Raw genomic sequence first — 109,427 nt, forward strand, 5'->3', positions numbered from 1 at the left:
ACGATCACCCTGGTCGTACAATCATGTTCATTAAACAATTCAATCCACTTTCGCTGCCTTATATCAAAATCCTTCCAAGTAATGGATATTGGAGACTTTTTGGATTCGTAAAAATCTTGCATTCTTACCAAATATAATGTCTTCATAACTTCACAGCAAGAATGGTAATCATGACTTCCAAATCACCAGTAGGGTAATTCATTTCATGAGGTTCCTTTTGTCGTGAAACGTATGTAATCACCCTAACATTTGCATCAACATGCATCCAATACCATTCAATAAACATCACTAAAAACTTATGATTATCACTATTCTCTGGGAATACTAAATTACGTGCATGAATGAGGAAATGGTTCAGTTATTGAATCCTTTGCTCACAATTTCCTTCCCACTCATACATAACCTCTTTTCTCAACAATCTCGTCAATGACAAAGCAATGACTGAAAAATCTTTCACGAATTGTCCATGATAGCTTGTTAAGCTAGGATAACTCCAAATCCCAATCACGATTCGTGGTTGTTCTAAATTCTCAATTTCTGCTACCTTTTAAGAATTCACTTGAATACCTGAAGCAGATATAATATATCTCAAAAATGCTACTTGATTCATCCAACATTGGCATTTGCTAAACTTAGCATATAATCGACATTCCCTCGATCTTTGCAATACCAATTTAAGATGTTTAGCATACTTTGCTCTAGTCTTATCAATCTTTTCAATAGCAACAACAACAAATCGGTCTAGATATCATTGGAATACTTCATTCATCAAATTTATAAAGTAGTAGATGCATTCGTCACTCCGAATGGCATCACCAAACTTGAAATGACCTTAACGAATCCTGAAAGTTATCATAAGGGCATCCTCACCGATAATCTTCAACTAACAATGTCCAGACCTCAAGTCAAACTTAGAAAATATACAACCACCTCGAAGTTGATCAAACAACTATCAATGTGAGGTTACGAATAACGGTTTTCAATTGTTACTCGATTCAACTGCTTATAATCAAAGCACAGCCTTAACGTCCATTTTCTTTCTCACCAATAAACTGGGGTTCCCCCAACGTAATGTACTAGGTTGAATAAAAACCTTTATCAACCAATTTCCAATTCTCTTAGTTCAAAAGGCAACATTCTATAATATATGGTTTGTACCTGGAGACAAATCCATAGTGAACTCTACATCTTTAACTGGTAGCCATCCAGGTAAATTCTCAGGGAAAACGTCAGGTAAATGTTTGACTACTCCCACTTCTTCCACGCTACTAGAAGTGACATCTTTTAGCACCACATGATATAAATATCCTTGGCAGCCTTTTGATAATAATCTCTTTGCTCTCACAGCATAATTAACGGTCTGCCTCACTTCACTTTGCATACTTACAAAAGTAATCTCTAGTCATCCAGACCGATGGAAAATAACATATAATCCATTCAACATTCGGCTATAAACATAGCTCATACTTTTTCATTCTAATCAACTCAGCCCTCGGCTGCATATATAGCTCATAATCAACTCATCATATCATGTATATAACATAATATGCTCTAGAATAACATTGAAATCCACAATCTAATGGAACAAAAGTAGCTAGCAACAATACATACTCTACTAATACTGAGCACTCTGAATAAGTACGATACTAACATAGGATAACTTACCGGTTTACTTGCTTAACGAATCCACGAATAAGTTATTAATATTACGGTCTGCAGCCCGCAATACTGATAAATCATCGTTGTCTCGATAAGTAAGCAACAACTCTCGAGGGTGTAATATTACTATTTTGCCACTCATTAGGAAATACGTACACACGTCTCAACCGCGTTTAAATACTACTTTCAAGGCAATAACAATAATAACGTAAAATTTCTACATTAACAACAAATAGACTCTAGCTAAGTCATTAAGAATAATTATCGTAGCCCTAATCAAATCCAAATAATTCTGAGTATCTTGCAGTGATGTGTGGTTAACACATCCCTGGGCTTGTTGTCGTCTCCCACAACCTCTATTAGTGTAAATACTTCGCTCGTGTACACCACGGCCTAACTGACCATAATTAATAGATCCAGGAACTTGCTGGATCGGCACCAGTTATGGCAAAGAAAACTGCTAGGGCTTCTGTTGGTTTTGGACAAAATTTGCAGTTCTATGTCCCATCTATCCACTTGTAAAGCGTCCAATGCTTTCTCGCCTACATTCTCAAAGGTGTCCATTATTGTACCTACAGCCCAAAAGTACATTTCTTTTACCAAAATCACCTTGTCTCTGAGATCTGGGATTACCAATACATCTATCACTTCGCTTCTGGTCAATGGCATTAAAACCTTTGCCAAAAGAACTAGAATTAGCTTCACTTCTTTTGAAGTTCCGAATCTTTCTATATTCTTGATATGACGAATCATTAACTTTATCGTCCTCTTTTGATTCCCATTCTTTTATCATTCTTCTTTACTCTCGCTGAACATGTTCTCAGAGTCCTTAAGGCTCAACAACATCTTGTATACTCCTGGTAAGAATTACAATGGATAGTGGTCACCCAAAATACCATTGCCTTATGCCACCCAGCCTAAAACAATATAACACTTCAATCAAAATAGCGGCAATATTCGAATGGGACAAGGCAAGTCTGAGAACTTTTTATAATACTCATTGATCGTCAGCTTTCCTTGTCTCACATTTGCAAACTCTTGCTTTCTACCATCATAAGATGCCAAAGGAAATAATTCTTTTCTTTAAACAAGTCCTTAAACAATTCTCAATCGGCTGTTTCCTTCGGTGACAATGAATTATACTCCTGTTTCCACCAGGATACAAGTTCGTAACTCAAACCAGGTAGTCGTCTCAACCCTTCTGTCAAAAGGAAGATTCCTTTGACTTGCATAATCCAAAACATCTTTTCCAATTGGTTAATCCATCACTTTGCTCCCTCAGGTTCATCATTTCCTAAGGTGATTCAAATTCAACTCATAACCCATCTTAAAATGTCCCTTTTTGATAATATACTGAATCACCAAAATAATAGTTTCCCCTAACAGCTAAATCAGGGAGACTAAGTTCCTCTAACTACGTGGTTTGCTACGAGGCGGTGTAGTTCTGACAGAATTCACTAGAACTTCTCAAGATGTCCAAGATTGAAACTTAGGCTCTGATACCAACTTGACACACCCCGTCCCGAAGGAGGGCATGCTGGCCGTCACGTGAGAGTGACGTAACCATTTGCACAGTTCGGAAGCTTTAAAAATATACAACTTCTAAAATGAAACACCCGAAGGTGAGTCCTTATTTGGTCCATTCTGTCAGAACACCGTTGAATTTCCTCGTAGTCACCACACCTTTGCAATTCTTGAACCTGGAGGGGCGCAAAACAAAGTTGAGTGGGTCAGCAAAACAATTCTTTTCCAAATCCAAACACTTCTCAAAACTTTGTAACCCCTCGCCGTAAAACAAGTATAATTTCCCAGAAAATAACATATATACGTATGTATGGATATGCCAACATGCTCAAGGGTATATCATTCATGCTCAAGAATATGCCATTCATGCTCTATAATATGCCATTTATGCTCGAGAATATGCCACAACAGAATCTCATAATCAAATATAAATGCTCAAGCGTAATTCACATCAATAACATATAATCTAGCAGCCGGGAGTCACCTAACGTGACCTGTACGGCTGTAGATAGAGCTCCACGCTCAATAAATGCTCAAGCGTAATTCACATCAATAACATATAATCTAGCAGCCGGGAGTCACCTAACGTGACCTGTACGGCTGTAGATAGAGCTCCAATCTCAACTCAATATCTGAATCTGCACACGAGTCGGAACCACCTAACGTGGTCTGTACGACAGGACTGGGTGTAATATATACGCTCTAGTGCTACGATCACGTGAAGACTGTGCGAATAATCGCGGGTCACCTACGAGTCGGAACCACCTAATGTGGTCTGTACGACAAGGCTTGCACCTACTTGGATCCAAGGCGAGCGTGCGGTGCGGGTGAACATCACGTGAAAGACTATGCCCTGGCCCTGGGCGGGAGCACTAACACCGGGGTGCAGATTATGAGCTCTCTAAACATCTCAACCACTATTGCATACAAACATGAATACCACTTACCTGGCACTTACCTGGGCCTCCTCAGCACCATGCAACAATATGCATAATTATGGTAATGCACATATTAAAATATGATGCATATATGACAGGATATATAATTCGTATTTCTTTTAAAATACGTTTTCTGGGAAATACGTCAAGCATACGTATATATATATATACTGAAAAATAACTGCCCACTCACATATCACATCGACGTCTCGTAGGTCCCTGAACCTCCCCTAGCTTGGTTACATTCTTCCTCTGTATAATTTTCACCTATACAAAAAGTAACCAAATTGACGTTATTTAACGCGCATACACCAAACATTCGTCCATAACTTTCTCATACGTTGCTCAATTTGGGTGTATGAATATACCACGGTGATCTACACGACGTCACGAACGCGTGACAATTTTCAGAACTCAATTTGGAGCTCTCACGCGCCCCCACGCGCACTGTTCACGCGCTGCCCACGCGCGCATCTTCTTCCTCGCGTCGCCGGACTGGTTTCGCCGGAAATAGTGTTTTGCCGGAATTTCTGGGTAAATTTCAAAGTGTCATAACTTCTTCATTTCTTAACCATTTTCGACGTACTATATATCAAAATGAAGGTATTGACGAGACGAACACATCCATACCTGCCTCGACCCCTAACTCGCCGTGGTTTCGCCGGAAAAGCCCTCGAAAGCTCCGGCCAACTTTGACCACGATGATCCCGACGTCCAAACTTCTCCAACGAAGTACTCCGAGGCTCCTTGGGACCTCACTAAGACATCTATGAGCTTCAAAATCCCAAAAACAAGCTAGATTAAATTCGCATGAACAGTGTTCAAAACGGATTACCTCGAATCGACGCGAAAACGAAGGATTTCTCACCTGAAAAAGGTATGGTTGTACTCGTACGAGCTTCACGAGTCCAAAAATGCCCTTGGTTCCTTCGATCCATCAAGGTTTGGGTGATTTGTGTGTCGTCCGTACGTTTTTGAAGAAAGAAGAAGAAGGAACGGAGCTTGGGAGAGAGAGAGAAATGACAGAAAAGAAACAAAGGGAGAGGAAAACACGGGAGAGAAAGAGAGTGTGTGAGTGTGTGTGGTCCTACAACACTACACAACACAACACTACACGTAAATGTAACGAACTAGGGGTAAAATTTGAAATTTCAAATGTACGTTTCGATATTTCTGGGACGGGATGTCACAATTTGTCTACCTTAAACCGTAACTCATTTTTCTATCTCCTTTTATTCAGAGAAATAAAAAAAATAAAAAATAAACAATGGACTCATAATATAACATTTTCATTAAACTGGTAGAAAATGACGCTTCTATGAAAGAAGTAGAAGATCATATTCCCTTGAAGAAGAAGAAGAGGGTGTGGGTCATTTGAATTTGCCGCACTATATATTTGAATTTGTCGTTGTCGTTGTTGAAGTTTTACATTTCAATTTGGCTACCTTTTTGGTTTTCCATTTGAATTTGCATACCTTGTTGTCTTCGAATTTATATTTGATTTTGCCTACTATACTACGATTAGCATTAGCGCAGATTTTTGCCATCAAACTTTTTTCATTTGAATTCACATGCTTCTGTTGTTATTCGCACAAATTTATAATTTCACATGTATATATATTCAAGATTATTTTGGGAATAGTAGTGGGTGGGGAAAAATATTTTAATTTTTTTTACTTTTTAAGGTAAGTGAGATTATAATGTGCGTGGAAAAAATAAGACAATATTGTGAGTCTAGCATCTTTCTAATTTAATCATCAACTATCACGTATTTACAAAAGGCTTTTCAGCCAAAATAGTGTTTGAAACTGTCATAACATCAGCTTGGTTATGAGATTTAAAATCGATAGAAATGGTCCATGAGATTTTTCACCGTTAATCATTTTGGTCATTATGTGAAAAAAAATTTCGTTAAATTGAAGAAACCACCGTTCAAGGGGATAGGTTGATTTAACAAAATTACTCTCAATGAATGAAGATTTCTCACATAATGATCAAAATGATTAATGGTGGACAATTTTTACTTTTATCGATTTTAAATTTTAGAGATCAAAATGAAGAGTTTGACAGACTCTGATACCATTTTGAATTAAAAAACCTTTACAAAGAATAGTTTAAGTAAATAATCTTCTTAGCTTTGTCTTGTTTGTGCAACTGTTTTTTGTGCATCTACTCTACCAGCTAAACCTTTGGGGGCTAACTTTATAGAGGCAGACTGCCTGTCATCCAGTTTAGGTGCCATTTCCATTCATTTCTATCTGTGCGGTCACGGTTAAGCCACGTTAATATTTTATATTTCTATTATTTTTTATTTTATTATCTCTATAAAAAATTAATATAAAATGTTGACATGGTTTAACCATGCATAAAATATGAGGAGATGGAAAAGACACCCAAATAAAAAGGCAGACAATCTGCCTCCTAACTTTATGGTGATGGTTTTTTGCTATTGCATGGAGGATGTATGGGATGATGGATGATGGATGATGGAGATGAACGGATGGATGGATGGATTGACTTTCTAGTAACTGCCACTATCATAGCGTGTGAGAACTTTATCCCTATTACTCGATCACATGATGTGCTTTTTTCTTGTCCAACGTGTACTTCAACTTTTTCACTTGTTGACTACGACACTAGGATTTCTCCCTCATGGAATAACAGTGACAGTATTGTTATCTGATAAGTTTAATGTACATGATGTGGATGCAAATTTTGAGAAACTGGCATCGTGATGTCTTAGATATAGATAACCTTCTCGGCGTTGCTACTTTTCATTTGCGTTCATTTTTGTGTTATGTAGAAAGGAAATCTTCCGCAACAACTTGGTGCGCATGTCACAATTACTATCTGATGGCAATAAGGGGGTGCGTGGTTGCCTAGCACATAGGTAAGGCATTAGGGATTATTTAAGACCATAGGAATTACATTAATATTTAAATTTGAGAGTTGTCATTTATTACTACGATCTAGTGGTATTCCTCTTTACTTGTAAGTGAAAGGTCTTAAATTCGATTATTGTCAAAGGCGAATTTGAATCATATTATTACTAGCTCATTGTAAGGCTTAGCTCAATCCTCACCTCCTTAATGTAAATAATATCGCTTTTTAGAGTTGTTATATTTGTATTCTAAAATAGACGTTCTGCACTTTTTTTTCCTCTTTTTTCGTTGGGTGGGATGCATGATTATTGTTCTTTTTATACTGAAGAAAGTTGAGGTTCTACCATATAACCAATGTGAGAAGTAACATAACCTCGTATAAGCCCTTACAAGACTTATCATTTTACCAATGCAAAATTCTTTTACCTTCACATTCTCATGTATACAAAGAAAGGCCTACAACCACAAAACACAAAACCAATAAACAAATTTGGGTCCAGTAACCCCTTTAGATCTTCCTGAGCTAAACGACCAAAATCATCTGGAGGAGCCTGAAAAATATGACAGTGGGTCCACACTCCAAGGAAGGACCAATTCCAGCTAATTTATCCGCAACATGGTTCCATTGCTTATAAGTGCTGAATCCTACGTCGGGATAATGCGTGATGATTGTTTTGACTTCCATTGCAAAAGAATTAATTTGTGAAATAATCGCATTTACCTTGTTTCAGTAAAATCTCATTTACCTTGTTTCAACGTTACAATTTGGTGTCATTCAGTACTACGAACATGTGATATTCATCTTTAGTTGAAAGTGAGAGGTTTTAGATTCAAATCCCGTGGATGGTGAATTCAATACCAAATTAGGCTACCCATTGTGTGGCTTACCCAAACTCCCCCTCTTTTTAGTGTAAAAATATCGATGTACCAAAAAAAAAAAAAAAAAACATTACAATTTAGTAACAAATCAATCAAATAGTTCACTTGGGCTAAAATAATTGGACTTGGGGCTCACCTACGACTTTTGACAGGTTTGGGCCACTCGAGCTCAAGCCACTCTTTTGTTACGCGCCCATCCCTTCACCGTGAAATAGATTCTTATGGCCCATGTGCAAGAAGTCCAGAACCATTTTATTATAAATTTCCTGGAATAAAGGGTAATTTCACTTTTGTCCTCAAATGCAAATGGTACTTTTAGGCAAATATTTAGCAACCCTCACGAATTATACGCTTTTCTTCACCTTCTTCCTTGAATTTTCAATTTGAATTTATCAGTTATTCAATTCATTTAAACTTCTGTCCATGACTTAGAGCTCGTTTGTAAGTACTTTTAAAATGATTGAAAATGACTTTTGATGAATTAATTTTGGATTCCAAAAACACATTAAGTGTTTTTTTAAACAAGCATATGTTTTTTGTAGGAAGCACTTAAAGTGTTTTTTAAAACTTCACTTGTATTTTTACTAAGGATTCGTTTCAAAAATATTTTCACCATAAGTAATTTCAGTCATTTTAAAAGTACTTTCAAACGAACCCTTAATGACTAGAATTCCAAATATTTACTCATTTTGCTTGTAAATATATATTTGTTGACATATATGTTTTAAAAGTTAATTATGCCCATTAAACAGAATAAAATTAACAAAAAATAGTAGCACAACTGTGTTAATAGAATACATGCACGAATTCAAAACCTTGTCGGAGGGCAAGATGGAACGAGGATCAAACTTTTGTGGCATTACTAAAGTTTTCCCTAAGTTATATTTTGGGCTTGAAATACAAATGTAATCAAATTTTTTATTATACACAGACACCTAGTGCATGGGTGGAGACACAAAGGAACCAGCGTGGTTCCAAGCTCACCATTGTGTAAGATATTTTTAGAGGCTTCAAGTCCGCAGTTGTAGAGCCGTGGGACATGAGGAAAAAATGTTCTTGTAAGAAAGTTGATTTGAATGACATCGTGTTCTATATTTTTCTAACAATTTTGCTTGTTTTGTCTTTGTGGTTTAATGAAACTTAGATATGGATTTTAAATAATGTTGTTTCTAAAGCTAATAAACTATTATTTACAATCCTTCTCTTTGCCCTCATTTTTCTATCAAATGATTTAAACCATTTTTTTATTTTATATTTTCTTCCTATAATTTCAATTTTTTTTATTGCTTACCTTGCTCTCTACCAGTGTTTGAAATATCTTGGATATACTCGATATTTCTACGGAAATATCCAAAAATTCAGGGAACAATATGGAAAGAGGGGGTGAAGTCTAAACATCACCCCATATCCACAATATTTTTGGAAACCAGTTAATTTCCTCGATAATTTTGATATTTCCAGGAAATATCCAATGTTTGAAGACAATTTGCAAAAAGTTTGCAAGAAATATCCATGAGCCTATGCATTCTTTATTTTTTTTAATTTATTTCTTTATGGTATTAGTTTACTTCAATAAAACTTGTGATGTGACTACTCGTCCCTAATTTGATGTTTTTACAAATTTTAAAAGCATGATATTACGAACGGATCGTCACATGTGCTGCTTTCATTATGAAAATTTTAATTAAGTTATGTATAATATTATTCTTCTAGTGAAATGCTTTATTTTATTACTTGTCATTATAAGGAAGTTTTTCTTCTCACATATCACGTACTTATTGTTTACACTATATCTAATAAATAATTATTGATTCATATGTGTGTGTGTGGCTTCGTATGGTATTTTCTAAAAAATAATTTAAAATTTCCATGTTTTTGAGCAAATTTCCATTATTTCCATTGAAGGCAATCAATATAGATATACGATATATCCATCGGTATTTCCACAAATTTGCCTATCGATATTCCTATTAATATTGATATTTTAAACACTGCTCTCTACCTCCCACTTAGTTGTATCATACACTTACTTTAATTGCTCATGTTTTGAGTTCGAATTTTTTTCTTAATACATACTTTGAAACGCATATCTCACAAACAATCCTGATTGTGCCACTAATTTAGCATCAATTCATATTTAACAATTACATTTAATCCATTACCACTATTGATCTACGAACAATATAATTACATTTGATTCAACGATCACCAATCCCTCAATTTAAACTGTTAAATAAATTATACAATCAAATATGTGTCAACATGCATCTTAAAAAAAATAGAAATGTAATTAGGGAAATAGCAAAAAAAAAAGAAAAAAAAAAAAGCAGTCTCCCGCGTTTAAAAAGGAGAGGGATTCTGACCAAGCGAATTCGGTACCTATATAAATACATACAAAAAAGAGGCAGCCGCTTCTTGAAAACCCTGGTTTTTGGGGTTTTTCCATTCTTCCAAACACTCGGCGGCCGCACTGCACACAACACTCAACAACCAAATCTCCATAGCCGCAGCAGCTCCAGCAAAGAAGACAACTGCCCACCCAATTCTCGTACCCACCTCGGCCGGCTATCCCAGCTGAACCGAAACACCGACGCCTAGGACATCCTCACTGAAATTCTTTGCAGGAGGATCCGTAGGGCGAGACAACCATGGGCGTCGAGTTGAGGAACAACGAGGCGGCTTTGGATGAGATGGCGGAGGACGGAGAATTCACCGATTCCGACCTCGTCGATCACATCAGGGATATTCTTTGCTCAGTGACTTCAGGTTCACCAGCGGTAAGGATTCCGATTCCCCAACTGTGGATTTCTTGCACCAGTTTAGGGTTTTAGTGAACTTGCCCTTGATTGTTTTGGTATGGATGTTAATTTTGACAAGTTTGATTTGAATTGTTTAGGCTCTGGCTGAAAACAAGGACTACGAACGGCTCATTTCGGTTGTGAGCCACGACGGAGGGCACGGCGCCGATGAGGAGGCTTTTCTTGTGGTATGTTGTTAATCAATTAATTTGTTTCTAGTTGAATTGGTTTTATCCAAGTTTTGAATTTTTTTTTTTTTTTTTTTTTGGTTTATTGCCTCGGTGGTATGTGCTTACAGTATATTCAATTAATTTGGTTTCAATTAAATTTGTTTTGCCTAAGTTTTAAATTTTTCGGTTTATTGCTTGGCAGACGACTTTGGAGGCACTATCTAGAGCAGTTTCTTGTATAGATCATGATCTACACAATCTACTTCTAGCTGCTGTAAGTTGTTAGTATAATTTTTTTTGTTTTTGTCTCGCTGTATGTATCCAATCCTTGGTGGTTTTTTTTATTAATAATCAATTGCGAAAATGTTTCAGATTTTTGGGATGAACTTGTGGACGCAGAGGCCTCAGGTGATGGATGCGGTGATTCATTTCATTATTTCGTTGGTATGTGGGTTTTATATGTTTCTACTTTGTCAAATTTTAAAGCTTTTTGAACAAGTTGGCAGAAATTTTAGATTTTTTTTGCTTCATGGTGGCACAGGCTGCTTCCGGCGGGAAGTTTGTAGATGAGTGTTTGGCGATGCTCACAAAGCAATTCTTTCCACCTAAAAGTTTCCAGCTGCCGCGCGGTCTTACAAAAAAGGACCAAGTTTTATCTCGCGTGCATTCAGCTCTGAATGATATTGCTGATATGCTACCACTTTCCCCTGCGAGATTGGTGCCAATTGTTTTAGCTGCAACACCACAATATCGTTTTCATGATATAAATGTAAGTTAATTCTGCACGGCACGTACCCATCTAGTAATAAAGTGTTGTTCACTCAAAAAGATATCCTCTGCAATCTTTGTTAGCTTTCGTATGGTATATATACATAAGCGACAGATGTTTTCAAAGTGGCCATGATTGTTTAGGCCAATGTTTCATTGTATATAGCTTTGTATCATATCGTTTCTTCTTCATAATGATGGCTTTTCCCTCCAACTGTGATTAATAATTGAATATGTTTCTATTTTTTTCCTTTTGGATGTCTGCATTGCTTACCATCCCGGTGTTCTCTAAATTGATAAATATATGATATGCCATATTGCTCTTGTAGACTTTTAGTGTTGTGATGTACGTAGAGAACATGCTAAAGTTGGAGAGTGGCGCTCTTGGTGAAGTAGTTCGGATCCCAATGCTAACTGGTGTGGTGGAATTGCTGCTAGACTTGGACGTATGTATATTCAATTGAAAATTGAAATTAACATTTGAATGGAATAATTGTTTTTATTTTTTTTTCATGACAAACATTATGAAGTGGCTTCCTACAGGTGGAGATTGGATGGGATGACATAGAAGATGACTCAAGTAAAGGAATATTTGAGATGGAGCTAGAAGCTGTACACGAGTCTATGGATGATGATCTGAATGATGATAGTGAGGTATGATTGAGTTTGATTACTCTTATCCACATTGAACACCCCATGCGTACAACCCTTGAATTTCTTTATGAGTTTGTTTTGTGAGGAGCCGGGGATATATAAGGCAACAAGTTGAAACCCTCTTGATGGTAGTATTAATTAATGCAATGTCTGACAACGAGTTGATAGAACTTAGCATGCAAGAGGGAAACAGGTGTTCAAAATTCAAGGAGAAAGAGACAATGGGGAAGAGAGGAGGGTGAGACAGAATATGAAGCATAGTTGCTACTTTGCAGTTTTCCCTGAGTTTATTGATATTTGTTTTGGTTCTCACATCAATCTTGTTCTTCCGTATTGTTCATGATGATTTTAAACCTTCATTATATAGTGATTACAAGTTATTTATACAGATTGCAAGAAAATTAAGTACGAAGGTTTCAGGAAGTAATTCATTTGCCGAAAAATTAGATAGCTTGTTGGTGTTAACTTTTGAGCATCTTGAGTCTTGTGAAGTTGGTGGCCGTTTGATCGAGGTATCTTTCAACTCTTTGATTTTGAGGTTGACATGCTCAATATGACTGTCTCCATTCTTCTCATTTTAATTCCTATGTATATGGCGTGTTTAGGTCTTTGAAACTCTACTGGAGTCATTTAAGAGGACTGTTTTGACTGCATACAAATCGAAGTTTGCCCAGGTAATTTATAAAATTTTCCATATCTGTTTTCTTAATTCATTATTTTGTTTTTTCCTTTATTCCTCTTCGTATATCTACTGGTTTGTCTATCCCCTTATTAACTTGCTTTTTTTTCTTATTGCAGTTTGTGATCTTCTATGCATGTTCTCTAGATCCTGGAAATTGTGGCGTGACATTTGCTTTGATGCTTGAAAATACTTTTTTCTGCAGTACCAACCCCCCACTTCTCAGGTAATATGTTTGCCCTTACTTGTGTATAGTCAGGTATTCTTTGTTTTTACTTCTTAGTTCGTAAACTGGGGTATAGTATTCATATCACGAGTTGCTTTTACACTTGTCTTTAAAACTTAAACTGGATGTAAACATATAATCTTTTTTTTATCATCTATATCATTTTTGTTAGTGATTTTCTGTAATTGCTATCTATCACATTTGTACTTTCGTACCTTTGGGTGCAGCTTGTAGGATTTGACACTTTTGTAATGAATATCTGTACTTGCATCAGTGCCCATTATGATACAACATAGGTTAGATATATATGAGGCATGTCCAGGCATTTTTGACATGCCCATTAATTAACCCACATGTAATCACTGCTTATCTTAAGAGAAACGTTGGAAAACCTGGGAGGCTATTTATATGGTTTAACATATTTTGTTTTATTAAATCACTGTGGTGGATGCCATCTGTTGCACAGGTTCTCTCACATACCATTTTTTTTTTCCAATTTTTTTTTTCTTATTTTCTTTTGGTGTGTGTTTACAAGGAGAGTATCTTAAGCTTCTTGAATCATCTATGTAATATTATGGCAAACTAGAACATTCTGAATATCATAGTTTCGGATTTTAGATGTTTCACGCATCGTTTATAGTACTGATTTCTCTTTTTGGTTTTGTGCAGAATGAGTGCCGTTTCTTATCTTGCTAGTTATTTGTCTCGTGCAAAGTTTCTGTCGGCTTCTGTGATTGCTAACACTTTGGAAAGGTTGTGTTCAAACCAATAGCCCCATGTAATCTCCTTTTTTACAATGACTCAGCAATGAGACATAAGAAGGGAAATACAGACGGAATTTGTCTAACGCTGTTGTCATATGTTACTCTGGTTCCAGGTTGGTGGATTGGTGCTGTAAATATGTCAAAACGCAGAATGACAAAGTAAATCCGGAAGCTCATAGAGTGTTTTATTCAGGATGTCAGGTTTGTTTTGTTTCACTTTGGAATCAGTTCTTCAGACATAATAATAAATATTTCAGATTTCTTGGTTTTCAAGATATCATGTGAAGAGTGTAAACAACCTGTTCAATCAAGTGAATTTCATATTGAAATATCTTTTTGTTTTGAAATTTGGTTTTTTGGTTTATTAAATATCGAATTGCCAAGTCAAACTTTTGTTGACATTCAGTCGTATCTCTACACTATCTGAGGGAAGATTCCATATCTAGTTCTGGAACTAAGTTCGCAACTTTTGGACATTCAAACTGCAATTTTCCCTATGCTATTAGTTGCATCATGTGATTCATTTGCTTCTATGCTTAAGTTACTTAAATGTTATATCTATGTTTTGCACTATCAAATTCATGTACTTGTATAATTCCATTGATGCCGATTTACTCGTCCAACAGGCCATCATGTATTTGCTTTGCTTCCGAATGAGGTCAATGATGGATGTTCCTCTGCTGAAGTCATGGCTTCTTCGTCTGCCTTTGGAGTCTGTTTTGAATAATAAATTGAGCCCGCTGCAGGTGAGGACCGTTTACATGTAGTTCCACCCTGTACAAAAATGGGCTACATTATAATTATTTCGTTTATCTTTCTATTCTTTCGATCTTTGATTCTCTTTCATACCATTCGAGAAGGATGCTTTAATGTCTAAAACTATTGCATCATTGTGCTTAATTTTGTTCTCCATTTTGAAAGGTGTGTCTGCCTTCCATAGTAAACGAGTTTCTACGGCAATCAAAAGCAGCTGGTTTATTCATGACACTTGACAAATTCGATTTCGATGACTATCTGGAATCAGAACTTTCAAAGGAATTTGGTGGGAGGGAAAGGCTAGACATGTTCTTCCCATTTGACCCGTGCTTGCTGAAGAAAAGTGACAGGTTTGTATTAACTTTGAACTTTCGAGGTCAAAAAGGAAAGTTTTGTTAGCCGTAAGATTCAAATGCTTAAAACCTGTTTTGAAAGCTTTGCTGACACTAGTTTTTCCTTTATCCAAAGGTACATCCGGCCGAAGTTCATTTTCTGGTCGATGGTTCATCCTACGTATGACGATGACGAAGATTCCAGTGATGAAGACATAGGTGACGCTGTCGCGGATGAAAATGTAGAGGGAATGGATTATGCGATTTTGCAACAGCATTATGATCTCGATGAATTTGACTCCGCATTGAACAAAATGTCCATCACACCAAAGAATTCCTTACATAGTACATTTGGTGGTGCAATAAAACAGCCCATGCGGATGCCTTCAAGAATTAGACCGTCCACAAGTCCGGAGTCTCTGTAAACTAAAACGCGTAACCCTTTCCCCTCTCATTTATGAAAGAAGCGTGAAAACTGTATTGTTTGTACAAACAGATTGTGCTGGCCACATTTAGCCCCGTCGTCGGGGGAATGTGGTGAGCTGATGATGAGTGAGATGTGTAGTGGTAGAGTTCAGCTTCTAGTTATTTTTTGGTTGTGTTATGTAACATTATGGAGCACTGTTCTCCTGCCCGAGTTCGAATTTCTCACGATCCAACCTTGTTATCCCAAATCTTGGAACCCTTACTGGCAATGATTATGTTTACAGATGCAAAAAAATGTTGCAATGGTTGATTAAATGTGTCCTGCTTGGTTAACTCGATCTGTGAGTTTGCAAGAAACTGTACATAAATCCGAAATACGAGTTATCGCTGGTCAATTCCGACCACCAGCACCCGCGGACACCGCAGAAGCTACAAGCATCAGTGAAAGTAGTTGAACCAAGGTTAAGTCCGATCATTGTCACGCCGCCGACACCGCAGAAGCTACAACCATCAGTGAGTAGTTGAACCAATGTATGCTTGTTAGTTGTTGCGTTAACGTAGCTACATATTCTCAATTTCATCGGTGTTCAGTTGGGAATATTGGGCCTTATTACAGTAAGCTTTTGGTTTAGGGATTCTACTAACTCACACCCAAGATTTTGTTAGGTACACCATCAACCCTCGATAAATGATTTTCACACGTCCCTTTTGTTACATCCCTTTTGTTTCCGCTAAGAGTGCAAGTTAGATTGGAAGTTCTGCATTAAAATTTTGATTTCGAATCCAAATATTTTTGAAAAGATTGAATAGCAAGTAGAGTGCATAAAGAGATTCAAAAAATTCCGAGTTCTGATCTAAATTAGTGTTACCATCTAGCCATATAACATGAAGGTGTGCCAGTCACATGCAAAAACATTTAGATGACAGATTTTCTTCCGCAAACACGGATATCATTTATATTAATCTCACACCAATAAATAATCAAACGAAATCGTATAAAGAGGAAGAAGAAGCTGAAGCTTCAATAATATTAAGAAAAACTAATGAAAATAACTTGAAAACTTTGAGTTTTAACCAAAATGACAAAAAGATGTAAGTGAAAGTACCAGGAGTGATATTTTAGAGTAAAAATGTCCTTAACGTTAAACGTGAACAGTACCATGAATGTTTCATTAAGACTCCCTCAATATTACCCAAAGGAAAATGAAGAAGCGCCAATTGAATAGAGAAATTCAAATTTGAACAATGATTTTTTTGTTTTTTTTTGTGGTAAATACAATGAGTGAGACTTGACAATGACTGTGAACCCATATGTTGGGTCCAGAGTCCATGAAACGAATCGAATTGATTCTTTCTTTGATACAGGAGAAAGTTTAGGGTTATTTACACAGTTACAGTCTTATTACGCTGCGTCTGCCGGAAAACCATATTTCCGGCAAACACGCAATGACCCATAATATCGTGCCAAGCGGCTTTGAGCCACATGACACTGCAACGGCATATTTTACAGACACCACCAGGTGAAAAAAGCAACAACCCATGATGCTCTTCCACCCTCTTTAACATCTAACAGCTGACTTTGAAGTATCTCCGATGACCACCAAGAATGACCTGCATTAGTTAAACACATCATATATAATCACAAGAATTTATAAACCAGAAAACAAATTTAATAAAAAACAAGGGACTTGATACAATGCTATATATATATATGTGTGTGTGTGTATGTATGTATTTATGTATGTATATACTAGTATTCGGTCCCATGTGCTTTGATCCCCGATTTCCTGGTTATAGAAAAATGCCCTGTTTCAGATGTGACTAAAATTCCACATAGTTGGGAAGTTGCTAGATTCAAAAAAAATAAAAGGGGGAAATTGAGGGTGTATACACACGTGTGTCACTATCTCTCATCACGGATATGGTGAAATGGCACTACGATAGAAGCTCACATAATAATAAAGCTAAAAGTAAAAGAATCTCAGGTCAAACAGTTCTAAAGCATCATTATCTATTCCAAACACAACTACCCGTGTTGCAATGCAAAAATTTCCCACAGAGGTTCGATTTAAATTGGAATTTGTCATAAGCTACGATTCTATGTTACGAGTAAAATCATACTTTATAAGGGAAAACAGGTGTCACCTCTAGAAAGTAAAGATAATAACTTGCAAGGCTAGATTTAGAGGCTGCCACTTAGGTAGCAGTAGCTTCTCATAGTCCTGCTGCAATAAGGATTACCTGCATCCCCGACAAAGACGGATTTCCAGTGTAATTATGCAGATATGTTTAATAAAAAGGTGGACAAGGTGACAATCTCTACCTCCAGAAGTGACCTTTCTGATTTACCACTCAACCTGCAGTTTGATCGGAACCACTGGTGAATTGAGGAGAATTAGTAGGAAGCATATACTGCGTCTGTCCTGGAGCCGGTGCAACTATACCTGAAAAAACCAGCAAACCAGAATCACTGACTATAGACTTGAATTATTATAACTGCACATCTCTTCTTGCCAACTTCCATCAGTGCGGCAATGCTGAAATCAGGTGCGCAGGCATAGCATGCAAAATGAGTTACCATAAATCAAGGGAAAAAAAAAGAAGATTTTTTTAAGAGAAAGTCTCATTACGCGACTTTCATATGTGGTAATTGATCTTATAAAAAAAAAATGTGGTACTTGGAACATTTATCTGATCGGCTCATAAAAATTTTAGCATCAGAAAGTTGCCTGCAGGATAACATGTTAATAAATTGCAATGAAGGTGATCATTCTTGTAAATGGGGAGAAGGGTTTTAGGAAGAGAATGTTGCCTGCAGGATATGGTGTTTGAATCGTTGGAATGGCAGCTGGGGATGCTGCACCGACATTGGCCCCACTGAATTGCATTACATGATGACCTGGAACTCCATAGTTTTGAACTGTTGCATATCCCTGGTTTCCAGGGAGTGACTGACCGAATTGTCCATATGAATATACGCCAGGGTTAACTGTGCCTGGTACCCCATATATCTGAAGGTATTGCTGCTGAGTCATGTAAGGACTGTAGGCACCCTGGCGAAAGTTGAGGAACAAAAGTTGGTAACCGGCTTAGTTAGCTTTTGAACAATCAAGCATTGTTCTTTTACTCTTTAAAATCGCAAATAAAAGCTGTGTAATGACATATTAAAGTATTGACCTGTGGGTAGACAAATTCAGGTCCATATCCTGTGTACCTGCAAAACAGAAATTCTTGAACCTCTTGAGATCATACAGCCACATGGAATTTCAACAACGTAAGGAACCCAAGCTTCCTCTCAAGCTTTTCAAAGATGGGCACCAGTTAAGTGTCCAAAAAACAATGGGAGTACTACTATAACATAAAACGCTTGATGAAATACTACAGCACATGCATAAAGCTACAAAGCAAACTAAATAAGATTTTCATTACAATGTGATTCCATGGTTTTGCACAGCTTAATGCTAGTAAGTTTCTATGTAGTCAAGCATATCCCACCCAACATTCAACATACGATAAACGATAAACACACTTTGACAAAAAGCCTCCCCCAAATACACAATTTTTATTATCACCTGTAAAATGACCTTCGCTAGCTAAGGTTTCAGTCTTAGGTACTCAAAACGATTACTTAATAGCTCAAATTTCAAAAATTTGAATGCTGAGGAAATGGTTGGCCAGAAAAGACACTCGATCAGATAGTTGTTGTGTGTTCTGGAATGAAATTTTGCCTCTTGCAGTCAAGACAAATTGCATAAGCTCCAACACCCAGCACCCAACACCCGACACCCAAATGGCCTCAACCGGTAAGCTTGAGATGAACATCTAAAGTCAAGAGTTTTAAACTTACAAAACTCACCCATAAGACGGGTACACAAACCCGGGCTGGTAACCATGAGGAATAGGGTGGTGGTAAGCAGGGTGGGGGCTCCCCATGTAAGCAGCTCTAGGCGGCTGCACGCGCCCGAGGATTGGAGCTGGTGATCTCACTTGCCCTGCAATCCAATCAACCAAAGCAACAATTCGATTGCAAATCCAGCATTAGAAACGCAGTTCCTAAGTACCCAGCAGAACAAAAATGCAAGGAAAACAAAAAACACAACGAGAAATAGATAAAAATATACCATGAAAAAGGAAAGGTTGGCGGGGACGACCCAGAGAAGCAAGATTGCAGTTAGCTCTGCGGCCATCGATCACAGGATTGGGATCCAAGCAAGCCCTTGTTGCAGATTCAGGATCACGAAATGTGACCTAAACCCTCCAAACAAAAACAACCCAGAAACCAAAAAAAGCTGATTAATCTCAAATTTATCAAAATTTGATTGATTGTTTCATATGTTTGGGAAAATGAGAGAGATGGGTTATTGAGTACTGACAAAGCCATAGCCTTTGGATCGGCCGGTGTTCTTATCGGTGATAACGACAGCCTCGAGGATGTCGCCGAACTGCTCGAAGTGACGTCGTAGAGTGTCGCTCTGGGTCTCCCAGGCCAATCCCCCCACGAACACCTTCGTCAACGTCGTGTCCCCGAACGGGGAATTGAACAGCTGAGCCCCTCCTTGCTGTTGTTGCTGCTGGTAAGCCATATACACACAAACATAGAGAGAGAGAGAGAGAGAGAGAGAGAGAGAGGATCAGGGAAGACGACGACTGAAACAAAAGGGAAATTCTCAGAGTCACGTGACAGACACGTGGACCCAGAAGGCGTTGAGGTCCATGATCTTCTGCTCTCTGTCTTTTTTGCTTTCAGAAAACCCTACCCACTGCCAACAGCCCTAGTACTGGACTCTACAGAGACAGAAAAGGTTTTGAAAAGTCGAAGACAGAAACAGAGCTTTCAGAGAATTGAAATTAGAGATTGGATCAAATCAAAAATTTGAAATTGAAATTAACCCAATTCGATTCGAGGATTGAAAAGCAAAACCCAGAAGGGATTTGATCAGATAAACGCTGGTGATTTGGAATTTCGGAGGGTAAAAACCTGCAGTGATTTGCCGGAAAATATGACTGACACCAAAAGGATGTTGCTAATCATTCGATCGCTCAGGCCCTGAGAAATATGGCTGCTTAGTTGTTTTTTTTATTTTTTTTATTTTTTTTATTTTTCCCTCTTTCCTTTTTTAGAATCTTCCCGACATGACTTAACGTGGTCTAAGTAGAGTCGGGCTAAATGGGTCCAGATCAACCCCAAAGTATATCGAAGCTCAAACGGAACTATAATTGGTATGGTAATTAATTAAATTATATGTAAATTACGTTATACTACTTTAATTTTTTGAATACATCGATATTTTTACATTAAGAGTAAAAGAGTTCGGTTAAGCCACATAATAGGCAATCTAATTTGGTATCGAATTCGTCATCCACGATATTCAAACTTAAGATCTCTTGCTTCCAAATGAAGAGAAATTACTACTAAATCGTTGTACTGAGATTACTACTAAATCGTTGTACTGAGTGGCTATACTACTTTAATTTTAAATCACATAATAAACTCATATTTTATCTTTTAAACATTGCAATGTTATACATCAACTTACAAATTCGTTGCAATATCACACATCTGTTAAATTTTCTATCAATTTCATCGATATCTACTAATGTAGCAATCGCGGGGCTCGCAGTTTAACGAATATGAAAATCAACTTTGCCCCACGTGGACAAAAAATTAATGATAAATTATTAATCGCCCTACCTAGATTCCGATTACGATTTTCAGTTCCACCAATTAGGTTATAATTGTAGTGATAATAGATTCAATTGTTAAAAGCTTAGAGTTTATTGGTTTATGAGCTGAAGCAATAAACCCTAAGTTTTGAAATTGAATCGATTTTTATTAACATTATTACATGAATTTGTAGCGTTTGAATCTGATTTTATTATAACACGTTAAATAGTAACATTCTTATCAAAATGTGACTGTGACATTAAAAAAAATTCTATGATGAGATCCTAATGGATCCATAGATCCGTAGAGGCAAAGCCCGACACGCGAAACGACACAGCACCTGTGGGGGTGGGACCCCCCACTACCTCTTCACTCCCTCCTATCCTCTTCCTATAAAAACGGGTCCAAATTCTCCGCTTTTGCCCCATTCCAGCTCATTTATTAGCAAACTCCCCTAACAAAATCCAAATTAATTAAATAAACCACCACCTCTAATCCCTCCCTTTTCTTTTACTTAGCCTAATTAATTCCTTAATTACTTATTTCCCCCTTATTTCTCTCTCTGATAATGGCCGTTCGCCGGCGACCCCCAACTGCCTCTGCAGCCGGCGAACCCATTAAATCCGACAACCAGCTGCTCAAGGCCTCCGACGCGCTTCCCCTCCCGCTTTACCTCACCAATGGCCTCTTCTTCACGCTCTTCTTCGCCGTCGCCTACTTCCTCCTCAACCGGTGGCGCGAGAAGATCCGCAGCTCCACGCCGCTGCACGTCGTCACGCTGTCCGAGCTCGCCGCCCTCTTCTCCCTGTTCGCCTCCATCATCTACCTCCTCGGCTTCTTCGGCATTGACTTCGTCCAGTCCTTCGTCTCCCCCAACTCCCGCGCCGCCCACGGCCCCTGGAACGACGACGTCGTAGTCCGGCAAAATAGTTCTGTCAATTTCACCGCACTCCCCTCCTACGCCACCTCCGCCTCGGACAAGTCGCCGGCGTTGTCGGCTGATGACGAGAAAATCATCAAGTCTGTCGTCGATGGAACTACGCCTTCGTACTCTCTCGAGTCCACCCTCGGAGACTGCCGGAGGGCGGCTGCGATACGGCGCGAGGCCCTGCAGCGGACGACCGGTAGTTCGCTGGATGGCCTCCCGCTGGAAGGGTTCGACTACGAGGCGATACTGGGGCAATGCTGCGAGATGCCGGTGGGGTACGTGCAGATCCCGGTGGGAGTGGCGGGGCCGCTGCTGATCGACGGGGAGGAGTACACGGTGCCAATGGCGACCACGGAGGGGTGCTTGGTGGCCAGTACCAATAGGGGATGCAAGGCCATCCACATGTCCGGCGGGGCCAGCAGCGTGGTTCTCAAGGACGGTATGACCCGAGCTCCCGTTGTCCGGTTCAGCTCAGCCGCCAGAGCTGCCGAACTCAAGTTCTTTGTTGAGGACCCGCTCAACTTTGATACCCTCGCCGTCGTTTTCAACCGGTACGGACGGGTTATCTTCACCATTTCTTCTGCTTTGGTCTTTTTGGTTTTTCAAATAATTCGAATTTCACCTGCAATATTTCGTATTTTATTTTATTTTTTAAATTGAATTTTCGTCCTTTAACACAAGTTGGTGAGTCTTTTATTCTTTTATTTTGCAAAATGATATTATAAAGGATTATAGATTTTTAATTTTTTTTTTTATAGATTATTCTGACTTAACAAAAGAAAGATTCAAACTCGACTACACAAGAGACAATAAAGGATCACACGCACCCTTAACAATAGAAATTTTTTTATTACGCTGGAAAGACACAATGGAATATTAAGTTTCATAATATATATAATTGGTTGAATTTTTTTTTTTTTTTTTTAAGTTTCCAAATAATTCTAAACTAATTATATTGTTATACTTGATGTATGAAATCGTGTCTCGGCACATTGAAAAATATTTCCTTGCCAACTCACCTAACTTATATTTTTTTGTTTTTGTTATTTCCGAAGCCAAGTCAATCCCTTTTATTTCGGGCATTGCATGTGCACGGAGGGCGACTTTTGTATTATTTTTGGCGAGAGGGAGAGGAAGAATGTTTGAAAAATGATCTTGTTACTAACTAAAAGTTGGTTAACTTTATTCTTCTTAGATAATCACAGAATTACCATATTGTTTTTAAGTGGTGAGTTAATGATTAATTATCTATTAATCTGTGATACAATAAACATTAATAATTTGGAATTCTGTTTGTTGACTTGACTGCATATGCACTGTTCAGATCAAGTAGATTTGCGAAGCTTCAGAGGATTCAATGCTCGATAGCGGGGAAGAATGTGTACATGAGGTTTACTTGCAGCACTGGAGATGCTATGGGGATGAACATGGTCTCCAAAGGCGTCCAAAACGTTCTAGATTTCCTCCAAAGCGACTTCCCTGACATGGATATTATTGGCATCTCTGGTATTAGTTACTTGATTAATCTTTCTCTTCCCCTTCTTTTTGTCCATAATTTGCATTTGAGTCTTCGTTTTGGGAGATTCTCACATGTCATTGGAAGTTGCATGTCGCCAAGAAGGTATTTTGTGATGAGTAGTAGATATATAGAGTGTTTGACAATTTTTCTATACGGTCCCATATATGAGAATTTTTTTAAATTTTGGTTAAAATCAACAGATTTCTCGATATTTTCGACATATCAAGTAAATATCGGAGAAATTCTTATATTTTGTTTAAACCAGTGTTTGATAATCCCTAAAGTTTCATCTTAAAATTTTAGTTTTTAAACAAATTTCTATCATTTTCATCGAAGCCAAATGATATTGATATCGACATATCCACAAATTTGTATATAAATATTTTCAATGATATCAATATTTTAAACACTGGATATACCTTGGTGATAACGATGAGTGATATACTCACATGATAATGTAAGTTAAAAATGAACGAGGATCCTCTCCAGATTCTCTTTGTGAGGATCCCAAGGATCCCCCAATTATGTCCGTTTATTGTACATCGTGTGGCCAGTTTTTGTCAGATACTGTTTATATTCAATTTTAAATAAAAAAAAATTTACAATGATGTCTGACCGCACGATATATGATGAACGGATATGATTGGAGGAATCCACGGTCCTCACAAAAAGGATTCGGAGAGGATCCTCATTCGTTAAAAATTACCAAGGCATGCAAATTACAATATTACATGGACACCTAATTAATTCAAGGTAGGTTTTCGATTTGATCATGCAAATATTCTTTTTGCGTATAGAAAATGTTATCTTGGTTTGATAACATAAGATGTTTACATCGTCATATTTGAATATGTGATTGGATATCAACATAAGTTCGACAATAGAACATTGTTGTATATATTTACTGTATCAATTACGTTGATTTAGTTTGTGTTTGATCCGGACTGCTCAGGAAACTTCTGCTCCGACAAGAAACCGGCGGCGGTGAATTGGATAGAAGGGAGAGGAAAGTCAGTAGTGTGTGAGGCAGTGATCAAGGAAGAGGTGGTGAGGAAGGTACTGAAGACAAATGTGGCTGCCTTGGTGGAGCTCAACATGCTTAAGAACCTTACTGGTTCTGCCATGGCCGGTGCTCTTGGTGGGTTCAATGCGCACGCCAGCAACATTGTCGCTGCGATCTATATCGCCACCGGCCAGGATCCGGCTCAGAATGTTGAGAGCTCTCACTGCATCACCATGATGGAAGCCATAAACGACGGCAAGGACCTTCATGTCTCCGTCACTATGCCTTCCATTGAGGTACAATACAACTATAATTAGTGCTTAATTGACACCTAACTAAACCCACTAATCTCGTTTTAATTAACTTTTTCAGGTAGGAACAGTTGGAGGAGGAACCCAGCTTGCATCACAAGCAGCCTGCCTGAACCTGCTGGGTGTGAGGGGTGCAAGCAGAGACTCACCCGGTTCAAACTCTAGAAAATTGGCCACCATTGTCGCCGGTTCAGTGCTCGCCGGAGAACTTTCGCTGATGTCTGCAATTGCAGCGGGACAGCTGGTCAAGAGCCACATGAAATACAACAGATCTAGCAAGGATGTCTCAAAACTTGCCTGCCCCAGTTAAATGTGCAAAAGAATAATAAAAAGTCAAGAATGCCCTTTTGACAACTCATACGTCGATAATTAGCTTGACGGGTATTTTTTTTAGCGTGTGTAGTTGCCTTTGTAATCTTTGATTGTTTGTTTGTTTGTTTGTTTATTTGTTGTCAAGTTGTCGTTTAGTTTGTATGTTTAATTAGGATTAGTTAATTTTTAAAATATCTTCAAAGGAGGTCTATTCTTTTTGTTTGTATCTAAATTATTTATTAATAAAATTTTCTTTGTCAACCAAAATAGGATGAAAATACTATTTGTCTTCTATCACACAAAAAAAAAAATTATGGGCAAAATTGTAATTTCACATATCTAAATTTTACTGTTTTTTATTAAACCCTCTTACCTACATGTGATGTTAAAATATATCTAATATTAAAATAAATAAATAAACCTCTCACTCCCACCTACTCTCTCGCTCTCACTCACTCTCCTTCCCTTTTTTTTTTAAGTGTTCTTACACACAAAATGTGTAGATAAATGCTAGTGTTATTATGATGGTTAGCCATCAACCCTCGAGTGTTGCTTATATTTGTCAAATTTGTTTTATAATCAGTTGTGTATACTTTTTTCGATATGAAAGACGAACAATATACATATATCCAAGAATCTCTATTCACTCTTGAACTTGGTATATTTCCTTGTGACTACATGATCGGTCATGAGCCTTGAGAATTTAAGTTGTGAACTCATGAACAAACTAGGAGTAAAGACTTGAAAAAGTTTCGTTGCAAGATTAGAGCAACTTAGACTTGATAGAACCAATGCAGAGTCGTGTAAATCAAAATATTAAGAGTCTTAGATTCTGTTAAAAACTCCGCCACAGGTACAAATTTTTGTCCATTTGAAATTATCGATCAGTTTTTGCTAATTAAGTTAAATTCTGCATAAATTGATTTAATAAACTCCAGTATTTGACCGAATTGCCCTCACAAAAAGCATGGAAGGAAAAAAAACGCCGTCTGTGGGAATCGAACCCACGACCACGTGGTTAAAAGCCACGCGCTCTACCAGCTGAGCTAAGACGGCTTACTTGTTGTTTACTGTTATTTGTCCTTATTATAATGTGAGACAGCTTTGCATAATTAATACGACTTTAATTAGGATAGTACCGGGCCTGGGGTCCCCAGTGGGAGAGCTAGGTCAGTTGACTTTGGGCCACCTGAACAGTCAGAGGCTGGCATGGACCACTTGGTCACTGACCCACCAATATAAAGACAGTGGGATGGGACCAACTTCAGAGCTGGAAACACAAGGGCCAACTCAGCAACTTAATTTGGACCTTTACTTTTGAATTCAGCCTGCTCACGCTTTTTCACGAAAAAATATTCAGTAGGGTTGAAACAATCCGGATACTTTTTGGAGAAAATCTTCGGTAGAGCAACTTGAGAGAAGGGCAGGGACCATGTACGTTAAAAGTTATTCTTTGATGTTCCTTTGCGAGAGTTTTCGGTAATTCAGTTGGTCAGACAAACTTACTCAATCTTTTTTTTCATGAGAGTTTTAACGAAAAGCTCGTGGTACTCTTCACTTTAACGAAAAATTACATTTTTACACTAAAAAGTCAAACCTAGTACTATTCATTTTACTCTTTATTTTGTCCTTATCGTTAAAACTCAAAGTTTTCAAACCATTTTCATTAATTTTCTTTTTTCTTATTTCAATCGGAGAAATTAATAGGCGTTAAGGACATGCATAATTTGATTTCAAAAGAGAGGATAATGATTCTTTCACTCATTCAACTTGTCTTCCATATAACCAACCACTTTAGTGTCCTCCTTAGTTACAAGTTGACACTTTAAAACTCGATAACGAACAAAAAGATGTTAAGCACTACTAGGGTGTAATGACAGTATATCCTATCATTGTGTTTCATGCCAACCATATGATCCGCAACCACAATCATCTTCATGTAACACACGAGATGTACCACTCTACTCTTCAAACCATAAGCTTTTAACATTCCATTCAAATATAAAACAATAAATTCAATACACGTGTCAAATTATAGTTAACAAGTAAATAAGAAATATAACTACTTATTTTCAAGAAAATGAGCCAAGTATTTTCTTTTAAATCGCCAGATGTAGTGAGCGGTTGAAATTTATTTTAATTTTTTTGAAAATTAAACAAATAAAGTCTTCCTCAATTCTTTCTTTCTTTATTTTTTTTAAATAAACGATATTTTCTATACAAAACGAAGAATGTGAGCTTAATCTTATAATGAGCTGGTAATAATGTAGATTAAATTCACTTTTAATGAGAATCAAATATAAAACTTCTTACTTATAAATATAAAAAAATATTTCTAAACTATAGTAGTAAATGGTTCATTTCGCCTACCTTATTTCTTTAAGTTTGAACAATGCCCGCCGCGTTTCCCCTAAAACAAGCACCAAATTAAAATTTAATTAAAAAAAATTATGATCCCCCCAAAATTTTATTTATTTATTTTCATTTTCATTTCTCTCCCTGTACCGTAACCCCCTTTTCTCTCTAACCGCACCCAAATTTCATGGACGACCTCGGCCGGCGACCACCCCTCCCCAAATCCCACCACCACCGCCGCCCTAACCAAACCGCCTCCGCCGCGGACCCAAATTCCTACCCCAAGGCTTCCGACGCGCTTCCTCTGCCTCTTTACCTCACCAATGGCCTCTTCGTCACTCTCTTTTTCACCGTCGCCTACTTCCTCCTGAACCGGTGGCGCGAGAAGATCCGCACTTCCACGCCGCTTCACGTAGTCACGCTCTCGGAGATCGCCGCCATCTTCTCCCTCTTCGCCTCCGTCATCTACCTTCTCGGCTTCTTCGGTATAGACTTCGTCCAGTCCTTCGTCGCTCCCCGAACCCCGCACGACGACTGGCACGAGCACGACGTCGTTCTCGAATCGCCGCCGCCGCGTCCTCCTCAGCAGAAGAAAGATGAGCAGCTAATCTCTAAAGAAGACGAGGAGATCGTCGAGTCGGTGTTGTCCGGAACGACGGCGTCCTACGAGCTCGAATCGAAGCTCGGGGACTGTAAACGAGCCGCGGCGATCCGGCGCGAGGCTTTGCAGAAAACGACGGGTCGTTCGCTGCAGGGGCTGCCGCTGGAGGGCTTCGATTATCAGGCGATACTAGGACAGTGCTGTGAGAATCCGGTGGGGTATGTGCAGATCCCGGTGGGAGTCGCCGGACCGCTGTTGCTCGACGGAGAAGAGTACATGGTGCCAATGGCGACAACGGAGGGGTGCTTGGTGGCCAGCACCAATAGGGGATTCAAGGCAATCTACGCCTCAGGCGGCGCCGAGAGTGTCCTCTTCAACGACTCCATGACCAGAGCTCCAATTGTGAGGTTCCACTCCGTCGTTAGGGCTGCTCAGCTCAAGTTCTTCGTCGAGAACCCTCTCAATTTTGATGCTCTCGCCGTCGTTTTCAACAGGTTAACCCCTAGATTTTCAATTCAACAGGTTTTTATTGTTGCATTGTAATTTTTGGGTAATTGGGGACAAAAGAAGACCAATTAATCATTAATTTAGTTCATAATACATGTTAATTTTGTTTATGATGTTGATGGGGGATTTTGTTTGTTTGCTTTGAATTGTCCTGTGGTTTTTTTAAACCCAATTTTCATTTTTTCTTTGGTTGAGTGATAAATTGTATAACTGATAAAATTGGTTCTTCATTCCTGTTCAGGTCTAGCAGATTTGCAAAGCTCGAAAAGATTCGAAGCGCGATAGCAGGCAGGAATCTGTACCTAAGGTTTTCATGCAGCACTGGAGATGCCATGGGCATGAACATGATATCCAAAGGCGTTCAATATGTTCTCGAATTCCTTCAAAATGAATTCCCGGACATGGAAGTTGTCGGCATCTCTGGTAATTTTAACTCAGTTTACGTCTTTACAATGAATTTGCGAGTTGTACTACTTCGAAATGGATTTCAGTTGCGGGATGCACGGTTTGTGAAAGAATACTTTTTGCATACATACACCAGCATGCAAACATTCCTTTACAATCATGATGTAGTGTCTGTCGTCCCTTTTGAACTTAGATTCCAATAGAATAAATTATTACTATATATTTTATTGACAGTGCTATTTTCCTTGATTAATTTTCCAAATCCTATGTACTATGCTTTGATTATTATATAATTATCTCATTACTACATAATTTAATGTTGATTATCCATTTGCGATGTACTTTTCTATAATTATTTGGTGAGGTTGTCATTATGTGCTTGTTCGGGTTGCACAGGAAACTTCTGCTCAGACAAGAAAGCAGCAGCCGTAAATTGGATTGAAGGGCGAGGGAAATCAGTAACTTGCGAGGCAGTCATCAAGGAGGAAGTGGTGAGGAAGGTACTGAAAACCGATGTGGATTCCCTTGTGAAGCTTAACGTGAATAAAAACCTTGTTGGGTCTGCCATGGCTGGTGCTCTTGGTGGGTTTAATGCCCACGCCAGCAATATTGTTTCTGCAGTCTTCATAGCCACCGGCCAGGACCCTGCTCAGAATATTGAGAGCTCTCACTGCATTACCTTGATGGAAGCCGACGGCAATGACCTTCACATCTCAGTCACCATGCCTTCCATTGAGGTACTAGCACAACACTAAAATAATTTTACAGTTCATTTTAAATATTAAATTATATTGGAAGGTGAAGTTAAACCATATCCAAATTCTTCTGTTCCAGAGATTTCGTTTGATGACCCCATCATAGGATTTAAAAATTACAGATTGGAAGGGTTAATGTGGGGCAGAAACCATCGGTGTGCTTTCCTATATAAAAAAAAGAAAAACATACATTGCAAAGTTGCGGTTTTTTAATCTATCGGGGAAAGAATTGAATAGAGATCTGACTACAATTTGCGTTTTTTAACTTTTCAGGTGGGTACAGTTGGAGGAGGAACACAACTCGCATCCCAATCAGCCTGCTTGAACTTGCTTGGTGTCAAGGGGGCAAGCAAAGACTCTCCTGGTTTAAACTCAAGGCAACTGGCGAGAATTGTAGCCGGAGCTGTCCTAGCAGGGGAGCTTTCTCTCATGTCAGCCATTGCATCTGGGCAGCTAGTGCAGAGCCACATGAAATACAACCGATCTAGCAGGGACATTGCAAACCTCGCCTCGGTAAACACGGGTAGAATACAGTAAACCCTAAACCCCATGAATCCATAAACAGAGCCCCAATAAAAAAAAAAAAAATGGAAAATGGAGGGAAAGGAGAATCTCTCTCTCTCTCTCTCTCACTAGAGGACATTGTACTGGGGTTGGAAGGGGAGGGAAGGAGAACATGGTAGGGTTGGTGATGTCACATGGGTGAGGAGGAATAAAAACAAAAAAAAAAAACAGAAAGGAAAGTTTGGGCTCTCTGGGATGTTTGTTCTTGTCTTCATACTGCTACCTGCCACTTGTTGCTGACAAAGAGAGCTTCCATAGAGTATCTGGTGTGATGGGTATCTTCAGGACATTAAGCTTGGTCGTAATCTTTGATTTATGATTCTTGTTAATTTGTTTTTTCTAGTTTAATTTAATTGTTTTAGGATTAAATTAAACGCGTTTTTACGAGGGATTGTTGTTTCAGCCTTGTACAATTTACGACGTTGTTATTTGTATTGGGCTAAGTACTGGTTTGGTACTGAGATTCTTTTATAAAAAGTGAGTATAAAAAAAATTGAGCTCAAAAAGGTGTTTGGTAAACACTTAAAAACAACTTATTTTTACTATTTTGGGTGAAAAAAAGCTGAAAACATGAAGCAGCAAAAATGAGTTTATTCTCATAGCACAAATGAAGCAGTTTTTTTTTTTCAAAGCACAATAATACCAAACCAGCCCTAAGAATGTTGCATCCTTGGTTTGGTTAGAGCTTGCCAATGTCTCTGTAATATTGCACTATTCCATGTTGCACATTGTTTGCCTTATCATTTGATGAGAAAAACAAAAATATAGTAGGCATTTGCACCTGTGATTATGATTAAACCTGTAAACGGGTCAGGTTTATTGGGTTTGGGTTGGGTCAATTAAGTTAATGAGTCATCCGAACCCAATCCGTTAAGTTAACGGGTCACCCAAATCCAACCCGTTAAGCTTATTGATCACTCGTTTCACCCGTTAACACCCATTAACAATTTTTTTTTTTTTTTTTTTTTTTGGTTTAATTTTGCATTCCAATTCAAATTATGCATTTTAATGTACAGACAAGATCTCACATTTAGATTTCACTTACAATAGTTGGTACTGCATTTAAGTTCATCCTTTTCAAAAATCCAACACGCAATGCCAATTGCAAAACCAATGGAATCAATCCACTTTGACAGTTACCTCCATTATCCATCCTTTTCGCTGTTTGACAGAGACCTGCCATGACCTTCTTCAAGTCCGAGACAGAGAAGCACTTGAAGGAAGGATCTTGATCCGGCAAGCCAGAGGACGAGTTGCCGCTGTTGGAGGAGAGAAGCTTGACTCGCTCTCGAGAAAGCGATTGAGACGAAGTGTCAAAGCCATCGGAGGAGGAGAAAGAGTCGTTTGTTGCCATTTTGAGCGAGGAATGTAGTCCTGGAGCATATTGGCGACCTCCTTGAAGTGGTAGAGATAGGCTTTAAGTTTGTGGGCTTCCTATTTTAACTATTGAAATTACACAAATGTCCTTATTAACAGGTGTTAACAGGTTTCGCGGGTTGATCTAAAATGACCCGTTATTTAACGGGTGATTAACAAGTTGACCCATTAACAACCCGACCCGTTAAATACTCACCCGGATACTAAGTTTAACAGATCAGGTCGGGTCTGATCCAGTTTAAAATGCCATGTTGTGATATGACGTCCTTTGAACTGTATCTTTGTGCTAGTGATGCTTACCCTACGAAGATCAAAGCGTTCCAGTTAAAAAACAAATAAGAGTGCGGAAATCATTTCTCAAAGTAAAAACAAGAGGCTATTGGATCATTTCTCAAAGTAAAAACAAGAGGCTATTGGTGAATTGAAGGGGACGAAGAAAATAGTTCACCAAAACTACGCCGTCTGTGGGAATCGAACCCACGACCACGTGGTTAAAAGCCACGCGCTCTACCAGCTGAGCTAAGACGGCTTATTTGTCATGGGTTTTTTTTTTGTATATTGTATATAAAAAGAGGGTGAAGTCATACGATAAAAAGTATTCCTTAAGCGTTAGTAAATGTAAATGCATGGGAAGTTAAATACATGTTATCATTCACATCCCATGAATAACGTATGTTTTACTAATACAAGGAATAAAAAAGTAACCCTGGTCACACGTTAAAGTACAGATATGCCGTACATGAACAACATAGTACAACATTAACATGAGTTGTTTATCTCATACGTGAACAACCAGTTACGTTTTTTATTACTATGCACAATTTCTAACGTTCCAAGTAAGTTAAATTGTCAATTATAATTTACCATTCACATGTGAGACGCCGAAACTTAAGTTTGAAATGGCCAGCGCCGTGTCGTGAAAATAGTGAGGTTCCAGGCATGGAATTTCTCAAACCCTTTTCCATGGCTCTAATCCGAGAAAAGGGTCACCAAATGAAATATGCACACCCTCATTGTGAAAGCAAGAATGTGCATGATAAATAAAAACACGATACATCATACATGCATATTCGACTCCAATACTGATATCTAATAACTTCAAACTTCTTACTCGCAGATCAGGCTAAATAAAAAATTTTGGCCAACGAGAGTTGGTTCAGTTGCTAAGGGCATGCTTATGATTAACCTCCAATCTAAGTTCGATCCCCACTGCTAGTAGTTTTCGTTGATAACGATTTGTAAATTTCAACGTAAATTCAAATCGATGACAACTGGCAGTTTGGTGCCACACATAAGTCCTTTCAACTTGAGGTTGTGGATATGCCCTGACGCTGGTGGTGATAGTAGTCAATCTCCCTAAATTTTCCTTCACCAAGAATTAAAAAATAAAAAATATCGACGCTGAAGTAAAGAAAATTTTAAATAAGACTGTAAAACAAAAAGATAGTAGATGTCATGCCATGAACATAGACAACCGCTAGTGTTTTCTGAAGTTTTGGCTTTCTATAAACATAGTTAGATGCACTTTTGGTTAGAAAAAAGGGCTTTGAGCCCTTCCATAAGCAATTTCAACCGCTAGTATTGAGATATTATTGATTTATATCATTTTGCATATTGATTCGCGAGTAGGATGATATGAACACGACACAGATATAAACAGAGTAGGATGCATGTTGGTGCTTCTCAGAGTAGTTGTTTTAAGTCGTGGTAGTTGAACGAAGAAAAGTGAAATGCGACACAAATATATATTTAGCTCATCAAACTACCAAGGATTAAGCAAGTTTAAGGATTAAGAGAAGCGTTTACCTGTTCCAGCAGCAATGATGGCCTGCCGGTACTTCTTGTCCTGAACATATCCCGCCGCAAAAACTCCTCTCACGGTGGTCTCCGTTGTCCCCTGCTTCGTCACAACATACCCATCCACATCCAGCTTCAACTGCCCGCCCAAAAATTCCGTTGCCGGATCATGCCTGAAACCTTCAAATCCCATCCACACCACTCGGATTTTCGGATTCTCCCGTACAATATTCTGCGTGATCTTCGAAGCCCGAAAAGTGTTCCTCCGGTGAATTACGTAAACTTCTGATTCGTACTTGGCCAGATGATTCGCCTCCTCCATCGTCGAGTCACCACCTCCGATCACCGCTAGCGGCTTGTCCAGATAGAGGGTGCTGTGAACGCCGCGCAGGCCGAATTAATCCCGCGGTTCCAGTACTCCTCGGAGCCAGTGAAGTGAAGGCGTCTGGCGACGGCGCCAGTGGCGACCGCGTGGTCTTTTCGTCGGTGGAGATCTTGAAAGGGGTGGACGAGAAGTCGACTTTGTTGACCATTTCCGAGATGGTAGTGGTGCCTAAACGGACCGACTGAATTCGGTAATTGGTCATGAGAATTGTTTGAGGGAATACCGGGAAGTTCTCGAAGTGGGTGGTGGTGGTGCGTGCCCCCGGGGCGATTTTGTTGGACATGCAACCCTCAAAGAGCTAGAATCGGCTTGAGCTCCGCTCTAGCGGCGTATATGGCGTATATGGAGTTCACTACCGATGATGCAGATTCTGGTTCTTAAGGTTTTCCGGTCTTCCATGGCTGACACTAGTTTTTGCGCCTTCTTCTGCTATAAAGGTTAAAAACACCAAAATTTTGACAAATAAAAGCTTTTGCTTGACACCCAAGAATGCACATGTCTGAACGGGGTTAGTAAGCAAAACCCTAGGCCTATACTCCATCTTATACATTGGGCTTCCAATTTTAATTCAAATGGAAGCCCACTTTCATTTTTGTCTGATCGAAAATTCTATTGCATATTTTTCACAAGTGAACGGATGAGATTTAATTAAATCTCACCCATTTAAACCTCAATCGTTCTCTCGTGAAAAAAAAAAAATGCACGCAAGCAACATTTTGCTATGGAAAAAAAGTCGACAAAGGAAAAAAGGTCCCCTAAGACACATCCAACCCCAAATATCCCCACTTTCATCGCCAACTTTTTCCTATAAGAAATGCCAACTATCTTCCCCAACTTTTTCCAATATCATTACTTTTCCGCTCGAATTCTTTCTCAATTGCCTTTCGCCTGTCGTTAGAGAACTGGAAGCTTATCAGTTTGGTAACAAGGGGAATTAAATAGAGATCTCTTTCTTCTCAATCGATTAAAACAATTCGACCGTCGTTAAATCAAAATTTTGGGTGCCAAGTAATGAAAAATTGCTAAATCTTGAAGCCATTCAAACAAAGCATACGCGCAAGCACAAGCACACGATAGTATTAGGTCGCAGATGCCGTGCCATGAACATGATCTAATAACAATGTAAAACAAATAAAATACTTGAATAATAACTGCAAATCTTCCTTAATTTTCTCTATCCTTGCTGTTTAACTAAATTTTGCTTCTAACTGAGCATCGCTTGGATTCCTCGCCAATCGTAGGTAGTCAATCAGTCTTACCCTCCTGGGATCCAATCTCTTGCAAGTAGTGTTCTGCTTCCAAGGCTGCCATGCATCCTGCATCGTTATCGGAATGAAAGAAATCAAGTGTTAGAGATTGCAAATACTAAACTTCTTATAATGCAATTAGAAACACACAATCGGAATATATGACCATACATCTAGCGTTTTCGGCTTGCTCATTTACACCTGTGAAGAAATTTAAAGTTGACAAAAATTTTCCTAAACGAGATTGATAATGGTGCCAATCAAAGTTATCAACAACATAAATCAAATAAATCAGTGAACATCTTGCAGGATGTCGCCTTCCAACTCAATTTATGCATCCTTATGAATATCTTGTCGTGTAAGCAAGCTTGCTGAATTACAATTGAAGCAAAAGTTGTGCCAAAAGTGTAAATGCATCATTGTATGCCCAAGGTTCAATTCACGGAGCATCAAAACAACCTTGAGGCGAACTTTACCTAGTGCATTTAGGTGAAGCTCAACCTCAAGCTTAACGTGACAAGGCATTGAAGTCTTTACGATAGGGCTCCATAAAGGGCAGGGTGAAATCAACTTCCCCACGTTCATAAACCTAACTTAACAATGCATGATTCAGCTCAAGTTCAAGGACAGGGTATGAGGGTGGCTTCAGCCTAAGGCTTGAGGTCAATCCCATTTGTATATCCTAACTGCTTCTTTGCTATTCAACCTCAGGAAGCAGGCTTTTGATAGCGCAGCTCAAGATCTCTCATAGTGGGAGTTTAAGTCATGAGAAACACTTGGGTAGGGACCTCCTGACCACATTGTATGTAGGTTACCTCTCACAAAAGCGTGAGACCCCACGTATTTTATTCCCCTCGATCTCACGCTAGTTCTACCTAGTGTGAGAGTTGCCCGAGTAGGGCAGCCCTACCGAAGTTTCTCTCTTACGTCAAGCATGAAAATAGAAAGATGAATACACAAATACCAGTTCAATGCAACACAAATATAACTGATCGCACTACCAAATAAAAGTGAAATCTTTCCGTAATCCTTTCCAACAGAAAAACGAAACAGATTTATGCATACAACTCAGCTGGAGATTGAGGATCAATGTTTTATCCAAATCTATCCACACAAAGTTACCAATACATGCAAACAACCAGAAGGTTTAGGGTTTAGGGTTTAGTGATTGTGTCCCTGTTAGCAATTTGATCCTAACATGAAACTCAATAAGTAAAGATTCTCAATTGCAATACAAGTAACATAACAGTCGATCAGATTATAAAGTAAATATTCCACAGAGAAATTTCAAATTGGCATTTGGAAGCAGATTTTCAATAGAAATGGAAGAAGAGTTACCGCTTCCGGCGGCAGTGATAGCCTGCCTATACTTCTTGTCCTGAACATCTCCGGCGGCGAAAACCCCTTTTACGCTGGTCTGCGTAGTTCCTGGCTCCGTAGTAACATACCCATCGTCATCGAGCTTCAATTGCCCATCCAAAAACTTGGTCGCCGGTTCGTGCCCAATTGCGAAAAACAGGCCCGAAACCTTCAAATCGGAAACCTCCCCAGTCACCACATTTTTCACCTTCAGCCCTGCCAGAGGCCCTTTCCCTTCGCCGTAAGCCTCCACCACCACCGAGTTCCACACCACTCGGATTTTCGGGTTGCTCAGCGCCCGATGCTGCATAATCTTCGAAGCCCGAAACGTGTCCCTTCGGTGAATTATGTGCACTTCTGACCCATACTTGGTCAGAAAATTCGCCTCCTCCATCGCCGAGTCGCCACCTCCGATCACCGCCAGCGGCTTGTCCCGAAATATTGGGGCGGCCCCGTCGCACACCGCGCAGGCCGAAATCCCGCGGTTCCAGTACTCTTCGGAGCCAGGGAACTGAAGGCGCTTGGCGACAGCGCCGGTGGCTACGACGACGGAATCGGCCAGGACGGTCCTTTCATTGGCGAAGATCTTGAACGGAGTGGTCGAGAAGTCGACCTTGTTGACGGTTTCGGTGAACACCTCGGTCCCGAAACGGATGGACTGCTTTCGGCACCGGTCCATGAGTTCGAACCCGAGGATTCCGTCGGGAAAACCCGGGAAGTTCTCGACGTCGGTGGTGGTGGTGAGCTGGCCGCCGGGGGCGATATCGTTGGCCATCATGCCCTCAAACAGAATCGGCTTGAGCTCCGCCCGGGCGGCGTATATGGCGGCCGTATGCCCCGCGGGGCCGCTGCCGATGATGCAGACCTTGGTCCTTAGGGTCTTGAGGTCGTCCATGGCGGAGGCTAGTTTGGGCGCTGCTGACGTGGAAGCGGAAGAAGACGAGCGCGATGAGGAGAACGAGGCGGCTGCGACTAGTCCAACTGCGCTGCGACTTCTTCTCATCAGGCTCAGCATCTTCCTTGGATTTGGGCGAAAAACCATTTCTGATAAACGACAAGTCGTATTGTGCCCCAATCAAGGGAACGGGTCAAACGAAACGAACGCGCGAGCGGGCGAATTTGGAATCCAATTTTCTTTTGTGACAAGCGCGCGTTTCGCCGCTAAAACTTTGATAAAAAAAGCACAATTTGTGACGAAAAAAACTTTTCTGTTGATAATTGGATTCTGATGTTATTTGTGGTTAATATATAGAATATTGGTTTATTGGAATATGAGGAGACACAATTTCTTGGCAAGCAAGAATTTAGTGTCTTGCGAACATGGCAAGTAACCTTGTGCTTTTCTTTGTTACTTAACCAAAAGCCAAGGGATAATTTAGGGCCCATTTGGTCATAAGTGAGCAGCATGTACTCCATCTTATTGTTCTTCTAACACATTCAAATCATTGTAGATGTCTTAACCTCATTTGTCAGAGAGAACTATAGGCTTATGTTTTTGGGTCATGGAGACACTAAAAGCTTTGCTAAGCCATCAATTACCATTTTTCCCCCGATAAATTGGGCCTTATTAGTGATAAACACTATCATAGCAAACTGATGTACCCTGATTTGGAGTGTCATCTAGACTTCTAAATCAAGTTGTGATGGTCGACACTTAAAAGGTGACGATGACATAAAGTGATGGACGTGTAAAAACGTGTGAATAAATAAAAACTTCAAATTAATTGAAATAGAGTGAGCTGTGTGCGGGTTAGAATCCAATTACAATGCATAAGTCTCAAAGAATAAGTACAAGTGTAGCACAAAGTAATGAATATATCCATCATGATTAAACCCAAATTATTATTATTTTCGGCCTCTAGGGTGTGGAGTCTAATTCACGGATAACCCAGGCCCATTTACCGTATTCCATTTTTTCTTCCATGTTCCATGTGGATTAGATCATTAACCAAATAAAGTGGTCAATTAATGGATTCTTCAACATCAATTAGCGTTGTTAATCATAGTCTTTTGCTTTAATCCTCGATTAAGCAACTAGATGGTGGGAACCCTTTTTGAAATATGAATCCCACTTCTTTTTCTCTTCTTAATTTCAACGCAGAAATTTTCCTTTTTCCTTTTTCTTTTTCCCTTTTGTGTTTTTATTTTTTCTTCAGTAAACCAAATTAATATAAAAACATGTCAGGTGTTAATTTAATCTGCATTCCACACCTACCACGAACCTCCCCAAAAGATTGCCACCCCATACCACTCACCACAGAATCTCACTACAAATTAATCCTCATTAGGGTTGGTATTTCGTCGACACGAACGCGATTAGAGTTAATTAGAATACGATACAAAAATCATTAATTTTTATAAATCTTTTTATACAACATACATGCCACCTCCAAAAAACCCAAAACTCCTGACCAAGATCAGATATACAGAGACATAGACGAAAAACCAAACCAAGTTTCCAGCACAAGCAATAATATACATATTAGTCGTAGCCCAAAGCATAACATATATAAAAATAAATAAAAACTAGGGGTTTTGATCAACAGAAACAGAAGACCTTTTGATGAACTCCAAACAATCAGCAATGGCTTCTGCATAGAAAGAATTGGAGCGTCCAAATGATCTCAGTCTGCAGCAATCAGCTGATCCTGACCGTCCCTTGTTTTGTTTCATCTCTTTACTGACCAAACTCCTCCTGCTGCTGGTTCTGCTGTTCCTCTTGATATTAATAGGGCCATAATTAGTACCGGGACTACTAGTCCCAGGACTATTTCTTCCCATACTTTTCCTTAGACACTGCAAAGCTTGTCCATATGAACACCTCAAGAATCTGAACAAACACACGAACCGGGCACGTAGGAGCCTCGAGACCGAAATTCTTCTAGGGCTTACCCGGAAACCTCTGCGCGATCTGCTATTTCTGAATCTATTGTAGCTGATGTGTCCCATGTTTGTCATTTGGTTTTCGCAGAAGTAATGTGATGTATGTTTGTGGTGTAGGGATATATATAAAGAAGGTCGAGGCGACGACTTTTTGGATGGTGAGCCTGATGATTGGGGAGGAGTTTGGTTTGGAGGGAAGGGGCTTGGAAATGTCTATGGAGTGTTTTGGACTTTTGGACGGCATTGTCCATTGGGTGGACTGCGGAATCAGACTATTTATATACGTAAAATGGCGCGGCTTGGCTTCATACAAGACAAGGAGATGTTAAACAAGCTGTAATTACTATTTAATTTTGAGGGTATTGATTTATACACCGTGATTTGAGATTGAATTGTAATGTATAACTTGTTATATATAAAGTGTTAATTTTTTTTTACTTGCAAATCACAATTTGCCACGTATATATGTAAGTAAGAATTAACTAATTCAATATATGTGTCAATTTTGAGATATATATGCATGTAAGTAGGAACAACAACATCTTGCATGAATTCTAAATAAAGTTTTATATACAACGTCAAATGTGATATGTATGTCACTAAAAAGGATTTTTAGTCAAAATAATCTATGAGATTGTTATAACTTCTCATTTTGGTCATTGAGATTTAGAATTGATAGAACTGGTCCATAAGTTTGTCCACTGTCAATTTTGGTATTTCCATGGAAAATCTCCGTTAAATAAGAGAAAATGACAAAATAATCTCCAATGTCAAATCATTTTGGCCCATTGCTTATTAAATTGAGTGTATTTTATCATTTTGATCCTTATTTAACATAATTTTTTTTACGGAATAACCAAAATAATTGACGGTAAACAATCTCAAGGAGTAGTTCTATTGATTTCAAATCTCAAATCTCAAATATCAAAGATCAAAGTCATGTTAATCTCATGAACCATTTTGACTAAAATGCTCACTAAAAATGACTCTTACATGTAACGAGTTGAGCTAAGTATCTTTTGAGAGAAAAGGAGATTGTGGGTTTTAATATAACAACATTGATGTGACTTGGAGTATACATTTATTTAAGAGAGCTGAATTTTGAATAATTGATATGAATGGAGGGCCATCGAGGGGACTAAAGTAGCCAAATTAGTAGACAAAATTGATTTCCACCTGGTGATCCGTGGGGACAATGCCCTGGCAAATTGGTAATCTAATACAATCCTGCGTATTATGGTTGTCTAAATTCTAACAGATGTTTGACTTGTGAATGAGCTTTATTTGGTAGAGTTGTTAACCTTTTAATTAGGGTTTTGACTAATAAGAGCAATAATATCCATTTTCACACATTTACTTTTACATTTTACACATTTTTATTAATTTTTTACCATCGTATCGAATGAATTGAAATAAATTAATAACTAAAATTAATAAGATATGTGGAAGATAAATACATGTATAAATATCATTATCCAATCTTTTTAGAACACATTAGGGTTTTGATAGACTCATGAATCGGCTTTTTTGGTAGAGTGGTTAACTTTTTTAATTGGGTTTTGATAAATAATATTAATAGTATCTTTCAAAAGCATTAATAATTAGTCACTAGCTAGGCTGCTTTGGTGAAATATTAAAATTGTTGATCTCAGTTAACGTATTAAGACTGAAGACTGATACATTGTTATTTATTTTATCAAATATTTATAATTATGGAGAGACATTTATTTCATCATAAAGAAATGTTAAGCAGACTCTCAAAAGTAAAATTCTTTATGAATTTTCTTTTACTTTATATTTTTAACGCAATATTTTATAATATTGACACAAAAATTAATTTTAAATTGTGAGTTTACAGAAAGTTTATAAAAAAATCTCATTTTAAAAGAGTCTCGTATCTTTTCTCTTTGATCTGAAAAAATGTATTAAAAAACAAACCAAGGATTACAAAACAATAGATCAGTAGATCAGTGGAAGGTGAAAAGAAATGACAAATAAATCACATTCTCCTCGTTGGTTATCAACTTTTTCAAATGTTCTAAAGGCATGTCATCTAGCTAGAGCTTGAATATTGATTTAAGTATAATTAAGGCCATCGATGCAGAACTCACGCTAGCATCTAAAAAATTTCTACCAACTATCAAGTACCTAGGGGTCTACCACGTTAATGGTTGGAAGCCAACATGTACGCGCGGGGGATATTTTACTTTGTCACATATTATATGAGATATTCATTGTATTAATAAATTTGTGGAATGTATTGAACTCATAATTCATTAGATTTATTTTATGAATATGAACAAAGTATCGTAAATAAATTGTTTCGATTATTCAATCATTTGATAATCAGAATCATTCTCTGACAAATAATCACTTTTGAATCAGTTTAATAGAATTTAATTAAGCTTTTTTTGTTTTCCGTCGTTAAAGTGGAGAACTGAGTTAAATTTTTTTTTCTTTTATCATCAACCAAATCACTGTTACAGACTTTTCGTGACCTAGGATTCTAGCACATTGTCAATCAAATCACCGTTTTTTTTTCTTTTTCTTATCATCAAATAGATCTCCGTACCTGTATTACACTCGAAATTTTTTCTGCACTGTTGACTACCTCTCACCAAATCCGAATGGGAACTAGCTAGTTGTAGTAGGTATGTGAATTTGCGTGCATGTGCATGGGAATTGGGAAGTCAAGGCACGATTTTTAATAAAAAGGGGGGTCATTAGAAATTTGAATGCAAAATGCCAAATTGTAAATCAACTGGGCTTTACGGTGAAAGTGATTTATAAAATTTTCATATCTCTTTATTTTGATCTTTAAAATTTAAAATCGATAAAATCGATATTTAAAGTTGTCTATCATCAATTATTTTAGTTATTCCGTAAAATCTTTGTTGAACTGAAGAAATCACTAATTCAAGTGGAAGGTTGATTTCACAAAAATACTCTTAATTTAACGGAATTTTTTCCATTGAATGATTAAAATAAGTGACGGTGTATAAAATCAAAAATCACTTCTATCGATTTTAAACTTCGAAGATCAAAATGAAGAATTATGCTACTCGCAAAAGCCATTTTAGCTTAAAAACCTATTCCACCATTAATTAGTCCATTTGTTTATAACAACGAGTTATAGAACGTAGCAATTTAAATGGTTAGAATTTGTTAGAGACTTCGAGACACTGTGAGGGATGTCATGGCCGGATTTGGATCCTCTCTTGAGCCCAAGAAGAGGATCCTCCTGACCAAAGGAGTTGGGCCGTTGGATGAAAATTCAATGGCTATAATTATTATAACTTTAAAGGAATCCCCCTGTTTGTAGCTGTTGAATTTTCATCCAACGGCCTAAGTGTTTTAGTCAGGAGGATCCTCTCCTTGTGCTCAGGAGAGGATCCAAGTCCGTCATGGCCCTCCAACAACGTTAGAACGTCTAACTTGTAAAGGGTGGATGTTTGATCAATGTTGGCATCCAAAACTATGTTTGTTGGTAACCCATCCTTTCTGTAGATTAGAAGAAGGAAAACCCTAGTATATTGTTCAGAGTGATGTGGTCGATGATAACGAGGTCCAAGTGGCAATCCTTAAATCACATAATGTTAGGAGAGTCTCACACTTGATCTACATATTTTCTAAGATTTTCACTTCCATTTGGATGACTATTCCGTCTCCGACTTTCACTATTTCAAAAAGGAAGAAAAAAGAATTCTAATGAAACAATTTTTTTTAATCATGTGACAATTAAAACAATAAGAGTAAGACTTGGTACTGACGATTCTTGAGTAATTTTGATCTGGACGTTTTAGGATTTTACTTAGGTTAGGTGGGAAAACTAAAAGAAAATTAACTCGGTTAAAGACGTCTCAAATGTTATTGAAAGCTACATGTCTAAATATCATTTCACTAATATTAGCTCAAGTCCTTTTATATATAATATATAAACTTAAAAGGGGGAAAGAAATTTCACGGTGTTGAGGGCGTAGAGGAATGCGCCACTTAGTATTATAATTATTGATATTTTTATTTATTTGTAAGTAAGAGGTCTTAAGTTTGATTTTTACTGATGACGAGTTCAAACCAAATTATAAATAGTTGGTCTATTGTGTACCTTCGCTCAAATTTCAGACACCTAAATGTAAATATATCATCATATTAAAGCAAAAAAACCTTAGCCAAATTGTTCATCCGTCCAAGTTTGGGCCTTGTAAGTAAATTTTTTTTTGGGTTTAGAAAATCGTTTGAGTTGAATGAATCGGACCAAGCTTAGGGCCTCGCTTTTTGGCCCATATGCAGAAGTTGATATATGGAGTTTCTTAGTTCTTCCATCATTGGCAAGTTAATTTGTGTCTTTGATTGTTTAACATGGTACTCACGTAGAAGTACACTAGTTTAAGTGGTTAACAAATGTCTTATGACAATAAATAATATGTGCGTTAGGAAATAAAATCTTAACCTTTAGATATAGAGATGCAAATAGAGCGAGAAATGATAGCTAACATACGTAACATCTATTTAGCGTTTATGTAACCTTAAGTGAAAACAACTCATGTATACAAACTAGCTTTATGAACTAGAGCCAATATGATGTAAAATTTAAAACTTTTAAGTCATGTACAAACAATTTAAAAATTCATAGACAAGAAAACTGATGCTTTTTTATTTTCGAGCATGGGATTTGGATAAATTGTTTTGCGTAATTATGTTGTCTGTTGTGCGAAACACTTTTAGTACTATTCACTTCTAACTTTAAAGATATTTTTATTCTAAAAAATCACTCATAATTCACTTACAACACATTTTTATTCTTTTAGTTAAAACTTAAAGTTTTCAATTCATTTTCATTATTTTTTCTTATGTTATTTTGACTATAAGAAAATACTCACACAAAACACTGTTATACCTTAAATCTTGTGTGAAATTTGCACGTCAATTCGAGATAACACAATGTCATTTTAAACTAGTAGTACAATATCATATAAAAATGTAAACATACGTAACATTATATGATGGTTTTTTTAGTCAAAATGATATCTGAGATTTAAAATCAATAGAAGTGGTCCCTAAGATATCCACTGTCAAACATTTTGGTCATTTCGTGAAAAATCTCAGTTAAATAGAAGAAAGTTCAAGTGGAGGGGCTAATTTGACAAAAACACCCTCAACATAATGAAGATTTTTTCACAGAATGACCAAAATAATTGATGATGAATAATATTAGGGACCACTTTTATCAATGTTAAATCTTAAAGACCAAAATAAGGAGTTATGTCAATCTTCAAGATCATTTTGCCTAAAAAACCTTGTATTATTGACTTGAAACGTAAAATTGAGAACACACAGACGCATGGTGCAACTGGATGTACAATACCAATAACCAACTCAACAAAGTTTGGAAGTTCCATTTTTGCTTCAATTAGCGAAGAAATTTTTCACTATGTTAAAAATATGATCCAGTAAATTAGGTGAGATATACAAATGATTGAGTACTTAAAAAATATTTAAACACCTTCTATTACAACACTAATGTACCGGACTGTGTGTTCCAGTCCGCTGAAATATTTCCCCAACTAGTGGGGGTTGCTTTTCTATGCTGACGCGGCATTTAATTCTTTTTTGACAAATTAACTGTGAATAGTTGAATATCATTTAATATTATAGTTTAATGCTAATTTTTTTCTGTTTTAAGTGAGATGTTATAAGTTTAATGCTCATAAAAAATGAATTTGAATCACATTATTGCTAGCCTATTGTTAAGTTCATCCGTAATATCGCTGGTTAAAAAAAAATGTGAATAGGTTAATACGTCACTGTTGCATTGCACTACGTGTTTAAACTGGAAGCAACAATTAGAAGTACACTCTGTATTTGTTGTATTCTGCAAAATTCCCAGATGAATTCATGTATATAAATTCATAAAAATTCACTTTTAATTCGTATTTTTTGGGTTTGATCAAAGATGTCGTGCAATTCAGATGCAGAGATTGCAGCAGCGGCTGCTCCATCTGCATCTGCATCTCAAGAAGTTGCCGAAGCCTCACCGCTGTCGGTCTTTGATTCGGCTTCTTCCGCTGTCACCAACTCCGAATCCGAACACAACCCATCACCGCCGCGGCCTAATCCGGAAACCCCAGTTGGCTGGCCGGCGGACGGAAAACTCAGCCTCGAATGGGTTCAGAACCTTATGTCCGTTTTTGATTGGGCATCCAGAAATCTAGAGCCGACCCAATTGCCAGACGTGTTTCCGGTGGAAGTTTTTGATAGCTTGGTCCTCTGCGCCTCCAAGATCCTCCACAAAGAGGCCAATTGCGTCGCCGTCGACCAGTTAGGCTCGGAATCGACGGTGGTCATCGTGGGAGACCTTCACGGTCAGCTGCACGACCTCCTTTACCTTCTAAACGATGCTGGGTTTCCATCAGAAAACCGATTCTTCGTCTTCAATGGCGATTACGTTGACAGAGGGGCTTGGGGGCTCGAAAGCTTCTTGATTTTATTAGCTTGGAAAGTGTTTTTGCCTAGAAGTGTCTATCTTTTGAGAGGAAATCACGAATCGAAATACTGCACTTCAGTTTACGGATTCGAGAAGGAAGTACTGACAAAGTACGGAGATAAAGGGAAGCATGTTTACCGAAAATGTCTTGGGTGCTTTGAAGGTCTTCCCTTGACCTCCATGGTTGGTAAATATGTATATACAGCTCATGGCGGGCTGTTTCGCAGCACGCCGGCCACCCCCAAGAGATCGAAAGGGAAGAAGAATAGGAGGATATCTTTCAATCCTGAACCCAGTAGTACATTGTCTCTTGGCTCCTTTGAAGAACTAAATAAGGCTCGAAGATCGGTTCTTGATCCGCCGTGGGAAGGTTCGAACTTGATTCCTGGTGATGTGCTGTGGTCAGATCCCTCCATGAAGCCCGGCCTTTCTCCGAATAAAGAGAGAGGCATTGGTCTGCTTTGGGGCCCTGACTGCACTGAGGATTTTCTCAAGAAGTTTCAACTCAAGGTAATAGCAAGATTTGGAATCTACATTCCTAGTTTTAGGCAAGTGAATGTTAGTTTTATGGAAAAACGTATGTTTTAGGATATAATGTTGATACTTTGATCTTTAAGAGTATGCTTTTTCTTGTCTGCTTCATGGTGAATTGCTTTTTGTTCGTTCGTCGTTTTTCTTGTCTGCTTCATGGTGAATTGCTTTTTGTTCGTTCGTCGTTAAGTGATGCATTCAATTGATAACGTAATGCAACTGCAAAGCATCGCATGCTTCAATTTTAATCTAGAGACAAACCACATTTACTTTTCGGTACAGAACTTTTGATTAATTTTGGTACTGTTGTGTTCCAAGTGCGGTGATGGTTGGGTAGCATTTAGTAGCCATGCCAAATGTGGATTTACAAGTTTGGCAAGTCATTCAATTGAACTTTGAGGGTCGAAAACACGTTAACTTAGCATTTAGTAGCCATAGTAGCCATGCCAAGGTGGTTAGTCAAAATAATAATTTGAAACCCTTACGTAATGTTGATGACAAATAGGTTAGTACCACCGGACATTTTTGTATGTTCTAGTACACAATGACAGTTAAGGCTTAACTATGAAGGCTTGCATATGAGCATGGAGGTGCTTATGGATTTGTTGTCACTTTGATAATTTTTAACCACCTTGGCCTTGGCTCAATAGGTAGATGATTGGTGGGGTTTGACTATGTATTTCTTTAAATTTTACCAATTAAGGAAAGAAATACGTAGTTTTTAATCCTGTTTAAAAATGACTGCAGCTCTAATGTTTCTGAACTGCACAGAGGCCGTGATGAGTTCTTTCCACTCCTATTGTAACATTTACTTGTGTTGTATCTAACAATCATAATAGAGATGCAATACTAAGATTTCGGTTATTCTATATTGTTAAAACTACAGTTGATAATCAGATCGCATGAAGGCCCGGATGCACGGGAAAAGAGGCCAGGTCTTGGTGGAATGGATAACGGGTACACCATAGATCACGTTGTGGAGTCCGGGAAGCTCATTACTCTATTTAGTGCTCCAGACTACCCACAATTCCAGGTTTGTGCATGATCCTTTCAGATTGGTATTTGTTGAGTTCATTAACACATATGAGGTTTTACATGTTTCCTTCTACGATCCTTCTCCTTTTAAAGTAGATTGGGTGCTGTTAAGCATCTCATTCAGAATGGTGCTTTTGTGTATGTCATGCAGCACGTGAAACGTGTTTCTGCGTGTTAATGTATGGCTATTGATTATACATTTAACCATTCCATCTCCTTCGAGTTGTGTTGTGATCCTTTCTTAACTCTTGATTGAGCCTTCGAGTTTATTATATTGTGCTCTCGTTCTTGCGGGACATTAGAACCGAACTCACACCATAATAGGCTAATGTTTTCGTATTTCCTGTGATGCAGGGAACAGAAGAGAGGTACCGAAATAAAGGGGCTTACATTGTTCTGGAACCCCCTAACTTTGACGATCCTGTGTTTCATAGTTTTGAAGCAATCACTCCAAGACCAAAGGTAATTCTTATTACTGGTCTATGATTCATAAGTTTCTAGTTTCGCGTTGGAGTCAAATGTTCATGTTTAAAATATTTCCGTTCTTACTTGGAGCTTCCATTGCAGGCAAATCCGTTTTACGATTTTGAAGAAGTGATTGATTCCGATGAAGAGCTGGACTTGGCAACAATGGCAACTAGCCTGTGAGGGTCCTCGGTCACCTGTTCAGTTGGTTATAATCTAGCCAATTTTCGCCAATTTTACAACCCGTTCATGATGTTACTCAAATTCACAGAATGCATTTTCTTTTGCCTTGCCAATTGCCCTTTCAAAATGTACAATAGTATCTTCAGAACATGTACATCTTCAAGAAAATGAATGAATTGAGGATTCCTAGGCATGTTACCATGTAACATCAACGATTAAACCGAACATGTTGGTAAATAAGTACAACGGTTAGGTTATATCCCGTACTAAATGAGTCAACATTAAGGTCCGGATGTTCCGCGGACCATGTGGATTATAACCAACTAAACTAACTAACTTGGCCGGATGGCGGTTGGTAGAGTCTGTCTAATTTCTACAGAAGAGCCTGATGGTCAAGGATGGCCACCGTGAAATGCTACTGATCCGACTGCTCAAATGGAACACGAACAAACAACTGACCGTGCAGGGTGACCACGGCTGATGTCTGGTGTGGATCAATTCTTGATGGTAAGGTGACAGCCTGTTCACAAAGCCAATAACAGGTCAATAAAGCCAAAGAGAAAATACGAAGTCCGATCTTTATGACCGTGGTCTGTTTAACACGAACACAGCAGCCACGGTGCCTTTGGAAGCGAGTAGCTTACGAAGGCATCATGGTTTTAGATCTTGTATTCGATTTTCCAAGGAAGATTCGTTTCTTATATAGTTCTCAAGCAACCCTAAAGTTTCTTCGTTTTTCTTGAAACTGTTCACTTCCTAATCTTAGTTTCTCTCACACATTTCATAACCCCAAAAGAGGAAAGAAAAAGAAACGCACCTTTTTGAAAGCTGTGACACCCCATGGATTATCAGGATGCTCAGGTTCTCCAGTTATAACCAACCGCCCAGCTGGATCGGATTGAACACGCACCTAAGATTGATTTCCAAAAGAACAAGATAAGTAATACAATTGCCGAAGTCCAAAACGGAAACCTAATGTTTAATACATCAAACAAATATCTAGCAGGCCCTTCCATGCAAACATGTACTCTACCAAGGCATAATTTAACAGAAGCTCTCAAAGAAACAGCCTCGAGAAGTTATCAGGAGGCTACTTTGTGGGTTCCTCCAGTCTCACATTTAGCAAATAAGGGCAATCAATAAAGTTGGTTCACTTTTAAACAGTTTTTTGTTCCTTTTCCACCCAGCTCAAAACAGTTAGTTGATTGCAGCACAAATTGCCAGTGAATTTGTCCGATCATGCTACTTCCTGTTCTTATAACTTGGCTTATGATTATCTGCCATTCCATCCTTAATAAGAACATAACAAAACAAGCACTAGCATACACAGTCTTCTAAAAGAATGTACAAATTAACTCTACAAGAATGTAAATAATTGTACAGTAGCAAAGCAAAAGGAAGGAGAACCACAGAGTCAGGAATATGTATACTTACCTCCTCCCGTAGAAGCCCTGGAACTAAAGCATAGACCTCAAAACAATCTTTCTGCAAATTAGACATATCTCAATATACTGGATTGGTACTTAAAAATTCACATATGCAAATTTCCTTGTGTTTAAACTTCAAAAATGTAAAGGATAAACTTACAGTTCTCTGCACATTGATCTTCACCCAATCCGCTGGAGGTCCAAGATCAACCACATCTACATCCAATCTGCACAAACAAACACAAAACAAAGCCAAGTTAACACTACAGTAAAATGTCAACAGTGTACTCTGTTACTGAATAATTTCCTGATATATTATGTAGACAAATGAAATAAAAATAGAACATCGTCTCAACTGCAACTTAGATGCTTTAGTACGTGCAGCTTTTACCACATGCTCCACATAAGGTGGCTTCTTTCTTTTAAGTGAACCTGATGTCAACATACAAAATCTGAGGTGAGAACTTATATACCAACTATATAATTACAAAGGACGCCAATTCCATTGAGAGGCCATACCGATGCTTTTAAGCTGTTTTTCACGCTTATGCAACGAATTTGCATTTTTATCCTAAAGAAACAGAAGAGATGTTAATGCTATATTAGAACCAACTTCCACATGGAGAGTGTAAAACACAGAAGAAAGTGAGAGTAAAAATCTTTATACTTTCCAGACCTTTATGATAGGGTCACTGACTTCACCATTCCCAGTGATACGTTGTGAGTGCCAACCCTGCATGGCACGTGCCGCAGCATCCCTTCTTGCTCGACCTGATCCTGCAGCCTAATTACCACAATCATGCATTGAGTGTTCGGCTCATTGAAGAAACTCCTTGTTGAGCAACTAATTACACCAATTTTCAAGGTTGACATGCAATAGTTCATTGTGTACAAAAATTTCATGTGAATAATAATGAATATATGCGTTCCCGGCAGTACATGGATACCATTTTCATTCAATGAAACAGTTTATCATGAGATGAACAAAGTGGCATAAACACCATGCCACCTAAGAGGGATAAAAATAAACGCCGCAAAATCATCTAATACAGTAATACACAAAACATTACCAAAAGATCCCAGGCCATAAGATCCTTACCTGGTTATCAACATTCATAGGCTCTGGCTGGGAAGAGATTGGCGGTTCAGTACCAAATTTATGCCTTTCATAATCTAGGAGTGCCTGAAGTCACACAAGAACAACCAATAATGAATAATATATAAACATTATGATCTGGAATACTCCCAGGAAGATATTTAACAAATCACTGTTAAAAGGGGATTTGACATAATGGACTTATATACTGAGGCAACCACACGTGACTCGAATAGAAGCTTTTACAATTAATTTTCAACACAGGCCACTCAAGCACACATCCACATGGTCAACCACCAAGAAGATGGACAGACGCAGATTTTCTCAATCATAGCAGGCAATTGAGTCTACGATTATGGTTGCCCGATCCCATGTTTCTTGATCCAGTATCAAATTTGATCAGGTGGGAAATTACAAACACATAGCAACTATTACCTACGGAGAATCTATAAGAAAGGTGCAGCTTGCATGCCAAGTGTGTGCACACATACCTTCTCATAAAAACCTCGAAATGTCCATGAAACCGTAGTGCATGTCCTGCAGCAGAAATAGAAAAGAAACTAACGTATCTTTTAACACATAGTAAACTATACTGGACGTTTTTAACCCACTTCCTCCCCCCACCCCTTTTCCACTTTCCAAGACCAAAAGGGTTAAATACGAACTACAGAAATTTCACACCTAGAAACACAGTAACTTTACTTCAATTTTTAATCTTTTGCACAACAGCATGCATGGTAAACAGATATAAACATCACAAAGTTGAACCTTAAAAATAACAAAGGAGAACTAAATGACCAACAACGTATTGCCAATGAAAGAAGTCCCCCAGTTTCACTATAATCTATTACAGAATTAAGGAAAACTATCAGTACTTCTAAAATTTCCACATCTCCAAGTTATGGAGCTTGCACTATGTAAATAATAATGGAGTTGAACAGATGTTGTCCTTACTTTGGAGGTCTAAAGGCTTCTCCCACTTGCCGCCACAACTTATTTGAGGTCACCTACGGTAAGCAGGCAGATCATATATGTGATTGTAACAAGAAAAGAATATGGTTCTGGAAATGAAAACTCATAATATATATAAGTACATATACTAAAATATGGACCTTTACGACTAAAAGGTAAAAATGCACGTTGCATACCTTATCATAGCCACCCAATCTGATCACACCTCTCCAAAGCCTTGTACCAACAAAATGTCGAAATAAATAACATTCATATAATTAGTAAACAAGACAGAATCAGTAAAATGACAAGTAAAGGCTTACTTAAGGCAATTCAAACCCTCTCCATAAAACTTCGGAGGTTTCAAATCCATGCTCCTCTGCTTAAAGAAATTTTCCACTTCCTTCATGAAAGCTGATTGCTCCTCTTCTGTCCCAGAATCATTACCTTCATACATGTCGCTGTCATCTAAAAGGAACATGCCCTTTGAGTTTGGGGTTCCATTATTTTTGGGTGTAGTAATATCTTTTTCATCCACCTTATTCTTCAATTCTTCCCCACTCCCAGAATCAGCTTTTACATTAGAAGATCCGGCATGAGGCGTAACAGGTTCCTTATGACCCACAGTTACACTTTCTTCAGCAGCAGCACCAGATTCCTGCTCCGGCACTTGAGTAACTTCAGCTTTAACAGTAGGTTTAACAGTCTCGAGAAGACTTGTGGAAACAGCGTTGTCATCATCACGACCATGATTATTACTTTGAGGCAAATCCTGGGCTTCAGCACTCTTGGTATCAGCTACGGGTTTAGTACCTGGCTTGACTAATTGTTCATCCTCATCCTGTAAGGCTTCAGTATCTGGCTTGACTAATTGTTCGTCCCCGCAATTTATTGTGACTGAAGAAGAAGGCAAATTTTGACCAGATTGGTGTGAAATGGACTGTGGTTCTACTTCTACACTAGTTTTATCATCAATGGTCATCTCAACGTCTGTCTTAACGGGTAGAGTTTCGCCATTTTCAGCAGGATTCGGGGTCTCCTGAACCGGTCCAGAATCTCCAGAATTCGGAGAATTATTCTGCTTCTTGTGATCATTTTCCGGTTTCCCATTATTTAAAGCATCAACTGGCAATTCTTGTCCAATTTCATCCTTCTCTTCAGTATCACTCATTTTCCTAAGTATAAAAGCAGTAAACTTTGCACTCATCCAACCAAAAATAAAGCAGAAAAACTAAAAAATAATTAAAATATTTAGGGCTACGAACAAAAGCAACAGGCAATTATATCAGTCAAAAGTAGAATCCAACGAATTAATTAATTATCTGCGCTTCTAACGCAAACGATTGTATCAAAATATTTGAGATTTCAGGCCGGCTTCGCAAAAAATCGTTTCTTTTTTTCCGCAAATTAGAAGAAATTCAGAAACTGGGGAAATAAAAAGCAGGGGATTGTAGGAGCTGCGTACCTGGGTTGGAATTGTAGAAGACGAAGGTCCAAATTCGTGCCCTAATCCGACGTACGGTACCACCAGAGCGAAGAACCCTAATTCTTTTAATTTTTTTTTCTATTAAATATTCAGCCGATTTCTTTCTATTTATTTTTTATTAATCGGCCCAGAAACTCGACGCGTTTAATTTCCTCACTTGGATGAATCTGGTGACGTAACGACGCCGTTTGACTATCCCCCATGTCCTACATTTTTGCAATTAATTAATTTTTCTTTCCACAAATTATATTCTCTCCTTTTTACTGAAATAATATTTTCTCTCTTTTTACACATGATGATATCGTTAGTTTTCTCTCTCATATTATGATCATTGATTAGGGCACTAAATTGTTAAATTCAGAAATGACCCACTTCGTATTCTGTCTTTCTGATATAATAAGCGCGTCAAGATATTATATCTGTTAAAAAATAATGATCAACATTGTTATCCCTTATACTATAACACGTGACCTGTTATATCATTTGACGTATCTCAGTACCACTTAAAAAATAATTCCGTAAGCGATCAAGTAGGAAAGAGTGTGCCAGAAACAATTTGATTGAAAAATGAAATAAAGTGTCTTCATTATCTGTGTCTAATCACTAATTTTATTGAGAAAGTATGAAAGAATTAGAGAGATGTTAATTTACAAACATGATTATGTCACTTTCTGTTGCTCCAGATGAAGGTTTTGACAACTAACCTTATCGTTAATACAACAGGTTAACACCGACTTTCCCAGAAAAAAAAATGAAGAGGGAGCTGCATGAAGGTGGACATAACTAAAGTACGTAAGATCTGATCAAAGAATTTTCAATCGAAGATCGGCGTGACCAACCCGAGCCTTGTGCCTTTCGAAAAGATCCTCTAGTGCTGCAACGAACTGACCGTGCACTTCGTTCACCTGGAAAAGAAAAAAGTATGAACTCAAGAAATTCAGCAGCATCGATACTAAGCAACAAAGTTGTGAAAATATATAACTCCGTCGAGCTGCAGCATCCAGCCGAGTCCACTTAGTGGGATAACCCAGATAAGGCATTGTTTTTTGCGGATAAAACTTCACTTACATGTGTTCGCTACGAAAGTAAATCTATATCTGTAGGTTTTGAAAACAATAATAGCTCTATGTATGAGAGAAAGTCCTCAAGTAAAACTGCTCTGTAGAAGATGGAGATGGATGTGGCACGGAACAGGCATTACGGTCTTTTTTTTTGGGGGCAAGATTAAAGCATTCGTTCAAGCATGATGCACAGAGAAGACGAAGACCAGAGCAATAGAAAGAGTGCAATACAGTAATTTGAATACAGTTCAAGCACCGGTTCTCCATGATTGATTGATGTTCACAGGGGACTAAACACATATCCATACCTCTTCCATCGTGGGTTGTGGTGTTTTCTTGAGTTCAATTGGTTTTCCGACCACCACATGCATTGGAAGACGGTAGGGTACTGGAGTTCTGCAATGGAGAAGCATGATATGAACCATTCACAGTTACCAAAAACCGTAGTGCTGCTAAATTTCAGTCATAAAAATGTACAAATATACATAACAAATGAGTAGGTCGAACGCGAAAATTCAATTATAAAAGTTCCTTGTTTGGTTAGTGAAAAGAAATGAATGCTTCAACAGTAGTATAATTTCTTCTCAATCTAATGGGAAATTTTTTCTCCGGAATAGTTTTTCCTTTCGGTTTCTCCAGATGTACTTTCATAAGCTAATTGCAAAGATAAAATGTTTTACACATGAAAAGTACTATTAAGAAGAAGACGACGGCTCAGAATGCATACCCAAATACTCCCCGGAAGAAAATTGGGGTGAACTTGATAGCTCTAGCAAACTTCAAAATTAATTCTCCACTTGGCTTCCACCACTTGTAAACATTTGACTGCAACATGGACGAATTGTAAGAAAAGAAATGGAAATATCATTCATTGTTAGATGAAGCATACGCATGAGAGACAAAGAAAAGTACAATCAACAACTAAAGATGTAATAACCTAATGCCCCTTTTATAATCTCAAAATATGAATGCGTGAAAACACGCAGAAATTGCTAGAAAACTATTGAAAACAATAGAGGTTGGACCGGAAAAGCCAGCAAACAGACGCAAAACAGATACTATGCAACTGGCTAACTTTGCAGATTAATAAACAGGTGGAGAAAAACTAGATAGAAAATGGTGATACCTGACCAAAGCAGAAAACTGGAACCAGGGGATGGCCCAGCTCCATGGCTATGCGAACAAATCCTCTTCTCGATTTGAGAAATGCTATCTTCAAAGCAAGCAACGGATTAGCAATTAGAAACGGAATTACAGTTGAGAAAACAGACACCAGCTAGTGCATATAGCAACAGATGACTTAATGAAAAAGTAAAGCAAAAGCACAAGAAAGATTTTGCTGATGTAAACCTCAGTGCCATGCTCCATGTAAAATGTCTCCTGAACTCCACCAGGCACAATGATGCAACTATAACCAGCAGATAGGTGGGAGATAAAACTACTCTTTGTGGCCGGTGCAAGACCCAACCATGTCCATATATGTCTCAAGAATGGTGTGTAGAACACCTAAACATAATTCCCACACAAAGTATAACTAAGTTGTAGAAAAAAGGTCGAGACACAATATGAAAAGAAGAAAGGATAGTGCCAACGAAGCAAAGAATTCTTACCGCGCTACTCGCAAGGGCCTTAATTTTGGGGAGAGGCAAGAACCCAGTAAGGTCAGCAAGTGCAACAACACCAATTGGCAAAACCGAATGTGGTTCATAACCAAAGACTGCATCAACCACAGAGAGTCAAATGCAACTCAAATTATTAATTCATCAAGGCTTCTAATAGTATTAAAATACATTGGGAAACACACACAAGACCAGCCACAAACTTTTACTCAAAAATAGAACTGGAGGGACACGAAACCCGTGGTTTATGTACTTCAGTTCTATTTCTAATTAAAATTTTGTAACCAGTTCTACTTCCATATATCCGCGATGAAAAGAGGAGATACCATAAGCGCGATTAGGATCAAAGGCATTGATATCTTCTGCGTACAGCGTCACAGGAAAATAAGCACAGGCATGCTTACATATGTACCTGAAAATCCAATTCAGACAAAAGTAAATTACTTGTAAACTTGTCAGTTCAGTTTTGTGCAGGACGTCCTGTCTTTAACTAATCCGATACTATAAACAAAAGTTATAAGCTCTAAACGATGATTCAACATTCAAATACAATCAACGTCACTAAATAGGATCAAATTTGAAGTCAAAAAATTGCGCACATGACGTTCTGCACAGATAAATCTCTCAAAAAGTAGCATTGCTATTCCCTAGCAAAAACACTAAAAAGGGTAAACTTTTACCTGGAAAGTGATCTTCCTATTTTGCTCTTTTCATCAACTGGGATGATCATAAACAACACAAGCAACCCAAATACACTGAAAATTTCAAAAATTTCAGAAAATAAATCAATAAATTAAATGACCAAAAAAATTAGAAAGAAAAAAAAAAAGGGTTCGAGAAAGATGAACACTTACAGAAGGGCCTTGGAAAATGGAAGGAAGAATATCGTGAAGAGAATCAGACCCACGTTGAAATGGATTGTACCCAGCCAAATACCCAGAGCCACAAACATGTGCAAAACATTGGACCCGAATTTTTCCCTGCCTTTGAAAACCGCCATTTTCTGATATTCTTCCTCCTTCACCTCCACCATGTCTGCTTCTGCAATTTCTTCGCAACTTTTCTTATTGTTGTCCTTCGGAGCAATTTTATCCGATCCAATAAATTAATGTGTAAATAAAGATTGAAACTCGGGTGGAATCGAGACGACGTGGTCAGTGTTGAGTAGCATTGGTGTCACCGTCGCAGCTGCCTTCTCTCTCTGTTTCTGGGTTATACGCATCATTACATCACTTTCTATCGGTGATGTATATAAAAGACCAAGAAAGTGAGAGAAGACGTAGACGACTCCACCCATGTAACAAATTTGGTAACTATACCGACCCTATGACAACGATTCCAAAAGCATTTTGTAAGTGCTTTTTAAAATAAACATTATTTCGTTTGGATGTACTTTTAAAATAACTCAAAATATTTTTGGTTCAAATATTTTTTGAACCAATCTTTAGTTTAGTTAAATGCAAGTAAATTCTAGAAAAACACCTAAAATGCTTCATAGAAGAAGCACATAACTGATGTTTCTTGTAAAAATCACTTCAAATGCTTTTGGAATCGAAAAACATTTTCTCTAAAAATGTTTTCAGTCATTTTTAAAGCATCCAAAGATATTTATTGCAGGAAGTATTTTAAGTATTTTTACACACATACTTAGAGTTTACTAAAGATTGATTTTAAAAATATTTTCACAAGTGTTTTCAATAATTTTAAAAACACTTCCACACGATATTAGATGATGTCGTTATTTGGTGATGAACTCGTTCTATATAAGTTGCTCTACTATCATCCACGTGAAATGAAATTATTGTCAGAGTACTAATTAGTTAATAAGTTAATTTGATGTGAACTTCTTTGGGCTCATGATGCAAATTAATAATCAAAACTGCATTTTTTTGAAATCCTGAATCAAGATCATGTTGTATTATAATCGCTTATCTGTTTGATTATCGTCTCAAGCATCTACATTCTTTATCAAAGGCTTATGTTTATCAAATTATTTGATCATAGTTAGAAAATGCTAAATAATTTAATTTCAGTGAGTTTTTGCAGGGTTAACCTTTTGTTTTGAAAAAATAAACAAATCGGATCACATACTACATGATGAAATAGACCAAACAGTAGTTAAAACTATGTTAAATTTTGAAGTGGCGTGAGTGATATGTCAATGTTATCAATATAGTAGGAAAACCGTTAGCAATATCATTGGGTTTAATTCATTACTAATCTATCCAAACTCAAATTTTTTGTTCAAATTCCATCATTTTGATCATGTGCGAGTCATACACATAGCAGTTTGAATTAGAGAGACTCTGAATGAAAAGTTCGATTTTAGACAGATAGATAATGAGCTTTAGTTACAGTTATTATTGAGAGTTTTTTTTAACTACATTGCTAACATTGACATTTTACCCATTGTCTTAAAAATAGACCTAGGCGGTGTTTAGGCGCTAGAAGGTGGAGGACCGATGTGATTTAAGCCAAAATGTATATGAAAATCACGTAGGGGCTGGCGGGCTAGGTAATGGCTAGGCGATTCAAGGTTTAAAGTTCCATTGTTTTTATTTATTTTTAATTAAGTTAAAATGTTTTATGGGAACCTACCAAAAAAAACCCATATTATGTCTCTTGCTGTTTTGTGTTTCTCTTCTCCATGTCTCTCCGCACGAACCATTTACATATATATTGGCATTGAATCATTGAGTTTTTCTTATTTTTATTGCATTAGTTTGTAATAATGCAATGCCATAATGACTTAAGTTTTATTTTTTTCAAATTCTCAATACAAGTATATTTTTTAGAATGTAAGTAGGCACAATTTTTTTTAAACAAATAATATTATCTATACTAAAATGGAGGAGGTGAGCTTAATTAAATTTGCGTGATCTGCATAGACCCTCAACCCGTCGCTCAACTAAGACCTAACTTTTTTTATAACCTTGATTGTACCACACCACAAATATATTTTGTTCAATTTAGCCTTTTTAGTAAACATGACGAACTTGCACGTGACCAACGACTAAATTTCCTCTTAAACTTGCTTGGTGGAATGATCTCATTCACAAGAATCACAACAGTCCCAGCGAGGTTAGTGAGTACTATTTTTTCCCCCGTTTTTTTTTTTGTGGATTTTTAATTAATAAACAAATAAATAATTACTGGACGGTGCCCTACTGTGAGTCGCCGACTCCGCTCACATGGTATTCACGTTCCTTCAGAATCAATTTTCCAATTAAATTTTTTTATTTGTTTGTATCATTAATTATATATCAAATATTTTAGAGTAATTGACTAACACGATCAGACATCAAACGATAAAAATTATCGATTAATGTTTTGTTTGGAAGTGTTTTTTTTTTTTTTAATGACAGAAAACACTTTTATTAAAAGTGCTTCTGAAACCGATCCTTATTAAAAAATACAACTGAATTCTGATAAAAAAAAAAACACTTAAATGCTTATTGCAAGAAGTATACAACAGATGATTCTTGCAGAAATCACTTCAAGTGCTTTGGAACCTAAAAATAATTTGACACCTTCGCTCTCATCGTCATGTCTGGGGTTCTGCAGATAATTTGATACCTTGCAGGGTGCTGGGATTGGCCGCAGAGGAATTATGTCTGCCCTCGTCACGTAATATGGTGGAATTATGAATGTTGGCTTCATGGAGTGTGACAGCAGGAATTACATGAGGAGTTGTAAGCAAGGGACCCTTGGAGGCGACACTCAGTTGATCTTGGATTACTTGAAGGACAGGCAAGCTAAGGTCTGTGCCTTGTGAGCATTCCAACTTTGAAGCAGAGCTTCATAGAATGCAGAACGGCGAGAGGGTGGCTATAGCTAATACAGCTGGAAGAGAAGAAGGGTTTCATCTTGGAAGTCCATCAAACAATACCTTCGGTGATCGTGAACGGGGGTTCGAAACTCTATCCACTGTCAGTTTCCTTGTAACCGCTCAAATACCTTAATGATAATATTAGGGCTTCGTTGTCTTTTGAAGTAGGTGCAGAGGGATAGTTGGCAAGAGATCATGAGTACTGGAGACATGGAAGATTCGTGCACATGCTTATCTTGTGGGATAAATCTGTTTGTTCTCATTTTTTTTTCGATTATTTGACTTCTGGTGTATAGTTTTGCGGATGTTGAGTAGGCGATGGTTAATTTGCGTTCCATTTGGACTTTGCAGGATGACGAGGACCAGAAAATGGAGAACTAGAGCTTAACTTGAGCATGCACGACGGAAATGTGAATTGTATAGAGCTAGTTTGCTTTCGGTTTTGAAAGATATTGAAGAGCAAAAATTAATTGAAGTTCTATCATAAAATCAATTGACAATATGAAGAGTAATCCAGCTTACTTATAAGCTCATGCAAGGTTCCTCCTCCCATCAATGTGAGACTCATTGTCAACATGTCTCCTCACGTGTGGTGAATTTTTAAGCTTAACATGTGAACAATAGAATGGGATGACGTGGAGACGTGTGGCTGTTTAGTTTCACACATTTGACAATCTGCTATGATACTATGAAGAAAGTTAAGGTTGTATCATAAAACCAATTGGCAATATAGAGAGTAGCCTAGTTTACCTATAAGCTCATGCAAAATTCATCTTCTCATCAATGTGGTACTCATTCTCAACATATAATTTGTGGCACCAAAATATTATATGCATGAACATATGATAAATAAAACTTTTGTCCATTATATTATAGCCAGTGAACTGGTTATACGATTTGACAAATGGGGAAGAGATCCTCTCCGGATCTCTTCCACCAAATCCACACAATCATTAAATTCGGGCTCTTGAAATTTGATCTAACGGCTATTATAACTTTTAAAGGGACCTCCTGTTTGTAGCTGTTAGGTCAAATTTCAAGAATCTGGATTAATTGATTGTGTAGATTTAGTGAAAGAGATCCAGATATGATCTCTTTCCATATTTTAGAATCGCATAATAATTTTGTGTAGGCAATCAAGTGGGGACTAATGAGAGAAACAATTAATTGAAAAATGAAATAGTCTTTATTACTGTGTATAATCACTAATTTTATTGAGAACGCATGAATAAATTTAGAGAGCGCTTTAGTCACACACATGATTATGCCACTTTTTGTTGTCTAGATGAAACCGTCATCTAAAAGTACTTTTAGAATAATTAAAAACACTTTTAGAAAAGAAGAAAAATTGAATTTCAAAGCACTTGAAGTGATTCCTGAAAAAAAACATTCAAGCGCTTTTTTAGGATTCATTTGAATTTTATTAAAGATTGATTCCAAAAATATTTTCACAAAAAAAATGTTTTTAGTCTTTTAAAAGTACTTACAAATGAGCCTATATACCAAAGGCAACTTTTCAACCATTATTTTCACAATCTAACTTCATAGTTAATACAACAAGTTAACACTAACTTTCCCAGAAAATGAATAGGGAAAACAAAAAAAATAGTGTCTGATCAAATAATTTTTAACTGAAGGTTGGCGTGACCAACCCGTTCCTTGTGCCTTTCGAAAAGATCCTGCAATGCTGCAACAAACTGACCGTGCACTTCGTTCACCTGGAAAAGAAAAAAGTATGAACTCAGAAATCCAGCAGCACCGATATTAAGCTACAAAGTTGTGAAAATATATAACTCCGTGAAGCTGCAGCACCCAGTCAACACCAGATAAAACTTTTTTATTTCCGGTACATTTAAAACTTCACTTGCATGTATTTCGCTATGAAACTAAATCTATATTTGTAGGTTTTGAAAACATTAATAGCTTTCTACTTAGGAGAGACCTCTCCGGTAAACAAGCTTTATAAATATGTAAAACCACATGCTACTGCTCTGTAGAAGATAAGAGATGTGAATCCAGATGTGAATCGAATGGAGGTTCAATTGCACAAACAAAACCAACGAGGATATCCGAGGTAGCGTAGAAGTGGTCGCAATTAAAGATAGGGTAAAGTACAAAAAATTACCTTAACTATTGGGGTCACAACAGTTTCATACCTCATCTTTTAAAATTGACAATGTCATACCACATCTTACGAATTTGTGACAATGTCATACCTCCGTCAATTTTTCTGTTAGTTTTTCTGTTAAGTGCTGACGTGGCAAGAGTCTGGGACCACTTTGTATTAAAAAATTATTAAAAACTAAATTTTTTTTAATATTTTTTTAATATTAAAATAATAAATAAAAGTAAATTTTAAAATTAAAAAAAAAAAGAAATAAAAAAACCTAACCGAAGAAGAAGAAGAAGGAGGAAGAAGAGGAGGAGGAAAAAAATATGGAAACTGCAACCCAGAAAAAAAAAAAAAAAAACCAGAAGAAGGAAGAAGGAGGAGAAGAAGAAGAAGGAGAAGAAGAAGGAGAGGGGAAAGGGGATGCCGCACCTCTAGGAAATTTTTTTGTTATGTTTTTTTATTCTTAATTTTTTTAATATTTAATTATTTTTTAATTCAGCTGGATTAGTGAGTGGTCCCTGTCTCTTGCCACGTCAGCACTTAACAGAAAAATTGACAGAGGTATGACATTGTCACAAATTCGTAGGATGCGGTATGACATTGTTAATTTTAAAAGATGAGGTATGAAACTGTCGTAACCCAAATAGTTGAGGTAGTTTTTTGTACTTTACTCTTAAAGATAATATGAGAGAAAATTGGTTAAGATGGTTTGGACACAGAAACGGAAAACCTACAGATGCTCCTGTTAGAAGATGCGACTATGAGACGGAGGCCAGAGCAAAAATGGTGGAGGAGGACCTAGAAAGACTTGGAAAAAGACTTTAAGAAAATATATGGAATACTCGGAGCTTACAGAAGACATGGTGCAAAACCAAGTGCGGTGACGTTCTAGGATTCATATAACCGACTTCACTTAGTGGGATAAAGATTTGTTGTTGTTGTTTATGTATTAAAAACATTCATTCAAGAATGATGCGCATAGAAGATGAAGTCCAGGGCAGCAGAAAGAGTGCAATAAAGTAATATGAATACGGTCCAAGCACCGGTTCTCCATGATTGAATGTTCACAGGGGACTAAACACATCCGATATGCTCAGTTGTTCGGGTGCAATTCATACCTCTTCCATGGTGGGTTGCGGAGTTTTCTTGAGATCGATTGGTTTTCCGACCACCACGTGCATTGGATGACTGTAGGGTACAGGAGTTCTGCAGCGGAGAAGCATGATATAAACCATTAACAGTTGAAACCGTAGTGCTGCTCATTTTCAATCCTCATCAATGTACAAATATACATAACGAGTCAACAGAGTAGGTCGAACGCAAAATTTGAATTAAAAAAAAAATTCCTTGCTTGGTTAGTAAAAGTAAATAATGCTTTAATAGTAGTATAATTTCTTCTCAATCTAACGGGAACGTTTTTCAGCGGAATAGTTTTTCCTTTCAGTTTCTGCAGACATACTTTCCAAAGCTAATTGCAAAGATAAAAGTTCTACTCATGAAGAGTACGATAACTCAGAATGCATACCCAAATATTCCCCAGAAGAAAACTGGGGGGAACTTGAGAGCTCTAGCAATCTTCCAAACTAAATCCCGACTTGGCCTCCACCATTTGTATACATTTGACTGCAACATGGACGGATCGTAAGAAAAGAAATGGAAATTATCATTGCATTGCTAGATGATATACATGCATGAGAGAAAAAAGAAAAGTACAATCAACAACTAAAGATATAATAAACGTAACGGCCCTTTTAATAATCCCGAAATTAGATGCGTGAAACCACACAAAAATTGCAACAAACTAATCTTAAAAGCAAGAAAACTATTGAAATCAATACAGGTTTGGACCAGAAAAGCCAGTAATTAACAGATTCAAAACAGATATTATGCAACTGGCTAACTTTGTAGATGACTTAATGGGTGCAAAAACTAGATAGAAAATGGTGATACCTGACCAAAGCAGAAAACTGGAACCAGGGGATGGCCCATCTCCATGGCTATGCAAACAAATCCTCTTCTCGACTTAAGGTATGTTACCTACAAAGCAAGCAACCGATTAGCAATTAGAAACGGAATTACAATTGAGAAAACAGACACCAGCTGATTGTCAGATTAGTGCATATAGCAACAGATGACTTGATGAAAAGGTACAGCAAGAGCACATGAAAGATTTTGTAGATGTAAACCTCAGTGCCAGGCTCCATGTAAAATGTCTCCCGCACTCCACCAGGCACAATGATGCAACTATAACCGGCGGATAAGTGGGAGATAAAATTACTCCTTGTGGCCGGTGAAAAACCCAACCATGTCCATATATGTCTCATGAATGGTGTGTAGAACACCTAAACATAATTCCCGCACAAATTATAGCTAAAAATTTGTAAGAAAGAAGGTCGAGACATGATATAAAAAGAAGAAAGGATTGTGCCAACGAAGCAAAGAAATTTTACCGCGCTACTCGCAAGGGTCTTGATTTTGGTGAGAGGCAAGAACCCGGTAAGGTCAGCAAGTGCGACAACACCAATTGCTAAAACCGAATGTGGTTCATAACCAAAGACTGCATGAACCACAGAGAGCCAAATGCCACTCATATTATTAATTCATCAAAGCTTCTAATGGGATAAAAATACATTGGGGAAACATGCACAAATTTGACGAGTCACAATTAGACCTAGCAGTCGTGTCGTGTCGTGTTTTCCGTGTTTATATTGTTTTCGTGTCATATCCGATATATTAACGGGTCGTGTGGTGTAATACTCGTTAAAATAACGAGTAATATGATCCGATACGAATTCAACCCGTTAATATTAATGGGTACTATGACCTTACCTGCGACCTGAAAGAAAATATATTTTAAACTCACAATCTTTTACTCGAAAGAAAATATATTTTAAACTCACAATCTTTTACTCAAAAATCGAACTGGAAGGACACTAAACCGTGGTTTATATCCATTTAGTGTAATTCGGTTATATTTCTGATTAAAAGTTTGTAACCAGTTTTACTTTTATATCCCTACTAATTAATATAATATTCATTGTCAACCAAAACTTTATGAAATTACTAGTTTAACTCTCTAATTAAAACAGAATATGAATAAGAAATATAGGGCAAAAATGTAATTTCACATAATCAAATTTTGTTGTTTTTTTTTTTCAAAACCTATCATAACATATATCTAATTAAAAAAAATTAAAAAAAAATCTTCCCACCCCCACAATCTCTATCAGTCTCTTCCTCTCTCCTTCTATTTCAAAAACAAAATTAAAAAATTTTCTCACACACTTTGTGTGTGCACATATACATATGCTAGTATCAACGATGAAAATAGAAGATACCATAAGAGCGATTAGGATCAAAGGCAGTGATATCCTCTGCGTGCAGCGTCACGGGAAAATAAGCACAGGCATGCTTACATATGTACCTGAAAATCCAATTCAAACCAAAACAAGTTACTTGTGTACTTGTCAGTTCCGCTTTGTGAACAACCGTCCTATCTTAACTAATCCGTTACGATAAACCGAAATATAAGCTCTAAAAAGGGTACAACTTTTACCTGGAAAGTGATCTTCCTATTTTGCTCTTATCATCAATTGGGATGATCACAAACAACACAAGCAACCCAAATGCACTGAAAATTTCAAAAATATCAGCAAATAAATTAATAACTTAGAGGAAAAATTAGTATCTAATCCCTATTTTTTTTTTTTTTTAATATCCAGTCCTTAGTTATTAATGTTGATGAGACCTTATTGGTTTTTAGATTTTGATCAAAATTCCTAACATTAATATATTAATGAATTTAAATGTCAGTTACATAATTTTTTAAAATAAAAATTAGTAATGGATTTAGGGTTTTTATACTCACACCCTTATTAAACTTTTAAATGATTTTGAATTCAAAACATTTTCAAAAGGGGTGTGCTATCCACACACCCCATTTTACTTCTCACACACTCCTTGATAATTTTTGTCCGTTGATCTTCTTCAATTCATCCAATCTGACGGCTGAAAATTAAAAAGGTGTATGAAAAGTAAAATGGGGTGTGTGGATATCACACCCCTTTCAAAAAAAAAAAAAAAAAATTAGAATAAGTTTGTACCCATTAGTTTTTCATAAAAAGATTTTCAATTTTTAAATCTATGTACCCATTCGTATAAATTTTCAATTTTTTGTAATCTTAAATGTACCCATTCTTAAATATACTAATTTATTATATGTAAAATGTAACATATTTTAGTATAAATGTACCCATTTTTTTTATATAAAATCCATGCGATTTTTTTCTAACCCATTTTTTAAACTTATATGGGTACATTTATTTGACAATGTATCCATGTCAAATTTAATGGAAGAAATGTAATTAAGCTTAATATCTTCTTCTTCTTCTTCTTTTATTTTATTTTATTTTATTTTTTTGTGCTTTTGAAAAATGCTCCATATTTTGGTTTAATATATATAGGAAATTGTTATTAGTACTTCAAAAATTTCATTCTACACTCCAAATTTTCTATATTAAGAAAGAAAAATACACTTATAAGCAGTGTAGAATGAGAATTTTGAAGTATCAATAACACTTCTCTATATATATATATATAATATTAAAGAATATAATTTATCCTTTAATATATCTCATAAATTATAGATTTTATTTGAATTCTCATTTGTATAAACAACATAGTTTAACGAGCACAAGGTGGTTCAATGGTGTGGAATGAATTCTGGGCTCATATTCTATACGATATGTTATGGGTTCATGACGTTGGTGAATTATACGATGATGGTCATGATAAGGCTGAAATGTCTCTGTGAGTCTAGCTAATCCTCTTAAAAAAGCAACAACAAATTTGAATTTTTAATTCAAAAGAACATTGGTAGCTAGATATCTTGTCCAATGTCTTTAGATTGCATAAACAAGAGGTGTGATATCCATACACCTCATTTTATTTCTCACATATATTTTTAATTTTTAACCGTCGGATCAAATGAATTAGAGAAGATCAACGGACAGAAATTATTAGGGTATGTGATAAGTACACGCACCCCAAAAAACAAACTAGAAAATAAAAAAGGATTTGTGAAGTAACGAAGGATGAACACTACAGAAGGGCCTTGGAAAATGGAAGGAAGAATATTGTGAAAAGAACCAGAGCCACGTTGAAATGGATTGTACCCAGCCAAATACCCAGAGCCACAAACGAGTGCAGAGCATTGGACCCGAATATTTCCCTGCCTTTGAAAACCGCAATTTTCTGAGACTCTTCCTCCTTCATCTCCACCATTTCTGCTTCTGCAACTTCTTCTTCTTGTCCTTCGGAGCAAGTTAATAAATAAAGAATGAACCTTGGGTGGGTTGGAGAAGATGTGGTCAGTCTTTAGTAGCATTGGTGTCACCGTCGCAGCTGCCTTCTCTCTCTGTTGTGCGAATAATTACATCACTTCCTGTCGGTACAATATTAAATTTTGAAGGACGGTCCGTGAAATGTCAATGTTAGCAACATATGAAGAAAGACGTTGGCAATATCAATGGTGTTAAGTGGTACGCCTATCGGTTTGAATTACAGAGAACTTGAATGAAAAGTTGGATTTAGACTGAAATGGATTTTTATCTTTAATCACAAAGTTATTATTGCGAGTTTATTAACTACATAACTAACATTGACATTTTACAACACCACAATTTTTTTTTTTTAAGGGGATCACTTGGTGGTTCACCGTGGTAGTCTCATCTTTTTGGAGATCTAGAAAGTTTACAGAGGCATTTCAACATTCTTCTAACTATTATCTTGTAATTCAACAATGTCAATAATCAAACTCAGAAATACATACCTGAAATTCATCTTCAATTACTAAACCATTATGAGATAGTTCACAAAGACAATTTGTCCAATCTAGCCCTTCTACTAAACATGACGCACATACATTTGACCAATCTCATTCACAACTGGTCCCAACGAGACTAATTATCTATTCTAAAACTAGGGAGCAATTGACTGTTCATTGGGCTACAGTCAATTGTTTGCCCCTTGATTTCACGCTATTTACAAAAAAACCATGAAAATTGGGCTGGGTTTGAAGGATATTATTTGAACTGATAAGGGTGATTTTGTCCGGACGGTTTAGGACGAATTACCCCTTCATTTCACCATATTTGCAAGAAACCCATTATATGTGGACTAGGTTGGAAGGGCAATTTTGTCCTCTCGGTTTTGAGTGAATTAAGGGGTTGCCGTGTAAGGCTTGCACTTGCTGTCCATTGATGGTTTCGGGGAAATTAGGCTCTCACAGAGAGCGGAAGAAACGGAGAGACAGAGAGACAGACAGAGAAAGAAAGAGAGAGACAAAGACAGAGAGAGAGAGATGCCGAGGGGAAGACAGAGCAGGGAGAGGTATGAATGATGGATTTCAGAGGTGGGAAAGTGGGTTTTATCTTCTCGGTTTTGAGTGAATTCGAGGGTTGTTGTGTGCAGTTTCGTTTGCTGTCCTTCAAGGAGGGTTTCGGGGGGATGGACTCTGACAGAGAGCGGAAGAAAGAGAGAGAGAGAGAGAGAGAGAGAGAGAGAGAGATGACGATGGAAAGGGAGCGAAGGGGAAAGGTATGAGTCATGGATTTCAGAAGTGGGGATAGGGGTTATCCGGATCTACCGCTGCATGCCTGGATTTCGAAAGCTAAGTGCTTTTAAAATTTTTTTTTTTCCTACCAGCTTAGATCTGGCTTTTTGTTGTGGATTATTTTCGAATTTTTTAGTGTGTTAGGTCAGATTTTGGGGGAATCATCAGAGATATTTATTTCCCTTATTAGTTTTCTTTTCTCTCATTTTGCACATTGATCTCTCTGTCTGCCTGTTTGTTCTCTGTCTTAAGGTCCGTAATTTTTTTTTTTTTTTTTTTGGGGTTTTTTGTATGGCTTTTTTTTTTTTTCTTTTTGTTTTCCAGGTTATAGATCTAATGCTCTTTTGTATACCAATCTTGGTTTAGTTTTCTTTTCTCTCATTTTGCACATTCATCTCTCTGTTTGCGTGTTTGTTAAGCTTATTTTCTCTAATTTTTGGCTATGCGACAACAAATTTCTGAAGCAGAAGAATCAAGGAACCTTGCGTTAGAATTTAATCCTAATTTTTTTCTCTTTGCAGGACAAAAAACTACCGGGAAGGAGGAGACTGCCAGGAATGTAAAACCCAGACAGGAGAAGACAAGCAATGGCGGAAGAACCAAGGATGTAGATCTTTGATAAAAGGTATAAATCCTTTTCGTTTCTGGTAGTTTACCCTCGCCTAAAAATGTGAAATTTAATATGGTGTTGATGAGTGTGTGGCTGTGCGATGCGGTTTGATTTTTGGTTTCAGGAAAAGTCATCAATGCGATCTAAGGTTTTTTGGTGAGTTTTCTGCTTTGCTGATTGTATGTTGTTTGATTCTTTTTTCGTGCTTTGGGTCTGCCTTTCTGATCTGCTTTCATATTTGGTTTCAGCAAAAGAAGTTGTTTGAATTTTGGCCTTTCTGTCTGCAACCTGGCAAGCTGTTTGCGATCAAGGTATTTAACTTTTCTTTTTTTTTTTTGGTGCTGGTTCTTTCTCCGGTGATGGTTTGTTTGATTGGTAAAAAAATGAAATAAATAAATTATGAGATTTACTGAATTATGCTTCATTTAATTAAATCTTTGGTTTTGTTGGGTTGTCATTGTTTGACCTGTTCTAAACTTATGTCTTGGGTTGTCAATTTTTTTCGGTTGTCATTTTTTCCTTTTATTTTCTGCTGGAAGCACTATTATATTCATGCTAATTTTGATGAAAAGGAAATGTGTTTAATTGAAGGGTTAAATATGTATGAAGCAGGACATAGTATGCTATAATACATTTTTCCTTTTATTCTTTGTTTCTTCGTTATCGATTTCATAGGATTTGGGTTTGGGCAGATCAATCCTGCAAACCGCTTCAATAACATGTCTTGGAACTCAATTGGCCACTATCAGCGCAGCCTCCATATTCTTGGTAATACACCAGAAGCAATCATCTCATGGCTTGAAAAGGATGGAAAGACGAATCCAGGGCAATCACATAGCATTAACTCATCAGACATAATTTGGAAATGCTTTGTCTTATTTATTTATTTGATTAACAATTCAAACTTATCTTTGTATTTATTAGTTTCTTGATTTCCTTGACAATTCATGCATATCTTTTTTGTGTTTCTTTTTTTTTTTCTGAGTGTTTAATTTTATTTGAATTTCTTAATTTGTTCAAAGGATGCTTTGGTTAGTAGCCATCTTATTTAATGATTTTTTTTTTCTTTTGGTTTTTGAGCACCAATGGTATTGGTGAATGGTGAAGAGGTTTGTATGGGTTCATGTATCTTAAACATGTAGTGAGAAGTGAGGGTTTTGCTTTAGTATTTTAGATAATTTGAGGAACATGTAGATACTAAGATTTGTGGTTGCTTTCTTAAACCATGATAAAGCAGTCCATGTAATTTTAATATAGATATAATTTTTTATCTAATGCATGAGTATGTGAAATGTTAATACGATAATATATTGGGCAACACTATGTGATTTAAAATGCGAAGAGAGACAATGAACCATGTTTGATATTTTATTTGTGTTGGTTGTTTTAAATTTGAGCTTTTTTGAGTTGGATTCATGTGTTTTGTTTAAGATATCATTTTTGGTTTATGAATGGTTTGCCAGTGTGAAAGTTTGCATATTTTTTATGGTTGGATTCATGGGTTTTCTTAAGCTTAGAAGTTCTTAGTTTTAATCAAGAAATTTAATCTGGGTTTCATTTATTTGTGAAACTAGCACTTTTTTGTGAAGATTTTCAGTAAATGATTGCTTATTTGGCTTTAAATTTGATCTCTTTAAATTTCCAGGTTGTTCTAGACTTTGTCAACAGTGCAGAGTTGTCTTCGGCAGAGCTCGATAGCAACTCTAGGTCTGTCTGAATTGCCAGTAGATATGATTTTTCTTTAATTTATTCATCTTCTTTCAAATTTATGTGCAAATATTTTTGAAGCCCAAGTGATTCAAAGTTCAAATTTATTTGTAAAGTATAAGTGTGGGTGTGGACACCCAATATAACTTTTACATGGTGTTGCTATCTGGTATTTGATAGAATTATATTGGGGACTGTCTAAATTTTGGTTTTAGCTGCAGATGAAGCGAAATAAAAAGGTTATAAATTAGAGGTATAATTTAATTATTATATTTGATGCTTCATTTGATTAAATGAATACAGTAGGAACATTGATTTGACGTATGTGCTTTCGTATGGAAAACTGAATTTTTTGTGTTTATAAGTGCGTGTATACTCAATATTTATTTTAATTACAATGGAATTGACTGAAAATTATGGAGAATTAGTGTAAGTTTACACACTTGAAGAAATAGAATGAAAATGTAAGTAAAGAAAAATTAGAATGTAATACATAATATCTTTGTGTGTGTGTGTGTGTGTGTGTAAGGGATTGATGACTAAATGTGCTACGTTAAGAGATTGCTTATTTCGTTAGTTAAGAGCAGCAGTTGATAGAAGCATAACCAAACCCAGGTAAGAGTCACATTTTGGTTGCCTTCGTATCCTTATTTTTTGTATTTTTCACTTAGCTCTATGTTGTTAACTGCAAATTTTGGTATTTTGTTCCCTTTAGTTTTATCTGCTAATTATTGTTCTACAAATTGTATTCTTCAGTTAAATAATGATTAACTAGAATGTTCTAAAAAAATAAAAATAAAAAATAAAAATAAAATAAAATCAAGCATTGCAGTGTTCGGGATGATAATTTATATCCAATATGATCATTAGCCAGTCGAGAACCTAATTTGGGAATTGGGTTTTAAAGTTTTAATAGTTTTGTTGTGTGTAAATTTCTTGCTTTGCCTACCAAGAATCTAATAACAAAAGGCTTAGTTATTTTCCCCAAATGGTTTTCAATTTGTTGTAGGTAAACAAGAGCTACTGGACCATTATGCACAGGGGAATGGAAGGAAAGTAAAAATTCAAGCTTTTAATACAAATTGGAAATTGAGCGGCACTAAACAAACAATAGGTAAAACTAACCACTACTTTCTTTCCATTTAAATATAAATCAATTGATTAAGTCTGTGTTTTAAAATGAAGTTTCAATTGTTTTCAAATTCTAACAACGATCTCCTACACGTTAAGATAATCTATTTAGAGTTTTGATCCACTTTTGATTACGCAGAATTTCAATTTTTTTCCATATAAAGTTTCCATTTTTCTTTAGAGTAAGAGAAGAAGCTTTAATTTGGGTTTACAATTTTTCCCTTTGTAGATTTTCAAAGTAGGACCAAGCTTTCAAAAGGCACTTCAGGTTCTGGAATTTTTTTATTTTTTTTTTAATTTTTTTTTTTATGTTATGCTTTTGTTATATTAGGTTCTAAACTGCGCAACACAATTTTTCCCTTTGTCTAATCTACTCCAAAGACAGGCTGAGCAAAAGGAGGAAAGGTTTAAGCAGGTATGTGTACCGTGTGGTTTCATCAATACTTTCTCAGAATGTGCCTTCATTGTTGGTTTCTGTACTATTTTTCTATCTAAAAATTTGAAATAAATATGATCTTTTCACTATCGCTTCTCCTTCCAAGTTTTTTCCACATAAAATAAAACAACAAATAAATATTTTGTTTCCCTTTTTCTACTTTATTCTTTTGCAGCAAAACAAGCATGATTTTGTTGGTACTGCTTATTTAGTGAAGCAACGGTTTTATATTGTGAACTGTTTTGCGTGTTTATCACTTTATTCTTTTTGATTTTGGTTTCCTAAATGAAGTTTGACATGTATGGAATATGACAATTTACAACCATAAACTTCATTTCGCCCATGGACACCTATTTTGTTCCTTATTGTTGATAGAGTTGTAAATAAATTTGCACATGTATGTAAATAGTATTGTCTACTGTATATACGTATATAATTTTTTTAGAACTTCTATACGTGTTATACAAGTTTCATTCCCGCAGCAACGCGCGGGCATCCTTGCTAGTAAGTCCTATTCTGGAAAGGTCAATTTTTCCTTTTTTATGCTCTCTTTTCTTTTGTGTATCATTAATTATAGGCTAAATTTTTTTCATAGTCATGTGGTGAGCTGCTACTTTTAAATCAATATGTGTTGAAACTATTAATTTTTACCTTGTGGTGAAGTTCGCTATCAATGATAGTCCAAATCGAAATTTCTCCCATAATCTCATCCAAATATAGCGATAAAAAGGTTATTCCATTCTTTTATCGTTTCTTTCTTTGACAGTTTAATTTTTTATTATAAAAAAATAGAGAAAAAAGAAGAAATCTCTCCCCATTCTCAGCCTTATATGCCACACCGACCCACAACTTTACCCCCTCTCTCTTACATAACCCCAACCTCATTACCCCAAACCATCACCGCCCACCACCATTAATCAAACCAAATTCAATGTTTGCATAATAATTGATTATTCTAATCTAGATACGGTGAGGTACTTTGTGATTTTTCCAATCTTGGGTTTGGATTTTTGATCCTCTTTGTGGAGCTAAAAATAATTCCAAAAATTCTATAGACGACACGTGGACTTTTGCTCAAGAAGGACAAGATTGCACTCATCAAATGGGTAGGCTCCTTAGATACTCTCATGAGTAGTTCACACCCCTGAAGGTCCTTGCAGTTGAATGTGATTGCCCACAGCTCACATGTCATTGACAAGGAAAAGTTAAAGCATTAAAGATAATGATTAATTACACAAATCCTATCTTTAATACATTCTCAATTGAAGATTGACTCCATTCAAGTAAGTAATCCATATTTAAATCAATTATGGATAATTACTTCATTATCTCAAGATATTATTTCTTATTTAATATCTTGAAAATATTCCTCTATAAAACCTTGGCAAATAGGATGCCGCCATGTGTAAGGTAAAACCCTAACACCATAGCCAGCCACTCCCCTATATATACCCCCTATTCTGCCAAATTTTGGTAAGCTTTTACAACCCTAAAAATCCTAAACACTTTACTTTTCTCGGAGAAACTAACTTAGGCATCGGAGATCCATTGGCCTAACCCCCCATGGGAGGCTTAGGTTCTTGATCAAAGGTATTGATTGTTTTGCAGGTGCATTTTCGTCAAAACTAGAGACGGAAAAAATTTGCTTAGACAAATTGGTGCTTTCATGAACAGTTGATTCAAATACTCAAAGAAGCCTCTTGCATTTGGTTTCTTGAATTTTCTGTTACGTTGAATTTCTCACACGTTGTATCCATTAATTTTTCCTAGAAAAGTTTATTGATCAATCCCTGGAGAAAGGATACAATGGTAGGAAATTCGGACACCACGACGAATGAAACCCCGTACGTACAAGGATTTGGACCGGAGAGTGGAGACGAGGACATAGCCCCAAGATGACAATCCTCAAGGCTCAATGCAACAGCGGGTGGAGTCCCACAAGCGTGGAGCCATACCACTACCGTCGCTACGACCCAACAGCCATGACAAATGCTGCCAGGCCACAGCCCAGATGCATGCATCACTGCCTTTGCAGCAGCCCAATCCCCAAAACCCTGGGCAGGAGGCCCAACCCACCGCAGTAGCAAGCCTAGCTGCACAGCGTCAGCCAAGCTCGCGGGAGTAAGCCGCGACTCAGCGTCAGCCAGCCCATGCGCAACCCCAAAGTGTCCCTACACACGCTCTGACTACCCAGGCGGGTTGGCTTGCTTTGACGACCCGACTTGTTGTCGAATCCAATTCGAGGCCACTTCTGGCAATTTCGATTCTGGCCATCGATCCCGCAATCTACCCAGGGTTATTTTCACCCCACTTTTCTACAGGAATGCCCACTCTGGGCTCAAGCTTTGTACCTTCAATCCACTACACTTTCACCACACATGAAGACGCCTACTATCCAGACTCTTTTAATCAAAATGGAACACAACCTGCCCAGCAGGTCACCAATTTGACCAGCGCCCTCGCGCAACAGACCACCTTGGTGAACCAGCTCCTTGAGGGCATCAAGACGTAACGCGCACCAGACAATATGTCTCGAAGTAGGATAAAGGCAAAAGAACGTGACTTATTCCAGCAACGTCCCGGCAAAGAGCCGTTCAACCAGCCACGAACTGTGCATTCGAGTAGTGTGCACTCTCGTTTGGGCCCTTGGGAAAACATTTTATCCCACCTTAGTGCGCAAATAAGTGTTCATTCCTGACTTGGTTTACTAGTCAGTGTGCATTCGAGGTTAGGTCCACACTTCGACGAGTACTCAAGACATTCCAGGCGAAACATCCATATGAGGCTAGGCCCACAAAGAGATCCTCATGCAAGGCACCGGAGTAGGCACCCACATGCAACTCATAAAATAAAATCATCAATGGAAAACAAAATGAAGAGGCATTTTACCAAATGATCGAAGCGATCTAATTGTTGGAGAATCGGCATTGGAAGACTGATTTCCTCTTTTTCGTTTTGTCCATGATCAAGATGTTGGCGTAACTACATTGACGATAAACAAATATAAAGCAGCTTCAAGCATGCATTTTTGCAGCTAAATTGTAAAAGTACTAACATTTTCCAAGAAATGTTATCCGTACCTTACCAAATTATCAAGTCTCTACTGCATCTCTAACATTTGGTCAAGCTTTGACATTACTTAGTTGTATCCGAATTTCTTTTCAAAACGGCATGCGAATTTTATCTGTGTCGCTCCAATTTTATCGGAATCGTTACCCGAATTTCTTGGAGTAAGTTTTTCAGAGGATCCAAACTTGTTACATCTTGCGTGACAAGTTTATGCATATATTAAGCTAATTAAGCTTATAACTAGTCTGATTTCTCGTAATTAGGTTCATTGTTTCCCAGATTACATCGCTCTAAACAATATCCACTTGGAATTGTTTAAGAAATTTATTTATTCTTTTATGTAATTTAATCTCACGTCTCTAAACTTGATTACATTCATCATTCTTTGTAATTTGTTATTTAACAAGACAAAAAAGTCTAAATTCAACCTTGAGAATTCTATGAAAACCCGGACTTGCACGAGAGAAATTTTAACTACGACTGGGATGCCGAAAGATCTTCTCGACTTGCACAATAAATATATGCATAACTATATATATTGTGTGGTAAATTCTGGATACAGAAACTATCAGTCCTTTTCGTTGGGACTTTTTTTTTCATATGGCATGAAGCAAGCCATAAGTGACTGCCACGGCAACCACCCTCCAACTAAAACCCTAAATGCAGATGGCATGGCCGGGGATCCACCCATACGAGCTCCCACGCCGCCAAAGAAAGCCAGAGTTATTGAAGCCACCATCACAACCACCGCGATTCTTATAGTATTTTGAGGAATAAACACGGCTGAGAGTAAAGGCACAAGTGAGCCGCACAGAAATGCCAAGGCTGATGCAGATGCTGCCTTGTGTGGACTCGGCAATGACTCCTCCCCTTCACTAACTTGTGTGATCTCAACGGCAGTAATCTTCCTCGCTTTCTCCGGCTGCTCTGGCGGCTTGGATGGTGAATTTCCAGATGGGAGTACTCTTGGAGTCAGTTCAATTGAAATGGTTAAGTTAGATTTTTCATTCCTTTCTTTCTTACCCATCTCAGTTTTTAAACTGCTCTGTCTTAAAAGAGAAGTCTTTTCGATATCTCTGTGTTGAAACTGAAACAAACTCCCCCACAGCCATGCTACAAGCTCCTGCAACAGCTCCCGCTATGCCGGATAAGATCATCGTCCAACGATCTACCTTAGCTGCCCCAACACCAAGCATCAGCGACATGGTTGACAGCAACCCGCCGCTTGCTCCCAGAAGAGCAGCTCTGAGCCACTGAGCTCTCTGCGCTTGCTCGGTCTTCGTGTAATTCTCATCGTCAGTTACGGGAAGCTTGTGTTCAACCGGGGTTTCAAGTGTTTGATGAGAAGTATCCATGGGAAAGAGATGGAAAAATTTTAGCGCAGCAATCGGGTTTGGGGAGTGTGGCTTCTTCAATTTTCCACAAGCTCGGAGGAACACGTGGTGTTATAATTCGAAAGACAAGACAAAGACAAAGACAAAGACTATGCTCCCACATTTGATGATCGAAAACCAACCAAAAAAAACCTAGGTGGTTCCGTTGAAGACACAGAAGCCAAACGTTTAAACCTATGTACTTGTCACATCTCATGCTTTCTGCTAATATTCAAAGAGAGTTGTGACCAAAAGGTCACGGATTTGAGTCGTGGAAACAGCCATTTTGCAAAGCAAGGGTAAGGTTACAATTCCATTCTGTCGAAAGTTTCGATAGTTCTTTTCATGCTAGGTATGTGCAGAGGCATTTATACACTTGAGATTCATTTGTTTGCAGGTAACTACAACAGATGATATGTTTCACTGGAGAATTGTGTTCCTATGAGATCGAAACAAATATTTTCATAGGCAAACACTATACTTCTCATGCTGGTTTCTCCGGATTGAATGTATGAAGCTCACCAAGGTATTCGATGCTTAAATCCGAAGAAACAAGATGCAATTGGTTAAATCCTGAATTTGAAACTATTATCTATTCAAAGAGTTCGATTTAGTAAAATGAGATGTCTAGGACTGCGATGTGTGATCTGCATGGTTTATTTCACAAGTGTCCTGTATGACTAGAATAACTAAAACCACAGTAACCATCAGGTACATCTAATGAGACAAGATCAACATATATAATCATCAATCATGCCACTTTCCTGGAAAGAATCAAGAAAACAACGGGAGAATAATCGGTATCATCTACCTTTGCGAGTGACTTTGGAGCTTTGTGTGGACTGCAATTAACTTGTATCTTATCTAAACAAAATCAAATAACTAAGACCATAACATAGGATTACGAAAAAGAATGAAATATGCCTGTTGAGATAAGTCTGTGTGGTGGTTAGAACATTGAAGGTGCTGTTTTTTACCCTATCGATAGCCATCCCTCTTGTCTTGCTCCTCAGCTTCCTTGTTAGCAGTTTGAACAGATTTAAACCACAGGAACGCCTGCATTCAACATCCACGTTATGAAGGCAACAAGGGGATTGAGTTTATATCATCCACAAACACGATCATCCATAGGACCATCGCACAGGTTATTGACCCATTGAAGCGTATTTTCAGTGGTTTGGCATAGCACAGTAGTTAAACAGATTGAACAAATCAAATCAAATAAAAAAGATAAAAGAAGTAGAACAGCTTACAGAAGTGGGGATGCCAGTAAATGCAAAAACTCCAAGCACTGGAGCATAAAATATGCTGTCTGAACTCAAGATTCCAAAGACTGGCTTCTCGTTCACATACTCGAAAACAGAACCTATCTGCAGTCCAACATTACTTTTCCAGTTATAAAACAGATCAAGGGGTGGCATACATGGTTTCAACGGGACTGGAAGAGGGAACTTACCGCAGCGATTGCAGTGATTGCTGAGGCGAACAGATAAACAAAAAAGGGAATCTCAAATCCCTCTTGTGAATCATCTTTCTTGCCTTCATTCTGGGCCCAAGGAGGGGGCTCGTCCGAATCTGGTTTAGCCCAAGGGGGGATTTTCTCATCGGACTTGCTTGATTTTGCAGAACCTTTGGTGACAGCAGAAACGGAAAACCTATCAGATGACTTCTTTTTTTGAAAGCTGTTATGGTTTTGATTTCTGTTGGCAATGGTTTGATCCAGGATTCTGTGTCCAACACCCAAGAATGATTTGCGTAATGACAGATAATCATTTCTACAGCCGTGGTTTACAATTATATTGGAATGGCATGCAAACAACACGGTCGCAGCCATAGTTTGTTCCTCTTTCTTGTTCTCTCTTTCTGTTACTGAAAATGTGAAGAGCCATAAAAAAAATTAGCAGCTTTGCATCACTAGTTTACAGGTGTTTTCCCACAAAGTAAGATTGCTACCCTCTTGTGCAGCATTCACGACAACTTATCGCGGCAACATAATTTGCATAAGTTCAGTAGCACAAGTTTGTGAATGACTTAAACAAACTCAAACTAATGCATTCTTCTGTGGATAAGCTCCACAAATTCAATCAAAATTAGATAACCTCATTACCCGAAATTGCGGACTTTCTGTGGTCTCTGTGTATGGCTTTCTAGCTTTGACAAAATAACTCTCATGAAAATGTCATTAATTAGAAGAATATCTAGAGCCAAATGAGAAGCTTTTTAGCTACATCTCAATCATTCATTAGCAAATTATCTATTGAATCGCGAGGCCAACACTAAATTAGAAATAACCCAATTCATAGTTTTCTAGACATTAATTGTATTGTTCTTTCTGCTCAACAATGCGATATTCTAAACTACTCTAATGTACCATAGGCGATCGAACTTGGTGCAAGAGGCACACGGAAAATGAGAATTTTTAATCTTTTTTTAATTAAAAAAGGGAAAGATAAGAGCTTTTAGTCCAGTACTATAGAAAGCTTCTTCCCAAGTGACTGAAATCTGAACAGAAATTCATGCAACTTATGTAAACAAGAACTTTTCTGCATTAAACGTGAATTTTAGCACATCAAAATTTAGGGATTATGTTTACAATTAAGCTGAGCTGAATTTTTGAGCAGATGCAAATTGCAGTGAACTGAAAACCCAATTGGAATTTCATTAGTGACGACTTAACAGATAACAAAATTATTACAGAAAATTAAGAGGAAAATATGAGACGTGAGGGAGGGGAGAGCTTACCTTCTTTGCTGGTGTTCTGTTTGTGTTTTATTTGTACCAGTTGATGCTCTGCTATCTCTCTCTCTCTCTCTCTCACATTCCTTCTTTGTTTTTTTTTTTTTTTTTTCCCTATTTTTTTCAACATCAGATGCCAACTATCTCTATATTATCAACACGTACGGATATCTTAGCAATTTTTGCTGAGACACAGATTGTCTGCCATTCCACTTCCCGTGCCTTTTCGTGTGTTCCTGTTTTGTATGATCACGTTTAAGCTACGTTAACATTTTATATTATTTTTTATAAAAATAATAAGATAAAAATAAATAATAATATAAAATATAAGAGCGGACAATCCTTGTCTTTTTCTGCCGCTCACCTTGATGAAGAAAAGGACTTGCTTTATGTACGTGTTCACGTGCCTTCTTCACTGTCATGTTTCAAACTTTTTATTTATTTTAATTTTAATTGGATTACTTGTAATTTTCAATCAATAAAGTTTATTCCCCCAAAAGCTAAATAGATATTATAGAATTTCACACCAAAATCTGTACGATTCCCGTAATAGGATCTTTTCTATATCTTTTAATCATGTTCGTTCAATTGAAAGTCGAATGGCTAGGAAAATGATCAGATGACCATGATGCCATCGGAATGAGAAAAAGCTGCTATGTTGTTGGCAACGGGAGGGTTGAGAGGGGCGCAGATGTCGCAAAACACGACGGCATCATCGCTGCAAAGAAGAAAGAATAAGAAGAATTGAACAACACAACTCGAGTGACATGGAGCACGTGTGGCCGTTGAGCTTCACATGTGCAACAACAACTTGCTCTGATACTATGAAGAAAGTTAAGGTTCCACCATAAAACCAATTTGCAATATGGGGAGTAGTCTACCTCTTATAAACACATGCAAGGTCCATCCTCTCATCAATGTGAGGTTCATTCTTAACAGAAACGTGTTGTAGGAGAATCCGAAAGAAGGAATTCAGAGAGGATCCCATTTCCCATCCTATGATTCACCAATTCATTAAAAGAAATTGTTAGTATAAGTCAAGCTATGATATCACTATGATCCATATTTCCGCACGAGTAATGTTATTCATATCATGTTTTTATACCACATTTTTATACCATCTTAGGTGACATCTAATGTGGACATTCATATCATTTGAAAATTTTGCAAAACCCAAGGAAAGTAATAAGAAATACTCCTCCTCGTATACCACAATTTTCATTTTAATTAACTAGTTTTTCTTAATTATTAATTTATTAAATAATGAACTAAATTAAAAAATCTGGTTAATTCAAATGATGTGGCTGTTCACATCAAATGTCATCTAAAATTGTATAAAAATATGATATGAATAACATTACGGTTTCGGCACTTCAAAATATGCCAGAAAAATGCAGCTAGTTTATTATTGATGAACAAGAAAAACTCTAGTGTAAAACAGCGATACATCACTTTTTTTCTTTTCTCACTTACCATGTGAGAACACTCTGTTGACTCGCAACCTGACATGGAAATATATAAAAATCTCGCATGAATGAATGAACCACTCCAACGTTGTAAACATCGTATCGTTTGTTCAGTTGAGAGAGAAGGAATAAGGGTAGCACAGCAACACGCAATAGGATTTAACATAATTGCTTGCCGTATTAGTGAATTGACAATCATCTTATCCTTGTCTACCACCTTTTGAGATTCGATGTCTTCCAAGTCTTAATTTCTTGGAAAAGATCATAAGCAATAATGGTGGATACGAAATCATATATGTTAAGTTATCATTTGATAATTATGTAATATTTATTCATCATAGTCATAATTACTCATGATGTTAATCACTATCATTACTAAACTCACAGTAAAGTGCTAGCTTTACACGATTGGCATGCTTGTGGTGGGATTTTTTTTACCGTTGCAAATCATCATGATTAACTTTGCATGAGCAATTAGTTAGGTGAAGTTTCCAATTTTAACTCTCGATTATGATTCGTTTCAATTTGGATTGATTGCCTAAACTTGTGAACATGGTTGATGATAGAAACTTACCTGCCGCCAATGGCGTAGCCACACCAAAGGCTACGGTGGGCTGTAACTCAGGGAAAGTTTGTGGCAATATGTATAATTGTATATATATTTTACTGCATAGTCTAATAAAATAGACAAAAAAATATGCAAAAAGAATTATTTTTTAATGATACTAGCCTAGCGAGTATGTAGCATAATTAGAAATATAAAAATTATCATGGAAATTGTGATACCATGTTGTTCAAGATTATTCTGCTTTGATTCAGCGAGCTTTATATAAGTTTCAATCAATTTTTTTTTTTTTTTAAATATTGCCTTTACATCTACTTTCATTGTTTTGCTTTGTACTAGCTGTGTGTTTGTAATTGAGATGTCAAGTTTTCTATCTTATTCTTGTGTTTGCATCTAAATATATGTAAGTTTGATGATTCATTGTAATTTTTGCGGTATGCAAATACGAAGCTTAATTGAGTTCATACCAAGAAAATTTTAAGACTTCAAATACAGAAGTTAAACTTAAATTTTTACATACAATATGCATGTAGCAAAAAAAAAAAATATATATATATATATATATCATTTGATTTTGGGGTATTTTTTTAGCTAACCCACCCACAATAAATTTTTACATACAATATGCAAGTAGCAAAAAAAAAAAAAATATATATATATATATATATATCATTTGATTTTGGGGTATTTTTTTTAGCTAACCCACCCACAAAATTTTCTAGCTCCGCCTTGCCTGCCGCGTGTCCTAACCCTTGATTTGTCTTCTCACGTAACTTTATCAAGAGATGAGAGATGAAGACGAACATATTTACACCTCGTTACATACAAGTTCATTTTATGAATCAGTTGCAGCCCTAGTTGAGTTTAGTAAGAAATGAATAGGTAGGTATTTCTTTGAAGGCAAATCATCCTCAACAGCTTAGGCATTGGGTCCGTACTTGACTGGTTTACTTGGCAGATGAGATTTGAAGAAGCTGAAAGAGATATCTGGACCCTCAGAGGAATGAATAATTCCTATCATGGTACAATATGAATGTTTTTGTTATTACGTGCGACTCCACCGTCCAATTGATCAACATTTTCAACCAGTAAAAAATATTTACTTCTACAGATTGCTGATTGTCCTAATGGAAAAGTCACATATAAATTAATGAAGCAAGAAATTTCATACATAATTATAAGACCGTTAACGTATTCTTCGGTCTAACAACACTGAGTAATCTTATCGGGTCGTTGTCGATTTGAGTCGTTATCGGGTCATTCGTTAACAAGTTAAGTTGTTATCGGGTCATACGTTAAGATAATGAGTACGACACAAAAATGACCTGTTTGCCTGGTCTACACACTAGGCATGACAAATTCTTGCATGAGTAGTTAACCCGACACGAAAAGACATAAAAATAATATATTCCGAGTCAACTGGTTAACGAGTGGGATCGTTACCGGATCGTCTGTTAAAACCCGTTAAGATAATGAGTTTGACACGACATTATCCATTAAGATAATATGAAATGAAAACGAAGAACACGACTAACATGACTCGTTTGCCAGATTTTTCAAACAAAATAATAATAATTCATAATCTGGGGATATAAATTATATAATTCCCCCGTTTTTAGGTACTGTGTCTAATTGGCTCGGTTTATTCTGCAGTTTATATATTCCAACCCTTTTTCTCAGCAGAAAAGAAGCTTCAGAAGCACAACATTGCAGCATAGGCACGTTAATCTACATATTCCACCAATGCTTTTTAATTAACTAGTTGAGAACTGCCATGACAAGTTTACATCGTGAACAAAACCCCATTAACTGGCTTCAAAAAAAAAAAAAAAAAAAAACCCCATTAACTTAATTATATACTATCATTTGGGCACACACAAAGTGTCTGAGAATTTTTTTTTTTTTTTTTTTTTTTTTTTGAAATAGAAGGAGAGAGAGGAAGATAGTGATATAGAATGTGAGAGTGAGAAGTTTTTATTTATTTATTTATTTTTAATTTTTAGTTTTAATTCGAGATATGTTAAGATTACATATATGTGAGGCTTTAAAAAAAAAAACAAAATTTAGTTGTGTGAAATTACATTTCTACCTCATATTTCTTATTCATGTTCTGTTTTAATTAGGGGTTAAACTGGTAATTTCATAGGATTTTGGTTGACAATGAATGTTTTATTAATTAATAGACTAGCATATGGGCACACACAAAGTGTGTGAGAAAATTTTTTATTTTTGTTTTTGAAATAGAAGGAGAGAGGAAGAGAGTGATAAAGAAATGCGGGAGTGAGAAGTTTTTATTTTATTTTATTTTTTAAATTAGAGATATGTTAGGATTACATGTAGGTGAAGTTTTGAAAAAAAAAACATCAAAATTTGGTTGTGTGAAATTACATTTCTGCCCCATATTTTTTATTCATGTTCTGTTTTAATTAAAGAGTTAAACTGGTAATTTCATAAGGTGTTAGTTGACAATGAGTGTTTTATTAATTAGTAGAGATAAGATATAAATAAATAATATTGGCCAAGCATGTTCTAGTTGCCAATTGGGTTGAATAATTCATGATTTTCGTATAATTTTATATAGTAATTCAAGGGTCACGGGTGTTAAAATCTTAGAGATAATATAATCATGAAATCCATGAAGAAGTTGGTTACAATGATGATGAAATCGCCTTTGATGTGTTTTTCGTTTTTTTTTGTTTTTTTCAAAAAAAAGGACCAGTTTGTGGCCTTATTATTACAATCTATATTTTTTTAGGGCCGGTAAGATTTACAAAGGTATTTCAACTTTCTCATGCCATCGTCGTGTGATTCATTAATGCCAGGAATCTAACCCTAACGCAGTTTGTGAAATACAAATTTAACGTTCGTCCTCAACCACTAAATCACTGCATGATGGTTAAGTTTTGTGGACTCCTTTTTGGTATGAGAATTTTGCTGTTGTAGACGCTAGATCGATAGTTGATCTATTCAAAAGTTAATAATGGCCGTAATCCTTAAACCTAAAATCATGTTTCACTTTACTCCTCCAATAAAGTTACATTTTGCAAAGTTGTAAATTTGAGTACAATAAAATGGTAAAAAAGGAATAAAAACTTGGCAGAAGAACTAAAGTGCAACACATGAGGCAATTAACATAGTCAAGAAACTAAGCTGAAGGTTAAAGTGAAATATAAATACAAGTTCATCGGATTATATCTACTGATACTTTATCTTAAATTAACTTAATTTTGGAAAGAAAAATTCAAACTCAATCACATATGAAGAATACATCCGCTTTGGCAATATAGCTACGTTCACATCTGCCTATTTTTACTGATTTATCACATCACATTTGTACAAATAGATCATTTACTCAAGCAGTTGAGCATGTCTACAAATAAGATATGGTCTCATCAAGACACACCACAAATAACATCCCGATCATTTTTATTTTTACTTAAAATAAGACCAATTAATTGCTTCACCACGATAATTAACTTTTTCGGAAATCGAAAAGTTTTACAAAAGCATTTTAGTCTCTTCTTAACTGCATGCCCTTCATTAAAATGCTAAACAATGTGAATCGTGATGATCATATAGTGAGTTGCTTGAGTGCTCCACCAACTGCTATGTTTGCCGGCTTTTTATTCCTTCTTTTGATTACCAAAGATCGCTTTTTTAACGGTCCGGGTTTCAGGGTTTCACTTTTTAAGGTTGGTTTTTGGGTGCAAACTGTGGAGCGAAACCACAATCACCTCTCTCTCTCTCTCTCTCTCTCTCTCTCTAGTTTTGCCACCGCTCACCTACTCTCTTTACACTCTCACCTCTGTCACTAATATTGCCTTCACGTTTCATAATCATCGGCGGTTGCTTTGTAACTGGGTAATTGTTGCAACGGCAATCAATCCCTCTGTTAAAAAAAGGACCAGAATTTTCCCTCTTCATAAAAAAAAACATCTTCTTCTTGTTCTTTCTCTTATCCAACTGTTTGGCTCCCTCTTCATATTTATATCTCTTTGGGAAAGGTGTAAAAAAGTGGGGCACTTGAAAAATGGGGTCTTTTTGTTGCACTGGGAGAATCAGCAGCGTTCTGCTTCTGTTCTTATATGTTCTTGCTGCTGAAATTAGCATTTGCCTTTCATCCAAGGTAAAATAAATTCTGGGTTTTTTTAATTTTACGTTTTTCTTCTATTTTGGTAGTTTTCAGTGAGATTTTTTTTATTTTTTTTGGGTTTTAGGTGTATGTAGTTTATATGGGAAGCAAAAATGGTGAGGACCCCGATGAAATTTTGACACAAAACCATGAAATGCTTGCTTTTGTGCATACTGGAAGGTCAGTTTTTCAGAAAGTCCCTTCCTTTTTTCTTTCATTTAAATAAGATCACAAATATATATGTGTGTGTGTATTTCTGATCTGGGGTCGCTTGCTCATCTCTGATTGTGTTGGTGATTTGCATCAATGGTGTTGAAACAGCATGGAGGAAGCTCGGGCATCTCACCTTTACAGTTACAGACATGGCTTCAGAGGTTTTGCAGCCAAGTTGACTGACCTCCAAGCTTTCCAAATTTCCAGTAAGTTCCCCAATACCACTTCAAGTAACTATAAATTTATAACGTGAGAAGAAAAAAATCATGCGTTTGTGATTTAAAACATGGCTAATTGAATTGACAGAGATGCCGGGAGTTGTTTCGGTTTTCCCCAATTCGAAAAGAAGCTTGCACACCACACATTCCTGGGATTTCATGGGCCTTTTGGGTGAAGAAACCATGGAGATTATTGGGTATTCCACCAAGAATCAAGTTGATGTCATTGTTGGTTTCATTGATACTGGTAAGGACTGAGCTCTGTTCACTTTTTTTTTCTTTTTCTTACCGTTAATTTTTACTAATTTACTCTTTCGTTTGTGCGTCTGGATCTATAGAACAATCTCTATCAAGTATTGTTCAGTCAACTATTGATTCATTGCCCATTTGTTGACTTGTTCCCCTGTTTTGTTTATATTATATAAGGCATCTTATCTCCTCTCACATGACTCATGTGGTATGAACAGGCCCCATAATTTTTGCTTTCTGTACACATGAATGCTTTTGGTCTGATTGAAGCTATTTATGGACTAATTGTTTAAAGGGAATTATAGATTTTCCTTAATAATACGATTATTCACTGTCACGAGCAGGAATTTGGCCTGAATCTCCAAGTTTTGATGATGCCAACATGCCTCCTGTGCCAGCTAGATGGAAGGGGCGTTGTGAATCAGGAGAAAAATTCACCGCTTTAACTTGCAACAGGTTGTTTCATGGTTTGAATGGATTGTTTAGTTTAATTAATGGACATTTACAATTGGTAAATCTCAAATGGTTAAAAACTTTTTTCCATAGGAAAGTGATTGGTGCTCGATACTATAATTCTGGTTATGAAGCCGAGGAAGAGTCAACAACTACAGTGTCATTCAGGTCACCAAGGGACAGCTCAGGTCATGGCAGTCACACAGCCTCTATAGCTGCTGGTCGGTACGTGTTAAACATGACTTATAAGGGATTGGCAGCTGGAGGGGCAAGAGGAGGGGCACCAATGGCTAGGATTGCAGTATACAAGACATGTTGGAACTCTGGTTGTTATGACGTTGACTTACTAGCGGCATTTGATGATGCTATCAGAGATGGGGTTGACATCATGTCTGTGTCTCTAGGTCCTGATGCTCCTCAGGGAGACTATTTCAGTGACGCCATTTCTATCGGATCATTTCATGCTGCTAGGCATGGAATTCTAGTGGTTGCTTCTTCTGGAAATGAAGGAAACCCGGGTTCTGCAACTAATTTAGCCCCATGGATGCTCACTGTTGGTGCAAGTTCAACGGATAGGGATTTCACTTCTGATATCATACTAGAAAATGGTGCTAATTTCACGGTAATTCTGACTTCTTATGTTTCAAAAGATTTGTGCATTATTTTCGCAAGCCTTATAAGTTCTGAATGCTTGATTAGGGTGAAAGTCTCAGTCTCTTCGAAATGAAAGCCTCAGCAAGGATTATTTCTGCCTCTGAAGCCAATGCAGGGTATTTTACTCCGTATCAATCCAGGTGAATCAAAAGGTACTTGGAATTGAGTTCTATTTAGATGTTGATGCATAGGGAATACTTAAAGTCACACTTTCTCTACTACAATTTGTGTTGCAGTTACTGTTTAGAAAGTTCCTTGAATAGAACCAAGGCCAGAGGGAAGGTTCTGGTATGTCGACACGCTGAGAGTTCAACGGAGTCAAAGCTTGCTAAAAGTATGCTAGTGGAAAAGGCTGGTGGTGTCGGGATGGTTCTCATTGATGATGCAGATAAGGATATTGCTGTCCCATTTGTTATCCCTTCTGCTATCGTTGGACAGAGGATAGGGCATCAAATTTTATCTTACATTATACGTGCACGGTTAGTCTTATAAACTAAAACATTCAAACTTTCTGTATTTGAGTTTCTGTTTAATTGATTTCGACCGATGTGCACAGAAAACCCAAGTCACGAATTTTGCCTGCAAAAACTATACTGGGACTGAAACCTGCACCTCGTGTTACAGCATTTTCTTCAAAAGGCCCCAATTCTTTGACACCGGAGATTTTGAAGGTAAATTATAACTAATGGTCAGAAATCACAATGTACCGGCTTTGTAATCAATGAGTTCCACATCTTCATGCTCTATCTCTATGTTATAGAAAGCCTTATAACTATTTTGCTTTGTAGCCCGATGTCACAGCTCCTGGACTAAATATACTAGCATCTTGGTCCCCAGCAGCAGGGAATAAGCTGTTCAACATTCTTTCTGGTACTTCCATGGCTTGCCCACATGTAACAGGAATCGCCGCCTTGATCAAAGCCGTTTATCCATCATGGTCCCCAGCAGCCATTAGATCTGCAATCATGACTACAGGTAAGATTTCATTAGCTGAAACAACAATAAACTTGCAAGCTCAAACAGATAGTTTTCCAATCATCAATTTTGTGCCTACGATTGTATCGAAGAATCTGACAACGAATGGAACTTACAGCTACACTTCTGGATAAGAACTACAAACGCATCCTAGTGGACCCTGAAGGAAGAAGGGGCAACGCATTCGATTATGGCTCAGGCTTTGTGAACCCGAAAAGAGTCCTTGACCCAGGTCTTGTCTACGACGCACATTCAGCAGACTACGTAGAATTCCTTTGTTCAGTTGGTTATGACAAGAAGGCAGTCCACCAAATCACACGAGACAATAGTACATGTAAGCAGGCATTCCGAACAGCATCTGACCTGAACTATCCATCTATCACAGTGCCATATCTTGTAGGCAACTTCTCGGTAACTAGAACAGTGACCAATGTTGGGAAGCCAAAGAGTATCTATAGAGCAGCGGTGTCCCCACCCATCGGAATCAATGTTACCATTGTCCCAAATCGATTAATCTTCAATAGGTTCGGCCAGAAGATAAAGTTCACAGTAAACTTCAAGGTGGCTGCTCCACCAGCGAAGGGATATGCATTCGGGTTCTTTTCGTGGGTACGTGGACGATCAAGAGTTACCAGCCCCCTGGTTGTCCGAGTTGCACATTCAAACTCAGGGCTGCTGAGGTAACAACCCGCCCCGAAAATTAGATTAGAACCTTTGTTATCCTTACAGATAATAGAAACCTTACACACTAAGAAGCCAATGCAGAATAAAGATTAAAATCCTAGGTTACCTACAATTTCTGCACTCGCAGCTTGAATTATTATCAGATTATTTCTAAATTTTGTGGTTGAAATGAGATTTAAGTGTTACACCATATATCAAAGAAATATTTACTCTGGATTGTGACTTACATTCTGTTATAACGCAAATTGCTTGTTTTCGCTTCCTCCGTATCCAACAGAGTTTCATCCGGCGTTCTCTATATCCAACAGAGCTTTCATGTTTCGGTTGTGTGAATTACATAACGTAAATTTCTGCATTTGACAAATGAAATTTCTGACTAGCAACATTAGCTCCAAAACAATACCGGCCGACAGTCTCATTCATCTTTTCGATCATCAAAGTATGCCAAAGAAGTTTTAACATTAATAAGTTGGCATAATGGCCATCCTCTAATCTTTGAGATCACACATCTAGCAATTTACAAGTGTGCAAATTTAACCACAAAAACGGGTAACGATATCGAGAGATAAACTACGATAAATGCAACCCCTGCGGCTGCAATTCCGACGGATCAACAAGGCCTTCTAGCACAACAAGCTTGTCCAAGAGTGCATGCTTCTCGTCCTCGAGGGTCTTGACCTCATCTTCAATCTCTCTCAGATCTCTCCCCAACGCAAAGCTCTCTTCCTCCAGCAGCAAATACTTGAGCCTCAGTGCACGGTACCCGCTTCCAGATGGGGAGGAATCTGGCAACGAATCTGAGCTCAACCTCTCTGGCTGCTGCTGGAACGACGGAGAAACTTCATTCTTCATGTTTCTTTTGGTTCCTTTATGCCCTGCTTTTACTGGGAGTGGAGAAGTCCCGTTGGCATTGTTCCCTTGTTGCGGAAACAACGAGGCCTTCTGGGTCAAGGGTTTCTTTTTCTTCAGCTTAGGAGTCGAAAACTCATCGGCCAGCGGCTTCTTCGGATCCTGCATTTATCACCAAATGCTGCAATCTCCAATTCACAAGGATGGATGCATTAGAAACCCTAACACATCATTGATACCAAAACACCACAATAACTTAATTCTGGTCAATGTTTGCATAGAACTTGAAATCCCATTACAATTTAAATTCAAATACCAAAGATTTCAACTTTCAAGTAACAAGCTTTAAGCCTGCAAAATAACTCTGAAGAATTCCCAATTTAGGTAAATCTATGCAATTATGCGAAAACCCTAACCCTAAAAACCCAATTCAAGAAATAAATCTTCATGCATATCTCCAATAAAGCTTCAATCTTTCTTCTCGAGAAAAAGACAAAAAAAAAAAAAAAAAAGTAAAATCAACAAAAAAATGGATGAACCCTAGAATTCCAATTCAGTCGATTAACACATCATATTTGGGGATTTAAATCCATTTGTTTCCAGCTGCGCAAAGTAAATAATTGAAATCGACGAAAAGAAATTAGGATTTCAACGAGGGGTGGAGGAGGAGGAGGAGGAAGTACCTGAGGATGAAGATGTGACCTTGGGGAGTTTCCGGCAGCGTTTTGCGTTCGGAGCGTCTGCGTTTTGGGGTTTATGTGGCTTATGATTTTTAACACCATCTGTGATCTGTGGGCCACTGTTTGACACCACTTTTGGAGGTCGCCATGTTTACGAGAGACATGGTGTCATGGTGTGCGCTTTATTTTAAAATATATTATGTTTATATGTAAACTAAACACTCATGTATATACAATTATTAAGAATAATTCAGCAAAATTTGTGTTTAGTTAGTGATTATCGTTGGATATGTTCATGAATATTAGCATCTGCCAAGTGCCAACACACTAAGGGCTGGTTTAGTATTGCTGTGTTTTGAAAAAAAGCTGCTTCTGCTGTGCTGTGAGAATAAGCAGCTGTGAAATAAAGCAGCAAAGTGTTTGGTAAACTTTTTTGTAAAAGTGCTTTTGAAAAAAAAAAAAAAAAAGTAATATTATAGTGTTTGGTAAACTTTTATGTAAAACAGATGTGAAAAAAAGCCAGTTTTTCAAAGCTAGGTTTTGTAGCTTCTTGTTTTTGGCTTTTTTTTCACCCAAAACTGTGAAAAAAAACTGAAGCTGAATGTTTACCAAACACAAAAACGGCTCCCAGCTTTTTTTGATACCAGCTTTTTTCAGAATCACCTCAGTACCAAATCAGGCCTAAGTGTGTGAATATTTTTTATTTTTGTTTTTTAAATGAAGGAGAGATGAAGATAGTGAAAGGGAACGTTTTTGTTTTTAAAAGGGAGAGAGGAAGATAGTGAAAAATAACGTGGGAGTAGGAAGAAAAGGGAGAGAGGTTTATTTTTTAATTTTTAATTAAAGACATGTTAGAATCACAATTAGGTGAAACTTTTAAAAAACGACAAAATTTTGGAAGGAGAGAGAAGAAGAAAGTGAAAAAGAACATGGATTGGGGATGGGGAAAGGGAGAGGGTTTCGCGCGCCCCGCGGGGGTTGGGGGGGGGGGGTGGTGAAGAGAGGTTTATATTTTTTTTTTTTTAATTTGAGATATATTAGAATAAGTGAGGCTTTAAAAGGAAAACAAAATTTTTGCTGTGTGCAACTACATCACTGCCTATAATTTTTTTTATTTATGTTTAGTTTTGATTTATGAAGGTTTGGTTGACAATGAGGGTTCTATTAATATGTAGTTTAGATCGTCATATACAAGATATGTTAGAATCAAAATTTCAAGATATTTTTGTTGAAATATCGGAAAAATAAGAGTGGAAAGAGAGGTGAAATCTAAATTTCATCTCATATCGAAGAAGTTCTTAAATTTCGACTAAGATTGTCAGATTTCGTTGATATTTTCGACATATTAGATAAATAAATATGACAAACTGCCATATGACATTTCCTAAAGTTTCATGTAAATTTCTACATTCTTTAGCAACCATTTTCATGGAAAGTAATTGATATCTGATATTCATTAATATTTCTACAAATTTACATATCGAACCGATACCAATATTTTAAACAGTAAATGATAGTACATACAATAATCTAACTTTTTTATAGTGTTCATATGGAGATAATTGGAGTAATGGTCATCAACTTTAGCTCAATTGGAGATTTGGTCATGAACTAAAAATTTATGAGTATAGGTCCCTGAACTTGTTATAATGTGAAGCAATTAATCTCTTCGCTAACTCCATTACAGCTTTCATCCAAAGTAAAGGGTTTACAAGGATCAAAAATAGATGGAAGTTCTAACGGAGTTAGGCAAAATGATCATTACTCTTCATTATTATCAGTGCAAGGGCCAAACTCACGAATTTTTAGTTCAAAAACTAAAGCTCCAATTAAGCTCAAGTTAAGCAACTGTTAAGCTAAAGTTATATGAAATCTATAAAAATAAAAAAAATAAAAAAATTGTTATTAGTACTCCAAAAATCTCATTTTACACTCCAAACTTTCTATATTAAAAAAAAATACACTTGTTAAAAGTATAGAATGAAATTTTTGACGGTTAATAACAGTTCCAAAAAATAATACATTATTCTACCTACGTACCATTAAACAAAAGAATTATACTTGTAAATTAAAGGGTGTGAAGTGCGAACACGCAAACAACACAATACAACACAAACACTCACTCGTCTTCGTTTTCAATTTTCATGTGTGCCTTTAAGAGTAAGTAGGAAACATAAATGGAATAGAAAGTGCTGTTAAAAAAAGCGACTTTTGCAAACTCCATGACTAGCTACAAGTTGCTTTTGACCTTATGTATCTACTTTAGAAAATCAAGGGAATTTTCAATTAGAAAAAGTGCTTCTGAAAGCAAGAAATGAGAAGCCGATTACCAAAAAAAGAGAAAAAATTAAGAATATCGCAGACTGTATTTTAGATGGTGTCAAGCACTAAAGTGACAAATTTAGCCACGAGTCATGTTAATTGGAATAAAGTTATATCTTCCCTTCCTTATTTTCAAACTTTAACAAAAATAAATAATTATTAGACAAACCCCACGTACAATTATTATGTTTAAAGAGAATTTGGATGCCGATTTTACAACCTGGCTTAAATTTCCTAGTTGAGATCATGATTTTCCATATAAAAATGTCGAATCAATGATTCTATATCTGTAAAGCTAATGTGAATGCAGGGGCGCCAAGTCACAAGATTAAACGAAATAATTGTTAATTCATGATGCATGGCCATATTTGATTACGTTCCAAAATCATAATGACTTTTGCCAATGCATGGAAGTCTAATTTTCATGTGACAATCACGAAATTAGGCATGCAGGTAAAAGACTTGGCAAACGAGTTGTATTTGTCATGTTCGTATTATTTTTGTGGTATATTCATTATCTTAATGAGTTCTTAATATGTAATCCGATAGCGATCTGATCCGTTAATGGGTTTTTAACGTTTGACCCTATAACAATCTGACTTGTTAACGAATCGTGACGCTTTGTGTCGGTTAATGGGTCATGCAATAAATTACCATGCCCAATATCTAGACTTGACAAACGGGCCGTGTTCTTGTCGGGTTATGAGGCATGTAAGAAATTATCATGTCTAATGTCTAGACCTGACAAATGATCATGTTCGTGTCGTTTATGCGTCATACCCGTTTTCGTAACGGGCTCTTAATGTGTAACCCGATAACGACCCAAATCCTTAATGGGTTACTCGATAACAACTCGACTCGTTAACTGGTTGTCCCAAAATCTATTATTTTTCTGTCGTTTTGTGTTGGGTTATAAGTCATGCAAAAAAATTACCAAGCCTACATGTAATAGTGCTACGCCTTATTGACAACTTAAATACTAGCATGTTTCTTAATTTTTTATATAACAATATTGAAGGATGTGGATTTGGGTTAATATACACAAGGGGAATCATAATTTGGTATTGGAATCGCCATCTAAGAAAATCGGTTCTAAAACTTTTAACTTATAAATGAAGAAAAATATCATTAAACTTTATGACTGATGACGGAAATTCTATTTCAAATAACTAAAAGCGTACCTGAAAATGTTTGACAAAAAAATTAAAAGTATGTTTTAAGGTCTTATTAATGGGATGTATATCAACATTTTAGTGAAGTGGCATGCATGTGTTTCAATAAATAATTGAGATGAGATGAGAGAACCATAAACAATACTTGAATTACGTGGTGTGAAAAAAGGTTTAAGAAAACTCATGCAGACGCTAAATAATTAACAAATCCTTCTAGTAAGTACCACGAGTGATAAAAATTAAAAAATTAAAAAAAAGTCAGCTTAAAGAGATAAAATTATAAGATACGCGTTGAAGCCTACATTGCAATATAATTATGAGGTAACCATCACGAGGTGATCTAGTAATTGAGGTGAAAGTCAAGTTTGTATTTCACGTATCTGGGAGGGTTCGATTTTTTATGCTGATAAACAACACTATAGTAGTCAAAAGAAGGTTGAAATATCTTTATGAGTTTTCTCAACCCCTAAAAAAGTGGACTACGGCAGCTTTGTAACCAGATGGTCCCCTCTTAAGAAAAAAAAAAAAAAATTATGAGGTAAGGAAAGAAAAGAGAACAAGGTCCTTTGCCAAGAAGTTCTCCTATGCATCCCAACATTGATTTTATGAGCTTTTTTTTTTCATAAAAAAATATATTATTGTTCTTCTCGGCTATAAGTCCACTTACAATGTTTAGCTAGATATGGAAAATACATATTTATTTAGAAAAATGGAAGAACCTATATCTCATTGCTCTTATCAACTTCAAGGGGCTGGTCTGGTCAAAATTGAGCAAAGGTTTGGAAACTTCAATCCGAGTTTAACTCCCATAGATATATTGTTTTGTGTTATTGGCTCTACTTTGGTATAATGTTTGATCCAGGAGGCCAAAAGTACATTGCCACCTTATACGATATCAAGACTGCATGGAAAAAGAAATTAGTTTTGCAATTAAAGCGTGGAGACATACCTCCTATATTAAAAAAATATCTCACTACAAAGTCTTATACAAGGACATGTACAAGATGAGTGTACAATAAATTTGTAGTTTATCACAATATTATTTTTTAATTTTTCAACATATTAATTAAATTTTGTGAGGAGCCCTAGCTCATCATTTATATATAGTAATTAAAGAAAACTAATATTTTTTACATTGCACAAAGAGATTTCCCTTGATTAATCTGAACAATTTGATATGTTACTTATTTATATATATATATATATATATATATGTTTATTTAAATTACTATAGGTGGTTACACATGTATTAATCGACTAAAAAAATGTGTACAACGATTATAAAATTACATGATATTACTAATTTAATTTATTAAAAATAATATTAATAAAAGACAGAGTTGATATTTAATAAACTCAAAATAAAATAAACTAATACACAGCTGTGACATCCCACATCGTCCAGGGAAGTGATCCTTATATGTATATTCCAATCCCTACCTAGCACGAGGCCTTTTGGGAGCTCACTGGCTTCGGGTTCCGTAGGAACTCCGAAGTTAAGCGAGAAGGGGGCTAGAGCAATCCCATGATGGGTGACCTACTGGGAAGTTACTCGTGAGTTCCCAAAAACAAAACTGTGAGGGAATGGTAAGCCCAAAGCGGACAATATCGTGCTACGGTGGTGGAGCGGGCCCGGGAAGTGATCCCCTCCGGGCCGGGATGTGACAATTCACCCCCCTTAGGGGCCCGATGACACACCCCGACCCAGAAAGTCCACTTGGACCCTGAATCGAGCTGTGTTGGTCGACACCTGGACGGTGACGAAGCCATAAAATGTGATAGAGTGTAGAAAAAAGTGAATGAATTTGAATCTAAAAGTGTCTAAGTACCAAAGTGCGCTACGAGTGGGAGCGAACCCATTTCACACGCGATGTCAGAGCATAAGTAAGGTACAGTAGTGTGGGTAAGAATCATACCCTCAGAAATATCCATCAATACTAAGATTTGCCACAGATTCTTGTCGATACAAACTCAGCAGCTAAAACCTGGAGGGCACCAAACAGAAGGTGTGAGTAAGCAATAAAACCAAGCTTCCCAAAGTTATTACCTCTCTAAAAGTAATGCCCCTAAATGTAAAACCCGTATCACTTTCCATAAGATAGTACAACATATATATCTATATCCAAACCATACTCAGAAATGACCAAAACCACGGTTTACCATCAACTCCACCATACATTAATAAGTAGGCCAAATGAACTAAATCAATATAAGGTGATATATCAGTCAGAGTCATCTAAAATGACATGTACAACTTATCCATATCTCATCAATCATGACTAACATATAAGTCGGAGTCACCTATAGTGACCTGTACGACTTATCCATATCTCATCAATCCTGGCTAGCATATAAGTCGGAGTCACCTATAGTGACTTGTACGACTTATCCATATCTCATCCTATAGTGACCTGTACGACTTATTCATATCTCATCAATCCTGGCTAGCATATAAGTCAGAGTCACCTATAGTGACCTGTACGACTTATCCATATCTCATCAATCATGGCTAGCATATAAGTCGGAGTCACCTATAGTGACCTGTACGACTTATCCATATCTCATCAATCATGGCTAGCATATAAGTCGGAGTCACCTATAGTGACCTGTACGACTTATCCATATCTCATCAATCATGGCTAGCATATAAGTCGGAGTCACCTATAGTGACCTGTACGACTTATCCATATCTCATCAATCCTGGCTAGCCAATAGCTCAATAAGTATACCTGCACACGAGTCGGAACCACCTAAAGTGGTCTGTACGACAGGACTGGGTGTAAATAAATACGCTCAAGTGCTACGATCACGTGAAGACTGGGCGAATAATCGCGGGTCGCCTACGAGTCGGAACCACCTAAAGTGGTCTGTACGACAGGACTGTGCACCTACCTTGAATCCAAGGTGAGCGTAAGGTGCGGGAGGTGAACATCACGTGAAGGACTGTGCCCTGGCCACGGGCGGGAGCACTAACACCGGGGTGCAGGTTTATGAGCTATACTATATCTCAACACAATCGTACTCACTACTATCACTAACATCAACATGTACTCACCTGAAGCTTACCTGGGTGTCCTGCGTCCACCTTTGCACTTGAAAGCATTCCCAATAATTATATGAAAGTATAATACATATGAAGATACCATGATGCAATCTAACACTCAACCATGTTGTAGCATTTTCAATTATAAACTATACAGTGTGAAATGTATATCAATAATGCTCTACTCCCGAACTTCTTATTTTCAGGGATAATTATCCATAATAACCCAATTAACACTAATTAACTAACTGATTCACAAAACTAAAACGTGTCTTTATCAATTTCCTTCGCATTACTCAATTTCTCAAATAAGGCTTTTGTCTCAAATATTTTATGGCTGCATCTAACGTCTCGTTAGACTGCCTACGTACCCTAGACAGGGATCAAGTCATTCGTAGTTCATATAGTACTTCAAGCATTCACAATAATTATATATGAAAGTAATATGCCTAATCAATTTAAAAGTGTCGATAGAACTCTCAACAATATGTACGATAAAAAGGAAAATATCCACTCACCAGGAGTCCACGCTATGATTCTCTAGTGCACGTATCGAGGCGTCCTGAATGATTGGTCCCTGTGACCAATTATCAAATCACATCTCAGAACTCTTATCCGTAGGATATGTAATTCACATAAAACACAACCTCAACGACATTCTAAAATAGTTTGAGACCCATTGACCACAAGTCAACCGTCGATCAAAGATCGACGGTAGGGTTTACAACCCTGTATAACTTGACCCGGAAGATCCGCATATCAGATTTCCAATCCGCAACTCCCAACGATCCACAATATGTTTCTAGAATAACATATTAAAATTTCATTACGATCCAACGGTCAGATCTCCGCCAATTGCCTAAAACAAGTGGCCGTGAACATTTATTTTACTAACTTACAAATCCAATTCAGGAAGATCCGTAAGTCGGATTCCCGATCCATAAATTCCTATGATCTTTAAATATTACGTATTATAATGTATCCAATTTTGGTGATGATCCAACGGTCGGATCGTCGATTCACATTTTTATCAAGTAACGTATCGTAACAAATTTAGGTTCCAATGATCAACCTACGTCATTCAAATAACAAAACTGAATTCAAGACATTCGACATAGCCTTAAAATAGCATTGGAGGCCCACTGGCCACGCGCCGCCGCGGGTGGCGGTCGGCCGCCCCGACTCGCCGGAAAATTCAACTATTTTAAAAAATTCTCAAACTTCACAGAAATGAAGATCTCAGTGAATGGAGCAACTTTCATACCTGCCACGAAGTCCAAAAGTGGACGGAAGATGGTCAATTGTTCCCACAAAGCCGGCGGGTGCCTAAAACTTCCCGACGTCGATTCGTCGTCTACGGTGGTCCAACGGGGTCAAGGTTGGTTGGGTTTTGCTCCTGGGATGATGGGCTACAAAGCCCAAGTGGTGGCATCTGCCATCGCTTTGCCGGTTTGCTGGAAAATCGAAAAGGGTGGCCGGAGCACCATTGATTTTCGTCAACTTTCGTGGCCTCAAACCGCCTCATACCATGGTTAATCAAGGTGGTTCTTGGGTGGGTTTTGTAGAGGGGAATGAGAGCTTCAAGATGGTGGTGGTGGCATCGAAAAACTTCATCGGAGTTGGCCGGAATCGGCCTTGGAAAATGGATGGTCGTGCATGTCGGGTCACGGTTTTGGGGGGAGCTTTCCCTTTTCTTTTTTTTTCTTTTTCTTTTCTTCTTTCTTTTTGATTGGCTGCCAACTTTACTTCTTCTTTCCTCCCTCCATTTTCTGATTGGGCTTCCCCCACAAAGTGGGGATTTAATTTAAATAAACATTAAACCTTGAATAACCAATTTCGAACGTCCGTAACTATACCATTATAATCCGGACTCGCAAACGGCTTTCGCCTATACGTTCGTACCAATGAGTACTACGAGGATATGCTAAAAGAATAAGTCCCACATCTCTCAAGTCGATGGTCTACGGAAGTCAAAGTCCTTGCCTCTAGGGCAATTTCGTAAATTCACGTTTTTAAAATAAAATAAAAACGTAAAATTTGGAACGGGTTGTCACATCCGACGTCCTCGTCGGCACATTTCCGGCCAGGGATTGGCTCTGGTATCCGGGATGTGACAATTGGTATCAGAGTCAATCCCTGGCCGGAAATGTGCCGACGAGGACGTCGGGCCCCTAAGGGGGGTGGATTGTGACATCCCACATCGCCCAGGGGAGTGATCCTTATATGTATATTCCAATCCCTACCTAGCACAAGGCCTTTTGGGAGCTCACTGGCTTCGGGTTCCGTAGGAACTCCGAAGTTAAGCGAGAAGGGGGCTAGAGCAATCCCATGATGGGTGACCCACTGGGAAGTTGCTCGTGAGTTCCCAAAAACAAAACCGTGAGGGAATGGTAAGCCCAAAGCGGACAATATCGTGCTACGGTGGTGGAGCGGGCCTGGAAAGTGATCCGCCCCGGACCGGGATGTGACACAGCGATGTGACTGGCTCTGCGGAAATTGCTGGAAAGAAATTTAAACCTATACATAGCAATACGGAAGGGGAACAAAAAAAAAAAAAAAAAAAAAAAACCAAAAAGACAACCCTATGCATGTACAGTTGTACATCAGAGTCAATGAGATAGAGATTTATTCTGAATTTTTGTGTTCGAAATTTGCATACATGAAGATTTAGACCACTCAATCTTAATTTTACGATTTTTATTAATTCATTTTACTAATTCATTTTACACTTCAAAACTTAAAAGAGTACAGATATTTTTCTCTCTTAAATAATTCACATCTCTCGATTGACGGGCCTCGAACGTAAAAATCCGGAATAAATCTCATTCCATTACTAGATAAAGCTAAACAATTGTTCAACTTGCAATCCAATCCTCAATTTTTTTTTTATACAATATTGAAAGTTGATCAATTAATTAAAAAATTTAAGCAAAAAAATCAATAAAAAAATTGGAAATTTCCGCGTTATAACATGGAAAGTGGCAACCAAGCGTTCAAAAAAACTCATCGATTGCTACGCCGAAAAAAATAAAAAATTGAAAATTATAAACAAATAAAGAGATGCGCGCATTTGCTGAAGAACTTAATTAATGCTGCTCAGGAATCACCTCTCGCCATTTGGAATCGTCTCAACAATTTCACATGAGTGAGTGTGCAACGACGTCGTCTCCTGCTTCTTCCAGCTGCCACATGAGGCTGAAGCAGCTGACAGCTGGCGCGGCGGCTCTGCTGCTGCTTTTTCTCTTGCCGGCGGCAGCTTTCTCCGACGCCCAGCAACTCCAAACCTCTCACAACGTGTTCGGCCCCTTCGACCAATCGTATTACAGCAAGTTCGCAGTGCTCCAGCCGGCGACGATCAGCAACGATGCGCTCCAGATCACGCCGGACTCCGCCGGAAACTTCACCCTCAACAACCGCTCAGGTAGAATCTTCTACAACCACTCTTTCACGCTCTGGGAAGATTCTGGTTCAAATTCTTCCGATTCCGCAGCAAACGGAAGCCACGTGGCGTCTTTCAATTCGTCGTTCCTGATTAACGTCTTTCGTCCCAACAGCTCCGCCATCCCGGGCGAGGGCCTGGCGTTCCTCATCGCGCCGGATATGACCCTCCCGGTGGCCAGTCACGGCCAATACCTCGGTTTGACCAACGCCACCACCGACGGCGATCCCAATAACCACCTTCTCGCCGTCGAGCTCGACACATTTAAACAAAGTTTCGACCCTAACGACAACCACATGGGTATCAACATCAATTCAATCCGGTCCAACAAGACCGTTTCGCTCTCGGATCTGGGTATCCAGATCTCGCCGTCCGATACCCGATTTTACATGGTCTGGATCGAATACGGAGGCGATTCGCACCGGTTGGACGTGTACATGGCCGAGCAGCAAAAGGACCTACAGACGAACGGGTTCGTCATCGAGCCCAGGCCCACAAGCCCAATCCTAACCAAGAACAACATCAACCTCAAGGACATTGTGAAACAGCAATCTTACTTCGGTTTTGCCGCTTCGACCGGAACCGCGATCGAGCTGAACTGTGTGCTAAAGTGGAATCTTACGGTGGAGCTTCTGCCAGGTGGCAAGGGTGCGGATGGCAAAACGGGGTTGAAGATTGGGCTGGGGGTGGGCGTGGGCGTGCCCGCGGCGGCGCTGATGCTGTTGGGTCTGGGCGGGTTGGGGTATTACTTGTACAAGCGGCGGAAGGCGGCGGCGTCGGACGAGAATATTTTGGGGGCGCTGAAGAGTCTTCCGGGCACTCCGAGGGAGTTTAGTTTCAAGGAGTTGAAGAAGGCGACGAACAACTTCGACGAGAGGCACAAGTTGGGTCAGGGCGGATATGGGGTGGTGTATAGAGGTGTGCTGCCCAAAGAGAATTTGGAGGTGGCGGTGAAGAAATTTTCCCGGGATAATCTCCAGGGTAAAGACGACTTTTTGGCTGAGCTCACCATTATCAACCGCCTCCGCCACAAGCATCTCGTCCGATTACTTGGTAAGTTACCAATCCCATCTTATTTACTTTGTTTATTTTTTTTTAATCGTTTTGATATTTGGGTTGGATTTTGAAGCCAAGTAAAACGATACGGTAGACTTAAGTCATTTAAAAAATTAAATGTGATAGTTTCTTTTTTACTGTGAACAAAGAAAAGATTAGATGGGGCTAAAACCGCCACATCAGTTATTTTAACAAATTCGTGCAATAACTTGGTGTTTCTAACGTTATCAAAGATGTGCAAATATAATTGATTATAAACTTTTAATAGAAAATAAAATTGGAGGGCACCAACATTAAGGTAGGAGGAGGTTGAAATACTTTAATAAGTTTTACTGAAACGTAAACTACTGTGGCCACTAGCTAGTTCCTTTTAAAAAAAAAACATTAAGTCAATTTAGTGCTTTTGGTTGCTTTAGCTGTATTTTTTTTTATTAAAAAGTTCATTTTGATAATTATTTTAATTTTCAGTCTTTAACTTTAAATGTTAATTTCTTTAACCATATATTTATAACGTTATTGGATCGTACTAGTACGGAGTTTTGCTTTCATCATCAATAATGTAAAAACAATTCTCAATATGACAACGTGTCACATTGAATATGAATCTAGCATGACCAAAATTAGTGATTTAATTAAACCTTTATTTTTTTGTCAATGATCTAACTTAAAGATTAGGATTGGTTTGTGCAAGTATGAATTTATTAACTTAGATTAATGATTATGATTACAAATTATTTAGTGGGTCCGGGATGGAGCCTGAATCTAGCCTAATCCTCATTGGACCAAAATTGAATGAAATCCGAATTGTCTCACCCAACAACGGCTGGCCCATGTTCGGTGGCGCACGCCGTGTCGTTTTCTGCTCTATTTCTATTTTCTGGGTAGGCACGATTGCCGCGGACCAATTCTTTGTCTCTTATTCTTATATGCCAATTAGGACTAACGAATATTTAGCACATGCGTATGCCAACTCCCAAAGTCCACGGTCAATGATTGTGCCACTTATAGAATTCAGAATCTTTCTGGATCTCTCATTCTGAAGCCGGTTGGATCGAAAAATTCGGACCCAGAAGGAGAGAGTGACTCAGACTTTTTAGTTTGTGTGAGGTGGATCGATGGATGGGCTAATGGGGATGTAAAATTTAAAATCAGTGGTCCGGTTTTCTTGATTCGTCGACTTTGGACTGCGAGATTTTGCGAAGATCTCGATTGGTGATTATAGTTATCATCTCACATTCAACTAAGAATTTTCCCGAGGAGAGTTAGGAAGGTGAAGGTGTACAAATCTGTCCTTGGGTAGGCAAAATTTACGGACTAACAAAATGAATTTACAATAATGCCCAAATGTGTTACTATTTGACATGGTTAATTGTTGATACAACTTGTTATTATTTCATGTACACATTTTGACACATTAAAAACATGCAGGATGGTGCCACAAAAATGGAATGCTACTCATAGTCTACGAGTTCATGCCCAACGGCAGCTTGGACAACCACCTATTTGGCGAGACGGAAACCGCCACCCTAGGCTGGAGCCAGAGATACAAAATTGTCGCCGGAGTGGCCTCCGCCCTTCACTACCTCCACAACGAGTACGACCAACGAGTAGTCCACAGAGACCTAAAGGCTAGCAACATAATGCTAGACTCTAACTTCAACTCTCGCCTCGGGGACTTCGGCCTCGCACGTGCCCTGGACAACGAGAAGACCTCGTACGCTGAGCTCGAGGGTGTCCCAGGCACGATGGGGTACATAGCCCCCGAGTGCTTCCACACGGGGAAAGCCACGTGCGAGTCCGACATCTACGGGTTCGGGGCCGTGATTCTAGAAGTCGTGTGCGGGCAGCGGCCGTGGACCAAAATGGGAGGGTTCCAATTCGTTGTGGATTGGGTTTGGTCATTGCATAGAGAGGGGCGCGTGTTGGATGCCGTCGATCAGAGGCTGGGAAATGATTACGTGGCGGGGGAAGCCGAGAGGCTTTTGCTTCTTGGGCTGGCCTGTATGCACCCGATCGCGGGCGAGAGGCCCAAGACCCAAACCATTATCCAAATCATTTCCGGGTCAGTTCCAGTACCCCGAGTCCCGCCTTTTAAACCCGCTTTCGTGTGGCCCTCCAGCAATATGCCTGAGGGAGCGAGTAGCACAGCAAACACGGTGAATACGACGTCGTCCTGGCCCCTTGAGATCTCGGTGTCGGATACTTCGGAGTGGACCCCACCGTACGACAGCCAAGATAGCAATGGAGGAACAAGACGACGTAGTGACAGCTTCTCCTTGCTTTAAGATTCTTGTTTTGTCGTTACTCATTAGTCCCACGTTCTCCCATTTTATTTATTTTACCCTTTTTTAAAAAAAAATTTAAAAAAATAAAAGAAATTTCTTTGTTTTTTGCTTGAGAGAATTCCTAGTTTTAAATTTGTTTTATTTTCTATTTTGTTTTCACCGAAGGTGCCTTGTTCATGTGTAAGTTTGTATATTTTGTCTCAATATTTATAAGTATATAGATTTTGTTTTATTTTCTTTTTAGGGTCTATTTTAATAGTTATGTTAGTTTTCAATCTTAAATTATTGACGATATATAGTGTTATTGATAATATATAAATATTGTTATGTTGCACGTAATACGTATTGTGTTTTGCTTACATCATCAATAATGCAAGAACAATTGTCATATGTTCGCATTGATTACGAAACTGGCATGACCATAACCAACACTAATGATTTAATTAATTAAAACTTAGGATTTGTTTATGCAAGTTAGTCTATAATTATTGACGATATATAACGTTACCGATGATATATAAATATTGTAATGTTGCGTGTAATACGTATTGTGTTTTGCTTACATCATCAATACTGCAAGAACAATTGTCATATGTTCACATTGAATATGAAACTAGCATGACCAGAACCAACACTAATGATTTAATTAAGCCTTTATAGTCAATGATTTAATTAATTAAAACTTAGGATTTGTTTATGCAAGTATGACCGTTTTAACTTGATTATCATTGGCTTGCCTAATCCTCATTGGACCAAAAGCGTATAGGTAACGTTTGGCACAGAACGGAATGCAGTGAGACGGAACACGCTTATTTTACGTTTGATGCGCCAAAAAAGAGTGGGATGCACTGTCCCGTGCAACGGATTTTAATTAAATTTTTGCTCCACCCTCACCCCTAGAATGGACTTGTTCCAACCCATGAAAAACAAAATTATAAATTTTTGGACAACAATACCCCTTATCTTTTTCATTAATTTCATTGTCAACCCTCTCTCTCTCCCTCTCTTCTCCTCCTCTTCCTCCACCACAAATCCAGCAACCCAACCATGGCTTCTCCACCTTCTTCCCCATAGGATGACTTCATCCTCCCTCTCCAATCGGCCATAACGCTAACCCAATCCCAGTAAACCCACCCGGACCCAACCTCGCCTTCCTCCTCCCTGGTGGTCCGCGATGAAACCATCGCCCTTCGCCAAATTAAATTGGTCTTAACTGGTTCCTATTAAAAATCCAATGAATTGATTTGCCACCTCGTTTACATAATGCATATTGTAGACACACAAAAAATATATTCCCACCGAAACCATAGGTTTTCTCTCCTTCAATACACGACTCGCCTTCAAAACCAAATTGTTGGGTTGAATTATTAATCTAAGATCCAAACCATGTCACCAGTGTTCTTTCAATGAGCAATCCCAATGTTTTTAACAAATTGTAAGACCGAAGAAACCTCCACTAGAAAGTAAAACCAGAAAGAACAGAGAGATTATCTGAACAAATCTGGATTAACTAGCTCAATTAGGCAACACTGTAATTTTAAATTACTTATTTCAAGATATTATATAATCTCTGTAAATACAGTTATTGGCATTAGGCTCATTTCTCTCTGGTGCCACATCAGCAAACTTAGGAGGGGGTGCGCATGAGTGCAAGGGCTTCACCAGCTTGTAGTTTTGTGGAGAGTCTGAGCTTTCTGTAATCTTCGTAAGTAAAAGGAACGTAAAGTCGAGGGTGCTCGGAATCCACAAACTCCGCCGGAGCTTCCACTACCGCCTCCTCCTTCGGTCCCAAGAGGAATGTAGCGACCGAAATTCGAATTGTTGCCTCCCTGCATTGTACTCTATGCTTCACATTGCACAACCTCCCATTGCTCCATGCCTTAACATAAAAATATCAACATAAGAAATATGCACATATGCAACATGTTACAAAGAATTGGAGTGACACTAAACAGACAACAAAGTACCTTAGCAACATCCCCTAGATTAACAAGGAGAGTGCCTGGGCAAGGATCAACGGCTACAAAGGCGCCAGATTTGTCCATCACTTCCAAACCACCGACATTTTCATCGTCTTGAAGAATGGTTAAAAATCCTGAATCTGTGTGTAATTGTACACCAGAGGATCCAACCGATTCAGGAGTGAAGTTGTATTTGTTTATCCTGAACTGGCATGGCCACCCCTTGAGATAATCACTATCAGCCATCCCTAAACTCTCTGCCAACCTTTGTCCTATATCCACAATCTGCTCATACACTGCTTGAGCATACTTCTCTATCACCTCTCTGCTCAATTAGTAACAAAAACAAATTTAAGACGAGTTTTTCTACTATGCATCAACGTAGTGCATTGCTTAAATTAACGACTAGATTTAAATGTGCTAGATGAAACCGTCGTATATAACATTATGCTAAAACACAATTTAACATGTGTGGAAACTTTTGGTTTTGTGCTTTTAACTATTGACGAGTCCCAATCGACATGATCTATTAAGGTTGTAATTTTTTCTTCATTCAATAGTAGTCGTCGAATGAGAATTAGAGTTTAGAGTTTCGAGTTTAGGGTTGACATGTAGACCAAATAAAATAGAGTAATGATATGGAGACTAAGTTTGCAAACTAAATGACATGTCACCAATAGGAAATGAACACGTTTATCAACATTTAAGTAATAATCTAATTATGAACTTCTATATCATATAGTTTACAAAATTTAGTCTATAAATTTAGTCCGCTAGCATCACTCAATAAAAATATATGATTATTGATTAATCTAGAGATTAATGTTCTCACATTTTTTTCACTCAACAACCATCATCTGAGATTTGACTTCAACAGGAGACTAAGCGTCACTAAACCAAATAATCACGCGGATTATTGAGGTTGTGTTTTCTTGTTTTCACTAAGCTAAAATGTAATCAAATTACTGATACCAAGTAGAAAACTAGTAAAATTATCAGAAAATCAAAAGCTAACCTCTGGTAGGAAGAAGCATTCAACTGAGAGCAAAAGCTGTCGACAGCCTGACCCGATCCCAAGTCGTAGAGCCCCAAAGCTTCGTAGAGAGGGTTGACTTTGCTGGGAGCCATGTATCCACTGCCCGCTATCACATCTTTGTTCTGCTTCTTGATCTCCATGGGCAGGTCCAGCAAAGATCTGACCACTGATTTCATCTCCGACATCAGAGCCGGTGGGATCATGTGGTTCACAAGCCTGAAGCATCCCCATGTCTCTGATGCTTCTCTCAGCTTCCTGTACTCTTCTGCTTCTGGAAATTTTTTCAGATCAATGGCTGGGATTGTCCTGCAATCTTCCTCTCCTTCTCCCATTTCTGAATTGTGGGTTTGTGTTTTTTTCATCTCCCTTTTTTATTTTTTTATTTTTTTAACAGAAAGAAAGAATCAAACTTGAGCTTCGAACAAAAGTGAATACTACGAGCCTTCCGAACTCCCCTTTTTATTTGGACATTTGGATCGGATTGTTTATTTGGGATTGAATGAGTGTACCATACGCATTTATTTTTGACTAATTTAGGGGTCGTCAAGAACAAAAAGATTAGCACGTCATTCATGTGAGAAGAAATTTTTGAGTCCGACCGTTTATGCAGCCACACGTACAAAATTAGGACGTTGTCTGTAGTTTTGTATACTTTGGACCCACTCGTGGTCCCACCTGTCTGAGAAAAGTCGTATGCGGTCGGTTTTCCAGAAGAATTCCTCCGGCAGTTCGCTTTCGGCCGAGAAATTAAGCAACATAATATGAAAGGAAACAAGATTAATGTAAATCCTCTATCATCAATTTTTTTTTTTTGGGTCGGAAAAAAATCATCATCAGCATGCACTTTCAATTATCTAGTCTTCAGTTAATAAATTCATCCTCTAACATATATAATTCGATATAATAGTCTCTGTTTTCTACAGCATATGTGACCGTTAGATGATGAATATGTTAAACAAATACAGGTACAATAGTTAATTCCTTAATTTGGAGGCAGAGAAAATTGCAATATACATTTCCTTTGTAGTGCATATAGATAAAGGGGATTAAAAGCACTCCTTTTTCGAATATTTCAGGTATAGATGCGTTAAATGTCATTAATGCTAGTTATACCACATTTTATGACAAATATGCAATATGTGATACGCCTGATATATAGATGTTTACAAAATGGTAATCAAGTGTCACTAGACTAAATAATTATTACGGGTCTTAAGGTTGAAGTAGAAACCTAAACTTTGGTGGGAAGAGGTATATAACGCCTAACGGAGAGCAAAAGCTATGAACAGCCTGAGGTGAGGCCAGGTCATAGAGACCCAAAGATTCATAAAATGGGTTGAGTTTGCTTGGTGCTATGTAGCCAGCTAAGTCTTTGCCACCTTTGTTCTGCTTCTTGATCTCCATATGGGCAGGTCAAGCAAAGATCTGACCACACATTTCATCTCTGACATCAGAGCCAATGGGATCCTGTGGTTCACAAGCCTGAAGCAACCGCATGTCTTTGATGCTTCCCTCAGTTTCCTGGACTCTTCTTTATCTGGAAAATTTTGCAGATTAATGGCTGGGATTGTCTTGCAGTCCTCATTACCATCTCCCATATTTTTCTTCGGATTTGTGGGTTTTATTTTGCTTTCTCCTTTCTATCATAGGCTCTCATATACTAATTATAGCAAAGATTAATTAAGTGATTTGGCAAAGAACAAACAATTAGCAATGCTAATCATGTGATGGTTCACTTGTATTGCATGCATGTAGCAACACTAATCATGTGATGGTTCAGTGATGAGATTGGCTTGGGATACTGCATTTCTTGTAGCAACACCAATCATGTGTTGTTTCAATTATAGAATTGGCTTGGAATATTGTCACCATGGCGGTGGCATCGCTAGCTCAAGGAACTTTGCCTCCAAGAGCTGGCAGCCTGACACTGTCATTTTTATTTTATTTTTTTTGTCATTTCACTTTGTGTTAGCTGGGATAAAATCTGAGTGACCGTATTTTCTTTGAAGCAAAAATATGAAGAAAACAAGTATGAAAGACGAGGACGAAATTTCGCCAACTACAAGTTACAAATAAAATCACTGTACAACTTACATCCTCCTAAAACAGTTACAACCTTTTTTCCAACCACAAGTTTCGCCAAACTAGTTTTCTGCGGAAAGTTAGATGGAATGGCGGCCATCTCCTCCATCTTTCACCGGTCGCTCATCCTGAATTTCTTCCAAATCTTCATCGTCTCCTTTCTTGCCTGCTTGTTCTTTCCAATATGCAACCAACTTCTTCAGCCGCCTGATCTCTTTTGAAGAAACGTTTTTGCTTGGATCATTCACGATTGATCGTACTCTTAATGCATATATGTGTGTGTGTGTGTGTATATATATATTTATATATTTGAATTTAGCATAAAGGTGGGAAGAAATAGATTCATTACCAATTTACGGTAGATTATATAAAATTACCTCAATTATGAATTGCATCACAATCTCATACTTAATGTTTGAAACATTGTAATATCATATCTCAATTTATAAATTTGTGGTAATGTCAAACTTTCATTAATTAATCCGTTGAATTGACCGTTAAATAATCACG

General features: G+C 37.6%; 14 protein-coding genes, 2 long non-coding RNA genes, 2 other non-coding genes and 2 pseudogenes across 35 annotated transcripts; 7 read left to right on the forward strand and 13 right to left on the reverse strand.

The window, feature by feature from the left end:
* Nucleotides 1-2,999: 2,999 nt before the first annotated feature.
* Nucleotides 3,000-5,197, reverse strand: LOC148698757 (uncharacterized). The gene is made up of 5 exons (XR_015952260.1): nt 4,990-5,197; nt 4,752-4,895; nt 4,490-4,651; nt 4,315-4,388; nt 3,000-3,359 (listed from the first exon to the last, which is right to left on the reverse strand). It is a non-coding gene; the product is annotated as an uncharacterized LOC148698757 (long non-coding RNA).
* A 5,053-nt stretch (nt 5,198-10,250) lies between these two features.
* On the forward strand, nt 10,251-15,522 carry LOC137746880 (RNA polymerase I specific transcription initiation factor RRN3 protein). The gene is made up of 15 exons (XM_068486896.2): nt 10,251-10,659; nt 10,779-10,868; nt 11,053-11,124; nt 11,223-11,294; nt 11,392-11,619; nt 11,948-12,064; nt 12,162-12,272; nt 12,662-12,784; nt 12,878-12,946; nt 13,071-13,177; nt 13,847-13,930; nt 14,055-14,142; nt 14,568-14,687; nt 14,863-15,047; nt 15,166-15,522. Exons 1-15 carry the CDS (start codon nt 10,531-10,533, stop codon nt 15,452-15,454), a joined length of 1,884 nt encoding a protein of 627 aa, XP_068342997.2. The 5' UTR covers nt 10,251-10,530; the 3' UTR covers nt 15,455-15,522.
* Nucleotides 15,523-16,659: 1,137 nt separating this feature from the next.
* LOC137748564 (uncharacterized) lies at nt 16,660-20,605 on the reverse strand. 5 transcript variants are annotated; one of them, XR_011070080.2, is made up of 8 exons: nt 19,829-20,605; nt 19,577-19,703; nt 19,312-19,447; nt 18,633-18,669; nt 18,268-18,508; nt 17,779-17,899; nt 17,601-17,696; nt 16,660-17,066 (listed from the first exon to the last, which is right to left on the reverse strand). XR_011070080.2 is itself a non-coding variant. In XM_068488734.2 (7 exons), the coding sequence occupies exons 1-6, from the start codon at nt 20,036-20,038 to the stop codon at nt 17,808-17,810; spliced, it is 843 nt and encodes a 280-aa protein (XP_068344835.2). In that variant the 5' UTR covers nt 20,039-20,568; the 3' UTR covers nt 16,660-17,066; nt 17,779-17,807. The 5 variants fall into 5 exon arrangements, 1 of the variants encoding a protein (XP_068344835.2); XR_011070081.2 differs by having other exon boundaries at nt 17,792-17,899; nt 19,829-20,568; XR_015957775.1 differs by having other exon boundaries at nt 16,926-17,066; nt 17,577-17,696; nt 17,792-17,899; nt 19,829-20,568.
* An 804-nt stretch (nt 20,606-21,409) lies between these two features.
* On the forward strand, nt 21,410-25,460 carry LOC137748576 (3-hydroxy-3-methylglutaryl coenzyme A reductase 1). Its single transcript, XM_068488744.2, has 4 exons — nt 21,410-22,599; nt 23,373-23,554; nt 24,520-24,866; nt 24,943-25,460. Exons 1-4 carry the CDS (start codon nt 21,689-21,691, stop codon nt 25,189-25,191), a joined length of 1,689 nt encoding a protein of 562 aa, XP_068344845.2. The 5' UTR covers nt 21,410-21,688; the 3' UTR covers nt 25,192-25,460.
* A 716-nt stretch (nt 25,461-26,176) lies between these two features.
* Nucleotides 26,177-26,249, reverse strand: TRNAK-UUU (transfer RNA lysine (anticodon UUU)). Its single transcript has one exon. It is a non-coding gene; the product is annotated as a tRNA-Lys (tRNA).
* A 1,347-nt stretch (nt 26,250-27,596) lies between these two features.
* On the forward strand, nt 27,597-30,886 carry LOC137747400 (3-hydroxy-3-methylglutaryl-coenzyme A reductase 1). Its single transcript, XM_068487504.2, has 4 exons — nt 27,597-28,643; nt 28,898-29,079; nt 29,458-29,798; nt 30,090-30,886. The coding sequence occupies exons 1-4, from the start codon at nt 27,736-27,738 to the stop codon at nt 30,351-30,353; spliced, it is 1,695 nt and encodes a 564-aa protein (XP_068343605.2). The 5' UTR covers nt 27,597-27,735; the 3' UTR covers nt 30,354-30,886.
* Nucleotides 30,887-32,213: 1,327 nt separating this feature from the next.
* Nucleotides 32,214-32,286, reverse strand: TRNAK-UUU (transfer RNA lysine (anticodon UUU)). Its single transcript has one exon. It is a non-coding gene; the product is annotated as a tRNA-Lys (tRNA).
* A 1,246-nt stretch (nt 32,287-33,532) lies between these two features.
* Nucleotides 33,533-34,551, reverse strand: LOC137747748 (thioredoxin reductase NTRB pseudogene; annotated as a pseudogene).
* A 397-nt stretch (nt 34,552-34,948) lies between these two features.
* On the reverse strand, nt 34,949-37,765 carry LOC137747166 (thioredoxin reductase NTRB). Its single transcript, XM_068487199.2, has 2 exons — nt 36,525-37,765; nt 34,949-35,255 (listed from the first exon to the last, which is right to left on the reverse strand). Exons 1-2 carry the CDS (start codon nt 37,585-37,587, stop codon nt 35,185-35,187), a joined length of 1,134 nt encoding a protein of 377 aa, XP_068343300.2. The 5' UTR covers nt 37,588-37,765; the 3' UTR covers nt 34,949-35,184.
* A 7,205-nt stretch (nt 37,766-44,970) lies between these two features.
* On the forward strand, nt 44,971-48,319 carry LOC137747342 (serine/threonine-protein phosphatase 7). The gene is made up of 4 exons (XM_068487438.2): nt 44,971-46,422; nt 47,330-47,476; nt 47,833-47,940; nt 48,046-48,319. Exons 1-4 carry the CDS (start codon nt 45,382-45,384, stop codon nt 48,124-48,126), a joined length of 1,377 nt encoding a protein of 458 aa, XP_068343539.2. The 5' UTR covers nt 44,971-45,381; the 3' UTR covers nt 48,127-48,319.
* Nucleotides 48,208-53,215, reverse strand: LOC137747341 (AT-rich interactive domain-containing protein 6). Its single transcript, XM_068487437.2, has 13 exons — nt 53,066-53,215; nt 51,924-52,775; nt 51,798-51,837; nt 51,604-51,656; nt 51,141-51,186; nt 50,653-50,736; nt 50,230-50,337; nt 50,073-50,124; nt 49,910-49,985; nt 49,714-49,780; nt 49,561-49,611; nt 48,944-49,036; nt 48,208-48,646 (listed from the first exon to the last, which is right to left on the reverse strand). Exons 2-13 carry the CDS (start codon nt 52,769-52,771, stop codon nt 48,542-48,544), a joined length of 1,623 nt encoding a protein of 540 aa, XP_068343538.2. The 5' UTR covers nt 52,772-52,775; nt 53,066-53,215; the 3' UTR covers nt 48,208-48,541.
* A 457-nt stretch (nt 53,216-53,672) lies between these two features.
* LOC137748794 (diacylglycerol O-acyltransferase 2D) lies at nt 53,673-57,097 on the reverse strand. Its single transcript, XM_068488982.2, has 9 exons — nt 56,621-57,097; nt 56,447-56,521; nt 56,093-56,178; nt 55,758-55,864; nt 55,498-55,653; nt 55,274-55,360; nt 54,875-54,972; nt 54,456-54,543; nt 53,673-53,991 (listed from the first exon to the last, which is right to left on the reverse strand). Exons 1-9 carry the CDS (start codon nt 56,797-56,799, stop codon nt 53,890-53,892), a joined length of 978 nt encoding a protein of 325 aa, XP_068345083.2. The 5' UTR covers nt 56,800-57,097; the 3' UTR covers nt 53,673-53,889.
* A 3,998-nt stretch (nt 57,098-61,095) lies between these two features.
* LOC137748995 (diacylglycerol O-acyltransferase 2D-like) lies at nt 61,096-67,032 on the reverse strand. The gene is made up of 9 exons (XM_068489175.2): nt 66,813-67,032; nt 65,265-65,339; nt 65,047-65,132; nt 64,159-64,265; nt 63,895-64,050; nt 63,659-63,745; nt 63,234-63,331; nt 62,827-62,914; nt 61,096-61,313 (listed from the first exon to the last, which is right to left on the reverse strand). Exons 1-9 carry the CDS (start codon nt 66,989-66,991, stop codon nt 61,212-61,214), a joined length of 978 nt encoding a protein of 325 aa, XP_068345276.2. The 5' UTR covers nt 66,992-67,032; the 3' UTR covers nt 61,096-61,211.
* Nucleotides 67,033-67,989: 957 nt separating this feature from the next.
* Nucleotides 67,990-72,652, forward strand: LOC148698758 (uncharacterized). 11 transcript variants are annotated; one of them, XR_015957787.1, is made up of 9 exons: nt 68,059-68,946; nt 69,056-69,087; nt 69,180-69,242; nt 69,624-69,699; nt 70,577-70,638; nt 70,819-70,891; nt 71,648-71,752; nt 72,101-72,184; nt 72,381-72,652. It is a non-coding gene; the product is annotated as an uncharacterized LOC148698758 (long non-coding RNA). The 11 variants fall into 11 exon arrangements; XR_015957795.1 differs by having other exon boundaries at nt 68,060-68,946; nt 70,860-70,891; XR_015957788.1 differs by lacking the exon at nt 70,819-70,891 and adding an exon at nt 71,168-71,253 and having other exon boundaries at nt 68,060-68,946.
* A 3,125-nt stretch (nt 72,653-75,777) lies between these two features.
* On the reverse strand, nt 75,778-77,225 carry LOC137746686 (vacuolar iron transporter homolog 4-like; annotated as a pseudogene).
* Nucleotides 77,226-77,359: 134 nt separating this feature from the next.
* LOC137748406 (uncharacterized) lies at nt 77,360-79,546 on the reverse strand. 2 transcript variants are annotated; one of them, XM_068488551.2, is made up of 4 exons: nt 79,390-79,546; nt 78,104-78,516; nt 77,901-78,017; nt 77,360-77,703 (listed from the first exon to the last, which is right to left on the reverse strand). In XM_068488551.2, the coding sequence occupies exons 1-4, from the start codon at nt 79,511-79,513 to the stop codon at nt 77,626-77,628; spliced, it is 732 nt and encodes a 243-aa protein (XP_068344652.2). In that variant the 5' UTR covers nt 79,514-79,546; the 3' UTR covers nt 77,360-77,625. The 2 variants fall into 2 exon arrangements, with proteins under 2 accessions (XP_068344652.2, XP_088543911.1); XM_088687785.1 differs by lacking the exon at nt 79,390-79,546 and having other exon boundaries at nt 78,104-79,383.
* A 5,443-nt stretch (nt 79,547-84,989) lies between these two features.
* Nucleotides 84,990-89,204, forward strand: LOC137747175 (subtilisin-like serine-protease S). The gene is made up of 11 exons (XM_068487219.2): nt 84,990-85,540; nt 85,632-85,726; nt 85,868-85,965; nt 86,066-86,224; nt 86,571-86,682; nt 86,773-87,301; nt 87,379-87,473; nt 87,570-87,812; nt 87,890-88,004; nt 88,122-88,308; nt 88,427-89,204. The coding sequence occupies exons 1-11, from the start codon at nt 85,445-85,447 to the stop codon at nt 88,990-88,992; spliced, it is 2,295 nt and encodes a 764-aa protein (XP_068343320.2). The 5' UTR covers nt 84,990-85,444; the 3' UTR covers nt 88,993-89,204.
* A 173-nt stretch (nt 89,205-89,377) lies between these two features.
* LOC137747176 (uncharacterized) lies at nt 89,378-90,698 on the reverse strand. 3 transcript variants are annotated; one of them, XM_068487221.2, is made up of 2 exons: nt 90,525-90,698; nt 89,378-90,022 (listed from the first exon to the last, which is right to left on the reverse strand). In XM_068487221.2, the coding sequence occupies exon 2, from the start codon at nt 90,007-90,009 to the stop codon at nt 89,563-89,565; it is 447 nt and encodes a 148-aa protein (XP_068343322.2). In that variant the 5' UTR covers nt 90,010-90,022; nt 90,525-90,698; the 3' UTR covers nt 89,378-89,562. The 3 variants fall into 3 exon arrangements, with proteins under 3 accessions (XP_068343322.2, XP_068343321.2, XP_068343323.2); XM_068487220.2 differs by having other exon boundaries at nt 89,378-90,029; nt 90,525-90,665; XM_068487222.2 differs by having other exon boundaries at nt 89,378-90,062; nt 90,525-90,657.
* An 8,055-nt stretch (nt 90,699-98,753) lies between these two features.
* Nucleotides 98,754-104,074, forward strand: LOC137747485 (putative L-type lectin-domain containing receptor kinase S.5). Its single transcript, XM_068487600.2, has 2 exons — nt 98,754-101,550; nt 102,982-104,074. Exons 1-2 carry the CDS (start codon nt 100,200-100,202, stop codon nt 103,836-103,838), a joined length of 2,208 nt encoding a protein of 735 aa, XP_068343701.2. The 5' UTR covers nt 98,754-100,199; the 3' UTR covers nt 103,839-104,074.
* Nucleotides 104,075-105,357: 1,283 nt separating this feature from the next.
* On the reverse strand, nt 105,358-107,377 carry LOC137748538 (2-oxoglutarate-dependent dioxygenase DAO). Its single transcript, XM_068488705.2, has 3 exons — nt 106,815-107,377; nt 105,806-106,124; nt 105,358-105,717 (listed from the first exon to the last, which is right to left on the reverse strand). The coding sequence occupies exons 1-3, from the start codon at nt 107,195-107,197 to the stop codon at nt 105,466-105,468; spliced, it is 954 nt and encodes a 317-aa protein (XP_068344806.2). The 5' UTR covers nt 107,198-107,377; the 3' UTR covers nt 105,358-105,465.
* Between the last annotated feature and the right edge of the window lie 2,050 nt (nt 107,378-109,427).

Source organism: Pyrus communis, chromosome 2, assembly GCF_041283825.1.
Source record: "Pyrus communis isolate YQ-2024b chromosome 2, ASM4128382v1, whole genome shotgun sequence".
In the NCBI taxonomy this organism is placed as follows: domain Eukaryota; kingdom Viridiplantae; phylum Streptophyta; class Magnoliopsida; order Rosales; family Rosaceae; genus Pyrus; species Pyrus communis.

Excerpts from the sequence above, each read along its gene's own strand:
- LOC137746880 (XM_068486896.2), top strand. The coding sequence starts at position 10,531 with ATGGGCGTCGAGTTGAGGAACAACGAGGCGGCTTTGGATGAGATGGCG. Across the intron at positions 10,660-10,778 it reads TGACTTCAGGTTCACCAGCG|GCTCTGGCTGAAAACAAGGA; the intron begins GTAAGGATTCCG and ends TGAATTGTTTAG. Across the intron at positions 11,125-11,222 it reads ACAATCTACTTCTAGCTGCT|ATTTTTGGGATGAACTTGTG; the intron begins GTAAGTTGTTAG and ends AAAATGTTTCAG.
- LOC137748564 (XM_068488734.2), bottom strand. The coding sequence starts at position 20,038 with ATGGCTTACCAGCAGCAACAACAGCAAGGAGGGGCTCAGCTGTTCAAT. Across the intron at positions 19,704-19,828 it reads GATCCAAAGGCTATGGCTTT|GTCACATTTCGTGATCCTGA; the intron begins GTCAGTACTCAA and ends TGGAGGGTTTAG. Across the intron at positions 17,900-18,267 it reads TCAAACACCATATCCTGCAG|GTATAGTTGCACCGGCTCCA; the intron begins GCAACATTCTCT and ends TGGTTTTTTCAG.
- LOC137748576 (XM_068488744.2), top strand. The coding sequence starts at position 21,689 with ATGGCCGTTCGCCGGCGACCCCCAACTGCCTCTGCAGCCGGCGAACCC. Across the intron at positions 22,600-23,372 it reads CTCGCCGTCGTTTTCAACCG|ATCAAGTAGATTTGCGAAGC; the intron begins GTACGGACGGGT and ends TGCACTGTTCAG. Across the intron at positions 23,555-24,519 it reads GGATATTATTGGCATCTCTG|GAAACTTCTGCTCCGACAAG; the intron begins GTATTAGTTACT and ends CGGACTGCTCAG.
- LOC137747400 (XM_068487504.2), top strand. The coding sequence starts at position 27,736 with ATGGACGACCTCGGCCGGCGACCACCCCTCCCCAAATCCCACCACCAC. Across the intron at positions 28,644-28,897 it reads CTCGCCGTCGTTTTCAACAG|GTCTAGCAGATTTGCAAAGC; the intron begins GTTAACCCCTAG and ends ATTCCTGTTCAG. Across the intron at positions 29,080-29,457 it reads GGAAGTTGTCGGCATCTCTG|GAAACTTCTGCTCAGACAAG; the intron begins GTAATTTTAACT and ends CGGGTTGCACAG.
- LOC137747166 (XM_068487199.2), bottom strand. The coding sequence starts at position 37,587 with ATGGTTTTTCGCCCAAATCCAAGGAAGATGCTGAGCCTGATGAGAAGA. Across the intron at positions 35,256-36,524 it reads TATCACTGCCGCCGGAAGCG|GATGCATGGCAGCCTTGGAA; the intron begins GTAACTCTTCTT and ends ATAACGATGCAG.
- LOC137747342 (XM_068487438.2), top strand. The coding sequence starts at position 45,382 with ATGTCGTGCAATTCAGATGCAGAGATTGCAGCAGCGGCTGCTCCATCT. Across the intron at positions 46,423-47,329 it reads TCAAGAAGTTTCAACTCAAG|TTGATAATCAGATCGCATGA; the intron begins GTAATAGCAAGA and ends TTAAAACTACAG. Across the intron at positions 47,477-47,832 it reads CAGACTACCCACAATTCCAG|GGAACAGAAGAGAGGTACCG; the intron begins GTTTGTGCATGA and ends CCTGTGATGCAG.
- LOC137747341 (XM_068487437.2), bottom strand. The coding sequence starts at position 52,771 with ATGAGTGATACTGAAGAGAAGGATGAAATTGGACAAGAATTGCCAGTT. Across the intron at positions 51,657-51,797 it reads GATTGGGTGGCTATGATAAG|GTGACCTCAAATAAGTTGTG; the intron begins GTATGCAACGTG and ends TGCTTACCGTAG. Across the intron at positions 50,125-50,229 it reads TCAGTGACCCTATCATAAAG|GATAAAAATGCAAATTCGTT; the intron begins GTCTGGAAAGTA and ends CTGTTTCTTTAG.
- LOC137748794 (XM_068488982.2), bottom strand. The coding sequence starts at position 56,799 with ATGGTGGAGGTGAAGGAGGAAGAATATCAGAAAATGGCGGTTTTCAAA. Across the intron at positions 56,179-56,446 it reads ATAGGAAGATCACTTTCCAG|GTACATATGTAAGCATGCCT; the intron begins GTAAAAGTTTAC and ends TTGGATTTTCAG. Across the intron at positions 55,361-55,497 it reads ACATGGAGCATGGCACTGAG|ATAGCATTTCTCAAATCGAG; the intron begins GTTTACATCAGC and ends CTTGCTTTGAAG.
- LOC137748995 (XM_068489175.2), bottom strand. The coding sequence starts at position 66,991 with ATGGTGGAGATGAAGGAGGAAGAGTCTCAGAAAATTGCGGTTTTCAAA. Across the intron at positions 64,266-65,046 it reads TGATCCTAATCGCTCTTATG|TCTTTGGTTATGAACCACAT; the intron begins GTATCTTCTATT and ends TGGTTCATGCAG. Across the intron at positions 64,051-64,158 it reads AGACCCTTGCGAGTAGCGCG|GTGTTCTACACACCATTCAT; the intron begins GTAAAATTTCTT and ends AATTATGTTTAG.
- LOC137748406 (XM_068488551.2), bottom strand. The coding sequence starts at position 79,513 with ATGTTGAAAAAAATAGGGAAAAAAAAAAAAAAAAAACAAAGAAGGAAT. Across the intron at positions 78,517-79,389 it reads ACAGAACACCAGCAAAGAAG|TAACAGAAAGAGAGAACAAG; the intron begins GTAAGCTCTCCC and ends TCACATTTTCAG. Across the intron at positions 77,704-77,900 it reads TTACTGGCATCCCCACTTCT|GCGTTCCTGTGGTTTAAATC; the intron begins GTAAGCTGTTCT and ends TGTTGAATGCAG.
- LOC137747175 (XM_068487219.2), top strand. The coding sequence starts at position 85,445 with ATGGGGTCTTTTTGTTGCACTGGGAGAATCAGCAGCGTTCTGCTTCTG. Across the intron at positions 85,541-85,631 it reads GCATTTGCCTTTCATCCAAG|GTGTATGTAGTTTATATGGG; the intron begins GTAAAATAAATT and ends TTTGGGTTTTAG. Across the intron at positions 87,302-87,378 it reads AAAATGGTGCTAATTTCACG|GGTGAAAGTCTCAGTCTCTT; the intron begins GTAATTCTGACT and ends ATGCTTGATTAG.
- LOC137747176 (XM_068487221.2), bottom strand. The coding sequence starts at position 90,009 with ATGCAGGATCCGAAGAAGCCGCTGGCCGATGAGTTTTCGACTCCTAAG.
- LOC137747485 (XM_068487600.2), top strand. The coding sequence starts at position 100,200 with ATGAGTGAGTGTGCAACGACGTCGTCTCCTGCTTCTTCCAGCTGCCAC. Across the intron at positions 101,551-102,981 it reads GCATCTCGTCCGATTACTTG|GATGGTGCCACAAAAATGGA; the intron begins GTAAGTTACCAA and ends AAAAACATGCAG.
- LOC137748538 (XM_068488705.2), bottom strand. The coding sequence starts at position 107,197 with ATGAAAAAAACACAAACCCACAATTCAGAAATGGGAGAAGGAGAGGAA. Across the intron at positions 106,125-106,814 it reads AATGCTTCTTCCTACCAGAG|AGAGGTGATAGAGAAGTATG; the intron begins GTTAGCTTTTGA and ends CTAATTGAGCAG. Across the intron at positions 105,718-105,805 it reads ATCTAGGGGATGTTGCTAAG|GCATGGAGCAATGGGAGGTT; the intron begins GTACTTTGTTGT and ends TTTTATGTTAAG.